Below are 121896 nucleotides of genomic sequence, written 5' to 3' on the forward strand. Positions count from 1 at the left end.
TAGAATAACTGTAATTTAATCTTCAATCAGTTTTACCCAGAAGAGAGTGATAAAATGTATAGAACATGCTTCTAGCATTATGACCTTTCAAGACTGAGCTTAACCACTAAATTTCAAGACTGAGCTTTCAGCATGTTTTGATTATGGACTGTATGGTTATCTGAAAAACCTTATTTACAAAAAAAGAGGAATGAAACATTAAACACTACAACCAAAACTCAATAACCAGAAACTAGAATTGTTTATTAACACAGAGAAGCAGTAGCTGTAAAAAGGCACAATGTCAGAAGTTGAAAAATTCTTAACCTGACACTGGTGTCCCTGACAATTGAAAGACCTTCACCCACGACACATTGAGTCGGTTTGCTTCTATACATCTGGCAAATCGTCTTTCTAAGGCAGAACATATGATTCATTTTCCACAGCTTATCATTTTACACACATACCTCATAAGCACTAACTCTAAATAACTCGCACATAGGCTAAAAAAGCAATTAAATGAAGATTATTTGTGTTAAACATATCAGTAGAGGCACTGGGCTGATAATACAAACGTCTTGCAGTATCAGATGTCTTGCACCGTTTCCCTAATCCTGTTGCAGCATTTCCTTGACATTTAAGGCTGGTCTTTAAAAAGGCCCCGTTCTTCACAGCTTAAAGGTCAGAGGCACTTCATGACAGCTTGTCATCCTCCACTGCTCATCGTAAATTCCTCCTTTACCAAACCATTATTTTAGCCTCAAAAGAAATCTGTGTACCATCATTTTCTGGTGAAAGTTGCAATGCTTGCTGGTGAAGTGAAATACTTTGTTAAAAGTTCAGAACTTATTAGGTCATTGTATGCTGCCTCTCTGTGCTGGGGATCAATTACTGGGGTGCTATCTGCATGGTGTTTTTATGTTCATGTGAGATTCCTCCAGGTGCTCCAGCTTCCTCCCACAGACCAAAGACATCCTGTTGGGTTAATTAGCTTCAGGGAAAATTGGCCCTGGTGTGGATGTGTGGCCCACACCAACATGGGGAAAAACTTCATGCAAAGAGCTCTACAAGTTAGCAGGGTTAACTAGGGACTAGGGACTAGGGTTAATGATACTGGAAATACAGTACGCTCGATGTCTGAGTCGTAGACCTCTTTCTGGCATCGGCAGTCCTTTGAGAGAGTTCCAGGCGGCGATCACGCCGATGTCTTCTCACGTCAGTCACTGGTAGATGACAGAGACCCCCTTCTGTGGCACCTCAGGATTAGATAGCCAATGAACGAATGAGCGAGTGGGTGTCTGGGCGGTAGAGGGAGGATCCCGACAGCGTCCTTTGAGCCACGGGACGACCATGATTCCTCGTGGGAATGTTCCTGTCTCGACTGCGGATTGCTAGTCGCTGCTGGCCCGGCGTGCAAGGCTGGGGTCATGGGGAAACACTGCATGCTGACAGTGCCCCAGAGTTTTGCCAGATATGTCCCTTCACCCCCTGCTTTCAAAGGCTTTAATTCTATTTAGGGAAACAAGTTTTCCTGAAAGCTACTGTCAATATTTTCTGTGACCATGTTGAGGGAGACTGAGCTAAACAGTCCTCGAGATCCCCCCCCCCCCCACCCCACAAGTGAGGTCATCAGGAGATCCTATAGGCTTGAGCGGATGTGGTGATAAAGGGCATGTTCTTCTGATTGTGTCATTGCTGAAGGCCTTCCAGCCTGCCATTCCTTAGCAGTAACACTGCACTGACATCGACCACAAATCCGCCAAGGAAGGCAGAGATCCTTGGCAGACTACAGCAGTCTCTGAACTGCTTTTAAGATGGTTGAGTTCCCAAAGCCTGCAATCCAGCAGATTTTCTGCTTCTCTTCACCTGTATAGTGTGACCGATGAGGAACAGTTAAAGTGGTCTAGTCTTGACTGGAGCTAGGAATTGGTTCATGAAATGGTTGTGCCCACATGCAGAACATGCAGAACAATATACACATTCTGGACTTAACATGTGAGACCATATTTGAATGATGTAAATGACAAGCAGATTCATTCACTTATGAGAGATGTCAAAATGATTCTTGTACAGTAGATCTCTTCATATAAGCAGTGTTACATAAAGAAAACCTATTTAAATACTTAGCTCAGCTTTTTATTCACTGAAAGGATTCACTCTCAAAACGCACCTTTTTCACAGTTTTGACAAATACAGTGTTTGAGAAATTAGTCCAGTTTGAACATTACCTCAATGTAAGGTGTCCACCTAAACTAGATTTCTCTGTATTTCAGGAATGTCTTGGACTTATTTTTGTCAGTTTCTTTGGGTTTAAATTCTACTCAGTAGAGTGCACAGAGCAAATCTACTCTCAAGTAGAGGCATTACAAACACAGGCCTCGAGAAATTCTTTTTCACTTAAACAGCATTTGAAATGCCTCATGGTTTAGTAATCAGTGCAGTGGTCCAATGGGAGTTTAAGCTGACACCACCAGACTCATTTCATTTCTGGGAGGAATTGGAACTGAATGCTGGTCTGCTGGTCAAGCAGACCTTTTTAATTAGTGAACACTGTAACTGCCAGCGTTTCTGATGATAAACCCTTTCACAGTAATGATGAAGTCATATAGCAGGCTTCCTTTATACACCACACTCCACACCTGGGTGAAAACCCTGCTAAGGTAAATAACCATGAAGACAGTTTTGTTTCATCATGAAGTTACATCACAATTTGACTTTTTTAAATTAAATAGTAAAAGCAATCCATTGGAAGCCTCTTGTAAAAAAACACAGATGTTCATAAATGTGAAACATATCATATATCGAGCAAGTGAAAGCCTTGCAGAGTATGCATTTTCTACACATATGCATTATATATAAGAAGCTGTGCTTTAATTAATTTTCTATGGTGTGTTTCACTTCCTTGAACATTCATGCTTTACATGTGGTCAATGCAATTTGAACAGAATAGAGAAATATAATAATAATATGCACATATATGTATTTACTTGCAATAATATCAGAACCGTTATATACAACTCTTTGGTAAGACCCGAAAAGCCCACAAACTTTCAAACAAAATATCAGAATAAGACAAGTTAACTCAACAAGTTAAAGAGTACCATTGAGGCCTCTTGCGAAAGGTGGCTATACGAGATGATTACCTGTTAATTGGGGGGGAAAAGTGTGGAATGAGGTGAATGAGGAAAAGGGTTTGTGTCTGTACTCCAGTATGGATGGAATGAGTGTCCTACAGGGGAGGTCTCATTATAAATAGATTGGGCTGGATTACAGGCTGGTGGGGTTCAGAGATCTGGGAATATCAAAGGAAAGTAAGCTGAGGTCTGTTGTAAGAGGCATCAGTCTGTAGACAGGAAGAACAAGTGGCAGTTTATTTGCCAGGCTTAATGGCATTGGCCCGCTGAACCAGGGTTGAGTGGACATGTTGCTTGGCTAGAGACTGACATACCTTCTCCCCACAGCTGAAAGAGAGGAATCTAGATAGAACAGACTGAGACCCGGGGAGACCTTGGGTCTCAATATCAGAAAACAAAATGGTAGGTTTAGGAGCTGGTGAAGAGTGAGAACCACAAGTAGGCTGGCACTGTCTGGGGATGCAAGTTTGGAGAACTATCCATGGTCATGAGCAGTCTAAAGGGGATACTGATTATAATTTATAATAATAATAATAATTGCTTACACATATATATAGCGCTTTTCTGGTCACTCCACTCAAAGCGCTTTACAGGTAATGGGGATCCCCTTCACCACCACCAATGTGCAGCCCCACCTGGATGATGCGACGGCAGCCATAGTGCGCCAGAACGCTCCCCACACATTAGCTATCAGTGGGGAGGAGAGCAGAGTAATGAAGCCAATTCATAGATGGGGATTATTAGGAGGCCATGATTTGAAGTGTTAGTACAGAGTAAGAGCAAAGTGCTGACTTTAATGAGGGCTGTGAAGTGCCCAGTTGTGTTAAACTGAATAATGATTAGTGACAATTGAGAATTGGGTGACTTGAGTTGAAAGCTCCAGTGCCTAGAGATTAATGGAGACCGAGAGTGAAGAGGGGATGAGAAGATCTAGTAATTATGATGAGCATGTATGGTGCTTAGTGATTAAAGAAAACTGAGAAGAGTTAGCGAGAAGATCTAGCGATGTGTGCATAAACTCAAGTGAAGAACAGCCGGAAAGGCAGAGGGCTGCACAGGCGGTGAACACAGTGAAAGAACTAGGATCCTGAAAGAGGTCTGAGAGAAGACAGGTGGATCATTAAGAAGTGAAAAACTAAGGATGTGTGGGCAGTGTTGTAATTATGGTGTGGTTTGCCAGTGATGGTCATGCTTCTCTGTTATGCAAGCAGTATAGTGCTACAGGCTTAACAGCTGCCCAGATGTCGTACGGTCTCCATCATCAGCCTTGACTCTCTATGCCAACACTCTAGTGCTAATAAGAGCATTTGAGTACCACACTCTGGCTGTATTAACAAATAAGTGTCGCTATATAAGGCTCTGTGGCTGAGGATCTGCACCTGTGGCTGGAAGGTTGCCGGTTCGTATCCCGTGGCCCACAGAGGGCCCCTGAGCAAGGCCCTTATTAATCTTAATAATAATCTATTTAGAGAGCCAGAGTCAGCTATTTTATTTGCCAAAGATCTGTTCTACTTATGGGCTTGTGGCCCAAATTCCTGCCATGTTGTTGCTGTTGTATTGCGAGATGGAAGGCCTTCAGCCAGGTATGAGCCTAAATTCCAGAAAGAAGTTCTGAAAAGAAAGTGATGAGCGGACAATGGTTTTTCACAAAGGGATCTATTCAATCAGTTCAGAAAAGATGCGACATGTTACATGTTACAGCAATATTTTGCCACTGGCAAGGTTTTTGTCCATTTACAAGCTGCTCTGGAAGTATCTGTAATTCCTGTTGTGTAAAGGTGTTACTGTGATTAGAATACCAAGGACGAAAATATATTGTTTTTTATTGGAATCATTTTCTTTATGTTCAGTGGTTACAAAATGTGCATAACATCCCATTGAAAAGCAAAACAAGCCATTTTGCTATTTGCGAGTGCTATACCCTGCATACTCACTATACTGACATTTTAGATTAGGGGTGATCATATGACACCCCTGTAATGTCACAGGTCCCTCGGTAATATACCATTATAGGACTTTGAATTTTTTGCTCTATGTTTCGTATTGAACAGGTGCTGCGGACTATTTCAACAATTAAGGAATATCTGCGGCAGGGACCCTAGGTGCCAAGATTGACCACCTCTGTTTCAGGTAATTCAGACAAAGCCTTTTTGTGTTTCGATAATTGATGAGACAGCGCAGTGTTAATGCGTGAGCCCCGCTTCAGCTGTTGAAGTTTCCAGAAGATCCTTTTCGATCATTTCTTTTTTTCTACCTGGAAATGCTAATGCTATGTTTGTACTTGGCGGTAGGTGTGACAAAGCAGGTATTTCAGCAGTGAGCCAACTAAGAAGAAAAGAGAACTCAACCCTCTGATCTTATATCAAGGCCTCTGTTGCTTTTTGCTTTCTATATATAACCTTGGCTGCAAACATTGTAGAGGGGGACTGGCAGCAGCCTGTTTATAGAAGCCAGTGGGGAACCGAGGCTGACAAGACACATTATCCCATCTGCACAACACCTGGGTCATAAATAAACTGAGGCATCTCGCTTTTTTGCAGTCTGAAAGAGTTTGAAAGATTTCTTTTTCAAAGGTGGTTCGGGAGCACTCAGATAGCTGAAGTTTGAGCCCTTGAGAAATGTACCTTGCCCTGAATACTCCAGTCAGCCTGTGTCCTGTATATGGAAGGAAATCAACATTGCTGGGGCTTTACCCTGCAATAGAGTAGCATCCCATCTGGGGGGAGTATTGCACTCCGAGTTTTCATAACGCCACTGACGGAGGGCTAAATTCCAAGCTTGTTACAGACATTAACTTAAGAAGATATCTACCTTAGAAGACATAATATTTCAGGCACCTTGTTAATGCCTCAGTTACAGTCAATTTTTCAGAATATTTCCCAAAAATGTTCTTCTCACATCTGTCAAAGTGCACAGTTACACAGTTCAGTGGTTTGCATTATAGAACAGTTTGGCTTTCAGACTAAACCTCTTCGGCCACCGAGCTGGACTTCCATCATTTATAACATCTGTAAAACAGCCTCAGCAAAGCCCATCCATAACCTCATAGCATGTACTATCTCAAAAACCTTCATGTATTCTCTTAAAAAATGCATACAGTATTTTAATCACAGTACTTTCCTAATTCCACAGTGCATTTAACCTACTAAGACTATCTTGATATCTTCATATTTTGTACATCATGTTTGGTTTGGTTTTCATAATATCTGAAAAGAGAAAAAGCAGGAAGTTAAAGGGGGGAAAAAGGTTTGGAAATTGTGCAGTTTTGTAATACACCTAATTAACCTTCTATGAGCCTTGATGTGGCTGTGTTCAGATGTTAGAAATGTGTAGCATAATTCACTTTCAAAAGGGCAACAACCAGGTTTTTGTAGTGTTTACAGTAGTTGTTCATAGTCAATCTGGTATTTGCTTTGTTTGCATAATGGACTAAAGGCTCTAAATTGCATCCAATCTCAGTTGGATATAGTCATCTTTAGTCATTCATGTCGTGATCATAGAATGACAGTGGGCTTCCTAGTACAGCTGTCACTGATACGTGACCTTTTCTTCCTCATGCTACAATATTGCTGCTTCTCCTCAGCTTTCAATGCTATTAAGAAAATTCAAAGATTTGAAAGTGTCTTTAATTATTTTTGTGGGATAAGCAGAATTAATGTTAGAGTAAACAGCCTTTAAGGGTTTTGGATTTTTAAACAAATCTCTGCTGCCCCCACATTCATTTCAACCACAAAATAATAGAAGATAAATGAGAATATGATTAGTAGTCTAGCATGTGGTGCACTGTATTAATGCATTTTTTCCTAAATCACATGGCATTATAGCCTAGTAGACTAGTTCTCATGATCAAATCATTCAGTATGCATTGCAACAAGTTCACAAATGGCCTGACTGCTTCCTTAAACTATGTCATAGTATCCCTTGTACCCAAAGTCCACCCTTGTCTTCTATTAGATACAATATATACTGAGAGTTCCATACGTTATAAATTTTAGTTACACCCTACAATTTATTTGTAGAAAATAATCCCTTAACAGCACATAAAGTATATAAAACTCAAATCTTAAAATACCATGAAAAGCTTAAACGAGAGCTAACTAGTGGACTTTCTGTGTTCACCCATGGAAGGGGTGCATCATGTGACTATGTTTAATGAAAGATTCCTATGCTAACAGACATCATTTTGGTGCAGCTGCAAACTATATGCTTCAATGTAAATCTCAGGAATTCGTCTAGCTTTTGACTGATTTGACAGTGTTCAAAGTACTTAGTCCAATTAAACTTTTACAGGAATATGTGATATGAATTATGATAAACAGAAGCTCAGCTGTTTCTTGTCAACATAATCTTCTGTCAACATATTTGTTCTCCTGAACCCTAGGTTTTGAGGGCATCTAATAACAATAATTACAAAAACTGTGTAAGTTAGAAGTGGATTTCCTGGGATCTTGTCAGGATCTCTGGATGAGATCCTCACCTTAATAATCTACTAGCCTTAAATTAGCAAGTAGTTCCTGAAACCTCTCACTTCCCCTCTTCCAATTTCATTCTCTTTTTGTGTTCTTAGGGAATACCTACTTGAAATCATTTGATGCTGGGTGAAACTGCTCTTCCTGTGCACAGTTTATGAATACTTTAATACCAGTGATTTGTCAAAATATGACATTCCTCAGAATAATGTTAACATCTGTGAAGTGAAACACAGTGAGGTACCTTGAGGAAATGCTAATACAGTACATCATGGAATGGGTTCCGTACAAACACAGACTACCAGAATGTACAGTACATATAACCAGTATAACCAGCGCCATGCTAATCAAAGGATCCTACCATATTCATGGCTATATATCTGAATAGAGTTGAAATAATTGGCAGTCGATGTGGAGTCTTTTCACTTTTCTAACAGTACCACTTTTTGGCATTCAGAACATATTTGACAATATTTCTAAATATGTTTTTACATATTTGCCTAGAAGAAAATAAGAATGGATTCTAGGATAACTTTTACACTGTCCTAAGTGTCCTTCATGGTATGATGTATGGTGTAAATTTAAATGAAGCCGCAAGACAATTTTCATTGTCCCGAGCAAGATACTGTATAGAGCGTCATGCTTCAAAATCTGTTTGCCCCCCTTTATTAAAAACTGAGCCATCCTTTTTAATGTAATAATAATAATAATGTTTCTTTATTAGCCCTATACAATTTCTTGCATTAGGAATTCATCTTTTCGCATACCCCAGCTTTTCTCCATGGAGACACAGACAGGGAGAGAAGCTTGGGGTCAGAGCGCAGGGTCAGCCATTGTACAGCACCCCTGGAGCAGTTAGGGTGAAGGGCCTCGCTCAGGGGCCCAACGGAGTAGGATTCCTCTGCCAGCCGCGGGATTTGAACCGGCAACCTTCCAGTCACAGGCGCAGATCCTTAGCCACAGATCCACCGCTTTATCACCCACTTGTGCAGACACAGGGAGCGGTAAAGAGGCAATGTTACATCTTCTGTTGTTTTACATTTGAAAAGTATATGATACAGTATATGATGAGTTAACACATACAAGGTGCATTTGCCATTTTGAATTTATAGTCTGCTTTTTCTACCTGCCACGTACTGTAATGCTCTGCACTTCTCATCTGCCATCGTTAAATGTCATCTGTCAAGTGTCCGGTTACTTCTTTTCTCTAAATCGTTATGAATTTCCTTTGCAAACAAGTTTCAGTGGAAATGCAGCACAAACTCTTTCACACCCAGCACGTTTGAGTGGTGTCAGGCATTTAAGTTCTGCTGTAGCGTATTCTTTAATAAGAACATGTTTTCTTAATAATTTAGACCTGGAACACCCATCAGATTATAAATAACAGACCTGGATCTATATTTAGAAATTTCGTCTATGTCAAGGCCGTTTCCAAAAAGCAAGTAATCTGAAGACTAATTTCAGAAGAATAAGAATGTCTTATTAACATTATGCATTTAATCACCCTATAAAATAAAATCTATTTTTTTTATTTTTAATTCCAGCTGAGAAGGAATGGTTAGAATGTTTAACAATTCCAGCCTTTGACATATCTCTTCTGTCCTTATAAACCCAGATGTGTGTCTGCTCTGGATTGCTCTCATTTTTAAGTGAATTTACTGGAATATTATTTTGTGTGAATGCAAGCATTGAAGGGAAAATAAACACCCTTTTAAAAAATCCAAAGGAAGCAAATCTGTTTCAGAATTTAATTTTCTTTTTCCCAAGCTAAAGGAACATTCATATGCCAATAATGATTGAGCTAACATAAGACACAGAAGAAGAGGCAACTGTCTATTCTCTATACTGTATATGTTTTTATAGGCACCTTTGATGATGTATTGATGATTTGCATGCACCCTTATCTCACACACATCTCAGAAAAACTGTGGTCCATTCATTTCAAATGAATTCGTAAAATGGACGTGTTTTTTTTCCCCTTGTAATTCCATCATATTATTAATATTGCATATCTGGGTGTGTGGTATGGCAGACATAATTATAGGTAGTTGTTGAATTCCGACTACATCGCCGTCATTTTCCTGCATCTAAGTGACAGGCACTTCAGCAGTTCTTCCCTGCTGTGATTACAGTTTTCACTGATGGGCATCACAGTTTTACAAGACAGAATAAAATGACATCTGCACTAGCTGATGAATCAATCAGCAATTCCAATGATTGCAAAGTTCCTATGTTCACAAGTTATAATGTGAATGAGATGTAATTTCGTGTATATATTAAAAATCTTAAGACAGCTGTCAACAAATGCTTAAAGCTTTGTGTAGTTTCTGCTTCATGATAATCTAAAACATCAGCTAAAATTGTATGGTACCCTTTGAAAATCATATGCTAAAGACAAATGAGAATATAATAAGGTATGATAACTGTGCACAAAAAAACAATATTAAGTATTTCGTGGGACTTCCAGCTCTTTAAATTACTGTTACAACCCTTTCAGACAAAGTGTCCCTGAGCAATGCTATTAATAGCTGTATTTTCAAGGCTAGTAGAGGCCAAACAGAATGGCAAGACTAAACAAAATATACTAAGAGACATCACTTTGTTTTTAAAGTCCCTCAAAATATTATACCTTACAGAGTTACCACAAGAGGACACATCTGTAAAACCTATCAGCACTTGAAAAACAGACCGTATACTCCATGGATATTAAGCAATTTCCAATTAACAACCATTTCCAATAGCACTGCACTGATTTATTTATCGGTAACAAAATGTTATGACAGCGACTAAAGTAAGCTTTTCTGATTAGGTTTTGAAGTCCAGATTGGCCTAACTCACAAAGCAAATATTATTTTATTTTTTTTTATATAAGATCAAGTAGGGAGCTGCAAAGCTTCTAAAACAAAAATTGAGTCAATTTTATTTTGTGAAAGAACATATGGATATTCCTATATCACATTTAGATAACTAAGGCAACACACATTTATTAAAGCAACCCAGATTTACAAAATCTATGTACTGTAGAATATACTTTTTTCATTTTCAGTCTCAGAAATAACAAGTGCAAGGGCTAATTTTCCCTGGAACAGATATCCTGCCTTTAGGAGCACAAGAACTGTAGCCAAAGGAAGATTCTTGATTATATCAGGTCACCTGAGCTCAGGATGTGAGTAACACCTGAAAATCAGAACAAGGCTCTGTCCATGGCACAAGGCTCCTCACACCCAGAATAGAGATGTTGTGACACTGATCAGAAATCAGTGTCTTTTTGACAATGGATAGATCATGAATGGGTGCTGTTATTGAAAGATTTTACTCGCCTTGTTTTGAACCAAATGAAGGTGGTTAGAGAAATGCAGTGATATACAGTAAAACACTGTATTGCTACAATACTATGAATATTTGTTTTACTATATATAACTATATAAGACTATAAATGATTTTTCTGCTCATCATTAATGCACAGATAATTTTTTTAACTAACACTTAGCACACTTACTAGGTTCAGTGCATAAGTGGTGAAAGAACCCTCAGTGCGTCTTTCTGCCTGCGTATTCCTGTCTCCAAATCGAGACGAGCATGAAGCACCAGTATCTGGGCTTTATTTAGTAGTTGTGAGTCCCATAAGCATCCTACTACACCGAATGAAAAGGACACCTGAAGCTGAAAGTCAGTGTACTGTGCTTAGAATTTCTATAGAAACGTTTTAACTGCAAGAGGTGATGTACTGTATAACGTGGCTTTTTTTTTTCAGAAGTCCTCTATTTATACTTAACCTCATTTTACTAGATGTGTTCAGGGTGTCTGCTGCCATTCTCAGCATTCTCAGTAATAGCTTGCAGGTGTGGAAACACAAGGTAGTCATCTGAAACCATGTGACTGCTGTGAGTGGTACGAATTCTGCTCTCAAGCTCAGTCTTTTCTTTTCAAACCCTTCAGGGCCCCTAGCCAGAAAACCCTTAGTGCTGAGGTCCTGTAGTCATGTAGGCCCCACATACAGACATCCCATACTCATGATTTATTCGGCAAAGGGGCTGAACTGCTGGTTCTGTGCCCCCATGCATGCATGCAATCACCAATGACAATACAGCAGGTAAATCCAACACCAAGTAATGTTGCTTTGGAAGCGGAAATAAGCAATATCTGCCCTCAAAATCATCTGTCCAATTACCACTTTTTCCTCAAGCAAAGCTCTATTACACTTCTAGGCCAGTAAAGTAAAATCCATAAGGTAAGAGCAGTTATCCCAGCACACCTTAGAGCTTTCTTAACCATTGTCTTTTGTTAACCATGGCCTTGTGGTTAACTTTTGTAAACCATTGAACGGGTTTATAGTACTATACACATCAGAAAACATACAAGAACTTCTACAGTACATCTGGCTTTCTGTCTTCTTTCCTCTCTTTTTTGCAATTATGTATACACACTTTTAAATTGCCTTTTAGGCACCAATTTAAGCCATTACAACTTCCAGGAACTGATTTTGCACATACTAATTAAGTCTAAATCTACCCTTGTGGTCTGTACGCCAGTTTTATAATTACGAACTACAACGGACATATGTTGTTATTCTGGGTTTAACCACCTTGGAGTCCATACAGAAGTTACAGTAGTTTGGGCTTCACTGTAGCAGATAATTGATCCTTGAGCACAGTGCTGTTCGGTGAATTGGTACACTACCAACTGGCACAATTAAGATCATTTCCTTATATGTCTGTGTAAAACTCCAATGCAAAATTCCACTCAGGGGATAGAGTCCAGAGCTGCCCTCTGCATGCATCATCAGAAGATTAATGTCATAAACATGTAAAGTCTTTAATGTCTTGGAAACTCCTGGAGACCTCATCATCTCAACACAGCAGTAATACATCTTTGCAGTGGACGGATTAAAGGAACTAGGAGAATGGAACTGTGCTTGGGAATAGAGCATAAATATAAATAAAGTCTCTATGGTAACAACACTGACTTGTTAAATGTGCAGATGATGTGAAACTTAATGGGTAATTATACAGTTGATCAGCAAAGTAATATCAGAAGGGTCTTAGCTTTATCCAGAAATGTCTGTGTTAAATGTCTGTCTATTAATATGCGATAGCACAAATACAAAATCAGATTTCCCAAAGCTGTTTGTGGAACGTAACCCAGGAGAATATTGGAACAGTCTGTTGATGGACTTAATTAAAAAGAAAACAACAAAATATGTTTTTAACGTGTATGGTAGATCATGTTTGGGTGATCAACTTGTTCAAACTTCTTTAAATATATGAACCTCCAAACTAAAGCAGCAGAAAGTTGCTTACTGTAGTTTTTAAGGGAGAAAATAGCTTTAAAAGGTAATTTTTTAAAGGTAAAAAGGTGTGAAAGCTTCAATAAAGTGACAGGCAAAAACACTTGGTTTGAATTTCTCACCCTGTTTCCAAAATTCCATGCAGTGCATTTCTGAATGCTACATGCACATATTGGCTGTCCTTTAGACTTTCTTTTTTTCATTAACATTTACAACAAAATAAACCAGTTCAATCTGTTGGAGCCAACGTGAGTGAAACAATGAATTACTGTATTACTACAGATTATTGCAAACTGTGCTGGTGTTTCTATAGTTACAAAACATCAGCTAAGCAGGGTTTTTGGCCCCAGTGCCTAAGAAAATAGGTTGTGTGATGAAGATCTTTATTTTCCATATCTTACTCTATGTTGACCTGGTTCTGGTTCTGTCTATCTTAATTCTCCAACAGTAAGTATAAAAAAGCCCCAGTATAAAAAGAAAGTACCAGCTTTTGACACTGTTAATCATGACATTTTTCTCTGCCATCTTGAGAGTGTGTTTGGAGTTTCTGACACGGCTCTTAGATGGTTTAACTCTTATCCTGCTAATTGCTGACACTTTGTTTTTCTTGGGGTTTTAGTTCTGAAGTTAAGTTTAAGCCTGGTGTTTCCCCAGTCTCAATACTTTGCTAGATTTTTCAGCATTTACATGTTCCCACTTGTTCAGATATTAAAATCACATGGTCTGAATTCTCATTTCTGTGCCGACGATGCTCAAAATCTATGGCCAGACCTGACACTGAACTATCTGGTTCTGCTCTCTCTTATTGCACTCCTGATATGAAGCCTCGATGACTCAAAATTTCTTTCACTTAAACTGTACCAAGACGGAGGGTCACGCTACTTGGTACCTCCGATCACCTTCACAAACAAATCCTTGAGAAACATCCTTGAAATACACTGGACAAACATAATAAGTAAAGAAAACCTATGGAGGAATACAAACCAAGAACACATCAAAGCACAGATGAAACTAATAACTAATACCACCAGGTAAGCTCTTAATTAGAACCCACAGGGGAAGAGGAAATGTGGAAGATCAATAAACAGCTGGAGAAAAACAGGGAAGGCTGAAATGAAAGAAACAGGAACATCATTGAGACAGCAGCACAGCAGCCATCCCGCTGGAAAACATTTTTACAGATGACCTATGCTCCCCAAAGAGCAGAAGACGCACCCTGAGTGCATTTAAAACTAGACTCAAACCCTTCTTTTCAGAAAGGCCTTGATTTAATTACTTTCTGCATCTGCTGCCTTTTCTAATTACCAGGTATATTCTTCTGCTCTTCTTTGCCGTTTGTCTTTCTTACTGTATATGTGTTTAAGAAGTAATTATAACTGTTCTTTTTACTCCTGCTATAAAGCTACTTTTAAAGGGGCTATAGAGACTGAAGTTTATTATTATTTTGTTCAGCATACAAATCAGCAAAACATCATTTGAATTTGGTATTTTGTATCTCAGCCTTAACATCTGCACACTAGTTCAAAGACTAAAGCCTTTTAGTATTTTCAATAATTGTCCGATTACTCCAATAGTCCGCACACGTAACAGGCATTTCATGCTTTTTTTCACTGTACACTGAAATGATCCTCCAATTACAATGATCCACAGAAGATTAGTTAACATCATAAAGAAATACTAGACTCGAAAACTCTGATCAAGGCTTTGTACCTCCTTTTCAGAGCTCACTCACAACATTTTCCTTGACCACATCATAGCGTCTTTGGAATGCAGACATTTTGCATATTTTTGACATCATCAGTAAACATCAGCATAGTTGTTCTAAAATAAGCATCACTTCAATGTCACCCATCTCTAAAACTGCTGTGTTTGGAATCCTGTTCTGCATGTGTGCATATACTGTATGTGTGCGATTTTAAGGCAGTGCAAATGAAAAATGTTATGTTTCAATACAGTGCGTGGTGCCAGTACACAGTACGAATTTCGTGAATGCTTTATAGCGTACACCAGATGTGTAGATAGCTACATTAGTCTGCAGAAATATGCTGTGCTTATTCTATAGACTTCTTGCTGATCCCCAAAACCAGCAATAAATTGGAAAGGCAGGGATTTGTTTGGCATCAATGATGACTCTTTGATGCAGACTGTTTTCTAGAGAGGTATGTCTGGTGCATTTACTTCATGGTCTTCATAGGAAGTGCTGCCGTGCATTGACCTGAAATGAATGTGATCAAACATTAATTACAGTTAACCTGAAACAAGGTGCATTTCTGGAAAAAAAAGGGCTCCAGTAATTCTTGTATATCAACAACTCTCTGCTATCAGAACAAGAGCCATCAGAGGACAGAAAGTCACAAGGCTTTTCTGGCTTTCGGACATCTTCTGTTTCCTCTACAAAGCCCAGATTTGCATGGATGCTCTGGAATGATCTAATTTCTAAAAACAGCCTCTACCCTTCAAACTCCCAGCCCTCAAAGGTAATTTCTGCCCGGAATGCATGCGCCCTTAACATCTTGAAATACGTCGGACAGTACAGGCCAGGTTCAGGGTTTCAATTCAAGGTAACCACTTGGCCATCACCTCTGAAGCACTGGATTTTGCATATGTTTCACTCTGTTCACACACTAGAAAGAAAGAACCCCAAAATACCCGCCCCCCCAAAAAAAAAATACAAGTGCATTTAGTTTTTTCTCCAAAGTCATTTTTTAAAGTTGTAGCACATGTGGGTACCTGTTTTATTTCCCTATGCCTTGTCTAATATATATACTAATAAATATATAGGGTAAGTTAGAATTCTAAGACTGACAGAACAATGACAAAAAAAATCTGCATTAGGTTATATAAAGCTAGGTCCTGTGGTGGTTTTCTTAGCCTTCCACAAAATAAATAAAACTAAGGAACAAATCTAACAAGTTATACAAAAATATGGAAGTTCCATTATTATTATTATTGAGCTCCAGGGAGTACTGGGTAGGCACTTATTTACAGACTTTCTAGCCTTCAGGAGTTAAAAAGATAAGAAGGCGATAAGCAATATCATTTACAATATTTGTATTTTGATCAGTTAGGTAATATTGAAATTCACCTTTCCTCCAGTGAGAGACAAAATTTCCATCGTGTGGAAAAACATTTCTGTATATACAATTTCTGTAAATAAGATGGTTTTATTTTTTTGGTTTTAGTTGTTTAACTTTAACTGAGAAGGCGATCCCTTCGATCTTCACTTGATTGACAGGCAGACAAAGGAGAGCAATTAAGAAATGCTCACGCAAACCTGTATAAACCCTGCCCTAAATCTCTCAATGGACAGGTTTCACTGATTGACAGCTGGTTTTACCTATCAGAGAGCCGAAAAGTTAAACGCGCATAGTCTGAAGTATGAAGACTTGTTTCTTTCGTTTTGTTTGGGTTTTGCATATTTTATTTTTGCTTGAATGGAAAACTTTGGATATTTCCTTGCATCTTCAAAGTAAGTGATAGCTTTCTTATATTTCAGCAAGGTTTTGCTTTTGCAATGAAATTTTTCCGTAAAAATGGCAAATTATCAGTATGCAGTCTTTGAATATACAGTAGCACTTCATTATCCAACGATAGAGGAACAGAAGGTTCTGAGATGAGTATTTTGCTGGATTGAGATTTGGAATGCACCGTTTTAACAGACAGGTTGTCTAGTTTTTTTGCAATATATAGGCTGTTGTAGTTTGTTTTGATTTTGCTGCTCGAAGTTTTTTTTTTTTAAACAAGTGATAGGACTGGAGCTCCGTTTGTGTTCTTTTGCACAATTTGCATTATAATCGGTCGGTCCTGTGTTATTTATATATCGTTTTTTAATGGTTGCATTGCTGTGGAAATAAATGTAACGTTTGCATTTAGAGGATATTAGAGATTACTTGCATGTGCAACACTTTGTGAAACGATTATAAAAATCTGTTGTTTATCACCATGCAAGCTTTATTTGAGGGTTCTTAAACCCCCGGGCAGACGCCGGCGTCCGGAACTTCCGGTAAAAGGAAGTACTGTTGCAAGAATGTTTTCCAGATTCTGAGAATGGGGATATTCCCCTATGATTATAGCAACGCAAAACGGACGATCTGAGCATCCTTTTGCCATGTCTTGTTAACCAGCCCAAATGAGCATGTTGTCACTGTTTACACACATCAACAAGTAACCCAATTACATCGTTTGCCTTGCCTAAAGATATCTTCTTGATTGCGCATCGTGCCATATAAACGAATCTGCTGTGCAGTTGCAGCAGACTGTTCAGAATAAGTTCTGAGTTGATAGCTGGAACTTCTCTTGAGATATTGTCACAGATGCTGAGCATGTATTCGTGAGTGTTTACTCGTGGGTAAGTGAGGCTGTGTAACCCATAGCTGGAACAAGACTGCCGGTGTGCCAGAGAATATCTCATCCTGATGGGCATGCTAAGAACATCTTTGGAGGTCCTGCAGATTCATAATCCTCTCTAGTTTAGTCAGAGGCTGTGCTGCTGGGCACTTAGGTGACATGGTAGCTATTGGTAGTAGGAAGTGTGCTATCTCACTCTGCCACACTTTCTACTTAAATCAGAAAGCAGGAGCTTTCAGGTAGTGAGTGTTAAAAACATATCAAATGTTACAAATCTAAATAGTTTTTTGAAATAAAAATCAGAGATTGGAATGAAGAAAAAGGTTTGGAATTTGCTTTCAGCAAACATATGGCGGCTCCTATCTTAATACTGACGGAAGAAGCTTGTGTAATTTTTGAAACCTGTCAGACTACAAAGTCAGACTATTTAAAAAATATAGGGCAGACTACTTTATAACGAGCTCTAAAGTTGAATTAACAAAACATTTGCTTGAGACATCAGTGATCTCACAATTTGTTTTTAAGTATTTCCTGGCATTATTTAATTATTATGCTGGATAGCATAACTGCTGACTCCAAATTGTCCTTATGTGCTGATGGAAGTATCCTGTGATGCATTTCCAGGTAGGATCTGTATTCCTTGACACTTGCCAGGAATAAGAAGTTTCCTAATTATTGCTGGTGGTAATAATTTTTCAAATATAATGGCTAGAAAGAGTCTAACAAACAAAGGTCTGGCACTGAAACTTGTGTTGCTTTTAACCAATATACCACTAATCCCTTACAGTTGCAACATCGTTACCAGTTCAATAAGTGTGCAGGTCATGTGATCAGCTAAGTTGGTTTTCTGGGGTTACAGTTCTATTTGCCTTTACCCCCATTTGGTGTTTTCGTTCTTTTTATATCCTGTTTCCTATTGTTTTTGTATTGTTTTCCAGTCAGGGACTCGGTGGGGGAATAAACTCTTCTCAAACTTAAACTGCGATTTAAGAGAAATTAAAGGAACTGAGTTCCCTGGATGAGCTAAAATGCCCATTTCACTTTCACAGTCTGTTTACAGGAAACACATTAGCTGATGGACTCACTTTGGTAGATAAGTTAGTATTGTTTCAGGACACCGACAGCCTCTGCTTCCTTCTACTCGCCTGTTATCACAGTGCATGTGGGTAAAATCAGACCTAGGTGGGTTTTCTGCTTGCCACATGTTGATTTACAGTTGCATGTGGTGATGTCATGAAGTTCTTCTTAAAAGGTGATCATTGAGAGCTGAAAGCTTCCTTCTATATTCATAATTTCATTGGAAGTGACATCTACCCCCTATTTAGAGTTTAGATGTGTATAAACTGTGCCAATCTCTGCTTTCATGAATCACTCACTGGAAGGAGATGAATGCTTAGTTTCCAGCAACTACAGCACTGAGAAATTGTCTGATCTGGGTGTGCTGAAGCCATGGTGCATATTTAACCCCCAAATCTGAGAATTTACTTTTTTTTGTTGCCTAGACATACTGTAAGTTGAACTCCAAATTGAATATAACTTTCGAAATTTTTGTTTCTGTTGTACACAACATTGAGATGCTGCCCACATTGCTTCCATCCGTGGATGGGTTTCTGCATACTTATACTTGACTGCTAAGTTTTCATGAAAGTTTCTGATGAAGATTGTTTTTTTTTTTTTCGTTTCAAGGATGCCTCAATCAATAACCCATTTTATGGAACACAGAGACTTCATTAAAGATAATTCTATGCTGTTGTGGAGCAAATACAGTAGATCTTAATAAAATTACTGAAGTGGAAATCAAATCTTGCAACTCTAATTTCTTCATACCACTACAGTCAGAATCCATCCATCCATTTTCTATCACTTTATCCAGTGCAGTATCAAGGGGGAGCGAGACTCTGACTGTGTATTAGCTTTGAGAATCTAATTTCTTTATTTGCATTGCCAATACCTGCCATATACCGTACCATTAAAAGTATTTTAAAAATACCCCGTGTTTATCATACTGACTTTTAGCAATAACATCCTTGTGCTAGATGACCATATGTGTCTCTCAAATGGAGTTGTGCTTTTTTATTTGTTCTTTCTAATTTGAGTGTACATTAACAGCCCATGACATACTGTATTATACTGTACCATTTAGAGAAGCAAGCTGCCAGAAACCACATAGCCAGGTGAGATGCAAACCTGAAATATGAGTAGCTGTGTGAATACAGACCTCCTACATTCCGACTCTTGAGTTTGATCCCTAATTTACAGAAATTTTGTTTGTTCTTTGGGAGCTGCTTTAGTTGATGTTTAGAATTACAGAAATAAACATTTGGGCAAATTTCTTTCTTTAATATGGCGTTAAGTACACTGCTGTTATTAGACCAAATTATTACTATATTACTATTACTATATTATTATAACCATAAACTTACTCAAACACTGTTTTGTAAGGTACAAATGGCTGTGATGTCCACAGCTTTTTCACTCTTGAGTTTTGTCTTGTATAGGTTTCAATTTTGCCTGATATTTTAAAGTCTGGCATGGAAGCGCAAGCAGCTGTATGAAATAGCACATAAAAACACAGGCTGCACGGATGTGTTCAGACCACAAAACAAACAATGCCCTCTGCTCTGCATTTTTTATGCAGCGTGACACGTATCAAAAGGACAAATTCTTCATCTGCTGGCACAACCCGTCAACAGCTTTCATCTCAAGTGCATGCATTTATTTATAGGCTTTGTCATGTATCAGAAACCTGACTACTTCAGCTCTCTCTTCTATAAACTGGAGGTAAGATACTGGCCTTTTCCGAGAACAAATAACTAAATCCTGAAACTGCTGTACATAAATGCATTTTTGCTTTGGAGTTTCATTGTTAAATGTCGTGTAGTGCCTCGTGAGGGAAGTGTCACAATCCATCAGAACTTCAATACAAACCTTTCCCCCCATTCAATTTAGATTGTAACCCCTTTCTGTTTTCATTTAATACTTATATATAAGGACTTGTATATCAGTTGCTGATGGATATCTGAAACTTAGATAGCATTTAGGTACGTTACAATAAAGGTTTTGGATAAAACATAATGGAACACATTTCAGTTTATATTACTCTATCACTTTTTGAATGGTCGTTAATAATGATGAGTCTCTGCTGTTACACTGTTGAGCTCTATAGCCGTTAGTAAGGCGTTAATTGGAGTGTTAGGGCTGTTTTATTTTATGCCAGAATTGGCTTAGAACACACTGATGTAAGAAACATAACAGCAACGAAAATAGTATACACACCACAGTTCATGCTGTTTGGAAGCAGAAATTAAATTGCTTCCTGGTAATACATTACTTAGATTTGATTAAGTGGCACATACAAGAAAAAATAATAAATACCATATTCTTTAACCATAATGAAAGAAGGTGATATTCGCGTTGTTAATTTATTACTCCTGGCCAATGTTGTTGCTTTGCAGTATTAACAGAATAGAATATGGACATTCTGTGTAAAACGCGCAGACATTTCTGGGTTTTCTGCCGGCTTGAAATGCAAACCAAAAATCTGCTTGAAAATGAGACGGTGTGTTTTGGCAGGTGACAGAGAATTTGATTGTGCCATAGATGTTTCAGACAATTAATCACACCGCCATAGCCACAGACTGTTATTTTGGGAATAACTACTGTGAAGAATTTCTAATTTGCGCTTCCTAAAATGAGTTGACCGCAGGTTACAGGAAATTATACTCCAGGATTAAAAAGAGAAGGAAATGCGCCTTTTTACAGACAAGATACCATGTTTTCGGAAACACACAAAAACCACAAAAGGGAGCTTCCCTTTTCCTGTCTGTGTTTTATACTTTCTGGCCCAACTTGAGAAAGAACTGAGACTTCAAAAGGTCATCTTGCACTCAAACTACACTTGCCGAGCTGTTACACTAAACCCTGTAGTTCCAATTCAAAACCAGGTGCAGCCGCTGTAACTGCATTTGAGTCTTGGAGTTTAACGAAATTCATGACTGTGCAACACCTGACAGATGACATTTAATGTACACAAGCTTGAAAACAGATCTTAGCTGGGTTTCTTAGTCGTGGGTGTAAATCTATATAATTTACATTGTTTAAGGTAATCTGGAGAAGCAATACATTGGCAAATAAAGTGTTGTGATATGTAGTTAAAAATCAAGGGATGTTATGTTAGAATTGTATGATCCATTAGTAGCTAAACTGGTAAGGCCTCATTTAGAATATTTTATACAATTGTGGTCATAAAAGTCCAGTAAAGAGCACATAGCTACATTCCTGGGTTTAAGGTAATTTTCTAAACTGATAGAACAAGAGGACTGAAACCTTTAAGGCTTGAATAGTTTATAAATCTAAACTTGATCCAAGTATTCAAAATCATCAAATCACTGACCAAGTCAAACAGTTAGACTTCTTCAGGATATTTGTGACACCAGCTATACAGTAGTACACAAATGGAAAACTATGTGGAAGTACATTTAAAACTGATAATGGGAAACTCTTCTTTACGCAGAGGGTTGTGGGAGTGTGGAGCAAGCTATCCAACCATGTTATTGAAAGCCAGGATCGATTGGCTATTAGCAAACAGGTTAAATGGGACAATTGGCCTCTTCTTGTTTCTAAATCTTCTCATTTTTTAAGACTGTTGGATGGATAATTATATGCTATAGAGTTAAAATGAGACTATTATACATTTGTTGTTGATTTACGCTGGATTTGACAAAGGCTTAGAAGTCAGCAGTGATCAACATCTTATTTATTACCATTTCCACAACCCAATGAACACTATTGACAGAACATTTACAGATTTCCCCCTCCAATGTGATTAATAGATATAATTTTTCCAGCAAAAGAATCTGCCTTTTATATATAGATGAATAAGTTTCATTTTTGGAGTCAAATTTCCCAAAAGGGCTTTTTAGTGTTTCTGTAAATGATAAAATGCAACCTCCTTTTAACCTTTTGTTTTTCCACAGATTTCTTTCTATGCCCTTTTGCACCCTAACTGCAGTTAAAAACAACTGATGACAACATTTTTATTTAGATTTTCAGCATTTAAAAATAGCAGTTTGTTCTGGATTGAGTTCAGGGCTGGGGATATTGATTCAGTTCCTATCTGTGTGGAGTTTGTATGTGTGCTACGTGTTCATGTGAGTTTCCTCTGTGTACTAATTTTCTCGCATAGTCCAAAGACATACTGGTTGCAGGGATAGGCTCCAGTTCCCCGACAACCCTGTACTGGATAAAGTGGTTAGAAAATGGATGGATGATCAACATATTGGAAAGATGAATTCTGGATGGAATGCCAGTCTATTACATGTCTCACACCAGGGCCAATTTTCCCAGCAGTTAATTAACCTACCTGTTTTTGGACTGTGGATGGAAACTCACATGAACATGCAAACTCCACGCAGACAGCACCCAGGTCTGGAATTCAAACCAGTGCTGTGAGGCAGCAGTGCTCACTACTTTGGCACTATACCACTGTTAAATATATACAGTATATGTGTAAATCGGTGGGGGGAGAAACATTGTGAGGTTTTCAGTCCCACACCTGTTAAATTAATGGTATGTTCAAAAGAATATTTTCCATGACGCACAAAATTTGCTTTGTCAATTATGTACCATAACAATGATCTGTGGCCAAATGTAAATCTTTGGAGACTGAAAAAGCCTTTTATCCCTACGGACTGAAAATTGCAATTCCAGACTCCTGATTATGCTATAAAACAAAAAAATACAGCATTGGTAAGCGTCGTTATGTCTTCAGTACTTTTTTCCATACGATAATTTAAGTTTAGCTCAACCTTCAAGGTTGCTCTGAAATACAGCATATCCCCTGCTGGTTATTAGGCCAAGACTGTAAACATGAATGATTTCCAAAACTATCATTCACCACATTCTTGACTACAGAAGATAAGCTTTATAAAACTTGCCTTAAGATGAATGTTTGCTAGTTTTTCTCTTCTAAATATTTTTTTTTCTCAAAGGAGTCCATTCTTGGCGTGATTCTACAGGGATAGAAATACTCCCGTCTCCAAAATTTTTAAGACTTCAAAAGGAGGTTATGGAAGCCAAAAGGTAAAGGCTTGTTATTGCTGTGTTTAAGGATTCAGATTTGGGGAATTGAAAGCAAAAAAGCATTTGCAAAATCAAAAAATCAGTCCTCTGAAGAAGGACATGCATAAATGCATTAAATATTATCACTATTTTCAAGTACCATGCATCACATAGCTTGACATCATCTGTCAGGAGTTGAAATTTGTTTTCTAAATGAATTCTTAAAAGCCCTTTCGCACAGACTAGTAGAATTTTTGCAAACCTAAGGGTTATGTTATGATAAACACAACATTTCAGCTTCACACCCCAAGAAGGCTCCACAGCCGAAACATTGTTTCTTTTTATCTTTTCAGCATGGAATAAACCTTTACTTGTTCCTTTGCGGCCTATGCATACTGACGCAGGTCCCTGCTTAAACTATGTCATCGTGTTAATGCCCAATATCTTAAAGATCTTAATATAAGGAATACAGCCTGTTTCTAACAACTGTAGGAAAATGTATGAAATCATGTCAACTTTAAAACGGTAGGCTCCAGCCTAAAGTAAAGTTTTAATTTGGCATACCTGTCTTCTAATATAGTTATGAACTGGATTTATTTTATTTATATTTTAGGAATTTATACTGCACTATTTCTGTGTGACAAAATGTGACATTTCGTACTGCCAGATCTTCATTTTTGCTTCTCTAACGATTTGTTTTGCTGTAATTTGACATAAAATTGATTTCTTGATTTCTTTCATTGATAGAATTAATGAATTGACTATAATATACTGTATAGAGAGAAACGGATGTCCAAACTATATGGAAACACTTGATGAAAATACGTTGTTGGAGTATATTCAAAAATACACGAAACATCTAGTTATTATAGCACGTAAAAAAAAAAAGCCAAGATCTTTATTTCCAGTACCCCTAAAAGGTGCATATAATCCAAGTGCAAACCGAAATTGATTCTTGTTTTAAGTCTGGTTGCAGACAAATATAGATTTCCATCTGAGTCAGTGCCACATTCTGTTTGTGTATCCTATTAAAGAGCTTGACACACTCATCTTCTGAATTGAAAGCATAGGAGTAATAAAAATAGAAGCCTGTCACTGCTCTCTGGTTTGGCAGCTGTAAAGCTCATGGCTAACATTTGTGACCATTATAAAGACCATTCTTTTCTAAATTTTATAATAAACTGACTAAATTCTCATTTTTTTTGTGCTTTAAAATGGAGCCAGAGCCTAAATATATTTTAGAGTTGCAATGATTTGTTCCAATGAGTCACTTGCTTCATCTTTCTAGATAAAGAACAGATTGTCATTTGGATTACTGAGAGACCAGTATACAGTGCACGCTTAGAAATGAAAAGAGTAGTTCAAATGCAAAAGTGCAGCAAAAATTGTATGGATTGTATTTTTAACAGCCTACAGACAAAGTTCCCTAAGATCTGCTTTTGATTGAAGAGGTACTAAATATGGACCTGCTCTAATGCCAGCAAATAATTTCCCATGTACAGTATAATAGGGGCTTTTGCTTTTGTTGTACTTAATAAAGAAAACATGCACAGCTGTGTTTGACAGCAATATAGCTCAATTTACACCTTACCACCCCAGCTAAAATGCTAGTGTGCATCCACAGGGCTGTGCAATTAGAAGGGAAGGAAGGGGTCAATCACTTTGACCTTCAAGGCCAGGGGGTCAAGCCCAGCTCAAATCAGAAGCAGAATGTGGTCTCTTTTTAACCTTACTGGATATCATTCTCTGTCCGTCTATTTGCAGTAACTGCATTATCCTTAGAGGGCCACACTGGATATAATTATATCTGTTAAAAGCATAAAAGGTGAAAATCATGTGACTGTCAGTCTCATTAGAATACAGTAGGTCTAAAATAATGTAAAGGGTAATGGGTATGAAGATGGCTTCATTACCTTGCTATTAGCTCTAATGGATCATCGACTCTAATAGACAGAAGGAGCTCAGTTGTGTACAGTTTTCTACACAGATTGTACATCTGTGTACATTAAGGCTTAATGTATCCAAAAGACAGCAGATGCTTAATTGAATATTCCTGTTAAATGTACATTTAGATTATCCCAGTATTGAAATGGAGACTTGTCTGTATCTTCTCAATGTTTTTGAGTTTTTAAAAAAATTGATGATTTTTAAATTATTGTTATATCCCAACATCGCAGCTCGCCGCTATAAACCCTACAACTGCACACATAGGCCCCGATACAGGATGATGAGTACTGTACACCCCAATGCCACACTTCCCTGGGCAGGAAATCCCAGTCACACATTCGAACCCAGGACCATAGCGCCTTTACCAGTTCAACCACTTTAATAGACCCATGTTGCATTCCTTCGTTTCATTTCCGTTTATTTGTGTCACGTAAAGCATAGACTTTAAGATATTATAAGTTAGTCTTATGTAATTGAAGAACAAACGTTTCAATTGATGAAAAGTGTTTGCTGAACATTCTGTGTCAGCGTGTTTACCATGTCTTCCTCTGGTCGACAGAATTTGCTATTATTGTGCTCTGCATTATGTCACGGGGTATTCGGGGAAAAAAAGTCAGCGGGTCTATATACATGTGAAGTATACAATGATGAAGCTCAAGATGCAGCTGCATCAGCATGGGTAGGCTGCAAAGGAACAGGTAAGTTAATTTAAATTAAACCTTTATCTGTTCCTTTTGCAGGCATACAAAGATGATTACACGACAGACTGGTGACTTCAAACAAACATTAAACTGGATTAAACAGCAGTTGTGAACCCCACGCCCCTCAGTATAGTCACCAATTACTGCTCAGTATGGTCACCAATTATCTATTTAGGGAGTGAAATGTAGCCATTTTTAATTTTCAAGGAAATTAAATTGAAAATTCTGCAGAAATGGGGTTCCTTTCATATAACCTGACACTCGACTTGAATGAGAAGAACTGTAGTTCAGCAGTTTGTAAGACTAAGGTGAGGTGCCAGGTGAGAGTGAAGGTAACCCCAGGCCTGTCCCAGAAACTCAGGGTACAAGGCAGGACTACAGCCTGGACAGAGTACCTGTCACTCTGTTGACCAGAATTCCTTAAATCCGGTTGCAGACAGTGAGACTGAGACTTGGGGTAGAGAGGAATTTGATTTAATCGTGTGAATAATTGGTTTGTTTAAATTAGACCTTAAAACTTTTGACTCTTCAATAGTCAGTTTGGACACCAGTGGTATACTGTGTATAAAGTAGTTCAGGTGGGTAGCTGCGTCAGCATGTGTAGGCTGGAAAGGAACAAATAATGGTTTATTCCATGCTGAAAAGAGAGTGTCTTCTTTCTTCTCTTTTCAGCATGGAATTAACCATTACTTGTTCCTTTGCTGTGTCTAAAGACAATCAAGTAGGTAGCTGTCAGCATGCATAGGTTTCAGTGGAACAGGTAAAGGTTTATTCCATGCAATATTATATACAATTTGCAATGCAGTGTGCAGTATGTATATACAATTTGTATTTCAGTTTTATCCTAGTGACCTGAACTCAAGCAATAGTCTTGCGTGCAATTTTTTTTCCTGTAGCCCATCAGAGGCCTTTCAACAAGGTGGATCAAAGGCTTGTTTGCAGCATGGGTTCAGTGCTGTCTGGCTGCTCTCACACAGCTGCTATTTATAGCGCTGTCCTTTACTAGTAGTCTGGGAATCTAAATCAAGGTACTTTGTGACATTACCACTCTTCACCTTTCTGTAGGAAAATATTGATTCCGTGGGAAGAATCTCTCTCTTTTCTCTGGGAATGTCACCCCTGAAAGCTTTGTGCTCGGCTGTTAATGTAAATTACACTACACATCCCTTTTGAACTGAAGAGATATGAATTCAGGCTGGCGTGATATGACACAGTATATACCCACCGTTTCCTAGCCCAGTATGATACATTTTGGACATATCAAATACAAAATTATTTTTCAGTTAACAATTATTTAAATTCAAATCATTGTGAAGTGATTAAAATCTTTTTGTATAATGTTAGGACCATAGATTTCTAAATGAAACTAAAATTCAGGATGGAAATTATGTTAGAAACCAACACAACCCCTGTGACTCAACAGTTCCTTTTCGGTTCACATGAAAGGGTTTACTGTCAAAAAGTCTAACATTGGCATGGGCATTTTTCTGCACAAAATGCAACCTCTTTCAAACGGGTTCTTCCAAATGATGGAAATATCATTTTCACCGGTGGATATACCCAAAAGATCAAGCATTCTGCCCTGTCTTCAGTTCTACTGACAGTTTAAAGGCAAAAATTAATCGGATTTCACCTGCCATATCAATGTGTATTTCAGAGTTTCTGACACCCTGTGTTAGTAAATGCATTTAGAATGTTTTTGGCTTTAAAGCCCTTGGCTGCAGGGAGTGACAAGACCTAGCCAGTGCCTCTAAATCTTTGCTGAATTCTCTGCCTGTATATAAAGACATCAATGCAGTGTTTTACATTTCAACCATTCCTGTTTATTTAGCGAATAACCTTATCCCTGGCAAATCCCTACAAACGATACACGACTGCAGGTCTCCAGGTCTTACAAAACTGTCGATAATGTATGGCTTTGAGTGAAATTTGAAAACTGCAGAGGGAGATAAGATGGGTAAAAATGCCTCTGTGTGTGTGAGTTTCAGTGGCCTCATTTGTCCCCTGTGCTGCTCTCAGGAAATACTTCCAAGCCTCAGCAGTCGGCAACGTTTCCCCTTGGATGGAATTAATAGGCAGGAAATTAATGCATCAGCTCTGCTTATAAATAGACCCAAGTTAAGATGCGAAATGTGATTTTCATAATTGAATTTCGTCATCATGTGACTTGCAAATTGAATTTTGCTGGAGGGAAATATAGATGTTTACCTTTTTAATCTTTAAAGCACATTGAGAAATATTTTATTCATTCAGAATAACAAAACAACATCATTTAAATGAACTGTTTAAAACAACTGAGGAGGAGGATCCATAGCTGTGTGTTCTTATGCTTCTAGAACATAAAAATCATACTTGAATGTGGTATATCGGTAAAAAGTATTGTAGGTAACTAATAATTTACTCAGTCTCCACTGGTCTTCTTGGCTATTACATGCTTAACAGTAGTTTGGTAAACCTAGACGAACAGTGTGACTTGAAAAGTGAGCTTTAATGGGGATGGGTCATCTGACTGAGGAGAGCAACAACCCATCTGTCAAGATGGGGCCATTTGAACCCCTTCCCTTCCCCTTTTAATGTAAGATGAGCCAGGAAACTGCAGCAAGGGCAGAGACGGCGAGGAGGGAGTGCTGCAAAAAATGAAGCATGCAAGCCGATAATCGAGAAACCTGATATTTATACGGATCTAAGTGGCAGTGGGTGAGGTTAGGTTCTCACCTCCTGAAGTTTTGTTTCAAACTCCTTTTATTAATACATCTCAGTTTGGGTGAGTGGAACCCAAGGCTGTTTTAGCAATGGCGAGTTTACTGTGATCAGTCTCTTCACAGACTTGATTACGACAACGTCAGGTCAAGTAGCAAGATCCAATTGGGATTGAAACATGTGCTGCTTGTTATTAACATTTGCCCCCATCTATACTGTGCATCCATAAGGCTAAGAGGGGACTTTCTGTAGTACTGAATGCTGATGGAACGAGTTTTGTATTAGCCGAGAGCTGGATGGCTACAGGTTTTTTTTCATGTTTGCCGAATACAGTAATTGTGCTTTTGCATAATAAAAGGCAGAAGGCTGAGTGAAAGCAGCAGAAGAAAGGATGTAAATCTCTCTGGATTCAGTAATGAAGATGGATGGGGGTGGAGAGCCCCCTATTCTTCTGTATAATCAAAGCAAGCTTTTAATCAACACTCGTGTCATGCAACGATAGAGGCTGGATCTGTGCGGGTTTCACAGTTACCCCTAAATTAGCAACCTCGGAGGATCGGGTGATTGGACTTCTTATCCAAAGTAATTTATTTCAATTTTAAGGTAATAAGGTAATTTTAAGGGTGGTGCCGCACAGTGTTAGTATATACTGTAAAAGCTTTATCCGCATGTGGACGTGCAAAGCTCAAAGAGGAACAATAAAACTTAATATTTTATTGCAGTGATGGTTAATTGAATACAATCCTCTTGAAAGATGTACTGTAACGTTGTTTACAATTTGGCATGTGAACTGCAAATAGGGTCTATTTGTGTGTTTTTATTAGATGCTCGGACTAGAGTTTCATACCTGTTTATTAAAGCCATTTTGATAAAAATACTCCAGTCTATGGGGGCTCGGAATGTTATCCCGCATGGTTCCAATTACTCATTTTTCCCATGTTTGTGATTCCAGCCTGCATGGCAAGTAATCTTCAGTGGCAAATCGTCAAAGAGGCTTCAGTTTTTTTGTATTTTTTTTCTCAAGCTTCACTCCCCCTGTTTCTAGGAAAGCCATGCAGTCCTTGGTCACTGAACATGTAACCATAACAAACTGATGTCCAAAGTATGAGCTGAGTAAGCAAGCAACAGAAAGAGAGGGTTGCTCTGTGACAGCTTTCCTCGTCCATTAATATGGCTGTATTTAACTTTTCCCTCCTGGATTTCCTGGCCAAACCAAACCGCAGGAAAGAATCTGCAATACGTCAGCACGCCATTTCAAACAAGGCCGGGTTTCATCTGTTAGCGGAGTCAGAGGCCTAGAAAAAAAGAGAAGTGATTTTGGCTTCAGTTCGCTTGGAAAAAGTCAACAAAAAAACAATTTGAAGCAAACTATGTATCAGTGGTTGCCTTGGTTATTTTTGCTCTTGCTCTTTCTTGCCATTCCTTATGAGCTATTAGTGGAGCCCCTTGTATGATTAAGGCTACTTTTACAGGAGGTTAACATTTTTCTAGGAAATCTTGGACACAGCAGCAGAAAATAGCAAAGAAATGTGACCACAGTTTCTAAAAAAGTTTTTTAAAAAGTCTCTTTTGTGAATTTGGTTGTAATGTAGTGGGCAAGCTCTGGGATGGTCGACACGGCTGTTACACCCATAAATGAGGCACAGTACTTTACTACACTTGCTATAGTCTCTTGCTATCAGCATTGTTGGGGTTCAATCACTGCAATGAACTGTCCAGTGGGGAGTAAATGTGCTATTAGTGGTCCGTTGTTATGGACCTTCCTTTTACCTTTCAGGATGAAAAATGTCACAACTTGCCCATCAATAAAATGGAAACAGCCATCACTCATGACTTTGAAAAGCAGGCATTTTTAAGGCTCGTGTGTAAAACTGTGGTTGTCCGTAGAATTTGCAGCCAAGGTATACTTGCAGATCTAAGATGCATTTTTCACTCAGTGCAAAATAGCATTATATGTCATGGCTTTTATGAACCTTTGACGAACAGGGCAAACATGTTACACAGGTAGTGGAGAAAAATGGAAACCCATGTAAAGTAAGGCAATGGAGCACCGTGTGCAGCCAGCAGAGTTGATTCTGCAGCATAGAATCTACCAGCATCTGGAATTCAGCAGAAGGATTGCAGCGCCGATCTTCCACAAGCAAGCGGTTCAACCCGCCCCTGATTGATGGCACAGTCCCAGAATATCCCACAGTGTAAACGCTCAGTTGGGTTCACATCTGGTGACTGAGAAGGCCGTTACAAATGCATGACATCAGTGTCAAACCACTGGGCAAACACGCGTTCTCTGCAGATGGGGACATCTGTCATCCAGGAAGCCAGGAGGAAGTGCTACAACACTGAAGATGTGAAGATAATCCCTCGGTTACCATTAAGCAACAGTGTTGATCTTGATGTCTAAAAGAATGAATACCCCCCCCAACCACATGTACTTGTCCAGTATGTATACACATGCCCCTAAGCATGCTAGGATGGGCAGTAACTGAATAAAAATGCATGATCCACACCTGTGTGGAAGCCCTTGCTTTCAGTATACTTCTTGTCCCTCATTTACTCAAGCGTTTCCTTTTATGGTCCAATGCCTATACTGTATATTTAAAAGTAACAGACCGCTAAGTGGGTGTTACTAAATTTATTTCACGGAGGTTTGCAATATTTTAGATTTTCTCATTTGTCGTGTCATTAATGTCAGGGAAGCCAATTAACCTACCCCTTTGTCTGTGGAAACTGGAGCACCTGGAGGAAGCCCACATGAATGCAAAGAGAACATACAAGCTCCACGCAGACACCACCCCGGATCTGGGATAGATCTCCAGCACTACCAGGCAGTGACGCTGACCACTGTACCACCCTCCTGCACTCTCCTTGAATTAATATTTACAGAAAACAAGTGCTCAAAAGCCCTCTGTTTACAAGTAATTGTGAAGGGGAAACAAGCAGTTCTATCACAAGTGTCATATCGTCAGAGAAAGTAATGTGACGTCCTGATATACAGGATAGTGTATTTTGCAATGCTAGTTCCTCTCCTTCAGACTTGAGAAATGTCATCAGGTGCTTTGTTTTTGCTGCTGTTGCAATGCTTAATTAGTAAGACCGATGATCAAGGCATGCACAGCGGTGAATCAGGCCAAGATGCATCTCAAAGACATTCATGTCAACAAGCTCGTGTAAGAAAATTGTTTTACCGGAATACAGGCACACGCTAAATTGGCTGTATCGCCTGTGGCTGATTACCTGTCCAACTGGAGCCGTCAAAGGAACGATAGCAGTTACATGTCTAACTCATTCTATTCTCGCACCTGAAGAAGGCTCCACGTCCGAAACGTTGTTTTCTTTCTTCTCTTTTCAGCATGGAATAAACCTATTACTTGTAACTCATTCTGTAGCAATTCCTGACAATTGACTATGATTCGTGATGGGGGGTGGGGGGGAATATAAAAACATCTTTCAGATGAGCCCCATACTGACCTTTCCATAACTCTTTACTAATATTCTGTCTCATGCCATCACACTCTATATTGTTGCTGGAGTGATTCATTCACACCAAGTGGTAGAGAGTGGCAGAGACTGTAGCCTGCTATTCACACAGGAAGTGCACACAGGCTGGGAAGGCAACCTGCCCCCATGACTCTCTCCAGGCCTGAGACAGATGCACAGAAGCTCCCACGTTGCTCTTGTTAAGGCCGTGTTCTGTACCAGCAGAAGGTGGCAACAATGATGCCATTTCCTGATGATGGATCACGGCACCATTCGCTGATCTCCAGGACTTCTGTGTTACATTCATCTTCCTATATCTTGCTGCCTATAGTGATGATGAAAGTACTGAGATTTGTTTTTAACCTTCATTCTAAAATTACAATTCTAGGCTTGTAAAGGCCTGTCCTCTGCATTTTAGTGAAACAGGAATACGGATGATAGACTGTAATGAATATAGATTCTCTTAAACACACACACCTTTAACGCTTAAGACCGTATGTTTATAGGCGGACCGCTGCTCGCTGTCTCTGAGGCTGCAATCGTTCTAATAAAGGAAACCTAGAGGTGGGCTGTTTTGAGTCTCATTAAGGAAGAGTGGGGTTGTCTGTCTGACAGAGAGCCTCCCAGTAACAACTCGTAAATGTAGTTATGAAAGAGGCGAAGCCACAGCATGCGCAGGGAGGAAATGAGTCTCATTATCGTCCTTAGCAGGACGTCCGCCTGAGTCAGCCGGAGAGCCCCCTTCTCCATGACTCAGACCCTGCTGATCACCGACTTCGACAAGTCTGCTCTTCAGCTTTTGCAAAGCAGCTGCCAGCTTAAAGTTTGTGTCGAATCGGTTCTTCATGGGTGATAAGCAGAAAGACATCCATGAAGAAGGTATGCATTACTCTACACTTTAGGGCAAATGTGTTGGCTCCAAGCCCTTAAAGACATGCCTAGACACTCTATTCGTAACTGTAGAGAACTTGGCTGTAAGTCCTCCTACTCTTTTTAATCATGAGACCAGTAGTAGAGGGGGAAAAAAGACATTTTCTTTTTCTGAATAAATATAATTAGACGATCTTGTAGAAAGAATGATTTAAGGTTAAATAAGCAGCCTGTAATCTCTGTAAATATAGTTATAGTACATAGTAAATACATGATGTCAGTCTCTAGAGAGAAAAGGACAGCCTGTAAATAATTTTGAATACTGAAAAAGCTTTTTTTCACTTTGGGAATACTACTGTACATCCTACAACCGAAGATGTAAATAGATTGTAACTCCACTATCTATTACAAGCCATATAAGGTCAAAAGCATGTCACTGCATGGGCATTAGCTGTGTTTTTGTTTTTTCTACCTTGTGTTCTGACCTCCAGCCGAAACATTCTGGACAAACTGTCAACGAGGAACGCTCTGGGATAACGGAGACGTGGGATCAGCACTGCTGATACAGTAGCAGGCTGTATTTTTTTGGCATCTGCAGGCAAGAGCGCACTGGCACTTCAGGAGAGCTGGGTGAGGCACAAGCCAGCTGTGATTAAAAACCTCCAGAAATTGTTCTGAAACATCCAGTTCTGCTGAACGTGCCTGGATCTTTCAGACAGTAATTGCATGTAAAAGATGAGTATGTTTCACAAAAACACAAACATATCGTTTATCAGTCAATTCTAATGAGGTGTACAAATGAGGCAGGTTCCATTGGTATTTTTTATATTAGTGCTGATGTCAGCATGCTCTTCTTCTTTAGGGGCAACAGATAAGGTTTACACGCCAGTCTCACCGGGATCTCCTTTTGTCTTGGCCTTTGGTCAGTGTGAAAGAAATCTTTAAAAGAAACCAAAATGAAGGGATCTTGTATCCATGCAGTGAGGTAAAGACGGTGTGTAGTGTCTGAGATGGTTTTGTTGTAGCCCAGATGCTATTATGGAAACAACAATGTACCACAAAGCTCATGTGAAAGGAAGCTCTTATGCAAGAGAAACCAGTAACCCTATTCATTATAATATAACTAGATCTTTTAAATGGATTTAATATCAGAGCTGCTTTGAAATAAAATGTTTCGTTAGTCTATTTGTTCTCCAGTGGATCATCCGAGAATGAAGGTTTACTCTTTAAATTGGTTAAATTTATCCAAGCACCATCCCATTACCGCAAGATCGCCACATTTTGTAATGATAATTTTGTGGGGCATATCCCATATCATGAAACATTGTGTAGACAGGTGCTTAAACAGAAAAGTCTGTTTCTCATTCCTCTTTCAAAATGTACAGTATGTTAGTTGTTTGGACTTAAATATGCATCACTGCCTATAAATCCAGCTATGAAAAGTCATCATCTTTAAAGGTCATTAGAATAAGAAAAAGCAAAGTTCCTGTATTGATTCAGCAAGGACCGTTTTTTTTTTAAAACAAATTCCAGGATGATGCATTATGTCATGGTCATGGATATCCATGTATGAACAACGATTGTGTTCAGCTGTTTTGAGTAGCTTTTGTTAATCTAAGACACTGTTGAATGTCTATTACCACTGAAGAAGTTTCATCTGTATTTTACCTTATACTGATCTGTGCTAGATCAACAAATGTATTGGGGATTATTTGGTGCAATTTACGACAGCCTGACCTATGGTCCAGTTAAGATGAGGCTAACTCTCTCGATGAGGAATGAGCCAGGGAGCAGCTACAAGGGTGAAGATGAAGTGACAGGAGGGGTGCGAGAAATGGGGAAGTAGGGAAGGTGATATATACACAGTATGTAGGAGAGCAAATGTATTCAAGATTAGGATCTAACCTTCCTCCTGAACTTCTGTTATAAACTCCTTTTGCTATAGACACCAACTGGAAGAACTGAAAATGAGCTACTGATACACCTTTAGCTCAGTTCCAAACGAGAGTCTGGCTATTCAGCTCACCAGTAAGTGCTTCCTAACAACATCATCAGGCGATGCTGAGTGCCACATATTTCAGCACGAAATCTTTGGTGCACCTTGTGAGTGAATTCTGTGCTGGTAACTGAAAAGATTTATATTTAGTCTGTAATGTGTAGTAGCTTATGTGCATACAGTAAGGAGGGAGGTGATTCTGCATCCCCTGAGTGGTAGAAATTTTTCACGCTTTATCAAACCAATGGACTAAAACCTTGTTGTTTTGTGCTTTGAAAAATTGAATCGAATCGAACCAAATCATTTGGAATTTACTAGCACGCCGATGAGTGTTTCCAAAGAAGTCACATTTGTATTTTTCTTCACAAGTGTCATGGTATTTGTTCTGTGTCACCCCCAGTCTTTAAGATGATGGCTGCCAAATGGGACAAAGGATAACATTTAAGACGCTCACTTTTGGTTTCCATTCCTCTTACACGAAATTGTCTCTAATATATAAAACAAAAACAATAACCAATGCCTTTTACCCACAAAGCCATTTGCTTCAAAGTGTCACAGGAGATTTCTATTCTAAGCCTGTAGCTCATGAACAAAAAATAGAATCAAAGTTTTTTTTTTTATTCTCCAGTCTGTAGCCTTACAATTGATTTTCCACAGGGGGAGTTGGGAGAAATAAGACTTCCTTTTCTATTTGAGGATCTGTTTGCCTCAGAAAGCAACTTTCTTTCCAATTTCATACTTTTGCAGACCCTGGGGAGACATAATTACCTTAACAGCCAGAGTTCTCTTTTCAAGCAAATAAATTCAACAACCTTGAAACTTTGACTGCAATCACATTGTCCCTTTGGGCAGCCTGGCTGCTGAGCCTGATACACATTAGTGAAAACTGTCAGTTTTGGACTCCTCTTGCATAAATCAAAGCTCTGGCCAGTGTACTGCACACAACAGAGCCTCTTAAATGCTCTTCTCTCTCAGGGGAATGTGTTCTATTTTTGGTAGCTCCCCATCGCCTGGATTCTTTGAAATCTTAAAATGAAAGATTCCCTTTTTTTTCCCCAGTTATATTCAATATATGGATTGTGTAGACATTGACTAACTGGAGGGAGCATTAACCAGCCTGATCAAGATCCATCATTTCCTTTGCTTGATGCACAGCATATTTATTAATACTGCCCACTGAGGTCTGTAAATGTTAATGCTCGGACAGCTTCCACAATGACTTAGGGGAAGGGATATTTGTGATGTCTGTTATCTTAACCAATGTGGTGTTATGCTTGAGTCAAAGGATTAACCCAATGAAAGTATGTAAAAGAACACTTGTTATAATCCAAGGCCTCCCTAGCATCCTACTTACTGTATACAATCCCATACAGTAATTGTATTCTGTAACCTATCCATACACGGTCTTTCTTTGCAGTTTTATTTTTCCATAAGATAGATCACTTTATTGACCATATACAATTTCTTGCATTAGGAATTTGTCTTTTCGCAGACCCCAGCTTGCTCTCCATGAGACACACAGACAGGGAGAGAAGCTTGGGGTCAGAGCGCAGGGTCAGCCATTTCTATGGCGCCCCTGGAGCAGTTGGGGTTAAAGGCCTCGCTCAGGAGTAGGAGTAGGCGTAGGATTCCTCTGCCGGCTGCGAGATACGAACCGGCAACCTTCCAGCCACAGGCGCAGTTCCTGAGCCGCAGAGCCACTGCACTACCCAGGAGCTTTGTTGATGAGGTTTCTAAGGCGGTGAAAGTGCTTTACTGCGACATTCCCAGCTGGGATCCAATAGGCCCTTGGAAATAAAGCCTGGGTGAAAACAAAACTTTGACCCAATTACCAGCTGGAGGTTTCAGACGCATTCCTCTAGTACCACTAAATAAGCTGCTGTTGAGCAGGTGGACCATAGTCAGGAGGATGGAAGTTCTAATGTTCAACCAGTATGCCTCTGCCTTCTCACTCATTAATGTGTTCTTTTTACGTCATAGATAATACTGTGAACATCATCAACCTGTCTTGGAGGCTCTGTGCATATTTTGTCACTACGGCAACAGGCGTTTGAGAACTTTGACCTTCCAAAACCTGTATCACCTGTACTGTCCCTGCAGAGAACGCACATTTTGAGACTTGAATCGGCAGATTAGCAGTACAGTTTATCTTGCTTATCATGTGTTATGAATTTGTGTTTTGATTAATCAAAAAATACAGCTTATCTAAAGCGATTAGACAGGTCTCCTAGACGGAAAAGGTTGAAATTAGGCTTTTTGGCTTATGACCACATTAAACAACACTCAGATATTGTTTTGCTCTGTAAATAAAATGTCCTTTTAGCGACTGCTCTCCATTCTGGATTTGTTTTTTGTTTTTCCCCCCCTCATGAAGTTAATACAAATGCCGGCTTTTTTCCCTCTCTCTGATAAATTAGAGCAGTGCTTTCCCGCAAAAAAAAATTATCTGGCTGCAGCTCATTCCACCCTGACGCAATATGTGGCAAATCCCTAGACACTAGGGAAAAGACTCCTCAAAGCTCATTGCATTGCGATCCGAAACGTAACGATGGAAACAAATGCTTTTTTCTTCCACACCAGATGGTAACTTGAATTGCCATCTGCATCATGTGCATTTGGAGACTATCTTTCTATGACCTTGGGGGGAAAAAGATACTTATTTAGAGGACTGAGGATAAATCATTATCTTTACCTTTAAATAAAAATAAGCTAATTATTGCCACCTGCGAAGACATTTTGCGGGACTTTTGGAAATACTGTAAGTGTTCCATAGGAAACTTCATTAGGAGACCAAAGCATTTGAAAGAGGCTGCAGTGGCAGTTTTGATAAAAAACATAAATAATCTTTTCACCAAATCTCCAAAGCAGGTGTAGCTGGTGAGTTTTAATGCATTGAAGTAATTGCACTTCGGCCTTATTGTTGACTATATAAAAAAGAACTAATTTGCTCAGCAGCGGTGATGCTAAATCAATGTAACGCTTATCAGACGTTTTGAACATTCATTATGCTGGAATTTTAAAGTGGGGGAAAAACATTTTAAAAATTGATCATGTCCAGTTAGAACGCCTTAGCAATTATTCCCTATTCCATAAGCATTCTCTCTGTTTCCTCATAGTTTCATGACTAAAGGCTTTACTTTGTGGGTCTACTTTTCATGTAGTGTTGGGGAAAAAAAACAATGGCAGTAAAAAGAAGAAAACATACATTTCACAAAAACATAGTCAGATCTCTCTTTTTTTCTATTATGTTCTTTGGGGTACTTAATGGTCCAGTGTTTTTGCTCAGCATGTGTACCAGTGTTTTTTTGGAAAATCTGCTGTTTTGCAATGATAGCTTTTGAAGACATCTGACCGTGTCACCAACTCCTAAAACTGGCTTTTCTGCGGTTTGTGTTTGCGTTTTGGGGAGAAGGGAACATTTCGTTCTAGTGGCAGTCAATACGATGTCAGCCAGGGACTTTGCACAAACAAGACAAACTTCAGCTGGCTGCGGACCAGCTCGGGGGGGAAATATCAGAATAAGAGACGAGATCTTCTCTGTCGCTCAGACCAAGGCCAGCTGTGCTGTGCCACATAGACCTGCACAACATAACCACTAACTTTGACATTGTTGAGACCTCATTCTGTTAAACACAATGACTCCCATTGAGCAGGGAATAGATAAACCATTAGGTAATCAACCTACTTGTGCACCATTCACTGATTAGCTGCACAAATTTAACGAGGACCTGTAACACATACGGCCGACATTACAGGTTGTGCGAACCGGCTTACCAGCGCAGTGACGTCACCACCCTTCCCTGTGAATAGCAGGGACCTCAGCTGCCGGGCTGACAGGTGATCTCCCTTTAGCTCAGCTGGCTGGTTCCCTGTTGAGTGATGCCGGAGGCCTGGGTTCGAGCCCCCAGTGTTGGGGGCCCACCTGAGGCGGCAGCGGCGACATACTGTTAAACATAATGACTCCTATTAAACAGGGAATTGATAAACCATTAAGGTAATCAACCTGCTTGTGCACATTCACTCATTAGCTGCGCAGATTTAACAAGGACCTTTAGATATGCTGGGACTTGTCTTTACAACACTCAAGTCGCTAGTCATTTGCTGTTGGATACTGGTCTGAACATAAGAAGATGCATTCAAAATGTTTAAAATAAAAGCTGTTCATGCTGCTTAGGGGGAAAAATCGTTGGAGAATGGCACAATAGTTTAATACAGTAATACCTGGCGACATACTGTAATTCATAAAAAGAAACAATGCCTCAATTCAATAAGTGTAGGGATTATTGCATGATCTCCTTTGTAATGCCTTTATCCATACGAGTCAGCAATGTAATTTTGTCTGGCACTTGATGAAATTGTAATTTATTTTTTTCCCTATTGTGCATGATTTCCTTGCCAACTCACCTGGGTATGCCGTCTCTAATTAAACATGTATTACTCAAAATATATATATATTTTTTATTTCTCTCTCTTTCGGTGAAGAACAGCACTGATGTATTTCTGCATTAAACACAGCCCCAATCTGTGTGCATTCTGTTCTTCAGTGATTGGGGCATTTTCTGATTAATTCCGATGAGATGGCAGAATTTATAGGGGTAACGTGTTGAAATTTGCAGAACTCGAGTGGCGATATGAGGATATGGCTGTCTGACCATGAGATAAAGACAGACAAGCCACTTGAAATAGATCACAGGAACCCCATCATACAGAGTTCTTCAATGATGGAGCGTGGTGCATGAGATCTTAATTCATCTGGGTTATTCTGTTAGAGGCATCAGAGGAAGACCAATTTAGGGTTCGATTGGTAGAGATCGGGATTATGTGATGGGTTGTGAAAGTTGCTGCACTGACCCAGATAAGGTTTTGAAGCTACTGCCATTAAGGCTGACTGGGTTAGCCCATTGAGCTAGTGGAGAAAAGAACCAGTAGTGGGAAACCATATCCGTCCCTCTGTGAATGGACAGAACATACCAGAATAAGGAGATGCGTAGGGCTAATTATGGAATCAAGCTTGAAATACTGTACAGTACCTTCATTGACTTGTCATTGACGTTCATCCTGGATGACGTTTGTTTGTTGTTCACTTGACGGATGAATCCATCCATCCATTTTCTAACTAATTTATCCAATAAGGTTCCCAGGGGGAGCCAGAGTCTATCCTGGTAAGTCACAGGTGCTAGCCGAGACACACCCTGGAAGGGATGCCAGTCCATGACAGTGCACACGCAAACACAAGCGCGCACACACTCACACCAGGGCCAGTTGTCCAAGAACCTAGTTAACCTACCAGCATGTCTTTGTACTGTGGGAGGACATCCAGAGAATTCCCACGCAAATGTGGGGAGAAAATACAAACTCCATGGAGATATCACCTGAGGTCCAGAATTGAACCTGGGACACCAGTGTTGCAAGGGCAAGATGAATCCTTTACAGGTAAATCCTGTACATGTCATTTTTGTACACTTTTCCTTTAACCCTTTTTCAGGTCCCTGTTGGGAAGAGCTCAGAAAACAAATGTCAGGCTGTGCCATGTTTCATTGAACTACAGAGCCATATATAATTCAGGTTCTCAAAACTGTCTGCAGCCTTCTGACTAAAGGCTGAACATAAACTTTTCAAACGTTTCATTGGAGAAGCTGAGCTAAACTGACAAAAAAGCATTCGCTTATGCTGTATTGACTTTTGAACGGGATAATACCTATGCATAAGCTAATGGTTTGTGAGATTTTGGCAAGAGTTACTTGTAACCTGATCATGGTGGACGTCAGTGTAATTTTGTAAAAATTGAAACACTAGCTTTAGACTTTGGTTCCTTTAGAGCTCGGTGTAAAATCTATTAGTTTTTTTTAAAAAAACATTTCTCTGTGGCATTTCCATTTCCCGGTTTCCTGATTATTAAGTCCGAATCGTGTCGACACAAGAAAATGGTCCCAATCCGAGCTTGTGAGCGAAAGGACACAGTGGGTTTTGACAGTCTGTAGTAATGTGACTCATCATTGTGGCCGACACCAAGATGAATGTAGCACTTAGGAAACCTTAAATTAATGGAGCTGTTCTGCTTCATTTCAGATTACTTTAAATCCTGCCTATCTTTGAAAACGTGCCTACAAGGAGAAAATGACTAAAGGACAGAAAAGGTCTAGAAAGATCTTGAAGAATCTCACTGGGCCTTCAAGCCCTCTTGTTTCCACACAAACCACACTAATTACCTACAACACCCTTTTTTTCAACCCGCTTCAAGCATTTTGAAAATGCTTATGACATTTGGCAAGGGGCGGTTGCAGTTGCTGAAGGACTTACTCTTTTACTCCCACCTCATCTTTGTCATAATGATAATTGTGGCTAATTCAATAAGGGGTACAGTGCGTCTCTTTTGAAGCTCTTAATAATGCCTCTAACTGACTACGCAGGACAAAGATGCTAGGCAGAAAACTGTGTGGTTCCTAAGCAACTCTCTGTGCTTAAAAGGCCAGTGAAGATTAATGTAAAGGATTAATCAACTTCTCCTTGCCTGCTTGTACATGTGCTTCAGTCTTTCCATTGGTAATGATTTAAAATCCTTTTTCCCCTCCTCTGTAGTACTGCCAAAACATGCTGTTCCGATACGTTTTCGGCTGAGAGTGGCTAGATTGTTTTTTTCTTGCATTCATTAGTTAAAGGCCACATACAAATTTATTATTTCATATGTTTGCTACTTAAAGACATACTGTACAACTACAGCTCATTCTTTTTAGTATTTTTTATGAAATGGTTAAGTACACTGACCGCATTCTTATGCTGCATTAGTTGTACACCTATCCATCCAGTTGAGGGTCACAGTGGAGTCTTACCAAGCAATGGGTGCAAGGCAGGATATACCCTGGGTGGGATGCCAGGCCATTGCAGGGCAGACGCGTCCATACTCGCATCAGGACCAGTTTTTAACTGGTACAGTATGTCTTTGGACTGTGGTTGGGGGAAGCTGAGCTCCACAGAAAACCACATACACGTGGGGAGAACATGATAACTCCAGGCAGATTCTGTAGCATCCCAGGTCTGGAAATGATTACATTGCACGTCAGCAGTACTAACCCCTGTGCCACCATACTGCCTGTCATTATTCCAATCAAGTATTTATGCATGGGCTATGTTAAACGTGCACTTAGCCTTTTTTGAAGCAGTCTTCCGCAGGCTCACACCTCAACAAACTATCGGTTGAGCATAATTCTGTAAAAAAAAAAAAAGCATACGATGGAAAGCAAAACCATGTACTGTAACTCAGATGCTTTGCGTTTCTGATTAATCCATTCAGCAAGGCCTACTGCGAGATAAGGACATTCATGTCTGTGTCCATTCCTTTTTTTGGTGTTGAGAAAAGCAATGCAGTGAACATTTTCTGGGGCGGGTTCCTGTGCCAGTAACATATATCCAGTGCCAAGCTGTCCCTGATAATCAAAGAAGAACATGAACTGTTCTTCCTGGCGGGAGTAAATTTCACAGAAGGAACAGTCAGATCACACCTTTCACCAGCCAGACAGATTGAGGAGTAATCCTACGCTCTGGGCTTTGGCTGAGCAGCAAAAGGAGGAGGAACTGTGGAACAATCAGTAATAAAAGTGAATGCTTTTAATAATGTTTCCACTTCTTTTTCTGGAAGCCATAGACTTCCGGGTGTCCGTAGTTAATGCTGCTTCAGGAAAGTGCAGGAAGCTTGTCATTATGATGAAAACTGCTAAAAGCCTATCTATGACACAGATAAGAAAATCTCAAGACAGCATTTATCTCTAGTGTATTTATATTACAATTAATACTTGATTTAGATTTGGTTATGATTTTTATTATTGTGAGCTGATTGGGTGTGATGATTAAAAAGCTATGAAATGATTATGAAATTATGTAACATGATGGGCTTACAGTATCTTGCATTCCCACCTTGACTGAACAATTAGTTGTTTAGTCGTGATTGTAATGGAAAGGGGGCAGATGGGTGACACTTATTGCTCATTCCCAAAATCATCTTCGTAACATGAAGCAGAGGGCACAAATGGAGACCCACGTGGAAGTGCATTTAAAACTGAGAGCAGGAGGCACGACTTTACCCAAAGAGTTGTGGGAGTGTGGAACAAGCTATCCAGCCACAATACTGAAGGAGGTCCTCAGGGAGAATTAACTCCCATCTAGATGGGCCAGTTGGCCTCTTCTCATTTGAAAACCTTTCTTATGTTCTTTGCATTTTGGTAATTTGATCATCTCTGGCCTTTGTTTTACAGAAATCTACTGCCAAATATTTTTCAACAATAAAAAGATCCTTATTTCTGAATGTTAAACTGCAGTGATTGCGCATTGAGGGAGTTGGAAAAAGTATCTGAAACCCAGGGTGAATTGCTTCAGGCTATGGCCATGGTTCGAGGTTCTGTTGCCAATAACCAATTAATCTACAGTGGATGTTGGTTCATTATTATTAGCATCATGATCATTACCTTTAACATCCCCCATTTTGATTTAATATTGTAGAGGCTTTTGATTTTTGTGAGGTAGCGAGAGGTGGCACTGGGAGAAAGCCACGTTGATGGGGACGACGACTTTATTTTATATAGCGCCTTTAAAGGACAACAGCAATTAAACAAATGCACAGGATAAACACGACGAGAATGTGTAGATGTTGGTACTAGATACAGAGGGGTAAAGAACAGATCCAGTTAGGTAAAGGCTCTTCTAAAGAAGAAGGTTTTAAGTCAATTAGGGTATGGCCCACAAGGGCAGACTGAATAATTAAGACTCAGTAGGAGAGTATTTCCATGTGAGGAAAAGGAGTAGATCGGATAGGCTCTAAGTAGAATGGTGTACAAAAACAGCCAGGAAGAGAAAGTTTGCAGACTGTCTCTAGTCTTTAGCCCAGAAGAAAGGAGTGTGAGATAATGGTCAAGGTCTGGCTGTGGTGGTGAATAGTGATGAGGTGGAAAACTCCACTGGCCGGTGACTCATGAAGATGGGGAGTGGAGAGCCGAGATGATCTAATCTGACTCATGATGATGGGGTGACGAGCTGGTTACTTTGTGTGTCAAGGAAGAAGACTGGGCAGACTTTCCTGAGACAGTAGCTCCAGGTTAAAACAAGGATCACAGAGGGGTCTGAAAGGTAAATAACAGACCATTTAAAAAGCAAGAAAAAAATCTGATGTGCTGGCAGGGTTGAGATGATAGAGGGACGGTTTAATTTACTTTTTCACCTCCCCTGTACCTTAATTACTCATTGTTTATTATATTTCATACATCATTTTCTTTCAAGAGACACTAAATTATTGAGGCACTAAATCCTATTGGATATTTACATAAAGCCAGGCTTTGATTTAAGTAACAAGTAATAGGTTTATTCCATGCTGAAAAAAAGAAGAAGAAAGAAAACACAACGTTTCGGCCGTGGAGCCTTCTTCAGGTGGCCGAAACGTTGTGTTCTCTTTCTTATTCTTTTTTTCAGCATGGAATAAACCTATTACTTTTTCCTTTGCAGCCTACGCATGCTGACGCAGCTACCCATTTGATTTAAGTAGGCTATCATGGCAAAACTGTGATATTTCCATATTTATCTTGGGGGGTACTAAAACTTTTTCTCCACATTTTAGGGAACATAGTGCTTGGTTCGATATTATAGTATCCTGAGCATGTCCTTTTCCCCACAGTATCTTAAGACTACCATTTCATTAACTCTGTTGGCTGTATATTTTAAGAAACGTAAAACCCTTTGATTTTACTTCTGCACTTGTAAAACAAAGTCGTAGGTTTAAGTTTTCACACCTGATGAATGGAAAAAAGTCCATGAGAAGGCATACTGTACCTTCAAATTAAATGTGTCAGAAAGGTCACAGATGTGAGTAGGCCATTTGCCTAAACAAGCTTATTTCTCTAAAGTCCTATTGCCAGTACTTGTACTATTGTCCCCAAATCTTAGTTTTCCTTAAAAAGAGTGTTTTTCCCATTCCATTTTCGCATTTCCCATTTTCCATGTGGATTTCCAGCAAGACAAATGCAAATGGTATTGTTTTACTTTATGGATATGAAGCGTGTTGCAATTGAACTGCGATACAATTTCATACCGCTGTTTTCAAAGTGTGGTCACTCAATATGACACGTGCTGTATCAGAAGCAAAAGAACTAATTAAAGTATTAACATAATTAAAGTATGTATTAACTCTACAGCACTGTGGCCATGATGCAAACTTGTTTAGAGTAGGGATAGAAGAAAAAAACTTGTTTACTTGTCCTGGGAGTTGAGATAACTCCAGTTACTGTACTTTCCAAAGGAAGATAAGTTGTAACTATATATAGAAACAAATTGTAACTGCTGTATATATGGCAAGATAGTGAATTACTCTGGCAAAAGACTGTTCCTTCAAAAAACATTTTTATAAACTTTCTTCAGATTTGTTTTGTAAATTATTACATAATGTAATGTAAATCAAAGTGGAATAAAAAAAGCAAAAAACTCACAAAACATTACTTGAATGAATAGATTACTAAATACTTCCGGTGAGCTTGGGAACAGTTCTTGCTATTTGTTTTGACGGTATAGATGTATTAAATCGAAATGAACCCTAATGATACGTATAAAAGATGGAGTTTGAGTAAGGAATATCAAACCAATAGCCAGAAAGTGACAAATGCTTGTTTTTTCTTGCTCAAATAAATTTAACGAGGAATAAAAAACCAAATGTATGACATGTCCTTTGATATAATCTTTTACAAAATCCAGATTATTTCTGTACTGCACTCCTCATTAATCCTTAGGTTTGTACTGTAGCTATTTGAGGTAAGGCTGATAAATTAGACTTGTACACACACAAACAAGTGCTATTTGGTTTGCTCCCAATTTAACATTGGCGAGGGGGAAGGTTTCTGATGATCTTTTTGGAATTTAGCGTGTTGCTTTACAACAAGTTACAAACAAGTTATTTAGTTAGTGATATCAAGGAAAATTTGATCAAATGCCTTGGACCCCAAAATGGAGTAAAGTGTCCTTCTCTGAAAGTGTTTATCTTGCAGTTTGTACATACCCCTTAACCAAAGGGATGTGGTTCAAGGGGGAGATGCGTTTCATTTCTCAGAATTCAGTTGCTTCATGCTTTCATTGCCTGGGATATGCTAATGGTGTGTATTTACAACAACAGGTATATGAATAAAATTATCATTCAATTGATCATGTTTCCTTTTTAAAATGTCTAATTTATTAATGCACCTAATTCTGAAATATAAATGCCAGGTGCATTAGTTGAATGTTACTTTCAAGAAAGGTTTTTGTATGACCTGATCTCCGTATTTACCAAGTACAGTTCTGTTACAACTTGACATTAATATATGCTTCTGCAATACGATCTGTTCTGTAAATGTCATCCTTGAATGCAAAAAGGACGTTAGTTAAAATTTATTTTATTGTTAAAGCTAGAATAGCCACTTTTCATGAATTATGACAGTGCTTGTTATTAGGGACACATTCAGAATGTCATACAGAGGTAATGAATGTACCTTCTGTTTTGTACAATGAGCACAGCATACAGAATATTTTTTTTATTCCAGCTTTATGCAGTACTCAGTGTGTCATTCCTGTATTTGAGATCATGCTGGGAAGATATAAAGAAATGACATCATCACAGGAACGTTTGTGAATAAGTAGCCTATTCATTAAAATTGTCTTGAATTTTCATACATTATTACATTTTCAAAACAAATTGCACTAACTAAGCTTTCATATGGGGGTGTCGCCAAAGATTTATGAATGCGATAGAGGAGTAAGCAGAATGTGGTAATGTAACTACGTATACCCTCTCAAAATGTCTCTCACGTTGAAGAAGTGCTTCAGAAATGCAGACGTCTTTTCTGCCTAGGCCTGGGAGAGTTTAATCAATTAAGACATTTAATCATTGTGACCAGAACACAATTTATAATTTGCAAAAAATAAAAGGTAGATTCCAATTGTATTTTAAAGAATGTGAGAGTTCAGCATTCCTGATGCTGACATGAAAACTCATGATGTTGATTATGACCACGATTATTGATATGACACAAGTCCACTGTGCATTATTACTTTGAGCGGTTTTTCTGTATCTTAGAAGATTGTATCTTCAGCAGGTCCCTGCTTTTCCCTTTCTTTGGGGAGCTCTGCTGTACCTCAGACTGCACATTGAAATTCTCTTGGATTGAAATTGAACATGTCCATCTTCTAGGCCATGAGGGGCAGTTCCATTTCTATATTCCACAGTATTGATGTTTTTAGTCCTTCCTAACGATTAGATACTGTAAATGTTAAACGTCATTGAAAAAATAAAAGCGTTGTTATGGTAATTAATACCAATTGGCATCAGACCAAAAAGAAATGCAAAAATGCTTGTTATTTATTCCGTGGGATTTGAGTCATCTATCATTAAGGAAAGAAAAGGGGCCGTTCTCCCATATATATATATATGAAATAAAGAGACTTCTACTACACAGACACCTGGACTTTGTAATTTGTATGACACAACAGTGCTTTTCATTAAGAAATTGCAAAACTCTAAAGAACTCATTTTCTAATGAAAACTATTTTTTTTTGTTTTGCAAATATTATGAATTCGATTTGTTCATATGCATTGTACAGTAAGTGTACACCATAAAATAAGGCTTGCAAATTTTCCTTTTTGTATTCTTCCTATGCAATACTGTAGTTTCAAGTGTATCTGTAGCAGAAAGATACTCTGCTAATTAGTTTTGAACTCAACCATCTGCAGATACTGGGAATAACATGAAATGTGAAACATGATGACTCAATAGGGTTGGTTTGCACGAGGTGTCGGAGTGAGAGGGCCTACGAGTTCACATCATCCCCAGGCAAAGTGTACAGTACAAGTACTCCTCTCTGACATCACCCAGTCACTAAACTATTTAAAATCAGAAAACCTTTTGCAGTACTGTTTATGAATCAGAAAGCCGAAGGACACATGCCCCCTCCTTCTCCCACGCTGGTGTAGAGAATGGCACTGTACAACTCACTGTAGGTGGTCAGACCAGCTCCAGTGCTGGGGTTTTATCCCAGTCGGGTCACAGGAATGAAGGCCACTGCTTCCCTTCTCTCTGAAACCTCTCTCTTTGGGGAGCTGTGTACCCACGTTTGCTAAAAAGAGTGGAAACAAGTTGGGATCAAAGCACAGAAGGAGTTTATACCAAATTGATCAATCAGAAAAGCAGAGCTGTGGTTACCCTGTTACACTATGAAACACTGTATTACATCATTTTGCGCAAAATTCCTTTTGATTTATTTATTGTACCACTCCATACGGTCTGTGTATGGAACAGTGGAAAGCTTTGGGGGATAACTGGTAGTGAAGGGCACTATATAACTATATTGAACTGTGTGTGTTCTGTGGGAGTTCTAAAGAAAGTCTGAAATTCCTTCCCTGGAATTCTTTAAGAGCAGGCAACTCACATGGGCACATTGCAAGCTTACACCCTTTGACACAAAGCAATTCGTGGCTTTTTGAGCTCAAGAAAAACTAAAGACCGAAAAACAAAAAAGGCTAAAGAGAATTAGAAAAACACTTAAATGCCTAAGGTCTTATTTTCTTAACAGTAACAGGCTGGGTTTTCAATTTAAGAAAAAAAAACATATCAGTTTAATTTTGGCACTGAATCCTTGGTGAGTACTTCACTTTGGAGATGACTAGCTTGGTGGACAGCGCAGTGTATTGCAAGTGATCCGATCTGTACAGTTTTATGTAATTTGACTATAATCATAGATGAAATCTGGTCTGTTTTAATTTCAAGCTCGCTGCTGGCCCTTCATTATGGGGACCAGGTTGGGAATTCATTTGCAGCACTTAAAATCTGAATGGGTAGTTACTTATACTTAGGAAAGACAAGGCAGCTGTTTAGGTAGAGGGTCTCGTAAAAAAACAAACAATGGTTTGATAGTATGTTTGCAAGCCGACTGCAAGGAAACAATGAAGTGAAGAGGTGCCACTGATATCAGCAGCCTGTGATAGCAGCACTGGCGTGGTTTGAAATTGTCAGGCGATCACAGGCTGTAGAGAACCCTCACACACGGATATTCCATTGCGTGTGGTAGCCCTTTTAATTGAGGTGGATTCACATGTACTGTATTTCTTGGTACAATAAACTGAAAGAGCTTAATGAAATTTGTATTCAGAGTACACCTGAGCTGATAGACTGGTACTAATGTGGTTTTTAATTGTAGGGCAGGGAATTTGTTTTCGTTCTTAAGGCTCAAGATACCCCATTGAGTTGTGGGCCTTCTTGATGTCACTAACACGCTCACTTCTGTTCATGTTTCATTAGATCTTATTACTGATTATTAAAGGGACGTTCATATATTGTTCCAGTTTTGTTTTTGATTTCTGTTCCCGAGGCACCTGCCTTTTCCAGCGGTAACTGGTATTGGGACAGAATTATTTCAAGTCGGACAAAAAAGGGATGAAGTGGTGAAGGTACTGATGCGCAATGCAACACTACCAACATTGCATCATACCATAGGGGACTTTTTACGCCCTGTGTTGTCTCTGAAACACCAGTGGCTCATATACTGTACAGGATGTAATACAATATGGATTTGAATGCAGCTGGCTGTAAATGTGTTCTCCCAGTGAAGGGTGCATAAGTGGCCAAGCCTTTCTGATGTTGGAAGATACGAGTGGAGGCGTTCCATTAATATTTAAACATTGATTGCTCTCAGGGTGCAGAGTATGGAATATTGTATCGACAAGATGTCTTTTAACCTTGCATTTAAAGCAATAACTGTCATTTTGAGTCCTGGGTCAGCAGTGTAAGACAAAGCTGTGAGTGTTTCAGGGAGCATGTGTACAATGTTTTTCTCTCTCTTTGGGCTGAAGTGCGCAGAGACATGTATTACTATCACCGTGCTGGCAAAACTGGAGCCCATGACCCCACGATGACATTATCTGAACTGCGTGGTAGTACCAGTAAGTGGTAGATCTCCAGTTTTCAGCATGCAAGTCAGGAAGTAGCTTTATAAAAACAATGATGATATGGCAACAAGTTAAGAAATAAGGGAAAGGGACAAAAAAAACAGGAAACGATATCACTGATACTATTAAATGTCAACGAAGGGATAGGAAGGCATGGTTAAAGTTTGATAGAAAATGGAAAGACAGAACTATTTATTATTGCTCTGCTGCCAACGCAACAGTCCCCTTTTGGCAACAGCGTCGGAATATTGCAAAAACAGATGAGGCAGAGGAAGGACGTTTATTAAATAAAACGGCTCTCGGCAAGCAGGCTTGCTTGTAATGTCAGTCCGTTTTATTGTGCTGGGAGATGGAACTGAAGGTAATATCAAGCCCAGAGGCACAAGTAACAGCAGGTAAAAGGTGATGGGTCTCTCTGTAACACTCTCCAAATGTCAACTACCCCTTTTTCCCCCTTCCCTTCCAAAGAGAAGTATTGGTTTGTGTTGGATTTTTTTCCCCCCACTTTCACTCATACACCTCCTCAAAGTGCCACAACAGGGTTATGAAACCGTGCCAGGGGATGCTGGCAAAGCTCTGCAGGCTTGGGATGAACCTCTCCCAGATGAGATCTGCTTTTATTGTTTACCAGGTGTTGACAGTACCAGGTGAAGCAGACAAATTGCTTTCTAGCACAGCCTAAAGAAAGACAGCCTCTGACCCAATAAGACTTAATCATCAGGGGGCCTGCTATCTGATTTCAGCACATTACCTGGAGATTGTCTACACTGACTACGGCTGGAGGTTTAATCCCTTTTTTTTTTTTTGCTTCCTGGATTCCCTCAGACTGGAAAATTGGCGCCAACCCTACCCACACCAGTTTAACCCTGCGTTACAACTTGTAAAGGTCAGCCACAAAGAAACACTGCTCTTAGCTTGACAGATTGTAATGTCACGTTCTCCAAAGTATAAGATATGTGTTGTGGTGGTTCTTGGAAATTTAAAAAATGTGATGATTAGAGCAGCAATATTGCAGTGGTATCTTTTTAACTGCCACACATTTAAAGTGAAACTCGCAGTGACCGTTGAGCATTTACCAGATATCAAAGAGCTACTGCCAGAAACCTGTGTGTTTGGGCCTTGAAGATCTCCTGTTCCCAAGAAAACCTGCAGGTTTGGTTTACACAGGTTTTGGAACATGAGCAGCTTCAAAATAAAAACTATTTAGTCCTATTACATATTGTTGAGGGCCAGAGAATTACTGTTTGCCAAATTATATAGACCACTACTAGTCCCATATAAAGAACAGTAGTTAAAGTCACAGCTGTTGTACTGAAAAAGAACACAGTTGCTTGGTGTGCAAAACACCACAGCATGTGACAAGTCAGTGACTTTAGAATTGTCCTCTCTTTTGCTACACAACCTGAGTGCTTGATGATAATTGTTTTTCTTTTTATAAGAGCAGCATGTATGTGCCTGTATTTGGGGTTTCTGAAGTATACAACTGTCCTTTTGTAGAAAAACTTAAGAGAATAACCTTTCAGAAGGCTGAAAAGCGCTATTCGATAATGTTCACTGTAAAAAGGGGCCATACAGAAAGGACTGGATTCTGATTTCTGTTGCAACTAGTTAGCTCTGGATGGTTCTTAACACCTGTGCCTTTTAATGCTCTTTTTTCCATCATGTAGACTTAGTAGCAAAAATAATACAACTTGGTATCCACATTTTAACTAACCTGTCCAAAATACACAAAAGCAGTTCCTAAAGACATTGATGAATGACTGAACTTGGATTTCTGCACTGTGCCAGGTGGCTAGACGCCAGGAAGGATGCTGCCAGTTAATCAGCTCAATGAAATGTCTTTCCTGGTGAGTGTCTCAGGTGAATCAAAGACGTTTGATTCTACATTCGTTTAACATGTACTGTGTTCTTTGGTGGTGTTTTCTGTGAGAAATGTCCAAGTGTTAAAAAAAAAAATCATATTTCCTTTAGGCTTTTTAGGTGTTGCAGGACTACTGAAAAATACAAAACAAATCTCTGTTTCAAAAAGTTGAAACAAGCCTGGGGCTGTGTACTTGGCTCAGAATGAAACAAGCAGACAACAAGAAGCATCATTGACCAGTTTTATTTACCCTTTGCAATGACACCAAATGGTTTTTGCTATTGTAGGAGATGCCTTGAATTGTAAACAGTGAAAATGATAAAATACATTAAAAAAAAAACTCCTAACAAGCAGTGTATGACCAAGGAGAGGCTGTCCATTCAACCCTTTCCTTGCTTTATTAATAACATTAAATGTTATTTTATAGCTTTGAGTCTCGTATTTACATAGTTACACCATATTTTCATGTTACATTTATGAAAACTCATTTGTCTAGTTTTCATAGGAACTATATATACATCCACAACCCTTAGCTGCCTGCTGCTAAGGAACACACTGTTAAAATGGACTTTTTTTTCCTCTTTTTTTGTGTATTTTTATCATCTTAAATGGTAAATTAACCCTCGAGCAGAATTTGTACAACTCTTACAAAAAATAAAGTTAATACGGAGCTCGATCCATTCATTGTCGAGCTCAAGCTCAAATGATACTTATTGAAAAAATATTGCACTTAAAATCGGGACAGCAAATACCGGGGGGAGGGGGGGCTGCAGAGGAAGGGATTCGAACTGAGCGCAAATGCAATGAGCATTCAGCAGCCATGAGCTAAATAAATAGGCAACCTCCGTCCACTCGAGAAGGTTTCTGAAAAGAGCAACAGCCTAACGGTATAGCGCTATTTGTCTAGGAGTGCAGATTTGAACCAAAAGAAAAATAAAAATCATAAAAAGCTTGGAAGCTTTATCACAGAGTGCCATAATGTCCTGAGAAAACTGCCTCATCCAACTATAACTACATGGAATCGCTTGCTTAAGATATGTCTGAAGCGTCTACAGTCTTTGGAGAGTGGGTAGTAAGTTCTTTCAACTTAAGGACAGCATTATGTCCACAGCTTGGTCCTTTAGTTCATAATTTGTTGGTTTTTGTCCCTCTTGTAGTCCTCTGGAGAATGCAACAGGACGTTTCCCCACAGAACGGAGCCAAAGTTCAGGAGCCAAAGGGATGTCGTGCCAGGAAAGACTGACTGAACAGCAGGCTAGCGCAGAAGAAAACCAGTGCTTCCCCTGAGCGACCATCACGGCCATGTACAGAAATGGAAACCAAAAAAAAAAGTAAGTTTTGCAGATGTCGTACCAACAGCGTATGAAGGGGGTGGGGTTGGGTGGAAACTGGAGAGACTACTTGGGCGAAAGATGCAGAGTGTGAAAAACAGTACCGGACTGTTTCGGATCTCCAGATTCAACCTCTCTCCAGCATGTTCGGAACAACAAATTCGGAAAAAATTCCACCTGGCACTTGCACCAACTGGGGGCTGCGCGACAGGGAGATATGGCTTCCGTCGTCGATATTCGTAACACTGGACGAAAACCGATGTACGGCTCGTGCCCCCTCCCGGGAGACATACCAGGGGGGGAGATTCTCTCCTCCATGTAAACATACAGGTTCCAGTCTGTTTCAAGTCTCTCAACCACCCATCGCAAATAAAAAATGGAAACGAAAATGACCTAAATCAACCCAACAAGCTGTTGCGAGTCGCCTACGAGGGCGATGTCGAATTGGGCTTCTTCTGGTTCACTAAGTCCAAGTACAGTTCTGAGCGGAGAAATCTGGGGTAGGAGTCCTTCTCCATTAATCCATATATCCTCTTCTGAGCCAGGTCGAAACAGGACCGGTTGATGTTTTGCAGGTTTTCTTTCGTGTGTTCTCTAGTATAGGAGTCGAGGTTGACCTGCAGAGAGAGAGAGAGAGAAGTTTTATGAGGCTGTAAAATGTGGATCAGGTTTATCTTCATTTTCCATCAGACTTTCCAGCTCCATCTTTTAAATAAAGAACAAATTCCTGAGGGGGCAAGGAGCTTCCACAGTGAAACGATTTGGTGGGCTGAAGGTTTGGATGTGATTAATCACAGATTTCCTAGTGCACCTAATCATTCTGCAGAGGAATTCAGCTAGGCACGTTTCTGCTTGTTTTACACAAGATCAGACCCTCCATAATCCAATCCATATAATGCAATAGTTAACAGCGAAAGGATGTTTCCTTTTTGTATCTGACAATTTAAATTGACCCCCAACAAAAACAGACCCCTCAGAACATCTATTTCTTCATTACTGACGGCTGGTATATTTAACATCTTGTAGATAATGTATTGAAAGTGTGTACAGTATTGAAAACCACTTGCATCGTTTATCGATAAGAATTGATCTCGCACGCACACCAATCTCCTCTTTACCTCTTTGCAGGACTGGATGGCAATGTATTCTGCGAAGATTTTCTTGGCCTTTGATGCCATTTTAGATTGTGACTTAATCTTCTTGTAATCTTCGCACGCCAACCAGAATTCCAGATTTTCCTCGCTGAACTCCGTGCGTAGGAAAGCTCTGAAAGCAGCCAGACCATCTGCCAGAAGAAGAAGAAAAAAAAAGGAAGGTAAGCACAAACAAGCACTAAAGCACTAAACAAAGATGTTTAGTGATGCATACAAAGAACAACCATTCGGATGCTCACGGCAACCCACTGCAGATCGATCTGAAGAACTTGAGTAATTTTGTTTTTTTAGTATTTAGTTGCTGAATAATATTGAATCTTATATGCAAAAGTATAGCGTTAGTGAATGGACTTTAGAATGTTTCTTAGGAAACAGAAAGATTAGCTGACGGAATTAGCAAAAAAAAACGTGCCGGCAATTCTGAGCCTCTGACACATTTGCTTTGGCAAAATTGCTTTTTTTTAAACCGTGAAGTTTCAAAACGGGAAGGTGCGTAACCAGTGAGCAGAGCAAAGCCATAGGCATTGCAACAACTGCGAAGCTGTTGTGCGCTTTTACAGTTACTTAAAGACGACAAGAGAGAAGGCAGTCAACTTCCGTTCTCGTTCGTTGGCGCTCTGTATAAAGAGCTTTTTGCAAAGGGCATGTTTTTATCACCGTCGGGCCACGTTATTTAGAGTGTGAGGATGCTTCAGACCAAAAGAATAATAGGAGGGTTGACCTGGGCATAGTTTGAAATCTCACTATTTTAAATCGTCGCTATATGCATTAGCGCTCAGAAAACTTGTATGACGGACGTCATCATTGCTAATCTATTGATTTTGCGTTTCCACCAAGCAGCTCAAGGTCATGATTTCTGCAACAATATAAATATAGAAGCGACCGTGTTTTGCAGCAGACAGTAAAACTCTCTATTGCCAACCCACCCATGCTGCTGCATGGCTCTATTCATGTGAGAAATGGGTAGGACGAACAGGCGCCCTATTCACTAGCCCAGCCGGATACATAGTTACTGAAATACATTCAGTTCCTATGCACAACCACGAGCTGCATGCCAAGGGAACAAACTGCAATTATCCAAGAGCCAAATTTCGAGAACAAAATTGCATCGTATAATGCATTAGTTCCTAAAGAAATGAAGTTCAGCCACTGTACTTACACACACAATCCCAATTGTAAATGTATAGAAACGACTGCAAATGAAATAACAGCAGACTTCAGCGCTTACTCTAAACAAATAAAGGAACTGCCTGCACTCCAAAAGAAATCGTTAATGTAAGGCATCTTATTTTTTTTTTAAAAAGACCAAAATCACACTTACATTTATGAACCAGTAGTTTATCTAAGGATTCTCCCCATTTGAGCGCTTCTTCGGGAGTAGGCCTGCAAATAAAAGCAGATCGATTCTTTAGCAAGCCCATCTCTGCAAGGTTTCTCATTGTGTGACCCATTCGCGGTGCCGTGCTCGACTCTTTGGTTTGGAACCGGTTCAGCGGTGCCCTAGATACACTACTCTGCAGCTCGGTCTCTCTCTCTCTGGTGTCCGGCTGCACAACAGCTCTTATAAGCTCTCTGACTGGCTCGGAGCCCTGACGGGTGTCGCTGCCTTGAATGGGGAGTGCCTACATCTCAAACCCGCCCCCTCCCGAAGCTCCTTCTTTCAAATCGCTCCTGTAGATCTGCGACCATGCCGCCTCTTCCGTGAAGAACATATGGGGAATGAAAGCACCCGTGCGGCTCATTTCTAAACCCCCAAAATCTTGTCTGACGATACAGCGAACAAACAAGCACAGCTCTTGTTTTCTTCTCTGAACTAGATACGTGAATTTCAGTTTCTACCACATGTACTTTATGAGACCAGCACGAATCTCCGTTAGGCTGTGACATTTGATCGCTACAAAATTAAAAACACCATAATCTTGATGGTTATGTGACTAAAGCTGGGGGTTTTAAGCTTATTAAATTTATGCCAATACAGAATGACTTGTATTACATTCAGACATGAATAGCTAACGACAGCATTAAGCATTGTTAATATGGACAGCGTGAGGACTCTAGACTACTCTGCGTTTGTAATTTTCCTTTTCCTTGCCCTCTTCTCGCATTTTATGAACCTTTTAAAGATCAGTATTCACGCTGAGCTGTATTATCAGATTATAATGGAGACAGACTGGTCCGAATGCATCGGCATCTTTGCACTAAAGCAAGTCAGAATTTGGACTGCACATAAAGAAAAAAAAGGAAAATCCAGCTTCAGAAATAAAATCTGCACCGTTTTTCCAATCAGTGTAACTGACCGGCTAACCGCGGCTATCATTTTTTAAATAAACAGCAGTGAACAAGCACAAAACTCGAACTAAATATAACCCAGTGCATTTCATATTCGAAAGTAAAAGTTTCATAATATCAGTTGTGATAAAAGGACAGCTTGTCTACTCACTGGCAAAAAAAAAACGGTCTTTCTGCACATTTTTTTCACTGTTTAGATATTGTAGTATTCTGTCTAAGCAACACTAAACACTGTCTCTTGACTTGTTGACACAGACCTAGCAGAAAAATAAAGCCATGGGGGCTTGCAGTTGTGTGCCGATTTTCCTAGGCTGCTCTCCAAATCGAAGAATTAGATGCCGTCACATTCTGACCCCGGCTTCCTCTGCTTGGCTGTGAGAGGCCCTGGGTGTTTAGGAAACATCCACTTGTTTTGACTTTCTTAAAACCACGTCTGATAAACAGAGGAAGCAAACCTTGTACTGGTCTGCCAAAGCGACAGTCACTGAACCGAACATTGGAAGACAGTACTTGCACAACATCAAGTAACTTCAAGCATCTTCTCCTGCTAATTATTTTTTTTTAATGCTCCTCTTGCTATCACCACTTCTACATCCCAGCCTTAGTGAACTATCCTGATTTTTCTGTTAATTTCCTTTTACTCCACATTGTACCAACTCAGTCAAGGAATACTTGTCACTGTAAGTACAGGATATGTGCTGTATGAGTTCTCTTACAAATCCTAGAACTTCATACCTGTTCCTCATACAGTACTTCAGATGTAATGAGAACAAAAATAATCTAAATCCTCATGCATACCCTGCTAACTTGCTCCTCTGCTCTGCACCCAGTCTCACCTTCGCTCTCTATCCTCCAAAATCAACAGAGCTCCGCCTGAGCACAGAAGAAGCCAGTGTTTGAGGTCACTTACTTCACAGACTTCATAGCTTTGTCCAGCTTGCTAGCCGGGTTGCTTCCAGGAGATTCATTCCTCCTCCTTAAGAAAGCCAAACGATTCTTCATGTCTTTGGCCCTGAAGAACACAAAACGAAAGGGAGAGAAGTGTTGAGTCTCAGGGCAGAAAAAAAAAAAGCTCCACAGTGTAAGGTAAGAAGTACCGAATTACTGAAACAGCCGAGAGGAAAGGAAAGGGCCCTCTTGTTATACATTTTGCATCCGCTGCTCCTTTTCCAAAAAGGCAGTTCCCCGGCTCGTCTGTGGCAGCAGCAGCTCTGCCCCAGCTTCCGAGCGCGCCTCGACTTACTCCTTCATGGTGTGTCTCCTGTGTAAACCCCCCGCTCGCCAGGTGCCCTGCAGCACGCCGAGCAGCACTTCAGAGTGAAACTCCTGGGACTGCGTTTGGGGCGCAGCTGCTCGAAAAAACGGCATCTCCCCAACCCTGCGTCTCCCGATGCACGCAGCGCTCCGTGACTTCGCCTCCACCATCAAGTTCTGGTTTTTTAATTCTGTTTTTTTTTTTTGGGGTGCCTCCCCGCCCCACCCACAACTTCTGGTACTTCTTTTAATCCGGCGTCGTGTTTTTACGAGTCCGTATTACGGGAAAGCTGAGGCGGCTTTAGCCATCCCGGTGAGGAAGAAAGGAAAAAAAGGACTGCCTGACAAAGGATACGAAGAAGCTGGAGTTGAGATCTCCTACCCCCTCACTAACCCTCCGTAAAAATCTGGACCGCGGTATTCATCTACCAAAGGCTCTCCGGATGTAGGAGGGCCTGCAGCAGGACCGCTGAAAGGGCCATGTGTTTCGACTATGGGAGAGATGTGTCAGCTTTCACCGGAGGCTGGTGGACTGTTTTCCACGCTTCAAAAAAATTAGGTAAAATGCGGACAGGCTGAGGCAGGAAACAGGATGCAGGCGGGCTGGGGCTATTTATGACCAACTCCACCGCTGGTTGCCTAGGCAACCGTACTGGGCAGTGGGGGTGAAAATGAGCAAACAGAAAGAATAGTGGAGCCTTTCAAAAAAAAAATTGCCAGAGTATTACTATATGGGTTATTCTTAGACTCTGTCATACTCCCAAAATCTTGCCTCATGGCAAAAATGCGTTCTGGGTAAACCCCTGGATCATTGGATCTGAAGAAGAGCCAGATCTTTTCCAAGTTTTTACAGGATCTCGGGTTTGAATCTGTTACAATATATCCTGTATCTGAATACAAAGGCCACTGTCAGCAATGTTAGGGGTTATGTCATGTTTCTGATGAATCCTTAAATTTGATTTTGTGCATCCCCCTCCAAAAAGGATCTGAGCATGGTACATTTGTATATTTATTGTGTCTGGGGAAATTACAAATCGCAGGATTATGGTGAGAAAGATTTATCTAGAAAAGAAATCTAACAGGAAATATCCTGCTGCATGACGACAGACAATGCTTTTAATATTTTAGAGTAAGCAGTTTAAAATCTACTTTAACCAGATGAATAAATGCCGATTGTGTGTGGAGGGAGGAGGATTCTATTTAAGGCGAAACACTGTTCTTATTAATTTTAGAATTTACAATTGAATTATACTGTTCTTGTAGTAGAAATATATTTGCTTTTAAAAACATTGTTTCAGGGCGGATAAAGACCACTAAAAATAGCATGAATTTTGTTGGCTTATTTGGTTTATTTTGTAACGAAGGGAGCTCTAGCCAGCCTCTGCATGGCGCTGTTCAGAGCAACGTCACCTTTTTTTATGGTCCTGGAAAATATTTGTGAGCTTAATGACACAATTTATGATGTAGGTCTGGATTCAATGGTGCAACGCATTCTGCTCAGTAGAAAGCTATGACTTTTTCTCCCTGGGGCCGGTGAGTGTGAGAGAAGGTAGGCTCACCGGATCAACGCTCCACATTGACACTCGGTGATACAGTGAGCGTAATGGACTTGTGGGAGGGAGAAGGGTCTGACATTTTCCTGTGGCTAGCAACAGGTCTTTCCAAAGAGCTATTAAATAGCTTACTTTTTTTTTCATGAAGTCATGCTGGAATTCAGGAGGAGTGTCTCGCAGAAAAGCCAGCTGCAAGCTAACAGATAAGCAGATCGGCTTCACAATGTCCGGACTCCTCTGGATTTGAAGTCCTTCATAAACTACAAGGGCAACGTCCTTGTTCTACAAAAATACTAAAACCCTTTTAGGATTATCTGTGACCAACAACATAGGCCAATGACTTTTAAAACAAATGAGCAATGTATTAAAAAAAGACTCATTCAACTGTAGAAAGTAATGTTTACAACCTTTTCTCCAGAAATTACAAGTGGGATAGACAAAAAGCTGCCTGGCCATGTTCTGTGTTTGTTAATGGCACAGAAAACTGCAGAACCTACAGTATGTTCCGTAAAATGGGAAAAAGATTAGCCATGAACTTGGAAACAGCCACAGGGGGGCAGTGTAGAGGCCCTTCTGGGCCTCTCGGTGAGGATTCTACAGGCAGTAATAACATTCAGAGCTAAAGAGTTTTAACACATTGCTTCAGCAGGTCTCAAGCAGCTGTGAGGTATAATACACCACTGCTGGTCTGCCATTGTCACAGCAGTCTGTGTGGATTATATCATTGCCAAAATCTACTTGTCAACAATGTCTTTGTTAATGAAAGCAACATAGAAACTCTACTCTCATTAAAACAACAGGATAAGGAGGGAAAAAGAATTGTCACCGACTGCCACTCTGTGTATTTTTATAGTTGCTATTGGGTAAATAGGTTTAGCCTACAAAAAGCTCATTTCAGCTTTCTACAATCAATTGAAGGTTTTCTAATGTTGGGAAAACCTTTTTTGTGTGTCTCATTTGAACTCCGCCAAACCCCTCTGCATTATCAAATTAACCTGGGCACATGCTCATAGTTTTGCTCTAAACATGCAATTTGAAACCAACTACTGTACCAGTTTCCTCAGATCAGCCTATATGCAACGCTGGAAAAGAGATCTTACTGGCCCTAATTATCTCCGAGCTCCAGAGGTCCCAAACCTTCAATCATCTGTCTCTTATTACGGCCGAGTCTGTAATTGTATCTCTGTGCCTGAAGTCTTTAAAATTAGAATGGTTTCAGTGGGAGAAAGGTTGCAGTGTGGAGAATTGAGACTGAGTAAAAGAAAGCACAGAGTATAATACTGGGACAGCTGCCTGGAACGGTCTACCTAGAAGCAAGTACTGTATAGAAAAAAAAAATGATATTGGGAAACTGACTGATGTTACCAAGATAATCAATGAACGTTTGCCAATATGGTTCTCATTTATAGTTTGAACAGCCTGATTGCTCCTCTGCCACAGCCACATATTCAGAAGCACATCCCAGCCCAGTGCTGAGGACAGAAATGAAAACCACTTGTGTCTTGCAGTGTGTTTTTAGGTTGTGACTCAAGAAATGTATACCCCTACAATAAACCCTCGGCATACGAGTGTGTTAGACTCCAGCTGCATGTTCCCTCCTATCTGGCAAGATCTTTCTCAATCGGATGCAACTAAACTCCCGATTTTCACTTGTTTGCAGAAACGTTCCCAGTGATAAATGAGGATGGCTGATGCTGTCAGTGCTCCATCTTCACGTTCGAGCACTGTAATCCAAATCATGCTGATGTGAAGCCACAGGCATTGTAGAAGAAAATGCATGCCAGATTATACCGGCGATTTCCAAACCAAACTGCTCCCATTACTCAGAGGCAATGCAAACTTTCAACAGTCACTTGCAACGTGTGCTGCAAATAAATACATCGGTATTACCAATACAACCTGTGTGCCAAAAACGAATTAACATACAATCCCTGCTTTAAACCCTTTTACTGCGCAGAGGCCCCATATGAGAAGCTTTTCCAGAAACCATAACAAACACAAAAATAAAACGAAGGGTATCAGCTCAGCCACAGACCTATCGCTGCAACAACAATAAAATCTCCACATGGTTAAGACATCTCCTACATTCAGCTAAAAATAAACTGTTACTGCAGCGGGGAGCGGTGTCCCCCCCTTTTTTTCCCCACTCCTTTACCACTAGCAAGTCGGAAAACGGAAAGAAAAACAAAAGCCAGGACTCCTACCTTTCCAGGTATTTTTCTGAAAAGTCAACCATTGTGTGGTACATTTGTGGCAGTGAGCATGTGAACGCTAGGCTCTGTACTGGGCTCTGACATTCCTCTGCCTCCCTCCGTGCTGCACACATGTTAAATAGGCCAGGGGATTGGAGGGAGGCCCGGGGAGGGGCCAATCAGAGCTCACCGCGGGCAGCTCTCTGTATATAGTTATATTCCCCAGGCTTGTCAGCCCAGTACAGATCAGCCAAGCTAAAGTCATGTCGGACATGACTGGTGTGCCTTTCGACATGTTCCTTCAGCAAATAAAGTCATATTACTGAATGGAAATGTTAGCCATGATGGAACTGAGACCATAAAATGGTGTAGTAGCAGTTCTTTACAAAAAAAAAGTAAACTGTACAATACATTAGTACATTAGAAAAATATTAGTAGAATAATTAAATAGAAAATCTCCTACTACATTAGGTCCACCCGGTGTAAATAATCCATTTCTAATTTATTTAATGTTAAGAAAAGTTTTCCACAAGGAGAAAATGTGAGGATGAAAGTTTTAAAAAGTTTTCAAGTTTCTTTGGTTTCCAGTATTGCATTGGCTCTTTTTAGTGATTGTTATGATACAGTATGTTTAGGCCTCAATACACTGAACTGCATTCACCATTGTAGCTCTGAGAATTTTCATAGGAAGATCCCATCTGACATCTAGTGGCAAGGCCCAAGACTACCTCCTGTCATTTCCCCATTTGTAGGAAGTTGTCAAATAAAATCTTACAGTTTGCCATGGAATGTTGTGTAGTTTTATTAGGGTCCTTCTTTATTGCCTCACTAACCCAATGACTTGCTGAACAGTGTGTAAGTTCTCTTTACACACAGAATACTTTCAGTGACTTTCAGTGACTAATGACCACTTACATAGATTTCGAAGAGCTGCTTCTTTAAATGTGTATCTGCTCTGGCATTATTCTAGTTTTATTGCATGCCTCAATTTTCTGCTTTGGCTATTACTTCATGAAGTTTTATTTATCAGTTCAGTAGACAGCATGGCCTTCTTTGTGCAAACCCCAGTGACTTGTGGAGGCTGAACTTTCAATGTATTGTACCTTTCCTAGCATGAAGGCAGCTGACAGACCTGAGTACAGTAAACAGGAACAGTAACATAATATCAAGCAGATCAGGTTCAGTTCATGACTAAAAAGGAACTGAAAATAAACATTCTAAAATAAAACCAGTGCTGTTACATTCATTGCACAAGATATTAAGACCAGGAATGCTTTCTAATACCTCTTCTTTCACATAATCGAAATGCCAATCAACTTGGATTCTTTAATAATCAGGTGCCTTCAGACACTGTATAAGCTGAATGCTTTACATTTGTGTGTTCTTTAAATGTAATTACACAACTTCCCTACTTACATGAGTCAGTTTTCATTCACGTGAGCTGAAGTGAAAACTTTATTTTTGCAGTCAGTCGAGGCCATGAGCACTATTTCACTGCCAATGCCTTTGAGAATATTCCCTTCCCTCCTCCCCACCACTACCTCAGATGTCACCTAACCCGAGCAACTTACAGCAAGAGAAGGCCCAGCTTGTGCAAGCCTGGTCTCGTGACTTATTATAAGGTTAGAAAAGCATGTGATCTGTTTGCTGGTAATTCCTAGCCACTAAATCCACATTTAGAGGCTTTCTTTTAACCTCTCTGGTAGCTACCTAGGCTTCACCTCAGAATGTCTACCTCTCTCTGTTGCCGTTTTCCTCAGAAGTGGCCTGTCTTCTTTGACCGTGCCTCTCTTCTTGGATAAAAAAGAACAGAGCTTGCAGGGGCTGCAGTTAGCTGGGCTCCCCCCAGCGCTATGCCTCCACCGTACCTGCTCCCTCCCTCCCCCTCCCCCACCTGTCTCTGCTCCGCGACCCCTCCCTGACCCTTCCTTTCCAAAGCACCCAAACACGCTCCCCAACAGGCCTCGAGCTTGCCCTTCTCCTGTTGCCCTGCCAAATGGCACACCACCAGCACAGAGCAGAAAGCCCACTGGGGGAATTGAATTACAGCCACATTTTTTTTTTTCCTTGTCTTGTTCCCAGAACTGTACTTACAATACACTGCGAAACTCTCAGGCATTTGCGTTTTGAAGAAAATGGGTGAAAAGAACAAAATAAGCATTAACAGTCATGCTCCTTTTCTCCTTCAATTCCAGGGCGGGCTTATGGTATAGAAAGGCACAAAGTTTCAAAGCTCATTGTATACTATTCAAACTAGCCGGGCGAAATCAAGGACAGCTGCCGCATCGGTGTACATTTCAGTGATGCATGGAAGGAAATAAGAATCAATGAGAGCTCAGTTTAAAATGTAACGAACAGTTATAAGAAAAAAGCATGAGAAACCTAGTTTGTAAACAACAAAGTTGAGAAGTAAAAAAGACACGTTTACAGAGGTGCCTCTGGGGCAGCAATGCTAATGTTCTGTTTAGCATTTGCTTTACAACTGGCCTACAAAAGTTCATATCTGTCTTATAGTCTTTCTGTGCTCTCTATGGTTAAAGAATCATGGCTAACCAACTCTGGGACTTTTGTCAGAAAATGAACAAAAAAACTCGCCCCGAGCCCCGTTACAAAACTGTACACACTTCTTAGCTGTAAAACACCCTATTCCAACTTAGCAGTTATATATCCTGCATTGCTCAGAGATCCCTGTCCTATCACATTTCTTTCATTTTTCAAGTAAAAGCTGGCCAAAGTGAATAATTCTGAGCCTAGATTAGAACTCTTTAAGAACTAGCATACATTCACATACTGTAACAATGACACAGCTTCCTGTCAATGTAAATACAACAGAAATGCTTTAGTGTGTGTGTGTGCATGTTAGTTTGTTTTCAGAGGGCTATTTAAGCAACGTGCCTCTGGGGAATAATCCGCAACTGGTTTTCATTCAGAGGAATTAATAGCAGCAGGAAAACTTGCACCTCTTTGTGGGACAGCTATAATGAGCTGGAGGTACACCCTGTTGCTGCTGGGATAATAAAAACCTGAGCTGCTTTGCTCACAGTGGGATGTTGGGTCAATCATCATTGCGCTCTACACAAATGAAAGCCTAACAGCAGTGGCCGTAATGGAAGTTCCTAATTAATCCTCTGCTCTCGCAGAGCCTCCAGTTGGAAAGGCATCCTGTGTGAGTACTAGACAAAGCCGATGATGGAAAAGATACAGTATGTAAATGGAAGCCACAAAAGATGAAGAGGCAAGACTTTCAGCAAAACCTTCCCTACTGTGCCCATTATTCACTGGATTGTCTAATGTGCTGAGGAATAATAAGCCTTTTAAGATGTCTCATGACAGCAAAATCTGACAAGGAGCTTGTGGTAAACTCCTTGCCAATATTAATAATTAATGATATCAGAGTGCTTGGCATAGAGCAGTTTAGTTTTGCTCCACACTCGGCACATCTCTTTTAGGTTGGAAGAGCCTGGGTTCAGTTCCGGCACTTGGCCTTTGCTATAAAAGTAAAAATGTGGTTTTCCCATTCCAGTATGTCCTTACAGTGGTTCCCTGTGTCAGGAATAATGAGTCCTGCTGGTCAGGTGTTACATTCCAGTGGATTATATATCCGGATGTTGTGCACATTACAAGCTATAATAGCTAGAAGTATTCTCACTTGCAGGACAGGTGACTGCAGAATGTGTTCAGAGGGGACCTGAGAGCTTTCATGACAGTTGTGCAAAAATGCAGCCATTTGTGTACATATGCTAGTTAGAGGAATATTTAAATTTAAAAGTGCCTGACTTTTTTTATACCCACCCAATTTGAAATTGGGTGCAATCTGGAACTGCAAATTTCAGATGTGTCTTGGCTCATACAGTAGCTACGAACCCCTGTGGCAGCGTGCAGGGGAGAAGAGGAACTTCTCCTTTCCTCCAAAGTAGTCCGCCTTCGAGCCACTTGCCTTTTAATATGTCACAGGCACCACGACCTCACACCAGAGTTCCAGCACTGACTACAGAAGAGAGAAAAGGGTCCCAGGAGACATCGGGGGTTGAACTGTCGCCAAGAGTCAAGTGAGCCCCAGTTAGGCAAGCACCCTTCTCATTTGAGCCACTCAGGAGTCCAGAACAGCTGGCTAGGGACCTCACAAGTCACAATCAACCTAACTTACTGCCTCCAACATGAAGATAAAGAAGCTTATTTGCCCATCAAACAGCTCCTTACAATGCAAAAGTGATGGCACACGTTTTGGATTGGCTCTTAAAAGAGCAATTACCCATTTGACCCTTTTTGCATGGTGATTTTGGCTAGTAATTGGGAGAATTCATTTTCCTAATCTGTATAAAATTCTTTGCACTGTGATACAGGTCAGAATGTAGGAAGGAAAGACTGGGGTTTAGAATAACATTTCCAAACTGTGACTCCTGCATTTGTTTTGTTATTCCTGGACTGATTTATACCATCAAAAATCCTTATTTTCTATGGAAGCTGTACAGCTAGGGAAGAAGTTTCCTGACTAATTTCAGGTACTTTTTCAATCGCCACCACTTGAATAGTAACAACAGTGATTATTATAGCAAGGATATGCCTCTAATGATCTGATAATGTTTTCAATAATGTTTTGCCAAAGCATTTTCTACTGCATACTTCTTCTAAGCCTGGTCTGTAACGTTACTGGTCCAAGCATTGATAGCACACATCACACAAGTTGAACAAAGTAAATTAAATGGTCCACCGCAGGATGATACTTGATTAGAGAGAACGATCCACAGAGAGCAACTTACAGGTTCTTGGACTTCTTCTTCTTGGAGTCGTCTGGGCTGACTTCACAACTGCATTCAGATCCGCCACTGAGCTGAGAAGAAAACAGCAAGAGCACAGTGTGCATCATACAATCCGGGACTCCGGGAGATCAGCAGTCAGACAAGCTATGCTAGACCGGAATGCAATCTAGAGTGGATTGATTGATTTCCTTAAATCCCAGAAACAGCAGACGCGGTTCCCTCAGGCTTGATTGTCAAGACTTGTTACACAGTCTGCCCAGGACGGGTATCTTCCCATTTCTGCCATGCAGAAGGTTTAAAGTATCCAGCTGTGGTGTAGAGTTACATTTCCTGTGCTTCACTCCCTGATTGGGGGATGGTCAAACGGGGGGAGTGGACACTAACAGTCTGGACTGTAAAGGGCAGAGGGCTCCTGAATTGCGTCTGAAATGCAGTGGGGTGACATCTGCCCCACTGTTCATGAAGACTGTGTCACCTTGGGACAACATGAGGGGTATGATGACTACAAATGACTGTGCAACATTACAAGTTAAATATATCCTACATTTTTTTATCAAACCGGAAAGGAATATTTATAGCCAAATAGCAGTTAAAACATGTCTCCCCCTGTAGGGACACTGGTAATATTTTACAAATTGTCAAAAAAAAGTATAAATAATACTAGTGTTTTATACATCAATAAAAGAATCAGCAATTTTGTTTGCAACACAGTTTGGGAGAATGTTGTTTACAGCTCTGCATTACAAGGTTAAATCTAAAAGTGTAAATCAGAGGGACTTTAGTCTAGCTCTTCATAAATTTCACTCGGTAGGAAAGTCCTAAATAATACAATTAATAAACAAATAAAAGGTCTTCTGTTTAGCTGTGCATATTTAGTCCTATGGTTAATATAGGTTTCTGAATTTTTCCTATGGTGTGTTTTCAGACTGGACTCCAGTAGTGTGCATCACTTATTTATAAACATTGTGTAAGCTGATTTAAAAGCAAGGTTTTGTCATCACTATACTGTATATTTCAGCTCATTATAAATGTTTGAAGGCAATGTCAGTGAATGAATGAGCAGTGTTTATAAAGCATAGCATCTGCTGACAGCCACAAGAGAATAAAGCATGTGCCATTTCACTGACTAATTGGCTTATTAAATGTGTGCAGATCTGCTGTGTATCATGATCACCATTCAACCAGAGATTCTGATTAAAAACAATCAGAATTTTAAACAACAACAACAACACACACTGAACCACACCAGCTTGAATACCTATTTCTGTGAATTAAGTAATGTGAAAAGCAAAACACCACCACTACACCTGATTTCAAAACACAACAGCAATAACAAGAACTGGGAACGTGCCTACTGAGAATATGTGTGTATGTCTGTGTGTATATTCATATATACTAGTGAATGCTGTTGCCTAATTCTGCAATTTTCTGTTGTAGCAATAGTTTATGATGTGGAATATTTGATAGTAATTTAAATGAAAATGTTTGCTTAAACTAGAATAGAATCCAAGGCTCGTGTGTCAGGACCAGATAACTTGAACTTTTCTTTAGATTCTATTTATAATATACTCAGCTTATAAAGATGTCATCCTGCCCCAGGAACGAAACTAAGGTACCGGCTTCAAAAACATGGCAGAGTAGCTTGTTCCAGACTCCCAGAGTTCTTTGTGTAGAAATCCACTGAGTTGACTGTCAGAGCCATTGAGGACTTGTACTTGTATCCATTCTCAATTCTCCTCCTAATCATCTCTGTCCAACACTAAAAAGGCTACCTTTCCTTCAACCAGTCAGTGTAGGATATTCTTTTAAGACGCAAGATGTGTCTCATACTGTAGATCTTTGCTGGACAGATTCCAGATCAGAAATATGTTTCTATAACATGATGACCACAATTGTACACAATATTGTAAATGAAGCCTTTCTAGCCCATTATTCAATTTTAATAAAACATCGCTCGATGTAAATGATATGCCAACAAACACCTTTTGTGTTTTTCATAAGACTTCTTCTAGCTTTGTGTTTCCTATTTTATATTTAGAATTTGTTTTCCTACTTGCATGCAAACTCCTGCACTTGTCTACATGAAACCTCATCCGCCTGGTGTTCGCCCAGTCTGAGATGTTATCTATGCCATCTGAAAATTCTACGGAGGATTTTACTTATTCTCCTAATTTGGCTTAATCTGCAAATTTCACTACTTTATTAATGATACTAAAACCTAGATTACAGTAATTCAAGATATGAAATGAGTATAAACGTATAAAAACAAGAAATCAAATTAAAGAAAAATAAATAGAAGCAAATAGGATGACTGAATAGGCTAACTAGTTTTTGTAGGCATGCTTGATGAAATTGTCATTATTTTTTTATTTTCAACAGCCCATGTAAATTAAGAGCGCACAAATTGCTAGTCCACTGTATAAATCCCATTGGTACAACACTAATTACATTGCAACACCCCAATTTAACTATTCCTTTTCCTGTTTTCTATTTACCAATTGTTAATCCACACACCTGTTTCCCTGTTTGCCTAGTGCCTCCAATTTGAGAATTAAACCTTTTGGATGATCTTCATCAAAAAACCCTTTTGAAAATAGAAATACCCCATAATGCATTTCTGATAGTACTATTTCAAATATTGCAGACCGACCACTACAATACTACTGTATTAACAGTACACTGGTTAATTGAATAGATAGAGTAATGTTCAAACATCAAACCGATCAACTGTTTTAATCATGTAGCATGTTACTGAGTACTAATACCATAAAAATACATTTTTAACAAAATTTGGGTCATGTAGCAGCAGCACCACTGCAAAGTGTTTATATATGTAAATATCATTGACATACTGTATACAGTATGTGTATGCAATGATATGCACATGACAATAAAAAAAGGTACAGTAAACTGGTCCATACAAAAGCATAACAAGATCTGTAAAAGCTAATATTTTCACAATTTGGAAATATTAGATGATTGTCTAAGCATGCTTGAAATCAGTCATGAATTTATGTAGTAGCACAGATGTTCCAGCAGCGGAGTACTGATTTGAATTTGAGCCTTGTTGATCATGATATATTTATAGTTTGTGTTATATGACACGCAAAACACCAAAACACCTGTTGAGCTGTATTCTAGGAAATTCAGATTCAGCGGGTGAAAGCAGCAGAATAAGTATACTGTATATACTGTATGTAATATATTGTGTCAGGATTCCAATTATATAGGGCTACAATGAAATATATCAGTTGTGTATCAATGTAAATATTTCCCATAACTATTGCAACATTAATCTAATGTATCTATAAATACACATATATTGATGGAGATTTAGGCATGCGTATTCACTAAGTGTAATGTATTTCTCAAAATAAGCTTATTTTTCACTGATATTTCCAAATGTTACTGAGTGCTCATGTATTCACATTTAAGTGCTAATTAATGAGTACTAGTAAGTAAACAATGTTTTTTAGATACATAGCCAATATTTACACCTACAACTCTATAGATGTCTGACCTTTCAGACTATTAATTAATCAATGAATAACACTGTTCAAGTTACAAGGTGATAATTCTACAGGCAACAACTTTATGTGGCATGCACACTGTCTATTTATTTCAGTATAACGTTTGGCTCCGCTAAATCATGCCACCTCAGTTTCTGTTTGTTTTAGGAACACTGAACTCTGGACACAGCCAGTTGCATTTTAAAAATGCCTTCCAAATACGTCAAGGCAGGGTATCTCTGAGAACCCAAACTAGGCTAAAGGTAAATGTCAAAAAATATTTTTCAGTGAAGAGGGCCACAGTACCTGTGACAAATAAACACCGAGTTGTTTTTTAACACTGTGCGATAGTCACCTTGCTTTTTCAATGAGCTATTGAGCTGAAGAAGGTAGGTATGAACCTTTTATAAGAGCAGACATTAGCTTCAATAAACAGAAAAAAGACAAAACAACTATGAATTCCTACGTTAAAAAGTATGTTTACAGACACGGGGACTTCAAGCGTATTGCTTTCTATTTTCGGATGGAACAGAGGAGCTGAAGTGGGTTCACTCTGAATGCCAACAAGCCAAATGAGTGTCTAGACGTCAAGCCTCTCGCAGGCAGGATGCTTAGAGCAGTAAATGGAATCATGGAAGAGTAGAAGGAAGGAACAGTTGGTTCCTCTCTATCAAACTCTAACCGCAACGTGCGTCTATATCCAGTAACGGCTGCCATTGTTATCAAGACAAACGCTCCAGAAAAAGAATAAATTCCACATCCAGTGCAGATGAGTTGTGCAATTTCTTTAGGGCTCTTTACCTTAACTTCACGTTTCCAGATGAAGTAGGAAGTGCTCTGTAACTGACATTCATGTGTGGTCCACCCAAATTACGTCAGTGTTTTCAAAACTTCATTTATTAAGTATTCCAAAAATTTAAGACTTACTGGGTGGGAGACACTGAAAGATTAGCAGAAACGGATGTACGCTAACTAATGGCTTTTACAGTTCCTGTTAATAAATAAGTTATTTGTATTACCATTAGTTTGTTTATTCCTACTCTATAACTATGTAGGAAAACAAACCATCTGGTCTGCATACATTTTACTACAAAACTGAGATGATCACATGTTTACACAAACAGCCCTAACATTTACAGCAGCTGATGCTAATATTTAGGGTTCAAAGTAGAGGTATTCTATCTTTAGATTTTCTAGGTAACTGCATTGAACTGCAGCTCCTGAATAACTTAATTGATAATTAGTCTGATTAGCGCAATGATTAAAAATGCTCCTTATATTGAAGAACTGCATTTGTGTGCATGGAAAGTAGAGTTGCCCACTCACACATTCATCTGCAAAACGAGAGGCAAGCCCTCAAAACCACTAGCACAGCAGAATGAACATTTGAGAAGCTAAAAAAAAAAGCTTCCCTTCTGCCTGAAATCTCCATCCTAATGTAACCTTACAGGCATGCTTTAGACCGAGCAGTGACTAAGGCCACCCAGCTGAAAACTGAACAGTATTTACTCACTGCTGCCAGACATTCAGTATTTTTTTAAGGAAAATAATGAATCACGTTCAACAGCATCATTTGTTCTGCAGTTCTAGATAGAATGAAATACCTCACAGAAAAACATATTACAAGCGAGGCAGTTTCCACACATCATTGCATTTCCTATGTTACTCCTACAAAATATTGTGTCTTGTAGAGCAAATGTAAATTATTTCTTAACATCCACGTACAGTAAGTCTGTCTGGAGAACAACAGCATCACTACTGGGAAGCTGGTCTTTTATTATCACTTCTACTACGTCTGGCATGATTGGAGTGGGTGCTAATGTATAAAAAGACACCAGAAAACAAAGAAGTTCATGGAATATGTGACAAAGTGACATGGGATATGAAATCAAACATCAAAAGGTTTGAGTTGTGCAACTTTCTTTAAGACGCTTTACCTTAGATTCACATTACCAGGTGAAGAAAGATCACAGGGGTAATGACATTTTGGAGCAGGGCGTTGAGATAGAGATGGGAAAATTTAAATATGACTAAATATTAACAGCAGTTAGATGCGATGCTCCAAAGTCATACAGAAAAAATAAAGCGAATGAGAACAGCACAGCTAATGTTTGCTTTAATGTCTCAAAGCTGTCCTGAATGGTCATTTATGATACTCAAAACAGGCCCAGTACCACTCTTTAAATCCAGTGGAAAAGACCATAAAGTCTCCTAAGGGCAGATTAATGGTGTTTGGCATTCTTATTGATTTTCTCTTTACCAAATGACTGAAACAAAGGCTGGCTTCATGTGCTTTTGTGACAAGAGACAGCAGCTGTGGGACATGAGCAGACTGGCAGACGTGAGTTGTTCAGGAGAGCACAGGGGTAGTGATGACTGCAGCTGTTCAGAAATGGACCACTGCAAACATGATCTAGACAACGGGGATTCCTGCTAATACCCTGAATCAATGGTACCATTTCTTGGTAAGCAACTGCTAGGAGCACTTATTTAAGTGTGCCTGAAAAGCCCTCAGACTCCCACACAACACAGTGTGGCCAACATCCAGGGCTTGACTTCTTTTTTTCTCAGCCTCTATGGAAGTTCCTGCTTTTATGTTGTAACTTTGTTACACTTAAATCACATTTACGCAGGACAATGTAGCTCTTCGGTGACTTTTCCTTTAAGGTTTTTTTCTCTTGCACAATTGGAAACCACTGCCTGTACCCCAGACAGCGTTTCCTTGCATTGTGCAAGGTCGTGGATAAGGCAAAGAGGAAGGGCTGGCAGGATCATGGCTTCTCTTGGGGGTCTCCAATGAACAATATGCATTTAAAAGCATTACAAAAGTGCGCCAATCTGGTAGGGGCAGATTATACATCTGAGACATAAACACAGCCACTATTGCCAATGCTTTGAATTGCAATTTGTTCAATGGATTTTATGGGAAAAACTAAGGCCAGTTACTTCATGTACCATCTCCAAGAGGACTCAATTCCATATAGAAAGGCAAGCATGCTTCTGTGAGATGAAGGTGTAAATCTGTGTATGCCATATTTGGCAGACTCATTACATCTTATGTACCAAGGAAGGGGCTAAAATAACTTTTTATTTTGCACAGTCATGCAAAAATTTTAAAAAAGCATTTTTTAGAGAAATACTCATTATGTAACCCAGGGGCACTTGATTGAGACACATATACCCAAAAGAGGCCAATTAAAGTAGGTCTTTGTGTGGGCTTCTGAAAAGCTCAAGTGGCAAAACTGTGTGGCTCATAGCTAGCCCTACAGTTCAGCTATTTACCAGTTTGAACCTGGGCCATGTCATTAGCCGGCTGTGACTAGGAATTTTGCAAGCAGCTGCACAGAACTGGCCACAAGCTGATGGGTCTTGGTTGAGATTGAGTTAGGCGGGGAGTCTGGGGATGGTCATCCAACAGAGCCCCTGGTGGCACACCAAGCTCCTGCAGGCTGTCTGTGTCCGTCAGAGAGAGCTCCAGCTCTCTACTCACAGTTGACATTTCCCCCTCACTGGCCATCAAGCGCAGCAGCGTTAATTAAAAGTTAGCGATTTCGAAACTAAGTGGGAGGGCATCTTCTGGTGGTACACATCGCTGGTCATTTTTCATCTGAAGCCTTCTACCACCTCCATTCACACATAAAATGTTTTGGCGGGTTTTTAAGGCACATTGCTCGCTACCCTCTTGACTGAAGGGGAGGATAAAAGAATTTATATATGATGAGTGAGCCCAATGAAACCTCCCTCAGTTCACCTCTGATCAGATAACGCAGGGAGTCCTAAGTGCAAACTGAGCCTTCATTTATCTTCCACACAGGACAGAGATAGCTAGACTTCAGGCCTCTCCCCTGCACTCTGGTCTGCCTCCTTTGTGTCCAGATCCAAAACATAAAAGGTCAAAGTATTGTGGATACATGTTACTTTCTGAAATGCTGTAATATTAGATCATTCTTTAGTTTTTATTGTTATTCTTTGTTATTAGTATTCTTTATTTATATGTATCCTGATATTATTGCCTTATTTAATCATTAGTACCTTAGTTTTAAAATATGAAAGACGATGTATATCTTGAGATTCATTTTTCAAACTGGAAGAGTACTACATGCGCTCATTCTTGTAATTTTCTGCAGCACTTTTTGTTTTGCCATTACATCTGTTCAAAAGAAAATGTGTCATTATTACACTCAAATTCCTGCAATAATAGAAAATACTTAATTTGAACATGTCTTGGCAGAATGTGTACTTTCTCGGGCACCATAAGAAACAGAGTCAACCCGCAACTTTTTTGTCAATTTTACACAGCCATGATTCAAAGTATTTTCCATCACTGTTTGGTAATGGAATTTGGACAGGCCTACAACAGAAAAACTGGAATGGCTCATATCCAAGTCCAAAGCCTCCAACATAATAGTCTATGAACTCCCTTCCACTTCATTCCTTTATACAGGCTGTACTGTTCTGCTTGTCTCTTCATTTACATTTGTATTAATCTTTAATATTGTATGTGATGTATATCTGCTTCATCAAAGTTCTCTTGCTGTACCACAGGCAAATTCTACCACCTATTTCTGTGTGGTGATAAAGAATAATTCAACTAAATTCATCTCAACATAAATATCAATGTCAACGCAATTTACAGTACATGGCCAGGAGTCAGCTTTTTTATTAGCTGCAAAGAAAAGTAGATTTTAAATCAAAAATCAAAAACGAATTTCAGATTATTCTGTGGAGTGTTTACATAGATACTGTATATCAGCTGTACAGCCAGCCAGCAATTAAATCACCCTGAAACTGCCAGCCCACTGAAGCTCAGCAGGTGTGAGTCTGACCAGTACCTGGACGGAAGACCTCCTGGGAAAGCTAAGGTTGCTGCTATAGAAGTCTTAGTGGGATCAGTAGGGGATGCTCTCCCTGCAGTTTGTGTGGGTCATAATGCCCCAGTATAGTGATGATACTGTAAAAAAGGCTTCGGATGAGATGTAAAACCAAGGTCCTGATTCTCCATGGTCCCTAAAAATCACAGAGCGTTTCTTGAAAAGAGTCTGGTGTCCTGTCCAAGTTTCCCCTTGGCCCATAGTAATCATGGCCCCCTAATAATCCCCATCTATGAACTGGCTTCATCACTCTGTTTTTCCCGCTCACTGAGAACTGGTGAGTGGGGAGAGTACTGACACACTCTGGCTGCCATCACATCATCCATGTGGGGGCTACATGTTGGGGCAGTGGAGGGGAGTCTCCATTACTTCTGAAGCGCTTGGAGTGTGCAGGAATTATTATTATTATTACATAATTTTTGAAGCTATTTTTAAAAGAATTGAAAGTATTCACACATCTTTCCAACATGGCTCTTTTAAAACATTATTTTTTCTAAAACAAACGCAAAAGATACTTAATGCATTCAGTGTGGATCTTACACAGAATCTAATGATTAGATGCAATTGTCTAATGATTCAGATCCAGTGCTGAGTCCAGTGCTATATACCACTACCACAACATCAAATATATCACTATCTACATTATCTACATATTAAAAATAACTCCCAGAACGCCTTCCCAAGGTCACACTATAGGATATCACTCAGCATCTAAGGATAGATTTCCAGCAAGGTCACTTCCTTCTGGAGCAGCGAGACGGCCAACAGCTTTCCTGTATCGCATACTTAACAAGATAATGACTAAAGACAGACGACAAGAAAATGACTCACGTCCTCTGTATTTTCAGAGTGGAAGAAGGATATTGAGTATTACAATACTGTAATACTCTACTTATTTATCCAACCAAAAATGCTTCCTGCGGCATACATACACAGGAGATAGCCAGTTCCTGCCAACATCAGTTCTTCCTGTGGAAGGGGATGTTTTGAACAATGCACCTTATTTGCAATACCGAGGGCTTCCCGCCTAGCTGGGAGAGTTGTTACTGTATATTGAACCAGATGAACTTGACATTCCAGACATGCTCTGTGTTTCTTTGCCTTGTGGTTTCAGTATAAGTTGGCAGAATGAGTTCTCGGAAGACAAGAATGTAGTCAATTGATCAAAAGGCCTTATTGCTTATTCTCTTATTCTCTAGGTTGTATACAGCTGTGTTTAGATCAGTGCATTATGCTATTAGTTAATTGCTGTTATTTCTAGACTTACAGTGCACTGCCTTGCATCAGTATTCCCAAGAAACAGATCTCTGTAGTCTGTGGAGAACCTCAAAATGAAAGGAAATTATTACATCCAGCAAAGACTAACGGTACAATATTGCTATGGAAATGGCTAGTTTGTCTACATTTGCAAATAACATATAACATAAATGATGTACAGTACAGTACATGCAGTGATATTTCAAAGTTTGGAAACATCTTGCACAGAGAGGTGGGGAAGTTCAATATTATTAATTCTTCACTGTAATCTGTAAATAAATCTGTAATAAAAAAGAAGATACTACTGTGTTCAGAGAACTACTGCATATAAAGGTAAAATGCAAGCACTCCCAGTTGTACAACCTTTCAAGTAAAAGAGGAACACATTGAGTTGCTTCACACTTAAACATCAGTGTCCATATATTACACTGTAAGAAACGAGGCAGCTATATGTTCAGGGATGCAGACATACTGGGAATTCAGAGATTATAGTGAAGAGAACAATACAGCTCTCTCCTGCACACTCTCTGTATATGGAGTTTCAAAACTACAAAGCTGCTTCTGTAAGAGCTCTTTACAAATGAGATCTTGAAGTCATTCCTGGAGTTAATAAAAAGGAAAATGTACATTTTCTAACAAAAGAGTGGATGCCTTTGCTCCCTGAGGGTTAGTATTAGGGAATATTCGGGAATTTCATAACCCGGATTCAAACGCTGCGTCTGTGCAGTAGAGTTTCAAAGGGAAGTGGGTCGAAGATGAGTCAGGCTCAGCTCTTTGAGCACTCAAGACGTCTGCACAGAGCACAGGCTAAAGAGCTGCCAGGGGCAGCAGGCGTGTCGCGTAGTAAATGAGAAATGGCAAAGGCTGATGAGCTGGATGGTGCATCGACTTTAAAATGATTCAAATAAAAGCTACAAGAGGTCAATCCACACTCTCTGTTACATAATTAACAAAAAGGAAGGAGAAGTGATTGCTACTGCAACAAAGCTGTGTTCAAATCCTGCAGCGTTGTTATTTAATGATAAATTATTGCTACTCCTGTCCAACTCCCACTGCTGTCCGATTCCTGCTGATGAAACACATCTGGCTTCACATTCAGATGAACAGGGGCTCTATCTAATTTTGGGCCTTCCACTTAAAACAGTGCAGTTGGCTGAACAGGAAAAATGTTGTGTGTCTTTTGAAAACAAATGTGAAATTTGTGCAATGAAAACCAGTTTATGACGTCATATCACCTCAGAACCTCAGATCTGAGATAAGTCAGTTTGGCATGTAAATTTTCCTTTGCTCATGCAGCGGATGACAGACGATTTGCAGGTGTTGATCGCCCCTCAAAGGTAGAACATGTACACAGAAATTGCCTTGCAGAAACCAAATACCACATTTGCAAACCACAAAGCACCCATTTATTGAAGGATTCACATTTGACTCCTGTGCATGTGAGATTTGGTGCTTGGTGAAGGCTTGTGTAACTTGCAGTTCTCTCACAAAAATTAATTCTTCAGTTTGTTAAAGAAATGCATATACGTGCAGTACACACCTAAATACAGAAGTGTAGAGATTTGCGTCCCCCTGATTTCACCCTAAGCTGACCCCCTTCCCACCTTTATTTCCCTTTTATAAAAGTGGGGTTGAATTAATTTCCCTCCTCTGTGTACAGCAGATCCCAGCTCTCTTTCTGTTTGATTTCCCAGCCATGTCCCTGCTCCATGATTACCATGCCCTGCTGGAACGAGATGCGCAATAGAACTGTCAGGGAGCCCGTAAAGTCGTCTCCAGCCTGTCATTCCGCAGGCCACTGACACAAAACCAGGAGCGCTCATGACGACACAAATGCATGTGTTGAAAGCACAACAAAGGGGGCCTTAATGGTAGGCTGGAAGAGCACTTGAAGATACGATATACCTGGTGTAATGTAAAGACACAATTCCCTGGAAAATACCTGCACTAAATGAATCGGGGTGCCCATTTTAGGAGCTGTATTTGCTTTCCATAAGAGTGTCGAGTTAGCAGTTAAATCAGATAAATGTGCACATAAGGAGTGAGGCAAGTGCCTTGAGTCGGGCGCTGAGTGACTGCATGAAACACCCCATTCATAATATTTCCATAGAGTTTGGGGGGCTCGTCTACTGGCACCCCTAGGGAGACAATTAAATGCAGCGAGCACAACCTGTGAAACTCACGTGTCAGTCATCTTGTTTAGAAATACAGGAAGGTAAGGCGCCATGGCAACAGCGAGCCCCCTGGGGGGGGGGGCGCAGACACTGGCATGTGTTCAGCGTGTTTCTAAACACGTGAGAGGATGAGTCAGGGCTGGAAACCCACTGCTTATGCTCAGCTCTGCTGCATCTCACCCTTCGACTAAACAGCGGCTGGCTTCAGATCCAGGAGGACTGCTGATGTCACTCCATAACACTTGGTGCAAAGGCTGCAGGACTGTTATAGCAACAGGTACAAAGCCAGAAGCAAAATAAACTGCTCTGTGATCCACATTTTACTCTTTCTCAACCACCACGGCCCCAGGAGGAGGAGGGTGGGAGGGGGTGACAGGAGTCAGCTGCTACTGGGCTCGAGATGTGCAACGTCAGAACAAAGGAAACATTGTCCAACTGGATTTTGCGCTCTCACTGTGCATCAGGAGGTGATGCAGGGCTGGAAAGGCATGAGCTAAGAGTGCACCTTATTTCCAGTAAGCGCAGGGAACGATGTATTATTCACATTTCCTTCCCACAAACTCCTGTGTTTGTCCTCCTTGACAACAGGCAACAGTCCTTCTGAACATATTATGGACAACCAGCCCAGACTGCCCAGGCTACTGTGGATTTATAATGTGTTTAAACTGTTTGTTCTACTCATGTAAACCTTTATCCTTATTTAAAAAAAAAAAAAGAATGTGAAGCATTTATCTTAACGTACAAACGACTAGAATGTTTCAGTACAGAATTGTGTCATGAAACCAAGGATCTTTTATTGGAGTTTAGTATGCATTTGACTCTGATTAAGGCTTGCAGAACTGGAAGTATGAGCTTTTTATCTCCATGTGACTAAATAAACATTACAACATGGGCAACACACTAGACTGCACTAAATCACAATTTCTATTCCACCTTCAGCTGCCATATGAGATCCTTGCTTGATGGTAGAAGCAGAAAGTTCTGTGCCTCTGATATCTTGACCCTATTTACAAAAATGTAAAACAAAATCACAGCTTCTTCTCTTCAATTACGAGAGTTTTCTCTCCATCCCCATAATGTTTCCTCACATTTGTCCATTAAGAAGAGAAGATATTACCTAATTTAACTTATACTGTAACAATACAGAATAAGTCACAATAAAATCCTGTATGGTGCTCTGTTATAAACCCCAGCAGAGGTGCAGAGCAGCCAAGTCTGTATCCATGCAGGTCAGACACTTTGTTAAGCAAAATTTGCCAACATTTCAAAATCACAGAGGCAATCTGTTCTACCATCTTGTGCAACGTCCTCCCTATTCTAGACATTTAATATCACAGTTTCCTTTTTTTCTATGCACTCGGAGGTCTCTGTTAATCTCCTGAAAGATGCTGGGTGTAAGGAACATACTGTAATATCAAATAATGAGGTTTGGGAAGAGGTTATGTACGACATTCACTGGTGGTCTATTAATGCCAGACATCAGGACACAAAGTCATGCAGTACATCAAATTCATTACTCTAAAACGAAATTGAACAAAAATTTGTCAGTTTGTCCTTTACGTGACAAGAGTAGCCCTTTAGAAAGCACTCTCTCACATCTCTCCTGGCTGTGTCCCATGTTGTAGAACGTTTGTGTCGTTATATTGCGCTGGTACTCAGGAAGTGCTTGGGAAGGATACACACCTGAACTAGACCTCTTTGGTGGTTCAGAGGCAACCTTTTTGCTCAGCCTAGCAAAAGGAGAACAATCGGCACAGATCTTCAGAACGGTTGTGGCCGAAACAAACATTCGTAACGAACTGAAATGGGTCATTGGACCCTGTGTCAACAGCTGGCTCGGTAAGATGCCCACCCCTATTACAATTGAGAGGGTTCCTTTACTCAGCTGTTACTTAGAAAGCTTTGTACCCATCCCTGATTGTTTTGCACATCCAGTCATTCTGTGATTACTTCTTTCATAGATTTTGACTAATTCTCACCTCAACAAGAAAACTGTAAAAAAGCATAAGCAAGTTTGAGCTTTTCGTTTTGCTTTGTCTGACTGTTTTTTAGGTGGGTTTTTTGTAGGTGTTTTTATGTATTTTGTTTTTTTTTTGTTTCTTAGTTTTTGATAATCTTGTTGACATTTTTACAATATCTTAAATATTTAAAACAAAGTCCCGTCACCTGGTCAACACGGATCAGGCCTGGTTATTACAGTGCAGGGGCAGGAGAGAAAGTGAGGCACGTCAGTGCATTGTATGGGTGGCAGGGGTGGTAAGGTTGTGGGAGGATTCACCTGTATCACCCACATCTGCTCACTTTCCATTGGTTAACTTCAGATGACGTGAGGAAAGCAAAACACAGAAGATTTACAAATTCTAATTTTTTTGCCCCTTTTTCTCTAACTTAAAAGAACATGTAATTGCCTCTGTCTGCTAGAACAAACCTCTTCTGAATTATAAAGCTCCAGTCTAACCTAAATCTTTCTCACAGTCATACCCCCTGAAGAGTTCATCTAGGTCACGGCCCAGGTGTGAAATAGACTAAAAACAGCCAGGGTCTGCTCAAGGCAACAGAAGCTGTTGTGCTTTACACAGCTCCAGCTACTCACCAGAGAGGACAGCATAGCACATTCTGTTGCAATGCCAGCAACTAACTGAATGTTACTAGTAATTTATCATAGGTCAGTTATTGGACAACTCAGATAAAAGCTATATCACTCTGCAACTCACTGAAGCTCAGCAGGTGTGAGCCTGGTCAGTAACTAGATGGGAGACTCAGCTAAGATCGCACCTGGAAGAGGTATTAGAGGGGCCAGCAGGGGGTGCTCACCTTGTGGTCTGAGTGAGTCTTAATGCCCCAGTATAGTGAGGGGGATACTATACTGTAAATAGGCGCTGTCCTTTGGATGAGACGGAAAACCAAGGTCCTGACTCTCTGTGGTCAATAAAAATCCCAGGGCGCTTCTCAAAAAGAGTAGGGGTGTTACCCCGGCGTCCTGGCCAAATTTCTTCATAAACCCATGATTACCAATCATGGCTTCCTAATTATACCCATTTATGGATTGGCTGCATTACTCTGGCCTCTTGATACTGTACTCAGTGATACTGTAGCTGGTGTATGGTGAACGTTCTGGCGCACTATGGCTGCCGTCACATCAACCAGGTGGGACTGCACACTGGTGGTGGTGGAGGAGAGTCCCCATGAGTGGAGTGTCCAAAAAAGCACTATGTAAGCATAAAGAATGTATTATTATTGTTGTTGGTTCAGTCATAAACCCAGTCCTTTAGTTTTGCCAACAATGGCTTACAACAGTTATTTGAAAAATGTCTTAAGGTGGTTATTTTCCAAACTGGAAAGATGGAACTGAAATATTTTAGTGTGATAAATAGGCTGATTTACTTTAAGCACTCACCAGGGTGGAACGGCTGAAATTTGGTGCACCATTCCAGATTCATGGGTTTCATAGAACCCTGACAGGGAAATTGCTGCAGCATTTTCTCCTTCTGAAGTAATTCGCTGAAGTTATTTATATAGGTTACATGACACTTAACCTGGACGTTGGATGTCACCAAACAAATCCTTTCATGCTCCAGAGGTATTTTTACTCCACACCACCAAATGCTATTTCATGGAATATTCAGGCTCATGACATGGGCTGTGTGGTGTGGATTAATGGGGTGTCGTAAATGAATATTTTAGTTACAGCCATTCAAAAAGATTTGTTATTATTCCTATAGCTACAAATCTCTCACTGACAACACCACAAGACTGCATGCACGCAGGAGGCCACAGGGGTTGCTCTGTTGCCAGGAGAGCTGTGACTGACTAATATCACTCTACCTACTCATGGTTACAGTCAACTAGTAGCCAGGTTTGAACCTGTAATCAAAGAACTCAACCCGAGTCTGGGCAAGTGACTTAACTAGTTGAGCCATTTAGGAATCCACAAGAGAAGAGAAGGCTTCTATTACCATTTTCTGTGTTTTCTGGTAGGGAGGTACTGTAGTTCAAGGAGGTAGCTGCGTCAGCATGCATAGGCTACAAAGGAACAAGTAAAGGTTTATTCCATGCTGAAAAAATAAGAAAGGAAACACAACATTTTGCCTGTGGAGCATTCTTCGGGTGTGAAGAAGGCTGAAATGTTGTGTTTCCTTCTCTTTTCAGCATGGAATAACTTCCTTTACTTGTTCCATGTGAAATGTATAATTGAACTACGCAATATTCTTAGCAGTCAGTATCTAAATGTTCATTCCCATTTTGATGTTATTAACCAAATTTCCAGTGCTCGATACTGTAGTTGTGTAATGATTACAGCCTGGGTATAGAGACTAGTGTCAGGTAGCATGAAGCCAAGCAATGCTACTGTATATATCTTATATAAGAGGTGCACCAGTGTAGTATTACATACAGATCTGCTTTGACAGAGATTTAAAATCTTAAAATTTTCCAGAATCACAGGCAATACTGCTAGTTCTTACACTATTATATGTTATATGGTTCTGTGTAAAATGAAGAACAATATTAGATAATAATTACCTCACGTAAAATGGTAAACAATTTTCTTCTCTCCTTATTCCACCAATACAAAGGTAAAGAGCAAAGTGGTTGTAAACACTGTCACAACGAAGAAGGGTAAGGCCACAGTCAGAAAGTCATATTAGATAGAGAACTCAAAATTGCCAAACACAACTTTGAATTCCGTCATGTCAAAGTCCTTGTAAACTTTTGTCTGACTGATTTCTATTCCAGTATGTTGTTTTCTGCTCAATTTCCAGACCCAGGAGAAACATCTCTCAAGGCTAGAAGTGTATAAAAACAAAACCTGCAAACATTAGAAGGTACTTGACCAGAGAGACTCATGCAATCACTGACCTTGAACCTCTGCCAGTTTTGTAGGAAATGAACTGGGTCTGAAAGCTGCAACAACAAAAAAAAAAAATACACACAATATAGCTTTATCTGTGGATAACAGCACCACTTACGTTCTTTGCGTTTTTTGGGGTGTTTGAGCAATGGGTTTCCGTGCGTCAGCCTTGAGCTGAAGTAAACTTGGTGGGCCTTTATTTACTGAGATTCCCGTCTACTGCTCTTTGCCCTGAACCTCATTATGAAATGGTAAAAAAAAAACCTAAAGTACAGTAGCTGTATTTTTAGAAGCACCCTGCCCTTCCCAGGTCCTGAGATATGTACAAAACAACCTCCGGGAACAGTCCCTACCCTCTCTGCAGCACTCCAGCGTGGGGCTTACGTGAGTATCTCCTGCATAACTCCACAACACAGTGCCTGCCTGCGCTTACCGGCAGAACAGTACAGAGAAAAAGTTCTGTTTGTGCCTCTCGACAGCAGGCATTCCAGGATTTGAGTTTCATGAAACCCAGAGCGAGGTGTCACTACAATTGATAGCCGAAATGGTGTTGTGTGATGTGAGCCAGTCCTACATAGTAAAAGCAGAAGCTTCTACTTGGCTTGCAATATTCGAGAAGCCAAAGCAAGGTTTGCAGAATTTAAGTATGACCTATAATAATAACAACAACATATTAAAGACAAATATTAGCTTTTTAAAGGACTCTACTGTAATTGCAGGCTAACATTTCAAAGGCAAATTATTTGCCATATTTAATGAAATTGATCCATAAGTAATGTCAGTTGTACTTGATAAATTGTAAAATCTCCAGCGATATAAAAAAACCATGACGCAAACAAAAGCCAAAGTCATTAAATACTGACAAGGTGACAGTTACGTTTCTATACAAAGAATGATAGATATACAGAGTAATGCATTTAAATTCAGTACCAATCACTAACACCTGTTGCTTTTCTGCATCTAATTAATTTGTCTTCTTCCTCTGAATTGAAAAGATTTATGAGTTGTTTTTTTTAATGAGAAACATGTGTGTGAATAGCCAAAGTGACTTACTGAGCTCTTACGAAGATAAAATGCAGTACGGTTTAGGTGTATAACTGTGATCATACCTGTATTTACCAGCAGAACAGCAAAGAGAAAATGTTCTCTATGTGTGCATACAGTATAAACATTATGCATGTTTAACTAAATGTACCGTACATTGTATCAGGGCAGCTGTTTCAAATGGTTCACTCAATTGTTCACAGCCAGGACAATTCATGCCAGGCACTTTTTTCTTCAAAAGAAGACTGTATCACCTACAAATACTTAGTGCTCTTGTTGATCCGGGATCCCCATGAATGCATCATGCTTGCCCAACTGTTTTTAGTTACAGTATGTGCATAAGGTGTCCTGCCATTTATATTGGGAGGCATGGAAACCATCAGAGCAGCAAGGATCTAAATTCTCTCCAGACTGTCCACTGTGTTACCTCCCCTAAGCATTACCACACTGATCTCTCTGTATCCTTTCACATCGATTCAAAGCGAAGAAAGACATCTAAAGCCAAAATCTTCCATAGATTGGATTCACACATTCTCTTTCTAATCGTTTCAATTCACAGATTGCTGCCTTTCAAACTTCCCCTTGGAAACTATCACTCAGATTATTATCTCACTGTTCTGCTTTATCTTAAACTCCAGTTATTCTCATCTTTTCTCTGATCATCACGTACACAGACAGTCTCATAGTGCTATACTGAGCTAGTTATTAAAGCATGAGGAGTAACAGATTAATAGTGGTAATGAACACAGGTACAATCACTTATTTGTAATTCAGCTGAAGTTCTCCCTCATGTATAATACTTCTGACCCTGGTTATAAGATGCAGTTTTTTAACCTTCTTTCTTATTTACCAGCACAAAAAATAATGTGCCCTGTGACAGTTCAAAACGTCAGTGTGCATAAACTGCAGAGGAACTGGTTATGCGTTTATTCCCTGCTGAAAAGAAAAGAAAGGAAACGCAATGTTTCAGCCGTGGAGCCTTCTTCGGGTGTGTGATTAATAATTAGCCCTTCTTCTGGCTTGAATCAACTAAAAAAATGTTTTTTGAAGGATCCAGTTCGTAACATAACTTGATTTTACTGTTCCATAAGAACATAAGGTGTACAAACGAGAGGACGAGTTGGTTTATCTTGCTTGTTTAGTTGGAATAGCTACTGTACCTCTTGTTGCTAAAGGCCAGGATATCAGCTGGGACACTGTGTAGCTTGTTCTCGACTCACTTCAAACACATTTCTCCTATGGAATCACTGATATTCCACAATAAAAATAAAACCACAAAGTAAGAGACAGTTCTCTCTCATTTAAATCCACGGGGATCACTTCTCATCTAGAAACTGCCAATTTAGAAACAGTATGGGTGTGAGAATGGTTTGTTTTAGTAATCTTTCATATTACAGATTTCCACTTCACACATCCGTTTTAAAATATCCCCCACACAGCTTTTTTTCCCCACACCATACTCAAAAGACCCCGTAAGGTCAGAAAATGACTGAAACCAGCTGGAAACTGTTCAGGTAGCATGGAAAGACTGTGGTCTGAGGAGGTCACATTTTGTTCTGTTTCTCCTGTTCTTGCTTGTGTTTTCCTGCGTTGATGTCATTTCTTTTTCCAGTGCTCACCAGCAGAATAAATGAATGCAGAACAGGAAAGAAATATCCCATGATGTTGTGTAAAATTATGCTTTTAGAAGAGGAATCGGTTCGCATACTCTTCTCCATAGAAAAGGTGATGTCAGTGAGGATTTTTTCAGGGAAAACTTGCACTGTAGTTCCAAAGATACAGCCACCCAAATGTCAAAATTGACTTTCCACAGACAAAAACCTTATAATAAAAAAGTCATAATTTACTCGAAACGTTCTAGGAATACAGTTTTACTGTATTCTAAATACATTCCAAACCTGCTATAAAACTGAACTCCAAACTGTATTTGCAGTGAGCCCAAGGCTTGGATAAGAGATTGCAGATACTGTACTTGTATATAAGTAAATGTTTTTTGCTTCTTTCCTCTTAAATAATTATTCATTGAACTGTAGGGAAAAAAATACTGCTAATGTATTTCTGGCAGCAGTCAGGTGTTTTCAGCTCCCAAATTGGTGCTATCAGCTTTGATTAAAAATAAGGAGTTTTATCAGGTAGAATGGAAGCTGAAGAGCCTCAGAGCTGCTTTTAAGTTACATTATGTTGCTGCGTTGCTTTGGGTACAAGGTGTATGTCCAGTTTTGTTTAGTGTTTAGTGTTTAGTGCCTCCATGACTCCACCATGTTCTGAGATGGAACAGGAAATTTTCAAGTTTCTTGATGCAGAAAACGTCAATGCACCAAAGAGTCTGCTTTGTTATTCTTCTACCATCTATCTTTCTGGATCTTTCATGGTGAAAACTGAACGATATGGTTCTCTAAGTAAAAGCCTTGTATTATTAATATCTATTTGTGATAAAAATTAATTTCATATTCTTTTTCAGTTCACCCCCACTCTTCCTAGGCTACTTTGTATTAAAGTGCAAATCCCATTTAGTTTTCTGATTTTAATGGAGGTGATATACCAGATAAAGTGAAATACAGTTCTTCCATTATTTGCCAATTAGGAACTTTATCAGCTGTTCAGTTTTTCATAGTCCCAGTGCAATGAGAGTAAAATAAAAAATAATTGATACGTTTTCTGGGGATTAGGAAACAGCTAAACTGGGTATTGCAGTATTAAGAAAAAAAGAGAGATGTTACAGCAAAGCAAATAACACAGGAATTACAAATTACAGCATTAACCCTCTCTGTTAAAATTCAAATCCATATTGTGTATGCTGATATACAGTAATCTTAAAACATGTGCTTCTGGGATGGAGGATCATTAACAGGCACAGGGAAGAGATCCATGTCTAGTGTGGTTCTCAGTTCCTCTGGTTCACTGTCCTATACAACTACCCCACTAAACCAATTCCCAAACAGGAGAGAGCACAGCGTGGGTAATACATCAACTGGTTTAAACAGGGACAGTTACGATTGCTTTTAATCCTAGATATAGAATTTACCAGAAAGAAAAGATTTAGCCACACTACTGTAAATGGAGCAGAAAATAAGGAGCAGACAGTAATAGGAGGAGACTACAAAGTAAAAAAAACCTAGGGATAAGATAACTTTACACTGAAAGGAAGGAGCATAGTCTGAGGACAGGTGCTAGACAGGAAGCTAACCAGCTGTTTGCCTGTTGAAGGCTTTTTCTTGTCTTGACACCACATTGTGAACTTCATCTTAGATTTCACAGTCAAAGGGAAGTGTGTAGTAATGTCTTCAGAAACACAAACTATACATTCTATACAGTCTGCCTTTCCTTTTTAGAGCCCCATGCCCATGTTCAGCTGTTTAAATGAAACCAGAAGCCATTCAGGTTGTAAGGTGATCCCTGTTCCCGAAAGACATACACACAGTGGTATAAAACTGGTAGACGTGGAGATGACTGGAACGGTCTGATTGTGGACACCAGTTCTCAATTCTGAACACAGCACAGCTTTAAAAGAACCCAACTACAAGCTGGTTTCCCAAGTCAGGACAATAACATCATTTTGAGGCTCTGAATGAGCCTCCTTTCATCCCCAGGGTGGATCAATAGAATGCACTCTGGTACAGGGGGAAATTGTAGTTATACTGTACTCTATAGGGGGGATAGGGGAAAATTCCAGTACTGTGCAAAAGTGTCGAATCCATATAATTTTGTCATTTTAGATTACAAATAACTCCAGGATAGCATAGTTAGATACAGCAAAAGGGTTTCTGGAGAATAATTGAAAAAGTGTTTGAGAAGGAAGGGCCATCCTAAAAGTCTGCTATGAATCCAATTAAGGCCAGCTAGCATCTGCAAAAACTAAGTGTCCTAACCGCTTTGTGGAATGCTTTACATAACATGTGGTTCCTTTAAACAATATTTCCATTTTACACCAACATAATGACTAAACGTTTGGAGAATCTCGGAAAAGAAGAAGGTGGAAATAATATACTCATCAAAACTATGACTTACTAATTTTCTCTCCTAGCCTGTTCATGGTGGTTACGTTATATTTAAACCTAGAAGATATGCAATTAAAAAGAACAGTAAGTAATGCTTTTGAACAGAATAACCCAGATGTTTGTATAGCACTGTCTGTCGCTGCACAAGGACAGGATGATCCATTGAGTCTAAAGCTTTCAACATGCCTTATGGTACAATTTGACAGGTTACTAGTAAGTTACATTTTGTCTGTCAGAAAACCAAAACAAAACATGAAAACCGCTTCTAACCTACAGTAGTAGTCAGTGATATCAGAGTAATAACATGATAAGGAGGGAGTAATCTGAGCATCTGTGATACAGTATATATAAACTGAAAAAACACCCCACGATTTATTAAAGCACTGAATTGGATATAATTTAGGTAAGGGGTTTCAAAACTCAGTGAGCAGTAAATGAAGCAGCACATGAAGACATTAAGCACTCAGGAGAGTGCTGTTCAATTGGTCCCGCCAATGTTATTAAAAGAGCTGAGAAGGTTAAGAGCCGAGCTGGGGTAAAGAGCTGCATATTCGCCTTGACAGGGATTGGACAGCCCTAATGGGTGAACCGCGTCCAGCAAGCTCTTAACATCTGACATTCTGCTTAAGAATACTGGCTTGTTTCACATTACAATCAAAGGCAAGAAACCGAGCCAAGCACTGAAGTGCACACTTGTAATTTACCAGTAAACCAAACGCTACAGACTCAGGGTGTGAAGCTCTGGAAGGAAAGACAGGGCTGCTGAATAAGATGGGCCCGTGCCTAACTTTTTGGTCTGGGCTGAGTGTCTTATTCCAGTGTGCTGTCTGCGTAGTGCGTCATTCTGTGGAAAGGCTCTGTGTGTTCTCAGCCTGGTTCTTTGGTGCTTTCGTCACAGAAACCATCTCTCATGGAGACTGTTGCTATGTGATACTAAACAAGTTGGTTATCCTGCAGTATTTCATATTTGATTACCACGTTCTCTGCAGCCAAGTTGATCAACAGTTCTTCTTATATGTTAGTCTGCCTGACCGGCTGCAGGCCAGAGCAGTTTCTTCATAATCAGTGATATTTTTCATCACTGACACTACTGCAAAGTTACATCTACAGAAAATCGCAGCAGGACAGCACTACTCTAAAAGACCTAGAATAAAAACACTTTCTAAATTAACACAGATGTGTCTACCTTCTAACAGCAAGACATGGTTTAAAGTAATATTGCTCTCAGGGATACAGCAATGTGTGCCTTACATTGCCACCAAATGTAGAAATGGTGTCTATAAAGGAAATGACAAACATGCTATATGCATGTACAGATGGGCATGAATACTAAGAAAATCTAATGCAAATCACAAGAGTGGCAAACATAGCATATTACTTACCATATCATTTAAAAAACAAAAGCTTCAGAATATTCTAGCACAATATTGTATACTGAACAGGTATCAAATATACATGCTTTAGGAACATTTTATTCCTTAATGTCACATAAATTAAAGCTGCCGGATATCTAATCTTCCACAGTTGGTAGCCTGAAGCAACACTGCAATGAGAGTGACAGAAACACTCTGGCTTACAGACAGGAATTTATTACAGGATCTATCAGGGCAAACAAATTTATCATATCCACCCCCAGCACAGCACTGAATGCCCTTAGCCACATCTATTCAGAAATATTAAAAGCCTCAAAAAAAAAAAACAAGTGCGCTTAAATTATTAAAGTCAAAAGCAAGGAATGGAAGTTTCGACAGGAAGGGATTAACCAGCTTTAATGAAACTCCAAGGTCTAGACTTGTACAAAGTCGTAGGCATCTTCCCAAGGAGACAAGTGAGGAGAAAAGAGCTTCTTTTCTGCTTAGTGTGTGCATTGTTATATAGGATACTGTACAATGCTGCTTTTAAAACAAAAAGAAAATGCGGACATAAAAAAATACACAATTTTCCACCAAATTTGTGACGTCCTGATGCAGAAGAAAGCTACTTATCAAGGACTTTTTGCTCTGTTGCTGTGTATTTTTGATTGGCTTGATTTTTTAGGTTTTAGGGGAAGCTCAGCGAAGGATTTTGTGAATAATGTACTTCTAAATTTGGGAATAATGTTGTGTATTTGATAAATTATTCCAAAACAAAGAAACAGTCCTGCCCTTTTCTATCCTGGCAAAAGATGATTTCATAGCAGCTTGTATTGCTCATTAACTCTGTTTATAGAGGGTTAATCTAAATACTAGAGGTGGATTGTTTTAGAAATATATTGTGTTGATGTTTCAAGCAAATATAAAATAAATGAAAGAATTTTGTAATGTAGACTTATTATAGGTAATTTAACAGTACAAAGAAGACACATATCTTTACAAATGTGAAGAGGCATCCTAGCTTTGTAATAAGTAAATTTTTTGCTTACTTAGCAAAGGAGACCCTTTGCAGAACTACAGTAAGTTACTGGAAGACATGTGGAAAGATTTCACTGTTTGTGGGAGTTTGTCTCCCAGGGTATGGCTCATAAAAAATGCCCTGTCACACAAAACAAAACAGCAATACTTCATCACAACATGCCCAGGAAACCTCAGCAAGCAAACCCATGTATTTTCACCTCTTTTTCACCGTTTCTGGGAAGATAGCATAACGCATGAGGCGCTGATGCAGATGTAATGATGCAAGATAATCCTGAGAGGTCGTTCTAGATATGAAAGCGCATCTGACAGAGCAAATCAGCACCCAAGTAAGGATGAACATCTATTCTGGCTGAGCTTAAAGCTAAAGAGACTCAAGTGCAAATAGGAATTATCAGAAATAACAGGAGGAAGGAAACTAAACCCGAACTGAATGCCATCATTTTATTGTTACTAATTTCACAGAAGGGCACCACAGCACTAATTCTCTGACATGTGCATTAAGCATCACACAGACACCAGTCACAATGCATTAAGTGAAATGGTGTAAATTTGTGCAAATGTAACTGAGATTTCTATAGGTATTATATGAATAGGGCAGCATGGTAGCTCAGTGTTTAGTTGGGGTCCTGAGTTCAATTCCTGGGGTGCTGTCTGTGTGGAGTTTATATGTTCTCTCTGTTGCATGTGGGCTTCCTCTGAGTGCTCCAGTTTCCTCCCAAAGTCCAGAAACAGACTGGTAAGTTAATTTGCCTCTGGGAAAACTGGCCCTGGTGTGAGGATTTGTAACCAATGGACCAGGTATGAGGTTTATGTTAAACTTTAAGTATATACGAAAGTAAACACACATTATTGAAATAATGTGCCAGTCCCATTTCTTCAATATTACTTTTTTTAAAAAACCCTCATGACTCTTTTCTGAAGCTACAGCCCATTGATTCAAAACTTTAGAAAAACGTTTCAAAACCGATTTCTATGAAACAAAAGCAGTTCAATGACTTTTTCCAAACTGGAAGGACTTTACAGCACAGATTGGAAAAACAAAAAACAAAACGCCTGCAGTCAACCTGAATTAGACAAAGTCTTTAAATCTAAATGAGCATATTGTTATTATTGGTTGCAGGCAGTGCAGAGACTTGTTTAATACGTTTTATGCTACGATTTAAACAGAGCAAGGGCTTTCAAAAGGACAGTTCCTGGTAAAAACATAATAATTTTTCGTGTACATAAAATTTTATGATATGGAGGTTTTATGAAGAGGAGAAGACAGCCTTTAAATAATGGCCCGCTCATGGCTGTATAAAACTGGAGAGATTACGTCAGTAGGCAGCAAAACTGCCCAGAAATCTCCTATTACCAACAAATGAGGACTGGGTTTGCGTTCTTTCCTCCGAACATGACACCATTTAAGGCACAAATTCATGTTGAACTTTGTTTTTTTAATCTTTTCTGGGGAGTTCACTCTGTTCAAAGCTCCTGGGCAACATCAGCAATCTATTTATTTGATGGGAAGGGTGCTCATGAGTCCTAATAAGATAATTTAATGTTGATGAAAAACATCAATGCACGGAAAGCAGCACTATCGAGGGAAAATACAATTTCGCCAACCTCCGAGAAGTCATTTGAACTTGTGACCAAAACAAGGCATGCACTCTGAAAGTAATAACAGAAGCATGTCATGCAGTGAAATAGGGGATGCAAGCTGTGGATGAACCCAGGCCACCCATTCAAGCTGAATATACTGCTCCCTCTGGTGGCGGCTTGTGGGAATGCTGTCATAGCAATTCCAACAAGAGGACTTCATGAGTTTCAGATTGCAAGGCTGTAACATGTCTTCAATTTCAATGAAAAAAACATTTAAAGAAGACAAATTTAATTAAGTGGACCCCCTTAGATGACTTGCATTGCATTATGAGAAATATTGTTTAAGAACCCTGAACACAGCATTTTTTTTGCAATGAAGGCAAGACCCCCTGTTGAATAATGACCTCGCCAAAAGGGCACGTTTGGCACTTCAGTACATTTCTAAATGATGTCATACCTTTTTTACAGATCATCCATCTATCTTTTTTCTAACGGCTTTATCCAGTACAGGGTTGCGGGTCAGTCAGAGCAGGTACAAGGCAGACTACACCGTGGACAGGCGCCAGTCCATCGCAGGTAACACGCCAGGGACAATTCTCCCAGGAGCCAATTAACCTATCAGTATGTCTTGGTACTGTAGGAGGAAACCTCAGCACCCAGATCAAACCCACTCAGACATGGGGAGAACATGCACTCCACACAGATAGCTCCACCAGGACAGAAGCCAGGCCCAAGTGCTGCCAGCTCCTAAATCTAACCCTGTGCTCCCGTGCTGCCTGTTACAAACCACTAATTTAATAAAAAGATTATTAAATATATAAAATATTTTGTTTTCAAATAACAACTGTCTTCTATCATTTGAAAAAAAAAAAATTAGGTGCAATTAATTCTTTTGCACAAGCCTGACGGTAAAGATATTCCTTTTAGCAGTGGACAAAACAGATCTGACAAAGTGTGCCAGGAGCAAGTGTTTCAATAATTCTGACTCGCATGACTCGGATTTGTTAGAACAGTCAAAAACAATAGTCTAGAAGACAACAGACATCACATTCACTCTTTGTTTGGGCAATTAGTTCACAAAGTTCAGGAAGAAAGTTGCTTGAATAAGATATTTATCCAGCGGTGTCCTGTAAAATGTTTTATGTGTCTGTATGAGACACAGGCCACTATTCCCATTATTGTGCAGAAGTGTGGATTATTTACAATCTACAATTACTGTACAAGAGAAGTATACTTGGTGTTTCGTTGGCAAACTGCTTTTTCCATGCCATAGAGAGGTACAGTGAATTCAGTCATTTCTAAGAATGTTTTGTCCCATAACACAAGTTCGCTGAAAACCTTTCCATTGGCCTTTTAGCGGCATTAGAAATTGTGCAGGCGTGCGTACCACTGGAGCTCTCTTTTAATAAGAGAACAGACATCGGAGCTTGGAAAACCAGCAGACGTTTCCAGGCTTGAGAGCAGAGAGTACTTGTCTTAATCAAAACAGAGGACTGAGGGCTTCTAACTAAACATTAATAATAATAAAGCAATAGACTCAGTGGGTCAACTGCAGTTTTTTATTCCCAGAAATGACACACTGATGCTGACTTAAAAGGACAGGGGGCAAGCATGATACACCAGCTCAAGGGATATATAATGGGAGAGAAATCATCTTTCAGGTGACTAGGCTGCTCTTTGCATTTATTTTCATACCTGGGATCTTGAGAACAAAGTACTTACAGATTCCCTCAATCTACTGTAGGTGGTATAACAGAAAGTTATTTCAGGCTCTGCTTCCTTACACATTGTCAACTTTACAATATTTCCAAATTTCAAACCATTGTCCACTAAACCTGTTCAAATCCTAAGACGTTGAATATATCTCACATGGGTATATTGATTTTGGATGTTTGTGACTTTAGTCTGAAATTTATTTCTGTCCCCTCCTTTGCTGTGTAGATTTGATTAAATATTTTGCAAGCAGAAAAACTGTTGTTTTCTAGATTATCAGAAAGATAAAAGTACCATTGTTTAATGTTCTTTGCTGCACTCAAAATATCAGTCATTTTTAATGCATACTTCTAAAGTTACCAATATTTCAGTCTAATGAATTAAAGATGTGTATGGAATAAAGCAGTTGGTTGTGCAGGTGTCTTTTTAAACTGAAATAAACTTACAAAACAATTTTCCTTGAGCACACTTCCCAGAGATGTGCCACAGGAAAGAGCAGTATGAAATGCTTCTAGGAAGTAAAGCAAAATTATGCCCTTTTCAAACATGGAAATAAACTAATGTATTCAAAGTAGTTTATCATTTCTTGGGGAGGACAAAAGGCAGCCAGCCAGAATGCCAGTCAAATACCTCAGCAGCCCTACGGACACAGACATCTAATAGGAAAAGAAACAAAACCACACAGAATTTCATCACTCCCAGGCATTCAAAACATCTGGCCCTGGGTTCTGATCACGCTGGTATTCAACGTTACAACAACATTACTCCCTTGAATTAATTGGAGACATTCCGTTTTGATTAATTTCCTGGCACTATAGTCTTTCATGACCTCGAAAACCGCCTGGAGCCAGACTCCATACGGACATCTGCTGTTGTGTCTTGACATGGTCTGCGCGTGTAGCAGAACCGGCCATGTGTCGCAGATGAAGGGCACTGTGGAGGTTGCTGGCCAGTTTTTCAGTGATGCTGTGAGGCTGTCTAAACTCTCTACTACTTTTGCTCTGTGCGCTAGTCTTTGAGAAAGACCTGCGAAGGATCTGCGCCTGTGGCTGGAAGGTTGCCGGTTCATATCCCGTGGCCGGCAGAGGAATCCTACTCCGTTGGGCCCCTGAGCAAGGCCCTTAACCCCAACTGCTCTAGGGGCGCTGTATAAATGGCTGACCCTGTGCTCTGACCCCCAGCTTCTCTCCCTGTCTGTGTGTCTCATGGAGAGCAAGTTGGGGTATGCGGAAAAAAAGACAAATTCCTAATACAAGAAATTGCATATGGCCAGTGAAGTGATCATAATAGCGCTTCATAAGAACTAAGAACTGTACATGGGTGTTTATCAGAAGCAAGCACAAGGAATGCTAGCAGTAAGGACACAGTAAGGAGAGCTTGTCTAGATAGGAGGGCCCAGAGCTACTTCTCTTATAGGCTCATATCCTTCCTCAGTGTGACCAACCAGGGATCAAACTCCAGACTGGACTCAGAGATTCCGATGTTTGACATCTGAGACTGGCATAACAAAATCAAGGTTTCCTCCAGATGCACCCAAGGAGTTTAATTTTTCACCGGCTGAGCTTGCACACTAGGAAATTTCGCAAAGCCTATAAGTACCGTGATATGATTCAAATACAGCAAACATGAGAGACAATGAGAGCTGACTGCACACCAGTCATATGCAGTACATACATACAGTATATGACATGGAAACTACCACAGCTGAGTGTTGTGAAGTTAGTGATTTGTCTAGAGAGTTGGTATACTGCTCACACCTGCCTGGACAGAAGGTGAAGAGGAAAGACTTTTAAGAGATGCAATCCTAAAAAAGGAATCAAAGAAAAAAACAACAATTCTAGAAAAGAAAAACAGGTAGAAGTATCTTGGAAGTATATGAATGCCTGGTGTTGTGAGAATGGTGAACGGAAAAGGTCTCTGTGAAGTTCTGTCAGGAAGTGAAGGCTTCTCGAATATGGAAGTTTAAAAGTCTAATGTGGTCATTTGTCCTTTGGTTAGATTTGCTTCTCTCTGCTTATAAAACCTGTGCTTGAAGTATTAATAGACATGTGATGATACCAATCTGGGACAGCGGCGCTACAGTGGAATATTTAACCTTCTGAAGACATTTTACTTTTTTAAAGCATTTCTCAAGCATACCACAAGGTGGCACTCAGCAATTGCAAAAGATTTCATTGGGGCTGTTCTCTCCGAAGATGTTGTATGAAGCAATAGCACGTTTTTTTTAGTCTCAGGAAATGACAATTACATTTTTACAGTAAAAAAGCACAGGATGTTTTAAACAATAAATGTGAAACGGGCAGTCGACAGTTGAGCTATACTGTACATTATATCTGTTGTGAAGCTAGATACTGTACTTTCTGGAGAGCCTAAGCTCTGAGATAGAACATCAATGAAACTTATTTCATTGAAACATGTTACACAGGTTTTGGTTTCCCAGATGAACAGAATCAGGATATTTATAAATAAAAAAATATTTCAATGATGAGAGAACCAGCAACAGGAAAACCTGTCAAGCTTTTTGTATGGGTGATGTAAACGTCTGAAGTAACTTTCCCTTTAGCATTTGTTTAAAAAAATAACTTGAATACATGGTTTATTTAGACACTGCCTGAATGTTACCACTATCATACAGGTTTGCTTCAGCCCAGATAGTCTAGTGTTTGGCAAACTATGGAATTGTTCTCACTGTTAAGGTAAATACTGGGTGTTTTCCTGAATTTTTGTACTACCTTATGAATTAATGTTGGGGTGTTGGGGTGTGAGCTTTTGGCAGGAATTGTCCTTGCTTTGGGCACATTGAGGTGTGGAATATTTAAAGCTTGTATTATCAAAAGATATGTATTTTGTTGGTTCATAGTTCATAGACATCCACATTTTTTTGGCAATGCAAGTGGCTTTTCTGTGCTCCCACATCAGTAGAACAAACACTCCATCCCCTGATAGGTTCCAAGCTCCCGAAGGAAATCTGTTCACTGTATTTTTTTAATTGCTTTTGGCTACCCTTTCCCCCTGCATTTTATTTTGTTTGTTCCAGTACTACGTGTATCTATATTAAAATCTAATTTGCACTTATGTTCCCTCAGGTAAGTTTTTCCATTTGCTTTTCGACCCAGACTCTCCTCCGCTGTGTCCTGCTGTCAAGCTCCAAAGTGGAAGAAATGTGGAAGAAATAACACTCCGCCGAAACCAGGTCACGCAATCCGGAACACATTTCTGATTTCAATGTTCAACCTTCCCCTTCCTTAAAGGCTGTCTGGGCCCAAACGTAGAGCCCCTCAATCATCCTCGTGGTAATCTTGGTTAAATTCCTCACTAGCAGCATGTGAAACCACCACGGCCCATGTGACTTGCAGCCCTTGGGTGGAGAAAGGCAGCACAGATGCTGCATATGAAATTCACTGGGGTCCTGGCAGTTCTCACTGGGACAACGACTGAATATAATGGAGACCCCCCCCCCTGACTTTAATTGCACAGGATTGCTAATGTACAGTATCGCTGTAAGGGGATTAATTGAACTTGAGTGTTGCTTCAGAGAGACAGAGCAACAGTGAAAGAAGACTGCTCAATCCTTATGGCCCTTCTTCAGCTACTCTGTGAGTGGAAACCTGTAAAAATTTAGACCCGAAAAAACCCCGCGAGGAAACACAAGCTGCTCCATCGGATTGATGACTACTCAACGATGGTCAATAATCTTGATCAGATCTACAGTATGCTCGTTTTAGCATTTGTTATCTTTTTTGGCAGATACCATTTGTTTTCAACGGCGGCTGACACGAGTCGCTTCCCACGCCGAGGAAGGAGTTACCGTGGGACAGGATGATGGCGGGAGGCTTACCTTTCGTCCGGAGAACAGGAGGCAGAGCTGGTGCATGGACCCCCCGTTTTTGGTCAGTTCTTTCTTGAGGGTCTTTGGGGAGGGGAGGAGCCAGCCGCCTTTGGCGCTGTCGCTCTCCAGGCAGTTGATGGCGTTGTCGGAGGTGAAGCACTGGGCCTTGGGCTCCTGCAGCAGGCTGCCCTCGCTGTGCGTGCGGCGGCGCAGCGAGTTCTGCACGCTGAGGGTGCAGTGCTTCTCGCAGGAGGACGGCTCGATCATGCTGCGCCGCTTGCTGTCGCTGCGCTCCAGGTAGCCGTCGTCGCCGCCACTGTCCTCCTCCTCGTCCTCCTCCTCCTCCTCTTCGTCCTCCTCGTCCTCCTCCTCCTCCTCTTCGTCCTCGTCGGTGGCGCCGTCCGCCGGCGAGGACAGGGCCTCCGCGCTCTGGCTGAAGGAGCGGTCGAGCCGCAGCTCTGGGATAACGAACGCCGGCACGCCCGAGTCCACCCGTTCGGCTGGGCTCTCGGCCTCTCGGCCCCCGGCGTGCCAGCTCTCCGAGTCCCCCCCCGAGCTGTTGTTCTCCTCGCCCTCTGTGGAGGGCGGCGGCGTTGGGGGTGTCTTCTCCTCCTCAAGGGGGGTCTTCTCCTCTACGGGAGTGCTTTCCTCTCCGAAGGGCTTCTTCTCCTCCTCCAGCGGGGTGTTCGACTCCACGGGGGTTTTGTCTCCCTCAGTTTTCCCCAGAGCGGTCCCCTCGGAGGGGCTGCCTGCCGAATTCTCCTCCTCTGAAGCCATAGCGGCCTGCTCACAGCGCCCATCCGCTTTCGGCTCCAGCATCTGGAATGAAACAATTCAACAGCGTTTTGTTAGCGCTCTTCCATTCGGTTTGAAATCCGATAATACAGAGAGAAATACTTTTACCTTTCTTCTACCCATCCTCCTTTTCATTTATCTTAAACTGCTTTATCCAGTATAGCAGCAACGCCATGGGCGCAAGGCAGGAAACACCCTGGACAGGACGTCAGTCCATCGCAGGACACACACACTCAAACAACGGCCAACTTTACTGAAGCCACTTAACCTACTAGCATGTCTTTGGACTGTGGGAGGAAACCAGGAGCACCTGGAGGAAACCCACATACACATGGGGAGAACATACAAGCTCCACGCAAACAGCACCCCAGGAATTGAACCCAGGACCACAGGCACAGCGAGACAGCTATGCTAACTACCGGGCTGCAGTGCCAACCACCTTTCCTCTTTGATTTTCCTAGAATCAGTTTTTTGACGAGAGTCACATAGACCAACATCCTTCAAAAAAAGGTAGCACGTGTTAAACTAAAGAGAAAAACAAATTTAAATAGCAAAAATACTGTTTTTGTTTAGAACATGCAAGACTACAGATACAAAACAATAGAAAATACTTTTTGCAAATGGGATTCAGTAAAGGTTATTAAAGGTTACTTATTCATTGCTTTTTACAAATAACTTTTTGAATTTATTTCTTCAGGATACAGAAATAATACCTGAAACTGCCAGAAAAAGGCTAGTTTCCAGTTAGAATATTATGATAGAAGAGTTCTCTCCGCTGTATAAAGACAGCCTATTCCTGGAATATCCTCTGAAACCAAGTAAGGAACTAAGGCCTGCAATTAAGACAAACCTGAACTACAAAAAAAACTAAACAAAATTAAATAGTAAACAGCAGATGGATGTTTGTGTGAAAAGGAATCAGCTAGTGTTTAGCTCATTTGAGTAGCATTGACTCGTGCAGAGTCACACATGTTACACCAGAGTTTGCTGGATTTCAGCAACTAGAAAATGATTCATTAGGGCCCAGAGTAAAATCCAGAGAGGTTTTTACATTATGCATGAAGGCTGCAGAGTCATGTTTTAACCTTTTTTGGAAAAAAAAACGAGTGGTTTAGAAAAAGGTCGAGATGGTGGAGTGGGAGTTAGGGTTCACGCCTTACAGCTCTTGGGTCCAGTTCCCATCTAGAATGCCCTTTGTGTGGAATTAGCAATGGTCTTCTCACCTCCTCATGTTTCCTCAGACCTCCGAAAGATACACTGGTTTGTATAACCGGTGCTTCTAAATTGTCTTTCTCCTGCACAGACTAGTGTTCAATTCGTGGTATAGTCCCACCTTCTGCACTGTTTTTCCAGGACAGACACTGGCTGGTTAGGACCTTCCTCATAATGGATGTTGTGGAGTTGTCAGGCCAGTGAGAGCTTGATATCCCTGCTCTGACCTCCAGATGCCCAAACTATTTCAATGTAGATATGCAAAACCTTGTGAAAGTAACACAAAACCCCTGCACTGAGATTCACATTCCCCTCCTTCTAGTTTATTTAGCTGATTTAGAATTCTGCCCACTAAGAAGATGAAAAAATCCTTGAAAAGTCTAGAGGCTAAACTTATTTTTTAACTGCAGCAAAGGATTTTGGTTACGCAACAAGAAACCTATTTTGTCTGAGTTTAGGCTATTTGTGATCATGTCCCATCTTTGCCTCTTTAATGTGATAATAAGTGAAACAGCATTATTGTTCACTTTCTTCAGGAAGGTGATGAGTCGCTTAGTTGGAAGAATTAAGACGGACAAAAACATCCCTTTTTAAATCGACTTCCAATATAGTGTAATTGAAAACAAAACCCTAAGAAAGTAGGATTTTATTATAAGATAAATGAGCAAAACAAAGACAACAGTCAAATATAGGGTTCTCTCCAGGGGGCTAAAGTACTGTATGATAGATCCCCACAAAAACAGCGTATGTTTACACAGACATAATCAGTCCAAAATAATGTATAAGCCCTTATTGAAGTAACATCTCATAAACGTCAATATCACTATGAATTGTGATCAGTTCAGCTAAATTGTTGAACCCTTACCTCCTACCAAATCCCTACTTATATTAAACCTACAGAATGTGGAATTCCACTGTTACACACAGAAAATAATTATATGAAATCCACAATTATTCAACCCACTGATGGAACACAACACAGACATCCTCTGCATACTGTATGTGCTCACACCACAAGAAAGCAATAGGTTCTGTGTCAAGACCTTTGTGAACTAAATTGAGATGGCTTAGGCCAAACAAAACAAGGAAATGCATTCCCAGCTCCTCAGACAGAATCCTTATTCATTCCTTCAGAGCCCCGAAGCTAATGCATCAGAATTTAGAATAAACTGCTTTTTTGGCAAAGGATTTCTTTTCATTTCTTTATATAAACTAAACCCAGTTCCACTGACTATATAAAGTATTTTTGTATAAGGAATACATCTGTATATAGATGTGGGAGCACTTTAAGCAAAATAATATATAATGCTTTTCAGCACAGTTTTCAAATGTTTTTCCACATGATTTTCAACAGTTGTGCACTACAATAATGTACAAATAACGATTAGATGTGCCAAGATATTTGAATTTATTATGCTTAACACTAAACAAGGGAAAATATTATAATGAATGGTGCCATTAGTTGCCATAAAAAAGTTTCAGTGTTGGATTTTGCTGCAATTTAATAATATTTCAGCTTTAATCTATTCACCGTTGCATGACTCACTTTAGTGCATTTGATTCTTTCAGATTGTACTATAAAAAAAATCTCCAGCAATTTGGAGCAATGCTGTGTCTGAGGTGTACTGTAACTTTATTGCTTCATATTTACTCCCAAATCCATAAGACCACTCAACACAGCATTTTTTATAAACTGTACAGATCACAGTTCTATATTTGTAATACTTCATATGTAATAAAACTATTTATAGTTGAAAGTTTAAGAGTTTAAATAATTCAGTACGTACAGTAAGAACTCATCTAGAAAATTGTGTACAATTTTGGTCACTCTGGAATCTGTACACTCCTAGTCTTAAAAAGCCGTGTCCTACACTCACCAGATAGAAGAACTGAAGCTGTTTTACAAAGAAGACTACATAGAGGTTGATTCATGTATTCGCAGGCAGTGACCAATTCAGAGTTAATACAGACACGCTCACCAGAGGACAAGTGCGGAAACTATGGGGGACTGCACTTACAATTAAAAAAAAAAGCTGACAGGTTTGTAAATCAAGAAGGTTAAGAGTCTGGAAAAAGCTACCCAGCCATGCTTTCAATGCTGAAAGCCTGACTTCTTTCATGAAACTGCTGGACTGGGTAACCAACTGATGGGCTGTATAGGCTCTGCCTTTTTTTACATTCTTCTGTTACTTGTTATAATATCAATGTTTTTGTTATACATTTATCTTGCCTTGAGCAACATTTCACATCACTAGCTAAGGGTACAAAAGGTCCTTGATTTAAATCCTATGTGGGGGTGTGATACTCTTGTATCCTTGTGCACAATTCTCAATTTGCCTCTCTATACACCCTGATGCATTTGCATACCACCCTTCTTTAAATACATAGTTTCCAGTGCAATTATGAACCCTTTCATGTTTCGGTTTTTTAAAAGATTTTGAAGGTAAGATGTCTTTTTTCACTAATGATGCACGAGCAAGGCCGCTCACTACCCCTGATCAAAGATAAAAAAAAAAACATTAACTGGAGGAAAAAAAATGTTAACATACAGGTAAAACAGCAGAATATTAATAGCAGTCCTAATCTGTTGAACCACAAACTCAAACACACTTCCTGAACAAGCAAACTGGAATTATTTATATTTTGGGATTACAGAGCTCAGAATGATGACTGCATTCAGGAAATAAGGTTATTGATTGATGGACTTGACTGAGCCTCTGTCACCAGTATTTCTTTATGAGTGGGAGGTATCTAGAATCATCATAATGGTATCATAAGATCATTACGGTTATCGACACACAAAACAACTCTAGCCCCTGGCATCTCATGTGATTTTAGCTACATACTGTAGGCAAGAGACAGATGGATTGTGAAACGCTTTAACATGACTCATGTTCAAAACATCCTATAATCTTGTTCTAATTTATCATGATGCAGGAATATTTTAAATTATACACTGATGCTACATCTAAATTATACACTGAGGTATACAGCCACATTTCTGTACAATTCTTCACAAACCACACCTGCACTTTAAAGGCTCTCCATCCTAGATGTATTTAGTACGAATTAACTACCTCCCCCAAGTACCAGGGCAGCTTCAGTCCCTGTTAAACACTACCCATAAATCTTAGTTTCACTATATTCCTAGCAGAGCCATAGACAAACCTCAAAACAGATCAGCTGCCTTCTATTTTCTAAATCCCTAAAAAGAAGAGAATTCATTTTTAACAAAAGTACAGTCCTTCCTCTTGACTTCTGCGCTGCCCTTCCTGTTGCAATGACCAGAAGCCACTGCTCTCAAATTACCCTGGGTAGATTTTAATTCTCGCCACAGAAGAAAAAAACCCCACTCATAACAGCTTGCCAAGTCAAGATTTTGAAAGAAAGTACTGTAAAGCAACGGGGGTTCAGGAGGGCGCCCTTGCCGCATTAGGTCGGCCCCCCACCGTTGGGGGCTCGAACCCAGGACTCCCGCGTCACTCAGCAGGGACCCAGCCCCGTGAGCCAAAGAGAGATCTCTCTACAGCCCAGTAGCTGTAGTCCTGCTATCACAGGGAAGGGCGGTGACGTCACCTGCTCTGTTAAGCCGGCTCTTACACAGTACCTGTCGGCCGTAAGCGTTACAATACATTTGCCTGGAATGAATTGCACTCCCCATTAAAAGCAGGATTCACATTGCGGGTGTACGTTCACAATTTCAGCCAATAACTTCAACACTCTTGACGGTAAAACTGGCTGAAGGAATGTGACAAACCGTGATCAACAGGGACCACAGAACAGCCTAGAAACAGTTATTCACACCGAGAAACACTAATTCCAAAAACTTCTGCGTGTTATCATTGAGGCAAGAGCAAGACAACTGCATACAAGCAGCAGTCCTGAGTGCTAATTAAGATCTCTTGGTGGACAGGTTCAAGGTCCATCAGTGAATGACAGGGAAACCAGATACCACTCAATTCAGAATTTTTCTCTTTCAGACCAGTTTCAGTCCTAAAGCAAATGGGAGACACCACCCTGCCTGTATAGTTCATGTTTTGATAAGTTACTATTTTGTGTCAGGTGAGACACCTCTTGCAAAACTGATTTACTGTTTACTTTTAAGTCTGTACTGTTTAAGTACTGTTTAAGTCTCAGAAATGTCCTTGTGATCCCTTCAATGAAAAGCTGGATTGGATCAGATTAGAAAGTTACCAGTATCTGAACGAGTAAGACAGGCTGGTGAGGCCATTTCATTTGGGGGCTACTGCAGAATGTAGAGTAGGGAACGGGACTAGAACTCTCAAGGGTGGGTTTGACTTTTGGCAGACATGTTTTCTCTGACTCGTTGGGCACCTGCAAGCTTTCAGTAACAGTGGAGAATGTGCCGCACATCCGATTGGAGCGCACTCTTTTCTAAGGCCTGTGGGTGCAGGATCAGCTCCAAAATGCAAAGGTGTCTGACAAGTGGGCATGCCAGAAGAGATCTGCCATGTGTTCATTCCCCTGTACACCACAAGAGTTACAGCCAAAGGGCTTCAACAAATGCTGAGTCCAAATTGGGTGGGATATACAGTAATTATTATGGTTTAATAAGTGTCAAGACTGTGATCACATTGGAGTCTTGCCCAGCATAAGACTGCAGTCTGATGGACGATCTTAAATACACACATAGCGCATTTCACTTCAGAGAAGAGTTCTCAAAGGAGTCGAATCTGAGTCAGCAGCACCTGACAGGTGAGGTCTCCAGGCAACTTGAACAAGTGTCAGCAGACAATGTCCTAATCCGTTCTTTATTTTGCAAGGAAAATGCTGCCAAATGAATGAGCTTATTACAAATTTTGGTGGCAGGCACAGCTGCTCTCTTTGTGCCAGTGTTTGGAATTCAACAGTGATTAAGGTGTCATTTTCAGAGGGGCACTCCAGTTTTCGTGCTGTACATTCAACATTAAGACGCATCATAAGATAAAGAAAATCAGGAAACAAGACATCAAGAAGCCACCTGACAGATAAATATTTTTGTAAGGAAGGAAGTATCAGAATGGGCATGGGGTACCATATGACCCTTCGGCAACTTCCCAAAATATGTTTAAATCGGAAGTCATCTAGCAGTTGTCAAACACAGTCACGCACTGTTATCTTACGAATGCCCCTATATGCCACAAGCTCATAGAAAACAACTCTCTTTTTCCATTTTAAAAACAATTTGCCTTCAGATCGCATGCTCAGTCGGCGTATGATTGGGAGAACAGGAAAATAAGAGAGAACCCAAAGGGCTCTGAGCGTTGACATCAGCTCTTTCCATCACCGAGCGGAAAGCCTTGCCACGGATAAACAAAAACAGAAACCAAGTGCGCTGGCTAAGGAAACCAGGAGTCTAGAGGGAGCACACGGTTCATTAAGAGCTCTTCCCACAATGCACCTCCAGCTTCACTTCCACACTCCATGACCTCATTAGCCCACTGCTCGAGGGAGCACGTTACTGCCTCACAAACTCCCTGCAGGCTCGGTAGCTCCCCAGACGTCCGTGCACAGCATGAGGACATGCTGCTGTCCTGGACAAGTCCTCCTATTGTCATCCTTTGCCAAGAAAGACAATAGGACAGCCTTTATAAAGACGTTTAAAGCATTGCTGCCAACCCCATGTACAGTACTAAGAAGTCACAGAACAACAACCTAATTGCAATCATAATGCATTCAAATTGAGCTCAAACAAACAAATGCTTTTTGTTTTTAATAAACACTGGCAGACCGTTATGTTTTGTGAAAGAAAATTGTACAGAACAGAGTTAAACAGCTGCAGTTAATTGCTTATTTCAATTTGAGAATAGGGTGGAACATGCTAATTTATTGCATTGCTCAAGAACTGTACTTTAGTATAGGCTTCAGATAGGATGAATTAAAAAATAGTGTGAATTAAATATGACGTAGTGAGGGTGTAGAGTTTGAAACATTCTTTGAAGGCGGGAAATTAATATTCATTGTACCGTATATTTAGATGTTCAGAAGACTTTTGATAAAGTTGATAAAGTTCACCTTAAAAGCAAAAAGCAAGAGTAAAATCAAGGTAATGTATTGTTTTGGATTTTAAACTGGTTAATGGATAAAAAAACAACACATATTAGGAGAAAAGTCTCATACTGGGATGGTAGCACAAGGAGAGGAGAACCATGGGGATCTGTATTTGAACCATTGATCTTTCTAATCTATATCAATGAACTAGATTCTGGTATAATTGTAAACTAGTCATGTGTGCAAATGACCACAAAACAAATATTTGCAAGCACTGCAGAAGCAGCAAATGCAATTAAAGAAGACTCAGGCAAGACCTAAGCTCAGGTACCTGACAAAAACACCTGACAGATAAACATTTTATGTAGGCATGTCTAGATTGTTATCAGCAGGTAGAAAAAATATAAGCATATAACACCTAGCTTGAAAAAGGCTCAGGTACATATGTTTGGCATTTCCCCCCTCTAATTAAGATGGGGGAAACAGAAACACGACAATAAGAATATCAGAATATTTGTTAAAAGTTTTGTTAATTTTTTTAGTTATTTGTTAATTTTTGTTAGTTTTGTTAATCCTTTATTTAAATTCTATTTAATTCTAAGACAATTCTGCTTATTTTCATTTCCACCCTAATTTTTTCATTTTCTTTGTCAATCTGAGGTCATCAAACACAGATGGGTTGACCTTTCATGTGAAAATGAACTAGAATTGCAGAACCCATTGCATCCTCTGGACAATTCAATTGCTGTACCAGTTCCAGCTTTTTTCCTGAAACATGACCCAAAATCCTTCAGCGCCAACTTCACAAAGTATCTTGCCTGACGTCTTCTCTTCTCATTAAATGTGATCAAACACAAGGAGAATGCTATAGACACCAATGGCTATTCAATGGCCATCTGTATTGAAATGAAATAAGTAGAGGGATTGTTTTCACTTAATTTAGTAAATGGATGACAAAGGAATGCAGACATTTTAATTACATTTCTTCTGATTTTTCATGTCCCTATTCTCAGGATTACTCACTTTACAATGGATTATAAGATCCATAGACCTTTAAAACCAAGTTCTACCTTCATGCACTGAAATGTCGAATTTTCTTCACATCTAAGATGATAAAATCTGTATCACTGATGTGGCTCTTACCAGCCAATTAACGTCATTGCTAGTGCTCATTCTTTATTAATAGTATTTCTGCATGCTTGAATTCTAGGCCTTTGTTACGTAAGGAAGTCTCCTGGAAACTTTTATCCCTGGCAACCATATCCTGTACAGTTTGCCCAGTGTAACACCCATAGCCTATGACTATCAGTGCTCTACCCACCACCTAGGAATGTGATCTGTCAGAATAGACCACAGTGCTTTTCCAACCAAGTTCCTGGAAATATCCTATCCATACAACGATATGTGTCAGATGTCTGCCAGTCATGGTGAATAAAGGGTTTAAAATGGGCACAACAAAAACTGCAGCCACCTGCACTCAGGATACAAAAGCACTGTTGTGTTAATACGATCAGAAGTGAATTAGATGTTTTCTGACTTCATAATGAACTACAGCTATAACAGTCAAAGAGAGTTTTTAAAAACACCCAGTTCTGGTACAACTTTATTTCTGTCTAAGTTGCCTACCAATTATTATTAATAGAAAACGAAAGGGCAATTACTATTCCTTCACCACATCAGTTTTTGATTTTAATTTTTATTCAATACAGTTCTCAAAACCTTATTGGCTTTTGCTCAGATCAACTGGATCCAATCTGAGTTGTCAGTTTGTTGCATGATGTAACACAGTGAAATCCCCCACGATGACATCATATACAACAGATTTATAGTGTAAACACATTGACTCATGTAACAGTGACTTTAAATAGAATCCTTCATGTGTCCAGCAACAAAATCTGCTCCTCCATTTTTTTCAGATTCTTCCCTTACATCAGATGATGGACACAACAGAAAGTCCCATTCATTCTGCTTTCATCTAGTAGGACCTTCGCCATTAAAGCAGTCAGTGAAAACATGCCTCGTCTATCAACAAACTCAAGAACAATCAACACTGTTGTGTACACAGTTGTCAGAGTGGGAAGCCACCTAATTGTGATGCTATAACTGTTTAACAGACTATATAAGATGTCATTTAAAAAGTCCTTCACATCAACAATAACATCCCTTATCTGCAGCATGGAGAAGCTTTGTTATTTGTACACAACTTAATCTGGGATTTTTTTCACTTCACATATTCATGCTAACCACTCCTTTTATAATAAACTGTGTGCTTTCCCATATTCTGGAGCTCCATATACAGTATAAGGATTGAGAAAACAAGCCTGTTGGAAGCCTGTGTGGAGCCCATTGGTGAGAACTATCCTTTGTGCTTGAGTGACTTACAGTACAGTACCTGAAAATGCTGTGCATGGCACTTTCAATCCCATCCCGAAACACCCCCTACCTTTCCTCTATATACACGATTTAGAAGAATTCCTTCTCAAATGTCAATTTCCCTTTTAATGATTCTTTTTCTCTTCCAACCTCTATTATTTCCAAATGAACAAATGTTTTGTTTTTTTTAATTCAGAACTTGTTTGCCGTTTTTACAAAGCTTTCTTATTGGACACTATCCTGTAAAAGTTCCATGGAGGTCTCATTAAGTACAGTAGCATTACAAAAAATATACACTGTGGAAGATAATTATACTCTTGTTCATATGTCCCAAACTTTTTGAATCAGTCAAATCTATCATTCTAGAAACTGTTTCTCTAGCTATCACAAATATTTTTCCAGCATATCTTCAATGGGAATGGATTATTCACTGCGAATGACTGAAGAGTTTGTATAACTACATACAGTATGAATTGGAAAGTCACAAGGCTCAGACATCATCAGTGCTACACAGTGAGACACATGGAAAGCAGATAATTACACAAGCCTAACCCCAAAGCCTTCAAGGCAATATCTTCCACTTGACAGCCATGATATTTTTAGGACATATCTAATCCTTTTGCGTGAAACATTGCAGAGAGAGAACTTATGAAATAACACAGCCCTTAGCTCTAGTTTCACATGCAAAGTTTTTTGTGCAAAGTTTTTGCAGATGCTGGTGAGGAAGAACCACTCTGTCAAATATCTACGAAGCAGACTTCAAATATAGTGACCCACTCTCCTATTACAAGACAACATATCCTTGCAAGCTGATGAAGTCTCTGAGAAGACGTATGGATTTGATCTATTGTCAAGGTTCAATTGTTTTTAAAACAGAAATCAACCAGAAGCTTGGATTCTTGCTTGGATACCTGAGCTTGGATTCTTGATAAACAAACTTGAATTATTTATTTGACTTGAATGGTCATTTGACTATTTAATAGTTACTAGTTAAAAGACCAAAAATATTCCTCCGTTCAATAGTTCTGGAAAACTAAACTCAAATATAAATGTAAAAATTATGATGAATTGGTTTATTGATCCAGTTGCAAAAGAAAACACAATTCATACTGTACATGAGGACGTGACTTATATTGACATTTTTCTTCACCACAAGAACTGAAAATGGACACTCGTTGCTTTTCTGAATTTAGGACAGCAAAACTCACCATTACACTTTCCTTCAGTCTCAGTTCTCCTTCGGAAAGGTCACTGTAATAGCTCCGAAATGACGAGCCGCAGATGAAATGCAATGCTGGTTGTTTTTGTAATTTATTCTTCAAGGGAGCCATCGCTCAGGGCAAAACATCAGATGAGATCATTAAGAAAACATGCCTTACCATTACAGCAAACCTTCACTGTAGGTCACAGGATGATCAAATTCATGAACAACTTTCAAAACAGAATACTAAAAGATAAAGCATCTATTTTATTACTTATTTCAGCTCTAGAGCAGGGCTGAACATCAGCAACATCTTCTGCAGAACGTTTATAAAGCATAAATGCTCAACAGGTAGTAAGAAAACTGCCAATGTTATAAAGGCTAAAGCAATGGGCAGGCTCATTCTAGAAGCACTTTCAGCTGAGTCTTGTTATGTCCGTATCTCAGTGCAATTAGATGACTACTGTGCAAGCCATCGTTAAGGCTGGAATTTGAAATGGGGGCTGTTACAGTACATTTTATTGGAAGGTCCTGGCATGTAACTGCTGTTTGAATTTTTATCGACTTTAGACAATAACCTTGACATTCTGTCCTATTGTGAGACAGGTCACCAGGAGCTACATGGTTTAATTTGCTTCTAAGTCAACTGGATGCTCTTTAAAAGAACCTGGGCACTCAATAAAATAATAGCCAGGAACAACACTTTCAATGTAAAACTATGCTTTCTCTTGATTGTGATAAACTGAAGCACCCTGCCAACATTGAAACGTCTCACGCACAGCCATATTTTACCTGTCTCAGGAGCTCTGTGTACAATCCTTGGGCTATTTACCTGTTTATTTTGGATTGCTACCTCCAGGAGGACGTATGGGAACTATCGTTGATTTGCATACTGTGTTTGCAGGGTGTGTGCAAATAAACATAATCCATTTATGTGTGAATTCATGAATGATTCAGCAGCCGCAAAGAAAGCACCACGAGATCCAAAATCCACTTTTAATCAAAATGAAAGTAATTTCCTCGAGATGCGGGTGTTTATACAAAAACACAATGCAAAAAAAACAGCCTAAACTACCCAAGTAAGAAAATCATGTGGCGAAGTGACAGCATGCTTAGACAAGCATTACGGCATCAAATTCAGAAATGACTATCTAAGCCAGCAAACCTGGAATTTTCATTTAGCTCTATTACACAGATCGCTTATTCGCCTCAACTGCTTTCCCAGCTCCCTCTCCACGACTATCGTGCAGCGAAAAGTGGCAAAGGCTTTGACCCCACAGTTGCACAACAGCAGGACCTTAATTCCCAAGGGCTGCTATTTATGTGAAGACCTGTAATTCCATCCCGGCAAATACGGCACAGTCCCCAAGAGCCGGCCAATTTTCTCTGCCATCGCGAACACGGAAAGACAAGCAATTTTTCCAAATAACCCGGGGTGGAGCGGTGGCTCTGTGGCTAAGGATCTGTGTCTGTGACTGGAAGGTTGCCGGTTCAAATGCCGCGGCTGGCAGAGGAATCCTACTCTGTTGGGCCCCTGAGCAAGACCCTTAACCCCAGCTGCTCCAGGGGCGCCGTACAATGGCAGACACTGCGCTCTGACCCCCAGCTTCTCTCCCTGTCTGTGTCTCCTTGGAGAAAAAAGCTGGGGTATGCGAAAAGACAAATTCCTAATGCAAGAAATTGTATAGGGCTACTAAAGAAACATTATTATCAGTCTCGCATCTTGTAAAACCCTAATTTATGCTTTGAAAATAAGACTCAGAAGTTTGCCATTTTCATTTTTGTATTTACAATGGACGAAAAATAATAAAACATTTCAGCAATCTAGTGATATTTGCTCTGAAGTACAGTCACATTTTGTTTTGAAGATTTTCAGGTTTGAATGAAGTGCCTTCCTTTGAGCAGTTCTTAAAAACAGCAAGATACTTCAGATTTAAAAACAGACAAATTGTCCCGAGCTCAGACATGCCCAAAATTTCAGATTGTTTTTGATAAATTGTATTAAGCTGAAAACCCGTGCCAACTAACTATATAATTTATCTAACGATATGCTTCCCGATCATGAAATGTTGCTTTCTGAGCAACCACTGGTCTGTTTTGACAACCAGCCAGTCTATTTTCAACCCAGGGAGAAATAATTGGTGTAACCCGCATGTTTCTGGCCAGCTTTTTAGCTCTGCAGCCAGTGGCCTCTGACATTGCACCAGTCTTAAGAATGGCGGGTCTGGGCAGTTTTTTTCATGTCATTTTCATGAGCAGTAAGTCAAACACACTCCCGCTGGGAATCAGCTCCAGGGGGAAAAAAATGGAAGAAAAGCGCCATGTGATATTTATTGCTCGATTTTTAATTTTCATTCACCTTCTCAGCCCCACATATGAATATCTTCGCTTTTATATTGTAAGAGGACAAACTTGTTTTTTGGGAATTATAAAAGTACCCTATCCCATATAATGTATATTTTGCCATAAAAACAGTTTAATCAACAGAATATTCAATGCCTATCATGAAAGTGTTTAATGTCAGCCTTTATGTGAAAAACAGCTCTTCTGGACCTGCAGGATCACTGAACATGTGTTCTGCTAGAATAGTGCAATTTGGTGGCATCAGCTCCAGTCATTGTTAGGGAGGCTGCAGCACTGACAATGACCTCTGTTCAATACCAAACTGATTAAGATCATTGCCATTTTAGAAACAAAAAAAAATGCTTTTATTGCATGCTCTGGCCATGCTGTAAAATACATTACTAAATTTCCTTGACTATAAAGATAGCTTGCAAACATGCCAAGGGAGAGCTGCGCAGATTATCCAAACTAACAGCCCAGAGGCACAATACCATAAAAGTTCACATCGATATTGAGTTCAAAAGAGTGACCCACTACAGTATGTGCACAAACTTGCATAAAAGCTGTATGTGTGTTTACACTTTTAGTACATATAAGGTAATATATTAACTGCACTGCTTTCTGTAACACCGCAGGATTGACTGTATTACATGAATTCTTCAGTGTTTGTGACATTTGTATTATCAAAAATGTATTTTGTTAAACACTTAGATCTTTTTCTATAATGGTATAGAGTATGAAGACTGCAAATCAGTTTACAATTGAAACAGGAGGACTAATTTATTGATCTCAACAGACGTTTTTGTTAAAGAAATCATTAATTTCATTAATTAAAAATAACTAACAAATTAAAAATCAATATGCAATCATAGAGCAACATAAAAAATGGTTAAATTTAAATCTAACTAAACTAAATGAGGGATCTCCTTGTTTGTTATTCTTTATTTCATTGTTTTATTTCTTTCACTAAATTATTAAATTTCATATTCCTCTTGAGCAATTCTATTTCAAAAGACTTTTGCATTAAGTGCCAGGAAGCAGCAGCTGAAGTACCCAAACTTAAGATCTCTTGGAGACCAAAAGCTCTTCAATGGGTCTTAACTATCCACAGAAGAAAGAAGTGATGAAGAAGGTCTGTCATTGCAAATAATCTTTTTCCAATCTTATTATCATAAATTATTATTTAATGCCTTAAATAATCGCAATGCTTTTTTTTTTCCAAACAAGAAATCTAGAATTAATACCAGCTCTGCTTTTAATTAACATAATCTCTGCATGACCTAAAGAGAGGATTTGCATGGTCTGTAGAGAATCTCTATGTTGGACAAGCTATGAAACATCAGACATTTGCTTTGTTATTAATATATCCTTAATAATCACCAAATTCAATCACAGAAAGCAAATGAATATGTTTTTCCAACTTTAGATAGCATTTCCTACTCCTGGCCTTCTGCTACAAAAACAATACAGTTTTTAACAATTAACTCAGTAAATGTACAGTAGCACAATATCTTACCTCTACCAGCTGAAGATCAATGACCTCGGTCTCGAATTTTCAACTCCTGCTGAGATAATATGCACTAATTTCCACAACTGCCACTTAAGTTTAGCCACTTAAGTTGGAATAACTAAGGAGATCTCCATCAGCTTCTGCACATCAGGACTAAAGCTATCTGCCTGTTCTTCACTCCACAAGTATCCCAAAGTTGAAAATAGGAATTCCAAAAATAGGAAATATATATCAGATCCTAAAGTGTTGAGTTTTAGTGAGCTTATTTTACTTGTGTACCTGTTAAAAAATGTGTCTTACATCAAACATGATTCTTTACCCTACACAGCAATTTTCTTTAATCTGCAAGAGCTGCTTCACAATGGCACGTGATAACCTGTTAACTCCTGTGTACACCAAACCAGTCATTGATCTGTACAGCAAGAATATATGGTGTTACTTGTTGTGCCAATGTTGTATTTAGGAGAAAATAAACAAAATACTACAGAAAGAATAAATAGTAGAACTAAAAATTGAATATATTGAGTACATTTGAAAGGAAGGGATATCTTTCTTGCGTAAGAGCTTAAATCATTTGATTTCCAATGATGCAAGCAATTGTTTTTGGATGTGGTCAGACTTGCTTCAGCTCTTGAGTTTAGATTCCACTGCATCACAGTTTTGGTCTTTGGGAACCAGTGAAGCAAACCAGTTAAGATCTTTATCTTTTATGTGTTGTGACTTTTTGGGGCTGCTGGTCACAACAGGGCTTTTTATGTTTGGTGCTGGTGCAGAGATGTGTTTAATTTACAGTGAATACACTGTTCAGATACACTGTGTCATACAACCTGGATAGATAAAACTTTTCTTGGACTAATTCCTCCATTTTTCAGCTGTGGAATTGGGGTGGAACTGGGAGGGTAATCTGTTTTCTGACTCAGAATACGAAATACCCCAAAGTCCTACAGCAAGTAGGCTCCACCAGCAAGTGCAAATGTATTTGCCACACCCATTTATACTACTATTACTACTACTACTACTACTAATAATAATAATAATCATAATAATAATCATAATCATAATCGCTTACACTTATATAGCGTTTCTTCTGGACACTCCAATCAAAGCGCTTTACAGGTAATGGGGATCCCCTCCACTACCACCAGTGTGCAGCCCCACCTGGATGATGCGACGGCAGCCATAGTGCGCCAGAACGCTCACCACACCACACCACACCACTGATCAGCTATCAGTGGGGAGGAGAGCAGAGTAATGAATCTAATTCATAGATAGTGAATATTAGGAGGCCATGATTGGTAAGGATCAATGGAAAATTCTGGGCAGAAGGCATTGTGGTCCTCCTGTGAAATCTGTGCCAATAAAAAGATGTTTTTTAAGTGTTACTGTTTGAAAAGCTAAATAAATCTGGTTCATCTGGCTATTCCAGCCTCTTACTTGTCAGATGGTAAGATTACACCTGCATGAAGAGATGCCAATTTCAGTGTGCCTTCAGCAAACCTCTCCTTTTCCGGGCAAGCAAGCTGTGTCAGAGACAAGATGCAGCCTGCAATCTTACTTTGCTCTTTCTCTGTGGATAGATGAAGGACCTCAAGATAGAACCCTTTGACTAGACTTTGTGACTTCGACAAAAGCTGACAAAAGAATAAAGCTGCTTTGAAGTGTTTTATTATTCAACACCATCATCCCACTGTAGTAAAGATTATTCTAAAAGCCCAGAGTTCCAGAGGGCTGTGCTTTTATAAATCGCCTGACGAGTCCTAAAAATCAGTGAGTCCTGTGAGTGCTAGTGAGGGATAAAGATGTCATGTCAGCTGTGGCTAGAGCTAATTCATAGGCCTACAAGCTCAATTCAACAGCATTTAAGAGCTGGAAGGACATTATTAAAAGCAAAGAGATGTTAAAAGCAAAAAAAAGTAACCCCTTGACATTTTAATTCACTTGATAGTCTGAATTGCTACAATCTCCTAAATTTAGTTTATCTGGGAAATTAAACTTCGATTTTATAAATGAGGCTACATTTAGATTCTATTTAATTGGAAACAGGACCCCAGAGTAGAAGAAAAGATTTATTAAAGTTTGTCTTTTTCATTAATATTGTCATTGCAACAAGGGATACTCATTCCACTCGGTCCCTTAATATGAGAAACCCGTTTTAGAATTACCCATTTGATACACTTGTTAGGGTTGTGTTAAAACCAAAATTGAGTTCAAACCCTAACGTTCAAGATTAAATAAAAAAAGACCTAGCTTATTAGAAATAATCAACATGGTGTTGTCAGAAGCCATTACATTGACAACACTTTGTTTCAACATAGTTAAACACCGCATGTGGAAAACAGAACTTGTCAAAGTCAACGATGCATAAAGTAGTTCAAAAATAATGTTTCACAAATTTAGTAGTTGATAAATTTGATATGTAGAAACAAAGAAATGGATGTATACAGTTCAAAACACGGTGCGCTTTTCATCTACCTACAGAAGATGCAGCCTGGAGGACTCTGCATATACAGTAACCAAACCTTCTCCTGATGACCTCCCCACAGTAGGCTCCATGGCCTAGTAGGCTCCAGTAGGCTATAAGAACTTATAGCAGCTCAGCCTCCACGATTTACTTCTGTAAATGTACAGAGATCACCAATGCACTTCATTTCAGCACAGGGATTAAACGATTAGCAGAACAACCTGTTGCATGACCAAGCTTCTCATTTGATAACAGTATATGAAGTAAAAGCTCTAACCTTGCAACTACATCTGGTATACCTTCAGCTGTGAGAAATGTGAAGAGGGGAAATCCCTGTAACTTCTGAATCAGAGAGATGTCGGGTGCGCCCCGTGTTGGCACTCTTCTGGCCTGGGCCATAAATGATGAATCTAACCCTTGGCAAAATGAACAATAAGCTCTGCTGTAGGACCTCCTGCCTCCTTCTGCTAAAGGCATGATGCAGTACCATTCAAGAATTTCTTTAATAATACATGAAACTCAGGCGATTGATGTTCATTTTACAGAGCCACACAAACATAATACCAAGTAAGGATTTACAGTGAGCATTGCACTACCTGATATTGATTGATTACTATAAGCTGCAGAAAGCACTATCAAGTCTGACAGGCAGATTAATGGGCTGATTTTACAACTGCGACCATAACAACTTTGCTCAAAATAACAATTAACTAATCACTCTTAATGCTCAGTATGGGTCGATTCCTTGCCCTGCAGTTGTGCACTCTTTAATCCCTTTCAGCGCTTCAGGCTTACTGCTGAAGGAAATTGAGCAATGGATCTGTGCTTCCCCATTTCGGAGAAGGACTGTTTCCCTGAGAGAGGGATGCAGTCAGGTTTAGCTATTCCTCATAAAGCAGGGGCAACACAGATCTAATAAAGGCTCCCTGACATCTAGAGAAAAGAGAGAGAATGCTGATAAAAATGTCCATTTATTCAGCTGAATATCAGAGGGCCTCAACATGCTGGAAAACACAAAGAAGATCACTCCCTTCGTTTATGAAAGCACATTTTATTTCCTTACTTTTACTGATAAAGCCCTTGTGCTGTATTAGTAATAGCCTTTCTCTTTCCTTGCTGCAATGATGGACATCAAGCACTGCGGCCAGGCAGGAAAACTAATAACTTCTTAGTTTTGCTGACTTTAATTTAATTCGATTTGATTTGATTTATTTTAGTTCAAAGTGCAGTAGAATTCTAGTGTATCATACTAAAAAGGGCACTGCTGGGAGGTTTTACAAGGAATTGTACTTTTCTTGCCTTGTGTGTATAACTGCCATTTCCCTAAATCATAAACTCCCTTCATGCGCACACAAGGTAAAACTCATGCAGTCCAAAAACATGAATACTGAATATATCTGATGGAGCACAATAAGAGGATCATTATGTGGGGAGACACTTGCAGTGCCTACTACACATCTAAAATAAGCCACATGGTTTGAAACACATTTCTATTGAGTACTCATCCCCACACGCAAATATAAATATTTTTATCAATTAATCCTGCTAGATACATCAGTGTAAGCCACAACCAAAGAAAAGCTGGACTGGCTGGCAAATTAACTTTGCATGTTCAGAGTTCCTGTAAACCCACTTCCTGAAGCAATACTAACACTATAATGAGAGGCTGGAAAAACAGCCAACAATCCTTCTATTCTATTATAGATTCAGTGTTCATTGGCCAAAGAATTCTATATACAAGCACCTGGTATTAGGGTTAACCAGCGTTCTCAGATGACTTTTTTAGCAAGCGTTCAAACAAAAGTGATTCAGTATTTAAAAAGAAATTTCAAACCCCACACCCCAAGAAAATTAAACAGTAATTAACTTTCCTAGAAAAAAATAATTACTGATAGAGAAAGGCACTGTGAAGTGATATTCCTTCACCACTGCATTACGGATTATGTTCTGAATCCAAAAAATGAAGCATTTTGTGGATGGCTTGTATATGGATTTGAATACAACATGTAACACTGAATTAAACAATTTCTGGATTTTCAAAAATTCAAATGCTCCACGTGTCCCAGACGAAATCCATAATCTAGGAACTCAGAGAGGGTACAGCAGCGCTCCCAGGATCTGAAAGGACAGATCCCAGAATCCAGAAGCACTGCAGTAAGGCAAAGCATGATAAAAACCTTAAAGGAAATCTTCCAAATTGTTTTTTTAGCTTTAAAGATTAGTGCCGATTAGGCACAAATGAATAACGAAACTGCGTTTCAGGAAAGCTTTTCTTTGTTTTTTTGGGGGACTGTTTCATCTGAGCCCATACAGAATACAGAAACACAAAATGAATACAATACCGCTCTGGTGGGAGGATTAACCCCAACCATGTGTATTTAATCACTTCCATCTCCTATAATATCATCTTGTCAACAGAAGACCCATTCTATTGCAAAGATCACCCCCCTCTCACTTCCCATCCTGGCCTTGCGAGAGAGAGAAAGCAGCAAAGTGAAGACGAGATCAGGAGATAACTCCGCCGAGCCCGAAAACCGTACCACAACCTCACTTGATCAGTCAGCAGGACATGTTAACTCACCAGTGCAAAGAGTGATCGTAAAAGCCTTTTGCCAGCACAGACATCCAGTTCCAAGCAGAACAGAGACGCTCACATCCCAGTCCTACAGCACGCAATCCTTTTTCTTGTTAACTGACATTGAGAAGTTGTACTGTCAGCCCTCTGGTGAGAGAGGGCTGCATTGTTTGTTGTCAGTGCTATAACCTCAGCTCAGGAGAGTGAGAGGAACCACCCCTACAGCAACAAAGATACACAGCGCTCCATTAAACCAGACCCACCCCTTACAACAGGCATTCATTAAGAAGCTCTCTGTGGCTCCTGGGTCCCAGAAGAGCAAAATCCATTAATATCTCTCCTCTCTGCCCTTTTTTATTCGCTTGGGCTACCCAGATGCAGCAATCCATATTTGTTCTCATCTCCTGGCAAAGATTCACAAGATTGATAAGAGAAGCATAAACATCTGATCGCTGCCCTCCCGTTTGGCCTCTCCACATTTACTACATATACTGTATAAACAGAAGAGTAAAGAGCCAAACATAAGTATTTATGTTGATAATAAAACTTTCTCACTCAGCGCGTGACAACATTATTCCAGCTAATGTGGATATGCAGGTTTCACGTAACCGAGGAAAGTTCTTTCAGATATTTTCTTTTAACCTTGAAACTTCTGAGTATGCAACAACGATGGTCTTCTGTGTAACTATTATTCAATGATGTCCTTTAATTCAATGCATTGAAATGGTTATAGAGGAGCATAGATGCTCAAAGATGAATTTTGCAATAATTTACAATTTACAGAGCTTTTTTAACATCTGAACATAATGCACCGCAAATATTTTTGTACACTCAGTCTCATGACCAGTTAAATGTTAAGAAAACCATAATACTGTCACTTACAATACCTTCGGAACCTATGAATGAACATCTGGTCAAGGGAATTGAACATCTGTGTGCTGACATTTTAATTCTGAGTCTCACAGATAATTGCCTTGCAAAACTGAACTTTGAAATGTCATCAGTCATTTTTAAAATGTCTTTTTAAACTCGGCATGGCAACATTAAGCTTAATTGCACAGCTGAATAAATTAGATGTGAAAAAAACTGTTTTAGCTGTTTAAAATGTGTTTTTTTTCTTCTTGCAAATACCACGTCAGTGATAAAAGCACAGTACTGTTTTAATTTCTAATTACTGCGCAGGTAGCTAGGTATGATCAGTTGGACACAAGTGACCCAGTTCAGGCATTTTTTCCAAATCTGATGCAGAAGACTGAAATAACCGCAGCATATTAAATGAAACTAATATATTAAAAAGTAAATTCTTTGTAATATTTCACAAACCTTTGAGTTAAATTCGGTGATTGCAATATAGAGAAAAGGAAATTATGACAGTGCGACTCTACATCAAAGGTTATTAAAAGTTATGCTGATAAATCCCCTAAAATAAGATTGCCAAAGGACAAATTACAATATATCAAGATGATTATTATAGATGTTAAAGCATCTCCCAATGCTCTTAAATAATAGTACAGTACAATCAAAGAAAAAAAACCCAACATGCATAAAAGACATTGCATATTTAAGAATCCCAACATCCCATGTTACAGAAACCATTCTCCTGCACTAAACACATTCCTTAACTTTGACCTCAATCACAACCCAAAACTACAGCCGCTTTCCGAAATACCTTTGAAACAGGCATCGGGGAGGTTGGGATGAGGGCTCTCCTTCACTTTGGAAAAGGAAAGTGGTGACGGAGTGCTTCTCACTGCCCTTCGGCTGAGGAGAAAGATTGCTGACAGCTCGGCGGCTCTTGTGCTCAGCGGAGGATGGTGGCTCCGTATCCAGCTCAGCAGCATGCTCCGTCTGCTCTGCTGCAGTGGAGTCCCGCGCGCGGCGATTATAACGCGTGTGTGTGTGTGTCAACGTGCTAAAGGAAGGAGACGCACATGTGCGCGACCCTCCCAGGAGACGCTGCCTTGTGTCCCTTCTCTGTATTTATAGCTGAGTAGCCCCATGAATCAAGTTTCTTCAAGGAGTGTGGGAGCTGTGGCAGGGAAGCACACTGCAGCCCAGCTGCATGGCTGGGAACGCGTACGAACACACACTGGCATTCTAGCAATTAGAAATCAGCTCGGTGCAAGTCTCTTTTTCTTCACACTGCCCATCTGAAACCAGATAACGACCTGAAAGCAGCAGGGAATGTGTTTTTCACTGAGTACTGGGAAGTTACAAATTCTATAGCAGCTGCAGCAGTTCGTCTGGTTCTTTGTACATGGGTGTTGTACAGTTCTCATCGGTTTGTTTTGTATTTCAGTATTTCAGACCTTCCCATTCCTCTAAAATTGTATCCGATATTGTATGGGATTTTCTATAGATTCCGCAATCAGAATTGATGAAGCCTTTGACTCGGGCTCATGAACTACAAAACACTTTATTCATCTTATCAAAATGCTTGCAGGATTAACGCAGTGGTGCTCCCAATGTAAAATGTAAATTTAGACAGATTTTGGTATCAGTACTCCATTTCACCCAGCTTCATTGTTCAAAACTTTGTAGTCAAAAGGTTAAGAAGAGTTTAATAAAACAAGCAATCACCTGCATATGTCACTGTGACAGAAAACATTTGTCTCCAAAAACAAGAGCTACAATCACTGCTTCTAATATGGTCTGCCCTCCATTTCCCATGCAATTATTGCTGGACACAAACATCGGAGGCAATGTTAGATGACTCAGTTTTCATACCTGAGTGGCAACCGGATATAAAGCTACAGACGTAATTCTACTGCAGCTATCCTTTTGTTGCTCTATAAAAAAAATCATAGTATAATGTTCTGATAATTTTCCTCCTGCGAGACTCTCCTCAGCAGCATCTGTAGGTACTGAGGATAAAAAATAATTTATGGAGTTTATAATGAACAAGTTGGCGTCAATACTTCATTTATTTACTTAAATGAGAACAATGCTACCTCTTTTTGAACTTGCATAGTACTGAGATGATATCATGAGGAACTAACTCAATTTGTGCAAACTGTGGTTGTCTCTTATTGGAGAAATAAGGCCAAATGTTAAACCATTAAAGCAGAAGATGTTTCAAGGCACAAAAGTCACATCTAGACAGTAGCTGCTAAAGGAATGTTTAGGATTATATGCAACTTTAAAATCTATCTTGCACACATGAGCCATTCTCAACTAAGAAAAGATGAGAGCTAAGAGATTAACTGTAATATATCATGTATTCTCAGTTTGTAACCTTAGATAAATTAGTTTTGGTCAATTGTTTGCTTTCCTTATTCTTTGCTTAAAGGCTGTTTAGGTTAGCATAAGTTAGTTTGTTAAAAAGAACGAACATCACTAAATACAGCTTTATTTTGCTCCAAGTGAAAATAATAGAAAATCTTAGCTTATCAGTTGAACACCATTCTCCCCATTAAACACCTGACTGTTAATCTGGTGTTAATCATTCCGAAATATTTATCTGAGTAAACACGACTGAAGGCTAAAAGCCCAAAGAGAAAGAAAAGCCAGAACACTCTCTAATTAACAGACAGCTGGCTTCACCACCACATCTTCTAGTCCGGTAAATTATGGTCATAATATTAAAATAAGACTTCAAAGATTCAGACCTATTGAGGAATCATTTTCTGCTACTATTAATAGTGCCCCAGTAATAGCAGGAAACATAAACAGATTTGGAATATGTACAGTACATCTCATTGATAATACCAAGATAAAGACATAGTGTGCTGACAGGTAAGATGGTGAAAATTAGTTAGAATTGCTGGAAACACAACTCATTTTGAGGCCCTTTGTTCCTTTCGGGTATAATTTGCGACTAAACTGAACAGCTGACAGAAAATATTTGAATTTATTTCCTGCAAACCAAGGCACGTCATTTTTACAGTTTGAAATTGCGTTAGCAAGTGA

General features: G+C 39.7%; 1 protein-coding gene across 4 annotated transcripts; it reads right to left on the reverse strand.

Moving 5' to 3' along the window:
* Positions 1–52002: 52002 nt before the first annotated feature.
* rgs3a (regulator of G protein signaling 3a) lies at positions 52003–119876 on the reverse strand. 4 transcript variants are annotated; one of them, XM_069183311.1, is made up of 8 exons: positions 119657–119876; positions 97536–98345; positions 82977–83021; positions 66309–66379; positions 57460–57561; positions 55582–55643; positions 54225–54391; positions 52003–53723 (listed from the first exon to the last, which is right to left on the reverse strand). In XM_069183311.1, exons 1-8 carry the CDS (start codon positions 119669–119671, stop codon positions 53532–53534), a joined length of 1464 nt encoding a protein of 487 aa, XP_069039412.1. In that variant the 5' UTR covers positions 119672–119876; the 3' UTR covers positions 52003–53531. The 4 variants fall into 4 exon arrangements, with proteins under 4 accessions (XP_069039412.1, XP_069039413.1, XP_069039415.1 ...); XM_069183312.1 differs by lacking the exon at positions 119657–119876 and adding an exon at positions 117994–118178; XM_069183314.1 differs by lacking the exons at positions 66309–66379; positions 82977–83021; positions 97536–98345; positions 119657–119876 and adding an exon at positions 61561–61669.
* Between the last annotated feature and the right edge of the window lie 2020 nt (positions 119877–121896).

This window comes from Lepisosteus oculatus, chromosome 24 (genome assembly GCF_040954835.1).
Source record: "Lepisosteus oculatus isolate fLepOcu1 chromosome 24, fLepOcu1.hap2, whole genome shotgun sequence".
Taxonomy (NCBI): domain Eukaryota; kingdom Metazoa; phylum Chordata; class Actinopteri; order Semionotiformes; family Lepisosteidae; genus Lepisosteus; species Lepisosteus oculatus.

Coding starts and splice junctions, on each gene's coding strand:
- rgs3a (XM_069183311.1), bottom strand. Junction 54,392..55,581: donor TAAACTACTGGTTCATAAAT/GTAAGTGTGATT, acceptor TTCTTCTGGCAG/ATGGTCTGGCTGCTTTCAGA. Junction 53,724..54,224: donor CCATCCAGTCCTGCAAAGAG/GTAAAGAGGAGA, acceptor CTCTCTCTGCAG/GTCAACCTCGACTCCTATAC.